Source organism: Heterodontus francisci, chromosome 9 (assembly GCF_036365525.1).
Source record: "Heterodontus francisci isolate sHetFra1 chromosome 9, sHetFra1.hap1, whole genome shotgun sequence".
In the NCBI taxonomy this organism is placed as follows: Eukaryota; Metazoa; Chordata; class Chondrichthyes; order Heterodontiformes; family Heterodontidae; genus Heterodontus; species Heterodontus francisci.
Window position 1 is genome coordinate 23,113,310 of NC_090379.1, and position 144,179 is coordinate 23,257,488.

The 144,179-nt window shown below is 44.6% G+C and overlaps 1 protein-coding gene across 1 annotated transcript; it reads left to right on the plus strand.

The window, feature by feature from the left end:
* The first annotated feature begins 7,430 nt into the window (after positions 1-7,430).
* On the plus strand, positions 7,431-104,048 carry LOC137373316 (cation channel sperm-associated auxiliary subunit beta-like). Its single transcript, XM_068038140.1, has 6 exons — positions 7,431-7,442; positions 8,429-8,495; positions 60,273-60,328; positions 63,456-63,593; positions 73,062-73,217; positions 103,999-104,048. The coding sequence occupies exons 1-6, from the start codon at positions 7,431-7,433 to the stop codon at positions 104,035-104,037; spliced, it is 468 nt and encodes a 155-aa protein (XP_067894241.1). The 3' UTR covers positions 104,038-104,048.
* The last annotated feature ends 40,131 nt before the right edge of the window (positions 104,049-144,179 follow it).

A 144,179-nucleotide genomic window follows, 5' to 3' on the forward strand; every position in this document is an offset into this window, starting at 1 on the left:
CTTGACTGCTTGTATGCAATGCCAAGAGATTTACCAGAAATGATGTACTTCAAATTTGCATGGGTGTTCTCCCAATCTACTGCCAAAACATCACTGGAAGATTGGTAGGACCTCAAGAGAAATGGCATAAATAGCTGTTTTTTGGCTGCTTACACCATTCTCTGGGATTCTTTCAATTTTATGCTGAAGTTCTAGCAGTACCTTGAGAGAGGCCCCTTATCCTTGATGATTACTCTATATCTATTTATATTTTATTTAAAATATTGTATCTCTGTGCACTGTCTGTCCACAAATTTTTCTTGTAATTTTTGGCATACTTTTGTGTCAGCATTTCCATTATAAATTCCTGTGTCCACATTTATAATGGAAACGTCCTAAGTTAACTGTGTATGTATGGGCACAATACGATCTAAAATTCTGAACTATTTCTCCCAGCCTGGACGCCAGCTTGAATATTTTAGAATTGTGATTTTCTCTCTGAATTGGGAACTTTACTCACTGGTAAGTGGATCATCAGATTTGAAATTTAATAATTTTGCTTATGTGTAGCTTTAATGTTTAGTGAGTTATTTCTTTAATATTTTGAAGAATGATTGCATTCCCTCTGACCTGGCATTCACAGGACTCCACTATGCCTGTACGTCAGCCCTGCTCCTTTTGAGGCCTCCTGTTTAATTTCCCTGCTGTTTTTTGGTGTGCACCTCTTGTTGGCCTCAACTACTTGCGTAGTTAGCCACTTGGCTATTTTTTTTCACTGCTGCTCCCCCTACTGGGACTTCACCCTGCCTATTAACTGCTTCCATAGTTTTCCAGCCCTGTCTTTCCTGCCAGTGCTCCAGCCCCCACCCAGTCCACTGATGCCTTTTTACATGTTTTTGCTGTCTGCTTCTCAATATCCTGTTATTTTGTAATATTTCCTTCACTGTCCCTGTCCCCTCCTTAGCTGCTTCATGTCCTGTTGTCAGGCCCTTCTACTACTGCTGTCAGCTTCTTTTCCACCCCAGTTGCTGCTCCTCAACTCATTAAAATATACTTGCTGTCAATAGAATATTCTATTGTCATGTTTTTGACATTTTTTGTGACATATTTTCCACATGATAAATTGCTATATCTGCGTTCCGGGTTTGCTTTTGTAAACTTGTCGCTGTGATTATGCAATCTAACCATCAGGTTCCCACATATTGCTAAATACTTTCTCTGTTTTCTGTTTCATCTGCCATTTCTACCTCAGTAATAGAAATTTCACATGTTCAAATAAGGATTTAAGCATTTTTTTAAAATGTAAAGGTTACAGCCCTGATTTTAACCCTGCCCACCCATCCCTGTGGAATTTTTTTTCTGTAACATTTTCTGCTTAGAAGCTTTACTCTAAATCATTTGCATAAACACGAGGATGAATTTCAAAACATTTATTGAGATAACGTTTACATTTTTTTGAAACATGTCTATGTTTAGAAATGTGTGAGGAAAATGTATTCTAATTACATATCTGTTAGAACTAGGGCCCTACCATTTTCACGGTCAAATTTTGGAAATTACACGGTCATGGCATCTTAAGAATTGTGAATTTCACGATTTCACATAATTAATTAGCAAATTTCATGGTGTTCTAATAAACCATGAAAATGATCTATTCAAAACAAAAAAAGACCAAGGAGGTTTCTGGTTTCAAATGGCATTTATTGTGTATTTGTTTTTTATTTAGAGATACAGCACTGAAACAGGCCCTGCGGTCCACTGAGTCTGTGCCGACCATCAACCACCCATTTATACTAATCCTACACTAATTCCATATTCCTAGCACATCCCCACCTGTCCCTATATTTCCCTACCACCTACCTATTCTAGGGGCAATTTATAATGGCCAATTTACCTATCAACCTGCAAGTCTTTGGTATGTGTACTCAAAAACTATTGTAAAACGCTGACTATAAACAGGTTACATTCTTACTCACGAAGTCAGTAGTTGAATGTGAGCATGGAGCAACTTACGCCAGTCTCTTTCTTCATTCCCTGTCTCTGCGCTGTGAACACCTGTCTGTGTTTATACACAGCTCTCTCCACATCCACAGAGTTTGTTGGAATTGTCAGACAATGCCATGCTAGCCTTGCAAGGTGGGGGATTCTGCATTCCACAGAGTTCACCACCTCACAGTGTGTAGCAAAAATATTCGGTAGGTAATCCTGTCGTAGTTTATTTTCACTAGCCAAACAGCCACCATTTTGCATATTACGTTGAATGAATTCCTGCAGCTTTGGATGATCAAGTTTTATAAATGATATGTTGATGCTTGTGAAAGCCTCCACAAATTCCACTGTAACCAACTGACGATTTTCTGAGCTCTCTGTCGATTTGTTAAAAAGAGATGAAATCGTTGCTTTTTTTTTTGCATGTTTGTTTTCGAGCAGTGCGGTGTCTTTCTCTGCTGCAATAGCTTTCAGACTCTAAGTGGCACTGAACCATTGCCCACCATATGTGATCCAACAAAACATTGTTGCTTGTAAAAAACAGTATACCAACATCGGCATGCAGAATTTGGCTTTTAAGTTATTTCAATTGATGTGCTGCAGTAATGGTTATGGCATTTTTTAGTTTGCTTATTCTGGTATTCTCACTTATCTGCTTACATTTGAGACTGCTACTCTCAAAACTGCAGCAGAAGCCCTCCCTTATCTATCAATCAGTGACTTGAGCTTTGTGTCAATCAGTAAAGGATGCGTTTGCTGACAATGTAACCATAGGTGGCGCAGTACCAGCACAGGCACAAATGCAGCCTCATGGACTGAAAGGTCACTCACTGTCTGCCACGTCTCAGGCAGCTGGCAGTAATAAAAATGGCGCTGTTCAATTTGACACAAAAGGACGAATTGATCCCAAACCCCCCTCACCCCTCAATGGCTGCAATCGCCGCCTCCACACCACCACCCCCCCCCCACCCATAACATTACCCAGCTGCCTCCCTTGATTGCCGCTTCTGTTCCCTGGTCCCTCCTGCGATCACTGCCTCATTCACCACCACTCTCAACTGCTCGCCGCTCCATCCCACCATTCTTTCTTGCACCTGTCTACTTGGCTGGAGAAGCGGTGGGGGGAGTGAGCAGGGTCCTAGCAGCAAGGCAGGAAGCGAGTGGCGGGATGAAGCGGTGAAGAGTTGGGAGCAGGGAGCAGTTGGGAGTGGTGCGATGGAGTGGCGAGCAGGCGGGAGCGGCAAAATAGAGCGGCGAGCAGACGGGAGCAGTTTCAAGCAGGCGGGCGCGGGAGAGAACAGTGGGAGGGAGCCAGGAAGGGAAGCAGCGATAGAGGTGCCGATTGCAGGAGGGAGCAGAGTACTGTTGGAGGGGATGGAGGCGGCGATCACGGCCATTGAGGTGTGAGGTTGCACTTGGATGTCATTACATCTGACGTTGACATGCGCATCCGCAAACCCAGGCTGGTAAGCTGGCAAATGTTCGGATGCACTGATGACTTCGGCAATTGCTGTGTGCATGCTCTGCATTGTCAGGAGACAGTCTGATCAGCAAAATGTGTGAAGTTCGCAAAATGGCTGATTTCATGGAGGACCTGGGATTTCACAGTCCGTGATGCAGTTTTCACAGCCATGAATTTGGTAGGGTGCTAGTTATAGCTTTTATTTTTGCTATGTGTTTAGGAGGAGAGTGAGAGAGAAGTTGGAATCAGAGCAAAGGGGAGGGAGATTTTGTCCTGAAATTTGACCTTGCTGCAGCTGTTTTTCAGACGCAAAACAGTTATCTGAAGGGTCTAATCTGGTAGGAGGTACCAGATATGTGCCACCTGCCATATTGGACTGGCCTCTGCCATTAATGTCTAGGGCATATGCCAGGATAATTCATGAAGCTCATTACAATATTTAAGTAAGAATCCTACGCTGGTTGTAGGATCCTTTTTGTGCAATAGGTCTACCTCGGTGCCTGACTCACCATGTGATTAACTGGCCCAGGAACTCATGGTGCTAACAGTGAAAAAGGAGCTTGTCGAAGCACTATTTAAAGGGCTTATCCCTTCATACAAGTTATTTTCTCATTTCTTTTCCAAAATCCTTTTTTTTCATGCATGAGATGTGAGTGTTGCTGGCAAGACCAGCATTTAGGGCGGCACAGTGGTTAGCACCGCAGCCTCACAGCTCCAGGGACCCGGGTTCGCTTCTGGGTGCTGCCTGTGTGGAGTTTGCAAGTTCTCCCTGTGTCTGCGTGGGTTTTCTCCGGGTGCTCCGGTTTCCTCCCACAAGCCAAAAGACTTGCAGGTTGATAGGTAAATTGGCCATTATAAATTGTCACCAGTATAGGTAGGTGGTAGGGAAATATAGGGAAAGGTGGGGATGTTTGTTGGGAATATGGGATTAGTGTAGGATTAGTATAAATGGGTGGTTGATGTTCGGCACAGACTCGGTGGGCCGAAGGGCCTGTTTCAGTGCTGTATATCTAATCTAATCTAATCTAATCTTATTGCCCATGAAGGAGGTGGTGAGCTGCTTTCTTGAAACACTGTTGTCCAGAGAATCATGGAATCATAGAATGGTTACAGCACAGAAGGAGGCCATTCAGCCTGTCATATTTATGTAGTTCTCGGCAAGGAATCTCACCTAGTCTCACTCCCCTGCCTTTTCCCTGTAGCACTGCAAATTTTTTCTCTTCGCACAATTATCCAGTTCTCTTTTGAACGCTTCAATTGAATCTGCCTCCACTCTCAGGCAGTGCATTCCAGATCTGAACCACTCGCTGTGTAAAAAAGTTTTTCCTCATGTCGCTGTTGCTTCTTTTGCCAAGCACCTTAAATTGGTGACCTCTGGTTCAGGATTCTTTCTCCCTATTTGTCCAGACCCCTCATGACTTTGAACACCTCTATTAAATCTCCTCTTAATCTTCTCTCCTCCAAGGAGAACAGACCCAACTTCTCCAATCTATCCATGTAACTGAATTTCCTCATCCCTGGAACCATTCTCTTGAATCTTTTCTGCACTAATGCCATAACATCCTCTCGAAAGTGTGGTGCCCAGAACTGGACACAACACCAGTTGAGGCCGAACCAGTGTTTTATACAGGTTTATCATAACTCCCTTATTTTTGTACTCTGTGCCTCTATTTATAAACCCAGGATCTCATATGCTTTATTAACCGCTTTCTCAACCTGCTCAGCAACCTTTATTGATTTGTGCACATATACCCCAAGTCCCTCTGCTCCTGTATCCCCTTTAGAATTGTACCCTTTAATTTATATTGCCTTTCCTCGTTCTTCCTACAAAAATCAATCACTTCATGCTTTTATGCATTAAATATCACCTGCCAGTTGTCCGCCCATTCCACCAGCCTGTCTATGTCCTCTTGAAGCCTTATCACTATTCTCACAGTTCACAATACTTTCAAATTTTGTGTCATCCGCAAATTTTGAAATTATACCCTGTACACCCAAGTCAATATTAATATATATCAAGAAAAGCAGGAGTCCCAACACCAACCCCCGGGGAACCCCACTATATACCTTCCTCCAGTCTGAAAAACAACTGCTCACAGCTACTCTCCTTCCTGTCAGTCAGCAAATTTCGTGTTCATGCTGCAACTGTCCCATTTATTCCCTGGCCTCTATCTGACAAACTTGTTACGTGGCACTTTATCACATACGTTTTAGAAATCCACATGCACCACATCAACTGCATTACCCTCATCAGCCCTCTCTGTTACTTCATCGAAAAACTCAAGCAAGCAAGTTAAATACGAATTGCCCTTAACAAATCTGTGCTGGATTTCTTTAATTAATCCACATTTGTCCAAGTGACTATTAATTTTGTCCAGAATTACTATTCCTAAAAGCATTTCCAACACTGAGGTTTAACTGACTGGTCTGTAGTTGCTGAGCTTGTCCTTGTACCTTTTTTTGAACAAAAGTGTAACATTTGCAATTCTCCCATCCCCTGGCACCACACCTGTATCTAAGGAGGATTGGAAGATTATGGCAATTGCCTCCACAATTTCCACTGTTACTTCCCTAAGTACCCTTGGATGCATCTCATCCAGTCCTGGTTATTTATCAACTTTAAGTATCCCTAGCTTTTCTCATACCTCCTCTTTATCTATTTTTAGCCCATCCAGTGTCTCAACTTTCTCTTCTTTCACCATGACTTGGGCAGCATCTTCTTCCTTGGTAAAGAAAAATGCAAAGTACTCATTTAGGACTTCAGTCATGTCCACTGCCTCCATGTGTAAAGGCCCCTATTAGGTCCCTAATCGACCCCACTCCTCCTTTTACCACTCTTTTACTATTTCCTGATAGAAATCTTCTAGATTTCCTTTTATGTTGGCCATGAGACCCTGCTCATACTCTCTCTTTGCTTCTCTTATTTGCTTTTTCACTTCCCCTCTGAACCTTCTATATTCAGCCTGGCTCTCAATTGTATTATCCATCTGACATCTGTCATATGCACCCTTTTTCTACATCATCTTACGGTCTATCTCTTTCATCATCCAGGGAGATCTGTTTGCTCTACCTTGCTGCCTTATGGGAATATACCTTGACTGTACCTGCCCTCTCCTCTTTAAAGGCAGTCCATTGTTCAGTTATGGTTTTGTCTACCAATCTTTGATTCCAATTTACTTGGGCCAGATCTGTTCTCACTCCATTGATGTTGGTCCTCCCTGAATTAATTATCTTTACTCTGGATTATTCCTTGTCCTTTTTCATATTTAACCTAAACCTTATGATGCTATGATCACTGTCCCCTAAATATTTCCCTACTGTCACGATTCACTTGACCCACCTCATTCCCCAGAACCAGATCCAGCAATGCCTCCTTTCTTGTTGGACTCAGAACATGCTGATTTAGAAAATTCTCCGGAACACACTCTAGAAACTCTTGCCCCTCTCTGCTTTTTACACTATTACTATCCCAGTCTATATTAGGATAATTAAAGTCCCCCATTTTATCTACTGTATAATTCTTGCACCTCTCTGTAATTTCCTTGCAAATTTGTTCCTCTATATCCTTCCCACTAGTTGATGGCATATAGAATACCCCCAGCAATGAAATGTTACCTCTATTGTTTCTTTGCTGTAACCAAATAGATTGACTTGTCTAGGACATCCTCTCTCTCCAGCACTGTAATGTTTTCCTTAATCAATTCCTTCCCTATCTTTGCTGAACACCTTTTATCCAGGAATTTAGTGTGACTTGAGCTAGATTGCAAGTGGTGCTGCAACAGGTGACATAAATCTGTAACAGTCTCCCTGGTGAAGCACATTTGCGAACTGGTTTTAGAATGGATGCATCCAATGCTTATGAACTGTAGCATCCTTAAAATGGCATAGAACCTTCATTAAGCGTGCCTGACTCAACATAGCATTGGAAGCACTTCTTGTGGATGTTGGGTGTGAGATATCCCCATGCAAAACTCCTTCCCCTAACATCCGTTTTACCAGCATGCGACAGGCTGTGTGAATTGAAATCCTCCCTTTTTCTATTGAGAACTTTTAAATTTCACAATACTGTCACTTTTTCTTCTCTCTGCTGCAGCTTTTATTCTCGTGGGATCTACTTCACCATCTATCCTTTGTTTTTCTTTTTCTTTTGAAGGCTGTACCTTTGGTTCTTTTGCTTTCTTTTTGCAGTGTTTTTGTTGCTTTGTGATGGGGGTTAGAGTGGAGATCTTAGTGTTGTGAGGGAAGAATGGAGAGTGCAAAATTTTGCAGCAATTAGAGGCTCATTTATTGAGTGCTGTCAATCTGACCAGTCAATAAATTATATGTACCTATTTTTAAATATTATATGTAAAAATAAAAATGCCATTAATTTTGAGGTGGTAGGACCAGTGGAGGCTTCAGAGTTCCTCACAGTGGGGACATCAAAAGCAGGTGGGCCGCAGAAAAACAAGCCCCTGGATTCAATATAAACAAAAACAAACAGCAAATAATCACCAAATTATAGGTGAGAAGCTCAACAGGCTGGGAGTGTGTGATGGGGTTAACATTGAAAAAATTAATGGAAACAAAGAAAAGCCTTCAGAATATTTGAATTTAAAAAATCAAAAAGAAATCAGAGAGCTCTTCAGGAATAGAACTATGTAGGAGATGACACTACCTGAAGTGCTCTGCATGATGTATCATGATCCTACCATTAGTATAATTGAATCTTTATGCCATGTGTTTTTATAACATCCTTTTGAATACATTAGTGCTAATACAGGAAAATAAAAATAGGGCGATATGAATAAGTTTATAGCGCCATCCATTATAGGTGCTGGAAGGTGGGATTAGATTGGGCGGCTAGTTTTTTCAGCCAGTGCAGACACGATGGGCTGAATGGCCTCTTTCTGTGCTGTAATTTTTCTATGGTTCTGTGGTTCTTCTATGGTGCTACCATCCCTGATTTGGTCTCACTTATCAATAGCGTAAAATAAAAATACCTTTCATTTTCAACAGGCTGATAATGATCATGTACATTTGTGGTATACCGACCATTGCTACACACAGATTTCAGATAATCCAGGTAATCTCTTTAATTATTTTAATTTTTGAAAGGTAGGATTTTATGTTTTGAGCAAATGTTACAGTTTTCCAGAAAATTGGTTTGAAATTCAGTGATGAAGATCACAAAATATATAATTCATAGTTGAAATAGGCATTCAATAATCTTCCCTTTTTGTTGTACACTACTTTCCACCCAGTGTTAGAACATCAATATCAGCTTGCATTTGTATAGTTCCAAGTAAGATGTCCCAGGACAATTTACAGGCATGTAATCGACCAAAAATTGGCATTGAGTCAAAGGAAGAGATGCCAGAATATGACGAAATGTTTGATCAAAGAGATTAGTTGTGAAGAGTGCCATAATGAAGGGAAGGATGACAAAGAGGTTTAAAGAAGGCATTCCAGAGCTTAGAGCCTCTAAGGCTGTAAATGGTGGGGCAAACGAAGTGGGGAATGCATAATAGATCAATGTTGGTAGAATGCAGATTTCTGGAAATTGTCGATGCACTGCAGCAATGCACCAAGGCTACTCAGGCAGCACCTTCCAAACCTGCAACCTCTACCACCTAAAGGGACAAAGGCAGCAGATGCGCGGGTACATCACCACCTGCAAGTTCCCTTCCAAGCCACATACCATCTTGACTTGGAACTATATCGCCGTTCCTTCACTGTTGCTAGGTCAGAACCCTGGAACTCCCTATTGGAATGTGGGTGTACCTGCCCCACATGGACTGCAGCAGTTTAAGAATGCAGCTAACAACCACTTTCTCATGGGCAGTTAGGGATGGGCAATAAATGCTGGCCTGGCCAGTGACGCCCATATCCCATGAAACGAATAAAAAAAACTTGTAGATTTCAGGCCCAATGGCAATGTGGAGCAACATCCTCTATAGGAAGGGCAGAGCCCCGGGCATCAGGAGGACAGGAAGGCAACAGAGGCTCTACCCTCACCATGGAATATATGGCTGAAGAAAGAGCTACCTTGAGATGACCTAGAACTAGTACTGGAGGACACTGCGACTCTTCAGGCAGATGGTCACAGAGATTTGGGTCCTCGTGGCTGAAGGCCTCACACCTTGCAGCACTGCTCACCATGCCCTGCTAGTAGTTGTCAAAGTCACTGTGGCCTTAAACCTCTTTGCCTTTGGCTCCTTCCAAGGATCAGCTGTGCACCTGCAAGCAGCAGCACACCACTGCATATAGCAGGGTACTGATGCCCTCTTTGCAAAAGCTGGGCAGTACCTCCAATTCCATACAGATGGTGCTCACAGGCACAGAGAGCAGTGGGTTTTGCCTCCATTGTTGGTTTCCCCCAGATGTGGAGCATCATCGATTGCACTCAGGTAGCCATCAAGGCACCGCGTGACCATCTATTGAGATTCGTCAACAGGAAGGGCGTCCAGTCCCTCAATATTCAACTGGTCTGCAACCACAAGAGTTTCCTGCAGGAGTGCATTTGTTTTCCTTGCAGGTGCCATGACTCCTTCGTCCTCTGGCAGTCCAGACTGCTACAGCTCTTCATTCCATTCCCCAAACTATGTGGATGAATTCTAAGGGAGAAGGGATAACCCTTGAAGAGATGGCTACTCATCCCTCCATGAGAATGCGACACAGAAGCAGAGAGGTGCTACAACCGCAGTCATCTGCTCACTCGGGCAACCATTGAGCAGGCCATTTGGCTTCTGAAGATGTGGTTCCGGTTGGATTGCGCCCTCCAGTACACTCCTGCAAGGGTCTCGTGCATTGTGGTGGTCTGCTGTGCCTTCCATTACATGGTCCTCTGGGGAAGCGCAGACCTTGATGAGGGTGAAGTGCTGGATGGATACACCTCATCAGAGGGAGAGGAGGAGCAGGACATGGAGGAGGAATAGGAAAAGGAAGATGCAGAACACAGAGGTTCCCCGGCTACACAGAGAGGTGGCTGGGGCTCGAGGGTCTCGTCAGGATGCTATCAACATAAGGCATCTTCTGATTCAGGCTTGTTTCAGCTGAGTCCCTCTGACCCAGGAGGAATGACATAGTGTGGAACTCACTTTGAGCTGCTTATGAGAACATTTCCATTGAAGATACAGCCTGGAACAGGTCAACTTTTACCGCCAGTGAAGGATACACATTTGCCCAGAGGTTTATGGGCCTTTGCCCCCTTCACCACTTTATCCCGCTTTTCCTGTACCACCATTAATAAAAGGAGGCTCACATGTCTGACTTCATGTGTCAATATTTACATGGTGCTTCAAAGACAAAAAAAAGTACACATTTACTTGTGATAGATACCCCAGTGACCTACTCACTGCTCTGCCCGATACAGTGGCCTCCACTCTCAGCCATTTCTATGTGGTGTTCCCCTTGTGGCCTCAAAAGAGGAGGAGGTAGCCTGCTGATTTGTCTTGACCTTCAGCTGAGATGCACATGGCGGTTGTCTTCGTTGTGGTGCTGCCAGTGGGGGCACCTTCAGTGGCTGCTGCAGCAGTGTCAATGCATGGGCAGCCTCCATCATTGGGCCTTGCTGTGCAGATACTCCCTCTGTCAGAGAGATCAAGGGGGCTGATGAGCCTGGGATCCTCGTCCTCTTCAGTGATTGCCTGAGCCTTCGGATGGCACTTCACCCATTGGAATGCAACTGGCATCCCCTCCAAACATCTCTGCATCATTAGCCCCACTGAGCAGTCAAGGCTATGCAGTGTGACATGCATCCTATAAATGTCAGTGCATAGTTCCTGCATCCACTGCAAGTCCTGCCGCATGTAGTTCTCCATGAGATTGGCCACTCTCTCAATGGAGGAGCTCATAAGCTCAAAACACTGAGCCATGGTGGCACACCTGAGCTGGATGGACACCTCCATTCTGAGCCTATGTCCCTGCACTGTCTCAGGGAACTTGGACATGTGGGAGCACATCTGTTGCTGCTGGAATAGATAAAGCCCCCTTTCCTGTGACTCCCGAGGCCCTGCATTTATGCCTAGCTCACCAGGACTGAGGCTGTCCTCCATCCTCCAACAGGGACTGCCCACAGCTACATCTGCCTCTGCCAGTGTCACTTCCTCCTGCACACGCGTGGAGTGCTCATCACCCATGCCACCCCGCCACTCTATTTATTCATGCGCGAGGACCCACTGAGAGGATTTTATCTGTGCTGGTGCAGGCTGCACTTGTAAGGTGTGACAGTGCTTGGTATGAGCTCTGCTTTGGCAGTGCTTGGCCCAATAATGGCAAAGGAGTTGGTCTTGACTTCAGCAACTCTGGTAGACACAAGAAGCGATCATGAGAGCTAGTCTTGGAGAGCAGAAGCCTCTGCAGTACTGAGACTTCCCAATTCATCTCAGTTTTTGGCATGCTGTCAGAGAGACAGGAGTTTTTTTTATTCATTCATGGGATACGGGCATCACTGGCCAGACCAGCATTTATTGCCCTTGAGAATGTGATGGTGAGCTGCCTTCTTGAACCACTGCAGTCCTTGTGGTGTAGATACACCAACAGTGCTGTTAGGAAGGGAATTCCAGGATTTTGGCCCAGCGACAGTGAAGGAATAGCGATATAGTTACAAGTCAGAATGGTGTGTGGCTTGGAGGGAACTTGCAGGTGGTGGTGTTTCCATGCATCTGTTACACTTGTCCTTCTAGGTGGTGGAGGTCGTGGGTTTGGAAGGTGCTGTCTAAGGAGTCTTGCTGCATTTTGCTGCAGTGCATCTTGTAGATGGTACACAGTACTGCCACTGTGCGTTAGTGGCGGAGGGAGTGAATGTTTGTGGATGGGGTGCCAATCAAGCGGGCTGCTTTGTCCTGGATGGTGTCGAGCTCCTTGAGTGTTGTTGGAGCTGCACCCATCCAGGCAAGTGGAGAGTATTCCATCACACTCCTGACTTGTGCCTTGTAGATGCTGGACAGGCTTTGGGGAGTCAGGAGGTAAGTTACCCGTCACAGGATTCCTAGCCTCTGACCTATTCTTGTAGCCACGGTATTTATATGGTTACTCCAGTTAAGTTTCTGGTCAATAGTAATCCCAGGATGTTGATAGTGGGGAATTCAGTGATCGTAATGCCATTGAATGTCAAGGGGAGATGGTTAGATTCTCTCTTGTTTGAGATTGTCATTGCCTGGTACTTGAGTGGTGCGAATGTTACTTGCCACTTATCAGCTCAAGCCTGGATATTATCCAGGTCTTGCTGCATTTCTACAAGACTGCTTCAGTATCTGAGGAATCGCGAATGGTGCTGAATATTGTGCAATCATCAGTGAACATCCCCACTTCTGACCTTATGATGGGGGGAAGGTCATTGATGAAGCAGCTGAAGATGGTTGTCCTAGGACACCACCCTGAGGAACTCCTGCAGTGATGTCCTGGAGCTGTGATGATTGACCTCCAACAACCACAACCATCTTCCTTTGGTAAGGTAGGTAAGACTCCAAATAGCGCAGAGTTTTCCCCCTGACTCCAATTTTGCTAGGGCTCCTTGATGCCATACTCGGTCAAATGCTGCCTTGATGTCAAGGGCAGTCACTCTCAGCTCACCTCTTGAGTTCAGCTCTTTTGTTCATGTTTGAACCAAGTCTGTAATGAGGTCAGGAGCTGAGTGACCCAAACTGAGCATCACTGAGCAGGTTATTGGTGAGCGAGTGCCGCTTGATAGCATTGTTGACGACAGCTTCCATCACTTTACTGATGATTGAGAATAGACTAATTGGGAGGTAATTGGCCAGGCTGGATTTTTCCTGCTTTTTGTGTGCAGGACATACCTGGGCAATTTTCCACATTGCAGGGTATATGCCAGTGTTGTAGCTGTACTGGAGCAGCTTGGCTAGGGGTGCAACAAGTTCTGGAATATAGATCTTCAGTGCTATTGCCGGAATATTGTCAGGGCCCATAGCCTTTGCAGTATCCAGTGCCTTCAGTTGTTTCTTGATATCATGTGGAGTGAATCGAATTGGCTGAAGTCTGGCATCTGTGATGCTGGGGACTTCAGGAGAAGTGCCAAGATGGATCATCCACTCAGCACTTCTGGCTGAAGATTGTTGCAATTGCTTCAGCCTTATCTTTTGCACTAATGTGCTGGGCTCATTTGTGGAGCCACCTGCTCCAGTTAGTTGTTTCATTGTCCACCATCATTCATGACTGGATGTGCAAAGGAAGGGCTGTAGATGTCATATACATGGACTTCAGTAAGGCGTTTGATAAGGTTCCCCATGGTAGGCTGATGGAGAAAGCGAAGGCGCATGGGGTCCAAGGTGTACTCGCTAGATGGATAAAGAACTGGCTGGGCAACAGGAGACAGAGAGTAGCAGTGGAAGGGAGTTTCTCAAAATGGAGACGTGTGACCAGTGGTGTTCCACAGGGATCCGTGCTGGGACCTCTGTTGTTTGTGATATACATAAATGATTTGGAGGAAAGTATAGGTGGTCTGATTAGCAAGTTTGCAGACGACACTAAGATTGGTGGAGTAGCAGATAGTGAAGGGGACTGTCAGAGAATACAGCAGAATATAGATAGACTGGAGAGTTGGGCAGAGAAATGGCAGATGGAGTTCAATCAGGGCAAATGCGAGGTGATGCATTTTGGAAGATCCAATTCAAGAGTGAAGTATACAGTAAATGGAAAAGTCCTGGGGAAAATTGATGTACAGAGAGATTTGGGTGTTCAGGTCCATTGTTCCCTGAAGGTGGCAACGCAGGTCAATAGAGTGGTCAAGAAGGCATACGGCATGCTTTCCTTCATCGGACGGGGTATTGAGTACAAGAGTTGGCAGGTCATGTTACAGTTGTATAGGACTTTGGTTCGGCCACATTTGGAATACTGCGTGCAGTTCTGGTCGCCACATTACCAAAAGGATGTGGATGCTTTGGAGAGGGTGCAGAGGAGGTTCACCAAGATGTTGCCTGGTATGGAGGGCGCTAGCTATGAAGAGAGGTTGAGTAGATTAGGATTATTTTCATTAGAAAGACGGAGGTTGAGGGGGGACCTGATTGAGGTGTACAAAATCATGAGAGGTAAAGACAGGGTGGATAACAAGAAGCTTTTTCCCCAGAGTGGGGGATTCAATTACAAGGGGACACGAGTTCAAAGTGAAAGGGGAAAAGTTTAGGGGGGGATATGCGTGGAAAGTTCTTTACGCAGAGGGTGGTGGGTGCATGGAACGCATTACCAGCGGAGGTGGTAGACGCGGGCACGATAGCGTCTTTTAAGATGAATCTAGACAGATACATGAATGGGCAGGAAGTAAAGAGATACAGACCCTTAGAAAATAGGCGACAGGTTTAGATAGAGGATTTGGATCGGCGTAGGCTTGGAGGGCCGAAGGGCCTGTTCCTGTGCTGTAATTTTCTTTGTTCTTTGTTCTTTGTGGCAGGACTGCAGAGCTTAGAACTGATCTGTTGGTTAGGGGATTGCTTAGCTTTGTCTGTTGCATGCTGCTTACGCTGTTTGGCGTGCAAGTAGTCCTGAGTTGTAGCTTCACCAGGCTGACACCTCGGTTTGCATATGTCTGGTGCTGCTCCTCGCATGCCCTCCTGCAGTCTTCATTGAACTACACTTGTTCCCCCGGATTGATGGTAATGGTAGAGTCGGGTTTATGCTGGGCAATGAGGTTACAGATTGTGCTGCTGCTGATGGCCCACAGCGCCTCATTGATGCCCAGTTTTGCATTGCTAGATCTGTTTGAAATCTATCCTGTTTAGCACAGTGGTAATGCCAGACAACACGATGGAGGGTATCCTCAATGTGAAGATGGGACTTCATCTCCACAAGTACTGTGCAATGGTCACTCCCAGCAATACTGTCATGGACAGATGCATCTGCGACAGGCAGTTTGGTGAGGACGAGGTCAAGTATGTTTTTCCCTTTTTGTTGTGCAATGCACCCACTTAATGTACGTATTGTAGTCTCTTCTCACCAACTCCACCACGAATGTCCATGTCGCTTTCCCTGACTTCCTCTTTATCAGTGACCTTGCCGATCTCCGTGGCTCCCTCTTCAATTGTAGTGATGATGTGTAGCTAGGGAACCCCTCCTCCTGTCTTGGCCCTCTTGTGGGCATTATGTGCCCATTTCTCCTGCAAGGACAAAAAAGAGATCAGACACTGCTGGCCTCTATGGTGAATGCCAGTGGCTCATATTCATAAGAAGCTGCATGCATCAGTACTGGCAGGTCCTCAGCAGAGCTATAGCTCTGAGCCTTGCTGAGGGGTCAGTACGTACCCTGAGCACACACTCCTCCCATGTTCTGGAGCAGCATGCTCCTCAGCTGGTGTGTCTGCTGGAGGTTAAATACCTAGAGGCCTGGCCCTCAGGTTCGGCATTGCACTCACCTTGCCAGAGAAAATAAGCTTTTGTGGTCCACACTCTATCTGCTTATTGTGTTGGTGACCTCTATCCAGGCCTGCTTGCTCTGGAGGGGGAGAAAGTGGCCTGTGGGAAGAGGACCTCCCTCTTCTCCTTCACTGCCTCGAGGAGGATCTTCAGGTCAGCATCCGCAAAATTAGGGGCTGCTCTGCCCCAGATTCCAGGTCTCTGCCTCTCCTGCTCCATCTTCATTCCAGCAAGTTTAAATTGGGTTTAAATTGGGCCCACTCTCTTTCTGTTCCCCCTCCATTCCCACCCCCATAACTGTTAATTGGCAGTTCAATCTGCCTCTAGCCAATTAACAGTCTGCCCCCTTGAAAATCGGGAGTTATGTGTGCTCTCCACCCCACCAGTGGGCAGGATCAGGACCTGAAACAGTCCCAATGCCCATTTCCTGCTGCCGGAAAGAAAATCCTGCCAGTGGTTGCAGGGTAACCAAGGTTGGGAACTAAATATTCCACTTGACTTTTAGAAGAGGTAAGCAAATGAAAAAGGCGGTGGAGTAGCCCTGTTATTAAAGGATGAGTTCAAGGTATTTGAGAAAAGATCTTCGGAAAAAATTCTGAGGGACGGGATTAATCTCCACTTGGAGAGGCAGGGAGTAATCAGGGATAGTCAGCACGGCTTTGTTAGGGGGAGATCGTGTCTAACTAACTTGATTGAATTTTTCGAGGAGGTGACTAAATGTGTAGATGAGGGTAAGGCAGTTTATGTAGTCTACATGGACTTCAGTAAGGCTTTTGATAAGGTCCCACATGGGAGATTGGTTAAGAAGGTAAGAACCCATGGGATCCAGAACAATTTGGCAAATTGGATCCAAAATTGGCTTGGTGGCAGGAAACAGAGGGTAATGGTTGAGGGTTGTTTTTGCGAGTGGAAGCCTGTGACCAGTGGTGTACCACAGGGATCGATGCTGGGACCCTTGCTGTTTGTAGTGTACATTAATGATTTTGACATGAATAGAGGAAGTATGATAAGTAAGTTTGCAGATGACACAAAAATTGACGGTGTATATAGTGAGCAGGAAAGCCTTAGATTACACGACGATATAGATGGGCTGGTAAGATGGGTGGAGCTGTGGCAAATGGAATTTAATCCTGAGAAGTGTGAGGTGATGCATTTTGGGAGGACTAACAAGGCAAGGGAATGTACAATGGATGGTAGGATCCTAGGAAGTACAGAAGGTCAGAGGGACCTTGGTGTACTTGTCCATAGATCACTGAAGGCAGCAGCACAGGTAGATAAGGTGGTAGGAAGGCATATGGGATGCTTGTCTTTTTTAGCCGAGGCATGGAATATAAGAGTAGGGAGGTTATGATGGAGCTGTATAAAACGCTAGTTAGGCCACAGCTGGAGTACTATGTACAGTTCTGGGCACCACACCTATAGGAAGGATGTGATTGCACTGGAGAGGATGCAGAGGAGATTCACCAGGATGTTGCCTGGGCTGGAGCATTTTAGCAATGAAGAGAGACTGAAAAGGCTAGGGTTGATTTCCTTAGAGCAGAGAATGCTGAGGGGGGACATGATTGAGGTATACAAAATTATGAGGACATTGATAGGTTAGATAGGAAGAGACTTTTTTCCTTAGCAGAGGGGTCAATAACCAGGGGGCGTAGATTTAAGGTAAGGGGCAGGAGGTTTAGAGGGGATTTGAGGAAAAAAAATTTCACTCAGAGGGTGGTTGGAATCTGGAACGCACTGCCTGAAGTGGGATAGAGGCAGGAATCCTCACAACATTTAAGAAGTATTTAGATGAGCACTTTAAGTGCCATCGCATACAAGGCTACGGGCCAAGTGCTGGAAAATGGGACTAGAATAGTTAGGTGCTTGATGGCCAGCACAGACACAATGGGTCGAAGGACCTGTTTCTGTGCTGTATGACTCTATGACTCTATCTTAGCCCAAAATCATATAATGTAGAATCAGTATTGGTGGAGCAATGAAATACTCAAAGGCAGAAAACACTGGTGGGACTAATTTTTTGGCCTCCTAACAGTAATCATTGTGTTGGACAGAGTATAAATCAGGGTATAAGAGGAGCATGTAGCAAGGGAATTGCAATAATTTTGGGGGACTTTAATCTTCATCGAGACCGGACAAGCTAGTTTGGCACAAGTCGCTTGGAGGATGAATTCATGGAATGCATTTGCAACAGTTTTCAAGAACTAGGGAACAAGTTATTTTAGATCTGATGAAAGGTTATACAGTCCTGAAATGTTAACTCTGTTTTTCTCTCCACAGATGCTGCCTGGCCTGCTGAGTATTTCCAGAATTTTCTGTTTTTATTTCAGATCTAGTATTTTGCAATGAGACCAGCTTAATTAGTAATCTTATAATAAAGGCTGCTTTGAGGAAGAGGAATCAGAATATGATAGAATTTCATATTAAGTTTGGAAGATGTGGTTCATTCCAAAAGTAGTGTCTTAGATTTAAACAAAGTCAATTACGGAGGTATGAGGGGCGAGCTGGCTGAGGAAGATTGGAAAATTAGATTAAAATATGTGACAATATAAGCAATGGCAAACATTTAAAGAAATAATTCATAATTCTCAGGAATATAACATTTCCTTACTTACTGACTAAGTAGAGAAGGTAACAACTATGTATACGAAATTCATCTCTGGAGTGCCACCTCTTCAAAATGGCACCCGCGCAGGTGACCCAGCACAAGCTGGAAGCCTGTGAAGCAGCACTATCCTGATGTCACACAGCCAACTGGCTGATGCAATGCCAGGATACCTAATTTGGACCACACTGGCCCTGATACTGAATGCATCCATCACTCTGCAAACAGCCACATAGATGCAAGTTAGGAATGTACAAGTGTTCCTTAAAGGGCCAGACACTGAAATTGCAGGTACCTTGCGCAGAGCTACATGCCATCGCCACTGCCACCTTCATGAGTTCTGTGGAGTAATGGCTGGGCGAGAAGGGGATGAGACACCTGGAGCTATCGCCAGGTCCTGGTACTCCTGAAAGGGTGAAGTAGCGTCTGTCTGCAGCATCTGGGATTCCTTTCAGGGTGCTCCTGGTCTGGACAGCAGCTCCTTGATGGTGATACCAGGCCTCACAGAGGGGCTCCTGCACCTGTGAAGGGGGCCCTCCAAGCCTTAGACAACTAGAGGACAACCGCCACAGTCGTCGAAAGCAATGTCGTAGGAAGGTCAGTAGACTACCACCACCTCAGCTGGGGCACCAGCAAACATGTGATAAAGTCCTCTCAGGGTGCTGCTGGTCTTGACAGCAGCTGAATTTCTATGCCTCAGAATCATTCCAGGACTCCTCAGGAGATATCTGCGTTATCTCCCAGCCTGATGTTCGTTGTCACCTTAATGTGTATTTGTCTTAAATGAATTGTAAAAAGAATCCTTTAATTTTTTAAGTGCTACTGGGCCATTAACAGTTCACTGGCTCCCACAAAGGATTTGACAGGAAGGAGCACTGAGTGAGGTTATGGCATTCCCATGCTGGTTGGCAGTGTGACATCAGGATAGTGCTGCTTCACAGGTTTCCAGCATGTGCAGGGTCACCTGTGTGGATGCCATTTTGAAGAGGTGTCACTCCAAATTTGATGATGGGTCCAGGAAAATGGTGAGCTCATTCAAGGAAACGACAACAGGTCTGCAGAAGGTGAAAGATTTATTAGATTGACTGGGTGTGTATGTAAGGCTCATGTGAAATGTGCATGTATTAGTGCGGTGCGAGCCTCCCTTGCACGTACCTCAGGTGCCTTGCCTGCTGCCGCTTGGGGTCTTCATCTTGTTGTGCCTGGTCACCATCCCCTGGAGGAGGCATCGCGATCCTGGATGTCCTCATTGTTCAAAGTCTCTCCCCTATGTAGCGCCAGATTGTGCAGAGCATAGCAGACCACCAAGGTACGTGAGACCCTTGCTGGGCTATATTGAAGGGCTCCACCAGATCTATCCAGGCATCTGAACTGCATCTTCAGAAGGCCTTTGATCTGTTCAATAGTTGTTTGAGCTGTTCTGTGGCAGCTGTTGTATCTCTCCTCTGCACCTGTGCTTAGATTCCTCAAAGGCATAAGTAGTCATCTCTTCAGTGGACAGCCCATGGCACCTAGTATCCATCCTTGAAGGCGCACAGAGGGCCTGAAAAGATCAGGCACCTGGGAGTGCCTTAGTGTGTAGGTGTCATGACAGCTTCCTGCAAATCTTGCACAGACTTGAAGGATCTGTTTGCGGTGGTCGCAGACCAGTTGTACATTGAGTGAGTGGGAGCCCTTGCTGTTGACAAAAGCTTCTGCCTGGTCTGTGGTAGCCTTGATGGCCAAATGTGTGCATTCGATGTCACCCTGCATCTAGGGGAATGCAGCGATGGGCCTGATTCCTACACCCCTCTCAGCTTGACTGCTTGGATTGGTGCGAAAATGAACGTATTGGCTGGCCCTCTTGAACATGGCGCTGGTGACGCTCTCCATTCATCAATGAGTCACAGGCTGGGAGATAACACAGATATCTCCTGAAGATTCCTGGAATGATCCTGAGGCATAGAAATTCAGCACCATGGTGACCTTCAATGCCTCTCCCCACAGGGTTCAGCTCATCCGTCATCATGGTACATAGCTCGGTGACTGTCTCCCTGGAGAGGTGCTGTCTTCAATGACACTTTTGCTTCAACATTTGCAGGAAGTTGAGTCTCTCTGGGGGTGTATTGCTGTCTGTGTGCTAGAGACTGGTTGTGTGCCCCTCTGCTCCCTCCTCCTCCCTGCTCTCTTACAGGCTCATAATTCTGGTACCCTGGTCATTGTGGATGTGGCTGCAGCTCTCTCCCTCTCTGATGCTCCTCCTCAGTGGAAATCTTGAAGCCTGAGTGAATGAGCCCCATGGAAAATAACTGCACTCAGTTCTCTGGGCCTCCCACACTGCACCCCGCCCCTTGCACCCCCTTGCTTTGTACATGCAGGTGTCAAGTCCCAGAGGGCATTCAAGCAGAACCCTAACAGCTCTGTAGGTTTATCTATCCCACATGGACTGCAGCGGTTCAAGAAGGCAGCTCACCACCTTCTCAAGGGCAATTAGGGATGAGCAATCAACACCTAGCCAGCGACGTCCACATCCCAGGAATGAATAATTGAAAAAAAAAGAATTCCCTGCTGTTCCAGTGAAGTTTACCTCAGCTCCCGATTGCTACTTCTGTTGTCCACCCAGCTCTACCCTCCCTGCCAAGCCATGCTACCTCTGGCAGTGGTTGCCGACTGCAGCTAACATATAGCTGGTGAGGGTCTGCAGTGCCGTTATTCCCATGCATCCGTCGAAAAATTAGAAATGCCTGGTAAAATTGCTGTTAATTGACTGTTTAACAGGCTTAATTACCTGCCAGCTGCATCCAGTGCGACCTCCTCCCACCAGCCCAGCTGCCTTTGGTAATATCTGGTTACAAACTGAAAACATCAGGCTTCCCTCCCGATGGCTATTTCCGTCATTTTACCACTCCTCCTGCCTCTTAGCCCATCTCCATTGGCTGATAAAATTCTTCCCCGAGTGTCAGATCAAGTTACAGAGCTGCTTCTTCAGTGCTGGCAGTTGCTCTCCCTCTTTCTCCTTGGGCAGTCTTGGGTGTCTGAAAGCGGGAAATAAGAAGGAGAAGGCGGGTGGGAGGGAAAAGGTTGTAGTGGGAAACAAGAGGTCCATGACCACACCATCTGCAGCTTGCACATTATGCCAAATAGCAGGATGAGGGTGAGCTGGAAGTTGAGAACAGGCATAAGGCAGGAACATACTACCATCTGCAATGTTCTTAGTGATGCCAGGTGACACTGGCTCTATTGCTGTCAGCCCCATGATTCTGAAAGCTATCTCCTTTGTAGGGTTAAACAAGCAGGGGTCCTTGTCCATTGCAAGTTCTGCTCTGCTCCCTGCTCTTGTGTGCCACGGTCTTCTGCAAGAGAGAGGGTAGAATACCAGTGTGCAGCACTTTGTTTGAGTGATATTGCTGCCATAGCTGAATAACTGGAGGCATGTAAAGGTAACACAATGTGGGTGCGAGGTTGACATCACAGGTAGGTGATAGGTGAGTGATGGGGTTGTGGTGCACTGAGCAGAGTGAGAGGTTGGTGATGTGATAGGAACATAGGAAATAGGAGCAGGAGTAGGCCCATCGAACCTGCTCTGCCATTCAAACAGATCATGACTGATCATCTACCTCTACACCATTTTTCCCCACTATCCCCATATCCCTTGATGTCATTAGTATCCAAAAATCTATCGATTTCTGTCTTGAACATGCTCAATGATTGAGCTTCCACAGCCCTTTGGAGTAGAGAATTCCAAAGATTCACGACCCTCTAAGTAAAGAAATTCCTCCTCATCTCTGTCTTAAATGCCCTGCCCCTTATTCTGAGACTATGTTCCTGGTTCTAGGTTCACCAGCCAGAAACCTCCTTTCCACATTCACCCTGTCACGCCCTGTAAGAAATTTGTAAGTTTCAATGAGATGACCTCTCATTCTTCGAAACTCTAGAGAATACTGGCCCAGTTTCTGTAATCTCTCCTCATAAGACAGTTCTGCCATCCCAGGGATTAGTCTGGTAAACCTCCGCTGCAGATGGCAAGTATATCCTTCCTTAGATAAGGAGACCAAAACTGTACACAATGCTCCAGGTGCGGTCTCACCAAGGCTGTATACAATTGCAGCAAGACTTCTTTACTCCTGTACTCAAATCCCCTTGCAATGAAGGCCAACATACCATTTGCCGTCCTAATTGCTTGCTGCACCTGCATACTATCTTTTTATGACTTATCAACAAGGACAACCAGGTCCCTTTGGACATCAACACTTCCTAACCTCTCACCATTTAAGAAATATTATGCTGCCTTTCTGTTTTTCTGCCAAAGTGGATCACCTCACACTTATTCACACTATATTCCATCTGCCATGTTTTTGCCCGTACTTAGCCTGTCCAAGTCCCCTTGAAGCCTCCTTGCATCCTCCTCACAACTTACATTCCCACATAGTTTTGTGTCATCAGCAAATTTGGAAATACTATATTTAGTCCCCATATCCAAACCATTTATCTAGATTGTGAACAGCTGTGACCCAAGCACTGATCCTTGCAGTACCCCACTAGTAACAGCCTGCCATCCTGGGAATGACCCTCTCTGCTTTCTGTCTGTTAACCAATTCTCAATCCATAGCAGTATATTACCCCATCCCATGTGCTTTAACTTTGTTCACTAAGCTCCTGTGTGGTACCTTATCAAAAAACTTCTGAAAATCCAAATACACCACATCCACTGGTCTCCTTTATCTATGCTACAAGTAACATCCTCAAAAAACTCCAACAGGGTTGTCAAACATGATTTCCTTTTCATAAATCCATGTTGATACTGCCTAATCATATCATTATTTTCCATGTGTCCAGTTATCACATCCTTTACAATAGATTCTAACATTTTACCTACTACTGATGTCAAACTAACAGGCTTGTAGTTCTCCATTATCTCTCTCCGTCCTTTCTGAAATAGTGGGGTTACATTTGCTACTTTCCAGTTTGCAGGACCCCTTCCAGAATCTCTAGAACTTTGAAAGATAACCGCCAATGCATCCACTATCTCTATAGCCACCTCCTTCAATACTCTGGGATGAAGCTCATCTGATCCTAGGGATTTTATCAGCTTTCAGTCCAGGTTAGGAGATGACATGTGAAGTTGGATTCATTGCCCTTCTCTCCCCATTTGAGGTCATTAGACTTCATGTGGTACTGCCGCCAGGTCCTCAGGTCCAGATGCCGGGAATTGACCTCCATGACCATCTGCTCCCACTCCCTTCTGAGGGCGGTTCTTGAGGGCCTCTTGGCCCTTGCAAAACTATTGCACTTCCTTCTGCCCAATTCCACCACCAGTGCTGCATCCAACACCCTGGTAGTCTTTCTCTCTGCCCTGATGTTCAATTTTCTATCATTTAATTTCCAATATTATTCAGTGTAGCTTCCCTTTAAGAGGACAGCATGCCATTAAGGAGAGCAGGCTGGCTGCACCACGTGGATCACAGAGGCAGCTGGCAGCGCAAAGAAGAAGGAAGCAGTGCGGGATCTGATTGGCCACATGCTGCAATCAAGCAGATGAGATGAGTGCACCAAATTTAGATGCCATCCACTTCAATCGGAACTGGCGCAGGCACGTCGCAAATCATGCCCTTTTGCTCAAACACGAATGTGAATTTCTAGCCCATTATTAGATTAAAAGGCAAAGCTTACAATGCTGTCAAAAAGAGTAGTAACTCTGAGGAAGGTTTTTAAAAATCAGCAAAGGATGACCAAAATATTGATAGAGGGAGAAAATAGAATTTGGAGTGAATTAGCAAGAAATATAAAAACAGATTGTATGAACTACTTCCAGGGCGAAGTCTCGGAGGGCGGAGTTCCGGAGTGGTAAGTATAAAAACCTTACCTCGGGGATTCGCGGCCTACTTCCAGGGCGAAGGCTCGGAGGGCGGAGTTCCGGAGCAGTAAGTATATACAGTAAGTTACCTCGGGTGGTAAAAAACCCTGAAAAAGTGATGTCACAGGAAAGCTGTGACCTGATTGGCTGGTAGGGAATCTGCACTGAATTTGAAAATAAAACATTGATAAACTAATTAACCCTAATTAACTAATTAATTAATAAGTAGAGGAGTAACTAAACCGGAGGGAGGAGATTACTGTATTTAGCATTTAATATTTATAGTAGAAATCTAGCGCTAGGGACCATATAGTTAATTGTAACTTAATTTAGTAAGGATTTTAATAAGTAATTATTTTAAATTAATGTATTAATTAGTGCTAGAAATGTCACTTCGAGGGGTAAAGTGGTTCATCTGTGAGATGTGCGAGATCCGTGACGCTTCCAGCGTTACGGACAACTACATCTGCAGGAAGTGTACCCAATTGCAGCTCCTCACAGACCGCATGGATCGGTTGGAGCAGCAATTGGATGCACTTAGGAGCATGCAGGTGGCAGAAAGCATCATAGACAGGAGTTTTAGAGATGTGGTTACACCCAAGGTGCAGGCAGATGGATGGGTGACTGCTAGAAGGGGCAGGCAGTCAGTGCAGGAATCCCCTGTGGCTGTCCCCCGCTCTAACAAGTATACCGTTTTGAATACTGTTGGGGGGGATGGCCTATCAGGGGAAAACAACAGCAGCAGCCAGAGCAGTGGTACCACGACTGGCTCTGTTGTTCAGCAGGGGGGACAAAGCACAGAAGAGCAATAGTTATAGGCGACTCTATAGTCAGGGGCACAGATAGGCGCTTCTGTGGACGTGAAAGAGACTCCAGGATGGCATGTTGCCTCCCTGGTGCCAGGGTCAAGGATGTCTCTGAACGGGCAGGGGCATTCTGAAGGTGGAGAGTGAACAGCCAGAGGTTGTGGTACACATTGGTACTAACGACATAGGTAGGAAGAGTGATGAGGTCCTGCAGGGGGAGTTCAGGGGAGTTAGGTAGTATGTTTAAAAAACAGGACCTCTAGGGTTGTAATCTCGGGATTACTCTCTGTGTCACGTGCCAGTGAGGCTAGAAATAGGAAGATAGTGCAGCTAAACACGTGGCTAAACAGTTGGTGTAGGAGGGAGGGTTTCAGATATCTGGATCATTGGGATCTCTTCTGGGACAGGTGGGACCTGTACAAGAAGGACGGGTTGCATCTAAACTGGAGGGGCACAAATATCCTGGCTGTGAGGTTTGCTAGCGTCACTCGGGAGGGTTTAAACTAGTTTGGCAGGGGGGTGGGAACCAGAGTAGTAGGTCAGCAGGTGAAATAACTGAGGGGGAACTAGTGAATAAGGCCAGTAAGACTGGGAGGAGGAGCAGGCAGTGAGATAATGCTGAGCACAGCAGGACTGGTGGTTTGAAGTGCATTTGTTTCAATGCGAGAAGTATAACAGGTAAGGCAGATGAACTTAGAGCTTGGATTAGTACTTGGAACTATGATGTTGTTGCTATTACAGAGACTTGGTTGAGGGAAGGACAGGATTGGCAGCTAAACGTTCTGGGATTTAGATGCTTCAGGCAGGATAGCGGGGGATGTAAAAGGGGTGGGGGAGTTGCATTACTGGTTAAGGAGAATATCACAGCTGTACTGTGGAAGGACACCTTGGAGGGTTCATGCAGCGAGGCAATATGGGTAGAGCTCAGGAATAGGAATGGTGCAGTCACGATGTTGGGGGTTTACTACAGGCCTCCCAACAGCCAGTGGGAGATAGAGGAGCAGATATGTAGACAGATTTTGGAAAGATGTAAGAGCAACAGGGTTGTTGTAGTGGGTGATTTTAACTTCCCCTATATTGACTGGGACTCACTTAGTACTAGGGGATTGGATGGGGCAGAATTTGTAAGGAGCATCCAGGAGGGCTTCTTGAAACAATATGTAGATAGTCCAACTAGGGATGGGGCCATACTGGACCTGGTATTGGTGAATGAGCCCAGCCAGGTGGTCGAAGTTTCAGTGGGGGAACATTTCGGGAACAGTGACCATAATTCCATAAGTTTTAAGGTACTTGTGGATAAGGATAAGAGTAGTCCTCGGGTGAAGGTGCTAAATTGGGGGAAGGCTAATTATAACGATATTAGGCAGGAACTGAAGAATTTAGATTGGGGGCGGCTGTTTGAGGGTAAATAAACATCTGACGTGTGGGAGTCTTTCAAACGTCAGTTGATTAGAATTCAGGACCGGCATGTTCCTGTGAGGATGAAGGATAAGTTTGGCAAGTTTCGGGAACCTTGGATAGCGAGGGATATTGTGAGCCTAGTCAAAAAGAAAAAGGAAACATTCGTAAGGGCTAGAAGGCTGGGAACAGATGAAGCCCTTGAGGAATATAAAGAAAGTAGGAAGGAACTTAAGCAAGGAGTCAGGAGGGCTAAAAGGGGTCATGAAAAATCATTGGCAAAAAGGATTAAGGAGAATCCCAAGGCTTTTTAAACGTATATAAAGAGCAAGAGGGTAACCAGGGAAAGGGTTGGCTCACTCAAGGACAGAGGAGAGAATCTATCGGTAGAGCCAGAGGAAATGGGCGAGGTACTAAATGAATACTTTGCATCAGTATTCACTAAAGAGAAGGACTTGGTGGATGATGAGTCGAGGGAAGGGATTGTAGATAGTCTGGGTCATGTCGATATCAAAAAGGAGGCGGTGTTGGGCGTCTTGAAAAACATTAAGGTAGATAAGTCCCCAGGGCCTGATAGGATGAGGGAGGCAAGGGAGGAAATTGCTGGGGCCTTGACAGAAATCTTTGTATTGTCATTGGCTACAGGTGAGGTCCCAGAGGACTGGAGAATGTTGTTCCTTTGTTTAAGAAGGGTAGCAAGGATAATCCAGGAAATTACAGGCCGGTGAGCCTTACGTCAGCGGTAGGGAAATTATTGGAGAGGATTCTTCGGGACAGGATTTTCTCCCATTTGCAAACAAATGGACTTATTAGCGAGAGGCAGCATGGTTTTGTGAAGGGGAGGTCGTGTCTCACTAACTTGATCGAGTTTTTTGAGGAAGTGACGAAGATGATTGATGAAGGAAGGGCAGTGGATGTTGTCTACATGGACTTCAGTAAAGCCTCTTACAAGGTCCCTCATGGCAGACTGGTACAAAAGGTGAAGTCAAACGGGATCAGAGGTGAGCTGGCAAAATGGATACAGAACTGGCTCGGTCCTAGAAGACAGAGGGTAGCAGTGGAAGGGTGCTTTTCTGAATGGAGGGCTGTGACTAGTGGTGTTCCGCAGGGATCAGTGCTGGGACCTTTACTATTTGTAGTATATATAAATGATTTGGAGGAAAATGTAGCTGGTCTGATGAGTAAGTTGCGGATGGCACAAAGGTTGGTGGAGTTGCGGATAGTGACGAGGATTGTCAGAGGATACAGCAGGATATAGATCGGTTGGAGACTTGGGCGGAGAAATGGCAGATGGAGTTTAATCCGGACAAATGTGAGGTAATGCATTTTGGAAGGTCTAATACAGGTGGGAAGTATACAGTAAATGGCAGAAATTTAGGAGTATTGACAGGCAGAGAGATCTGGGCGTACAGGTCCACAGGTCACTGAAACGCAGGTGGATAAGGTAGTCAAGAAGGCATACGGCATGCTTGCCTTCATCAGTCGAGGCATAGAGTATACAAATTGGCAAGTCATGCTGCAGCTGTATAGAATCTTAGTTAGGCCACACTTAGAATATTGCGTACAATTCTGGTCGCCACACTACCAGAAGGATGTGGAGGCATTGGAGAGGGTACAGAAGAGGTTTACCAGGATGTTGCCTGGTCTGGAGGGTATTAGCTATGAGGAGATGTTGGATAGACTCGGATTGTTTTCGCTGGAACGACGGAGGTGGTGGGGCAACATGATAGAGGTTTAAAAGTTATGAGTGGCATGGACAGAGTGGATAGTCAGAAGCTTTTTCCCAGGGTGGAAGAATCAGTTACTAGGGGACATAGGTTTAAGGTGCGAGGGGCAAAGTTTAGAGGGGATGTGCGAGGCAAGTTTTTTACACAGAGGGTGGTGAGTGCCTGGAACTTGCTGCCGGGGGAGGTGGTGGAAGCAGGTATGTAGCAACGTTTAAGAGGCATCTTGACAAATACATGAATAGGATGGGAATAGAGGGATACGGTCCCCGGAAGTGCAGAAGGTTTTAGTTTAGACAGGCATCAAGATCGGCGCAGGCCTGTTCCTGTGCTGTACTGTTCTTTGTTCCTTGTTCTTTGAACTTTAGGGGTATATAGAAAGGAAGAGATTTTTGAAAGTAAAAGTAGATTCCTTAGAGGCAGAGATCGGGACATTATAATGGGAAATAAGGAAGTGGCAGAGATGTTATACAAATATTCTGTGTCTGTCTTCACAGTAGAGGACACAAAGAACATTCCAGAAATTGTGGAATTTCTAGGGTCTAATGAGAGTGAGGAATTTAAATTGATTAATATTAGTAAAAAAAAAATACTGAAAAAATTAATTGAACTAAAAGCTAACAAATCCCCTGGACCTGATGGCCTACACCCTCAGGTTTTAAAAGAGGTGGCTGCAGAGGTATTGGTTTTGATCTCCCAGGATTCCATAGATTTGAGAAATGTCTCTGTGATTTGGGAGGAAACAAATATAACATCTCTATTCAAGAAAGGAGAGAGCAAGAAAATAAGGAACTTCAGGCCAGTTAGCCTGACATCAGTAGTATGGAAAATGTTAGAATCTATTATTGAGGATGTGGGAATAGGGCACTTGGAAGATTACAATGTGATTAGGTCAACACAGTTTTATGAAAGGGAAATCATGTTTGAATTTCTTAGAGTTTTTGTGGGTGTAACCAGCAAGGTAGATAAGGGGGAAACCAGGCATTCAATAAGGTGCCACATAAGAGGCTGTTGCACAAAATAAGGGTTCATGAGATTGGGGGTAATATTTTAGCAAGGATTGGTTAACGGACAGAAAATAGATAGTAGGAATAAACGGGATGGCAGGTTGTAGCGAGTGGGATGCTTCAGCTATTTATAATCTATATCAAGGACTTAGATGAGGGAATTGAGTGTAGTATATCTAAGAACAAAGAACAGTACAGCAAAGGAACAGGCCATTCAACCCTCCAAGCCTGCGCCGATCTTGATGCCTACCTAAACTAAAACCTTCTGCACTTCCAGGGACCGTATCCCTCTATTCCCATCCTATTCATGTATTTTCATGTAAGTTCACTGATGATGCAAAACTAGATGGAAAGTAAGCTGTGAGGAGGATGCAAAGATCCTGTAAATGGATCTAGACTAGTTAGGTGATTGGACAAGGAGGTGGCAGATGTAGTATAGTGTGGGGAAGTTTGCAACTATCAACTTTGGTAGGAAAAGTGGATATGCAGAATATTTTTTAAAAGGTGAGAGACTAGTAAGTGTTGATATTCAGAGGGATTTGGAGGATCGTGCACACAAATGACAGAATGTTAATGGACAGACACAGCAAACAATTAAGAAGGTATTGTATAACCCCACAAAACGGGCATGAGAATTGTGATGCTCGATTAACCAGTGCCTGTTGATTGAAATGCAGGCAATATGCCAACTTTATGCTGCCTGCTCATTATAATGATTTCTGCATTCAGCCAGCGCTAACCACTTCATTGGCTGCACGCATCTGCAGGGGGTCTAAAATCATAACTTCCTAGCACCATTTCAAGTTAGCCTACACTGCTTAAAGCTAGCCTGCCCCACTTAAAGGGGATGTGCATTGTGGTTGCAGCAAGTGCTGGGAGTCATGCAGCAATTGCTGGGAGTCATGCAGGAAGTGAATCTGTTCTGGGAAAGAGTGAGGAATGGCACAACATGGGAGCTAGCAGCTCAAAAGTTTCAGTGCTACACTGAAGGTCTTGGTGGAGGAGGTGGAAAGAAGTAGAGATGTCCTGTATGAGTAGGGTAGTAAAAGGCCCTCCAGATACATGGTCAAAAGGTAGTGGGAGCAGCTAGCCTTGGAGGGAAATGTCAGGAATCAAGCCCCTAAGACCCAGATGGCAATGCAGTCAGAAGTTTAATGATTTCACATGAGTGATCAATATCAGTGAATGCATCTTCAAGTTTTATATCCTACCTATCTTCAGACACTGCTCAATTCGCCCCATCTCGATCACTCACCTACCAACAATCTATCCATGCATAACATTCATAGTTTCACCTTACCCTTACACACTAAGGACTACTGCAAGGCACACACCCACATCTAGCAGCTTGCACACACTTCCAGCCATTCACCATGACATCTACATCACCCAAACACGACACTCACTGACACACTACCCTCTCTCTTGCAAGGGAAGGTAACGCATAACTGGTGGCAGCAGGAGCTAATGAGAGGTGGGGGGCCAAGTGGGGCTGCATGCCCTGTCCTCCATGGGGGATATGGCATGGCCATTGCTGAGGCAAAACTAGCAGCGGGGATGGAACTATCGAAAATGATGGTATTGTCACACCTAACCTTCCGTCTCACATCCCACGTCTCCCTCATCTCATACTGTCTTCAGATTTATATGCTCAGATGGTGTAAGCATGAAGCTCTTTTTCCACCACACCCCCACCCCAACATCCCCTCACTACAACCCTTGTGCCTTTATCCTTTGAGACACCCAAGAACTGAAATTTGGCTAGGCAGTGGAAGAACACCAAGAAGAGAATGATGATGAAGATGCAGCACTGTCACCTGATTTTACACTCACTGCCACCAACTCAGATACTGACACTTTTGGCATCTTAGAGGATAGAGCCAGAATCTGTACATGGTGATACACTGATTCGAGTAGGCTGCAGTCAGCTCAGGGAGGCAAGGGTAGTGCATGTGCCAGCTTGCCAGAGGGCAAGGTGGCACATGGGTTCTGCTGCAAAGGACTCAGATAATGACTACAAAGGGTCAGCCTAAAGAAGAACTCTGATTATTATGCACATCAAGATGCCTGGTGCATTGGGAAACCTCCCAGAAAGCCTGTGTTCAATGTTGAGAGCATAAAGGAGTCCAGCACCCACTTGATACAGGGTTTTGTGCAGAGCTTTGAGCTCACCCTTTGTAACAGGGAAGTGGTGGCCAACTCTGTATGCACAGTTGTGGACCCAACCATGATGCAGTGTCTGATGGCTGATTTCTCAGCTTCCATTGCAGAACAAGCAGAAACCACTCGATATCTAAGTGCTGCAATGGAGCTCAGACTGAAGTCATGCAAGCTTAGCTTGCTGCCACACAAACACAGACTCCTGTCATACAAGTTCAGCTTACTGTCATGAAGGCTGAGACTGCTGCCATCATAACTGGAGATAAGTGTTCAATGGGGTTCGGAGGGTGTCACTGCAGTCCAACAAATGTCATGAACAGGTACAGAAAATAATCAAAAAGGCAAATGAAATACTGGCTTTTATATCTGGAAGATTAGAATACAAGGGTGTAGAAGTCATGCCTCAGCTATGCAGTCTTGATTAGATCATACCTGGAGTATTGTGAGCAGTTCTGGTCACCACACCTTAGGGAGGGCATATCGGCTTTGGAGGGAGTTCAGCGTAGATTTACCAGAATGACTCCAAGTGTTAAATTATGTAGAGAGATTACACAAACTAGGGTTGTATTCCCTGGAATTTACAGGTTAAGGAGTAATTTGATAGCAATTTTCAAGATATTAAGGGAAACAGATAGGGTGGTTAGAAAGAGACTTTCCGCTGGTTGGGGAGTCCAGGAGTAGGGGGTATAGTCTAAAAATTAGAGCCAGACCTGTCAGGAGTGAAATTAGGAAAGATTTCTATGCACAAAGGGTGGTAGAAGTTGGGAACTCTCTTCTGCAAATGGCAACTGATGCTAGATCAATAGTAAATTTTAAATCTAAAATTGATGCATTTTTGTTACCCAAAGGTATTCAGGGATATGGGACAAAGACGGGTATATGGAGTTAGGTTGCAGATCAGCCATGATCTCATTGAATGGAGGGGCTAAATCACCTACTCCTATTCCTGTTTTCCACACAAAGACCCACAGTTGCATGTATTGGACACAGCCTTTAGATGGGAATATCGCCATCTCCCTCTCCTCTTTTAAGATCCTGCTTAAAACACCTCTTTGACCAAACTTTTGATCACAGCTCCTAATATCTCCTTTATTCATTCAACATCCATTTTTTGATTAAGCTTTGTGAAGTGCCTTGGGATATGTTATAAGTGTTATATAAACCGTTTATTCTGAGAGTTTCATGAGAGGTCTGCATTATTAGGTGATATATTTACCCCTGTGCAATGCAGGGAGTTACAACTATACTTCTTCATCACCTGGTTAGAGAAGGAGCAATTAAAGACACTCAGCATGGCTTTTGGAAAAAAAAGATTATATGCTGAAAAATGGATAAGGCCCGCTAGTGGTTGTGAGGCTTGCAGTGCACGATTACCTCACGCCCAAGTGAGGTGATACAGGCAGCAAGCAAACTTCATGTCACCTGCTCATCTCCATGATTGGGGTGTGCAGCCCAGTGCTAAACAACTGCTGACTGGCTTCGTGCTCAGCCAGGGCCCAATTTTGTGTGGGACTAGCACCAGTTAAAGCTAGGCTGCGCTCCTTAAGCCTGGCCTGGTGTGCACCTCTTAAAGTGTGGGGGGGGGGGGGTGCATTCTGGGAGCTGGGAGAGACTTTGTTACCAGAAAGAACACTGAGAAATTGAGCAGCTGGCCAGGTGGAGGACTCCCTGGTTCTCCAATGCAACACTGGAAGCCTTAATGATGGAGGTAGAAAGGTGCAGAGAACTTGTCTTACTACAGGGGGCAGAAGGCCATCCAAACATAGAGACATAGACCTCGAAGAAAATTGGAACAGATAGCCACAAAGGTCAATGCAATGAATATGGCTCCAAGGACCTGGCTATAGTGCTGGCAAAATTTCAGTTACCTCACACGAGTGGTCAAGGTCAATGAAGCTCAAGCTCATGTTGCCATCTCCAACCCAGCTCACTACCAACTTCATTCAGAGCTCCATGCACCATATCCCCATTATTAATTGTATTTCAATTGGCTATTAATTGAGAATGTAACAAGCAGGGTGGATTAAAGGGGAACCAGCAGATGTAGTGTATTTGGATTTCCAAAAGACATTTGATAAGGTGCCACATAAAAGGTTACTGCACAAGATAAGAGCCCATGGTGTTGGTGGTAATATATCAGCATGGATAGAGGATTGGTTCACTAACATAAAATAGAGAGTTGGGATAAATGGGTCATTTTTAGCTTGGCAAACTGTAATTAGTTGAATGCCACAGGGATCAGTGCTGGGTCCTCAACTATTTACAATCTATATTAATGACTTGGGTGAAGGGACTGAGTATATTGTAGACACATTTGCTGATGATACAAAGATAGGTGGGAAAGCAAATTGTGAGGAGTCTGCAAAGGGAGATGGATAGGTTAAAAGAGTGGGCAAAAATTTAGCAGATGGAGTATATGTGGGAAAATATGAGGTTATCCACTTCCATAAAAAGAGAAAAGCAAAATATTATTTAAATGGCAAGAGACTGCAGAATGCTAGGGTACAGAGGGATCTGAATATCCTCGTACATGAATCACAAAAAGTTAACTTGCAGGTACAGTAAGTAGTTAGGAAGGGGAATAGAATGTTGGCCTTTATTGCAAGGGGATGGAGTATAAAAGTAATGAAGTCTTGCTACAACTGTATAAGTGTTGGTGAGACCACACCTAGCGTATTGCATACAGTTTTGGTCTCCTTATTTACTTCTATTGGTAGCAGTTCAGGGAAGATACACTATTGATTCCTTGGATGATGGGGTTGTCATGAAGAAAGGTTAAGCACGTTGGGCATATACTCGTTGGAATTTAGGAGAATGAGAGGTGATCTTATTGAAACAAAAAAGATTTTGAGGGGTCTTGACAGGGTAGATGCTGAGAGGATATTTCCCCTTGAGGGTGAATCCAGAGTTGAGGGCAAAGTTTCAGAATAAGGGGTTGCCCATTTAAGGCAGAGATGAGGAGTAATTTCTTCTCTGAGGGTCATGAATCTTTGGAATTCTCTTCCCCAGAGAGTTGTGGATGTGGAGTCATTGAATTTATTCAAGGCTTAGATAGACAGATTTATGAACCATTGGGGAGTCAAGTGTTATGGGGAACAGGCAGGAAAATGGAAATGAGGCTAAGATTAGAGCAACAATGATATTGAATGGTGGAGCAGGCTTGAGGGACCATATGGCCTACTCCCACTCCTATTTCTTAAGTTCTTATGTAGGGGATGAGGGGCTGACACTAGCAGATGTGTCATGTTGATCTCTATCTGTGAAGTATCTCCCTCTTTCATCTTGCAGGACAAGAGGGAAAAAAACAGAAGGGAGACATCCAAGCAGGCGAAGGCATTACAGATCTTCGGCCTCTCAGCACAGACAAGGAAGATGCTATGGAATTGGCAGTGACACAGGGCGGCTATGTCATATGAGATGGAAAGGCTGGACTCTCCACGCCAGAGATTGAGGATTGGCCTCCATCGACATGCAGATCACTCTGGAGACTCGCATCACTTGGGCATGCCGAGATCTGCACAGTCTAACCCCACATGTTTGTGTTCTCTCAAGCAGGTTGGCGTCCGCAGGAGACTCTAGCTGAAGGGAGACAGATGTCCACCTCTGAGGAGGAGGAAAACTCAGAGGATGGACGATCCCATGGCTCTCCTGCACCTTACACCAATGCAGATACTTTAACCTCGGTGGGTTTCTGCTTGTTTGTAGAATCAGGGTCACAAGCTGGTGAGGCCACTGTACATGCGCCTGAGCAACTGACTGAGGCTGAGACAGCCGAGGCCACTGACAGTCGGAGGACTGTAGGTGGCCAGGCCGATGCTGAGCTCCAGGCTGATGATGAGCCTCTGGTGTCGACAGCACAGGGCATGCTGGAGTTGCAGGGAGATGCAAGACAACATGTAGATGTGGAGATGCCAGAGGACACATGTAGCCATGAGCAGACAATGGAGGAGTTCATTCATGCCACGAGTGCTGCCATGTATCAGGCCTGTAATTGCATGGTTTCCTTCATCGAGAGATTGGCAACCCTCATGGAGAGTCAGTTCCCACAGATGTGTACAGATCTGCACACCATCGCCTTCGCCATGAGCTCTGTAGGTAGGTGAACCCACATCTCCCCTCTTATACTCCTAACTCTAAGGTTCAGCCTGAAACCATCCAGGTGGAGAAATTGGCCAAGGCACCAACCGTTCTTTTAATAGTTTATTGCAACATCGATAAACTTACAAAGATCAATATCATACATGTAAACACCATTCTCTTCTGAGCTGAACTCATGCTGTTAACCCTTGAATTGCTGCTTCTGAAAAGCTGCTGCATCTGTACTGCTGTCTGCTGCTAATACTACTGCTAAATCACACTTTTTTAATTACCGAAAAGAAAGAAAATCAAACTCGTGGCAATGATTTCTGCAAACCCCTCCCCAAATCTACACCTTCTTGCAGATTGTAACATTTTCATATTCTGGTTCATGAATAGGCCATTAACATATTGTCAGGTAAACCCCCCACGTGCCAAGACTGAGGCACACATGATTTCGCCACATGAACAGTAAAACTTAAAATTTCAAGACCCTGACTGGAAGGACATTTGCATAGTGCTAGCTGTGTTGGAACAAAAGGGACCCAGTTGTTGCTTCCCAATCACAGAAGAAGTGGTCAGACCAGATTTAGTCACATGACTAGCTGGCTGTTGAGATTTGAACTTCCAATAAAGGATTTGAACTCAGAAAGCTCCTGGTTTGATAAGACCTCTCTCCTGTCTGCTCTCATCTTGCTTTCACCAGCTTCGGAAACCATTGAAGACATGTAAACTCAGAGAGAAAAAGTCTCCTACGTGAACAAGGTATAAAAGGAACATTGGGCCCCAATGAAATGCCAGACCATATCTTCAATCAAGGACTACAGTGAGCTCGAAGCACAGTAACAAGAGAGTGCCTCAAACTGTTCTAATTATCTTTTCTTCTGCTCTTTTCTGTCCCTATTTGCATGTGTGTATCACGTGTGCCTGCTAGCGTGGATATGTCATATATCCGTAGGCATTTATCATATTAGAGTTTAAGTTTAAGGTTTAATAAATATCGTCTTCTTTAAACCAAAGAAAGCCTGTTTGTGCTCATTTCTTTGCCTTATAACTGGAAAGTCGTGAGCAAGGATTCACAAAGGGGGAGCTCAAAACACAATGTGTTTCAACTTAAACCCTGTTACAATAAGACCACGTGAAGATAGTAACAGACCTCTAGACACCTTTCTCACCTGGTCGTAACAATATTAAGGTGGTTTCAATGGGGAATATCCTGATTATCATATCGGGTAGGTTTCGCTCTAGTCAGTAGGTTCTCTGGTATTAGCATTTCCAAGGAATGTGGGGCACACCCAGATGCAGTGTCTTCGTAAAGTTTGTTAGCCTGTAGATATCATTTACAGTTTTATTGTTTTGCTATAGGGATCGAGATAAGTCCTTTAACTGGACCGACACATACCCATTGTGTGGACTGATGGCTTTGTTAGCTGCCTTTTGACTAGCATATTGAAAAATTCACTCATTGTGTCTATGTAAGGTTTTCACGGTTTCATGGAGTGTTGGGAGTTTGTGACCACAGTACATTCTTTTGGGCTTTTAAATATTGGCTTCCTTAAAGTTGAATGTGTTCTTACTGAAGGACTGGCTACAGGACTCGACCCCCAAGTGACTGATGTCTGCCTCCATAGAATATCTGTCACTTTAAAACCATTTCTCCTGTTTCTTGCTGTGCTGTGTTTGCTGACAACACAACCACTAGGTGACACAGTACTGGCACATGCACAAATGCAGCCTCATCGACAGAAATGTCACAGTCTTCAAAGTCTCAGGCCGCTGCCAGTAAGAAAGCTGACGCTGCTCAATTTGGCACAGAAAAACAAATTGAACCCAAACCCCCTCAATGGCTATGATCGCTGCCTCCACACCCCCTCCCTCAACAGTATCACACTCGCTCACATGATTGCCACTTCTGTTCCCTGCTCCCTCCTGCAATCGCCGCATTCAATTTCCCATTCCCTCCCACGATCACCGCTTCTCTTCACTCCCTCCCGAGTCCACCTTCTCGCCTCTTCCTCCCGCAGTTTCAGACTGCTTGCTGCTCTATTCCGCTCGCTGCTCCATCCTGCCACTCCCGACTGTTCACTGCTCCCGACTTCTCACTGCTCCATCCCGCTGCTCCCGCCATCTCGCCACTCCCGACTGCTCGCCGCTCCATTCTACCGTCTGGAGAAGCGGTGGGCATGATAGTGAGTGGGGTGTTAGTGGCAAGGTGGGAAGTGAACGGCAAGATGGAGCGGAGGCGCCAATTGCAGGAGGGAGTGGGGTACTGTTGGAGGGGATGGAAGCGGCGATTGTGGCCATTGAGGGGTGAAGCAACACTTGGATGTCATTACCTTTGACATCATTATGTGGTGAAATTGACGCACGTATGCATGGACCCATACTGGCAAATGTTGGGACACACTGATTGTGTTGGTGATCGCCCTGCGCATGCTCTGTGTTGTCAGGAGATACTCCGTTCTTGCTGAGCCAAGACCTCACTCATGACCTTTCGCTGTCGGCATTTACATTTGAATGTGTTCTTCTTGAAGGACTGGCTACAGCCCAATGCAGCTGTGGCAAGGTGACAGAAGGACCAGGCACCTGGAGTCTTCTCCAGCTTCTTATCCTTCGCTGGTGAGCAGGAAGGGTCAAGCAAGCCTTGAAAGGGAGGCAGAGAAGCTGACCTCCACAATTGGGGGCTCCCCTCAGGGCACTCCAAGTGTAGACACTCACAGCTCAGCCCCTCCGCCAGTGAGCCCAGCTCCAACAGTCGCAATGTCTGAGGAGAGTCCTGCACCAGTGCAGGAAACCCTCGGGCAGCAGGGCCTTGGCCTCAGGTAGCCAGAGGAAGTCAGTTGAAGTCATTACAGACCAAGAGGCAGCTGGATCAGCTGCTGTCACTGGGTTCACGCCTCATAGAAGCACTTGGAAATGTATGAAGAAAAGCACCTAGCCATACTTGGGGGTTCACGGGTGACATCTGAAATGCGATGATTAATATAAAGTTCTTTTTGTCAAGTCATTAACCATGATTATGTAAAAGTGATTATTCTATTGTGCCTTATAAATTGAGGGGACTCTCAGTGCTGATTGTCTGCATTGAGTGCTGCTGGAGGGCACAGAGTGCGAAGAAGGGAGTTTGGTAATTGATGGAGTTCGGTAAGGAGGGGAACTGTAAATTGAAAAGAAAATAAATTTGACCGCACAGAGTGTAGAGTGGGAGTTTGGTGCATAAGGGAAGGGCTCCTTTCTTCTTCCTATTTTCAGCCTCCAGTAGCTTCCTCTCTCTTCGGTACAGGGGAAGAAGTTGATTGATGAGTAACTGGCAAGTTATTTTACTCCTCATTGTAATAAAAAAGTTTTTAAAGTTACGTTATGGCAGTTCAGCTTGGCCAAGTGGAATGTACGTCCTGAGCTACGTGGGAAGTCATGGACGCACCATGTGTCCTAGACGAACATACCTGCAGGAAGTGTCAACGACTGCAGAAGCTTGAGCTCCGGGTTTCGGAACTTGAGCGGTGGCTGGAGTCACAGTTTTATATCCATGAGGCAGAGGACTATGTGGGAGGTGGTCACACTGCAGGTTAGGAGCATGCAGCAGAGAGGGAATGGATGACCACCAGGCAGTCTAAGAGAACCAGGCAGGCAGTTCACGAGTTCCCTGAGTCTGTCTTGCTTGCTAATCGGTTTTCCATTTTGGATACTGGTGAGAGCGATGGTTCCTCGGGAGACTGCAGCCAGAGCAAAGTCTGTGGCACCATGGGTGGCTCAGCTGCCCAGGAGGGAAGCAAAAAGGGTGGAAGAGCAATAGTGATAGGGATTCAATAGTCAGGGGATCAGACAGGCTTTTCTGCAGCATTAGACGTGACTTCAGGATGGTGTGTTGCCTCCCTGGTGCCAGGGTCAAGGATGTCATGGAGCGGCTGCAGGACATCCTTCTGGGGGAGGGTGAACAGCGGTTGTGGTCCACATTGGTAGCAATGACAAAGGTAGGAAGAGGGATGAGGTCCTGAAAGCAAATTTTAGGGAGTCAGGAAGGAAATTAAATAGCAGAACCTCCAAAGCAGTAATCTCAGGATTACTCCAGTGCCACATGCTGGTGAGCATAGGAATAGGAGGATTGATCGATTGAACACGTGGCTGGAGAATTGTTTTACGGGGGACGGCATCAGATTTCTGAAGCATTGGGACTGATTCTCGGGCAGGTGGGACCTGTACAAGATGGATTGGCTACACCTTGAAAGGACAGGAACTAACATCCTCCCAGGGAGATTTGCTCATGCTGTTGGGGAGGGTTTAAGCTAGCTTGTCAGGGCGATGGGAACCTGAGGGCTGGCTCAAATTGGAAGGAAGTAAAGTTGGTAACAGGAGGTAAAAATGGAGCAAGTGACATTAGAAGGGAGGCAAAACAAAGGTCATAGAGTCATACAACACTGAAACAGGCCCTTTGGCCCACCGAGTCTGTGCCGACAAACAACCACCCATTTATACTAATCCTACATTAATCCCATATTCCCTACCACCTATCTACACCTACCATTTTCCTACCACCTATCTACACGAGGGTCAATTTACAATGGCCGGTTTACCTATCAACCCCCATGTCTTTGGCTGTGGGAGGAAACCGGAGCACCCGGCGGAAACCCACGCGGTCACAGGGAGAACTTGCAAACTCCACACAGGCAGTACCCAGAACCGAACCCGGGTCGCTGGAGCTGTGAGGCTGCAGTGCTAACCACTACGCCACTGTGCCGCCCCGTTAAGGTGAGCATTAACTAGGCTTAGAATGCAGAATGTCAAGAAGACAAGGTTAAGGGCACTCTACCTGAATGCATGCAGCATTTGCAGCAAGGTAGATGACATAAAGGCCCAAATAGTGGTAAATGGGTATGATCTAATTGCCGTAACAGAAATGTGGCTACAGGGTGACCAAGACTGGGAACTGAATATTCAAGGATATTCGAAATTTAGGAAGGACAGGCAAAAAGGAAAAGGAGGTGGTGTTGTGCTGATAATAAGGGATGGGATCAGTACATTAGTAAGGGAGGATCTCAGATCGGAAGAACAAAATGTGGAATCTGGGTGGATCTAAGAAACAGCAAGGGGCAGCAAACATTGGTAGGAGTTGTTTATAGGCCACCAAACAGTCATGGTAGTGTGGGGCATAGTATTAATCAGGAGATTAGAGAAGCATGTAGCATGGGTTATACAGTAAACGTGGGTTACTTCAATGTGCATCTAGACTGGGTAAACCTAATGAGTGTTCGGGATGGTTTTTCTAGAGCAGTATGTTGAGGAACTGACTAGAGAACAGGCTATTTTAGATCTGATATTATGTAATGAGAAAGGGCTAATTAATAATCTTGCTGTAAAAGAACCTTTAGGAATGAGTGACCATAATATGATAAAATTTTACATTATGTTTGAAGGTGAGGTAGTTCAATCTGAAGCCAGAGTGTTAAATTTGAACAAAGGAAATTATGAAGGTATGAGGGGCAAACTGGCTGAGGTGGATTGGGAAAATACATTAAAAGGTATGACAGTACTTAGGCAATGGATAGTCGTTAAAGAAATATTATATAGTTTACAGCAACTATACATTCCTTCAAGGCGTAAAACCCCCAAATGTAAAGACAGTCAACCATGGCTAACAAAGGAAGTTAAGGATTGTACAAGATAAAAAGAAAAGGCCTATAAAGTTGCCAGAAATAGTCGTAAATCTGAGGATTGGGGGGATTTTAGAATACAGCAAAGGAGGATGAAGAAACTGATAAAGAAAGGGAGAATAGAATATGAATGTAAGCTAGCAAAAATACAAAAACAGACTGTAAAAGCTTCCATAGGTATGTAAAAAGGAAATGTTTGGCTAATACAAATGTGGGTCCATTACAGAGTCAGGAGAATTTATAATGGGGAATAGAGAAATGGCAGAGAAGCTAAATGATTACTTTGTGTCTGTCTTCACTCAGGAAGATACAAGAAATCTCCCAGAATTAGAGATCCAAGGGATTAGGGGGAATGAGGAATTGAAGGATATTAGTATTGGGAAAAGTGTTGTATTGGAGAAATTAATGGGGCTGAAGGTTGATAAGTCCCCAGGACCTGATATTCTACATCCCAGAGTGTTGAAAGAGGTAGCTATGGAGATAGTGGATGCATTAGTGATCATCTTCCAAAATTCTGTAGATTCTGGAGCAGTTCCTGCAGATTGGAAGGTTGTAAATGTCACCCCACTATTTAAGAAGAGAGGGAGAGAGAAAACAGGGAATTACAGACCTGTTAGCCTTACATCAGTCGTTGGGAAAATGCTGAAATCTAAAGGATGTGATAAATGGACACTTGGGTAATAATGATCTGATTGGGCAGAGTCAACATGGATTTATGAATGGGAAATCAAGTTTGATGAACCTGTTGGAGTTTTTTGAGGATGTTACTAACAGAATTGATAAACGGGAGTCAGTGCATGTGGTGTACTTGGCAGTTGGTTAGCAAAATTAAAGTGCATGGGATAAGAGGTAATATACTGGCATAGATTAAGGATTGGTTAACAGGCAGAAAACAGAGAGTAGGAATAAACAGGTTATTCTCGCATTGGCAGGCTGTGACTAGTGGGGTACCACAGGGATCAGTGCTTGGGCCCTAGCTGTTCACAATATATATCAATGATTTGGATATGGGGTCCAAAGTATTTCCAAATTCGCAGGTGACACAAAACTAGGTGGGACTCTGTGTTGTGAGGAAGAAGCAAAGCGGCTTCAAGGGCATTTGAAAAGACCTAGTGAGTGGGCAAGAATGTGGAAAATGGAATATAATGTGGAAAAATATGAGGTTATCCACTTTGCTAGGAGGAACAAATATGCAGAGTATTTCTTAAATGGTAAGAGATTAGAAAGTGTAGATGTACAAAGGTGTCCTTGTCAATAAGTCACTGAAAGCTAACGTGCAGCTGCAGCAAGCAATTAAGAAGGCTAATGGTATGTTAGCCTTTATTGCAAGAGGATTTGAGGACAGGAGCAGTGAAGTCTTGCTTCAATTGTTTAGAACCTTAGTTAGACGGCACCTGGAGTACTATGTGCAGTTTTGGTCCCCTTACCTTCGGAGGAATATTATTACCATAGAGGGAGTGCAACAAAGGTTCACCAGACTTGTTCCTGGAATGGTGGGACTGTCCTATGAAGAGAGATTGGGGAAACTGGGCCTGTATTCTCTAGAATTTCAAAAAATGAGAGATGATCTCATTGAAACCTACAAAATACTTAAAGGGATGGACAGGGTAGATGCAGGTAAGATGTTTCCCCTGGTTGGGGAGTCTAGAATCAGGGGAAACAATTTCAAAATAAGGGGGAAGCCACTGAGGACTAAGATGAGGAGAAATTTCTTTACTCAGAGGGTTGTGAATCTTTGTAATTCTCTACCCCAGAGGGCTGTGGAAGCTCAGTCATTGAGTATGTTTAAAGCAGAGATTGACAGATTTCTAAAGACAAATGACATAAGGGGATATGAGGATGGTGTGGCAAAAAAACATTGAAGTGGATGATCGGCCACGGTTGTATTGAATGGCGGAGCAGGCTCGATGGGCTGACTGGCCTACTCCTGCTCCTATGTTCCTTAATTGTGAGCAGTAGACTTCACCCTTCTCCCATAGTGGAATGCCAATGTAAGTACAGCCCTTATTTACATAGGTAAATAGGGGTAGGCAGTGGCGTTGTGGTATTATGACTGGACTAGTAACCCAGAGACCCAGGGTATTTCTCTAGGGACATGGGTTTGAATCCCACCACAGCAGAAGGTGGAATTTGAATTTAATTAATAAATCTGGAATTAGAAACTAGTCTAATGATGGCCATGAAACCATTGTCGATTGTTGTAAAAATCCATCTGGTTCACTAATGTCCTTTAGGGAAGGAAATCTGCTGTCCTTACCTGGTCTGGCCTACATGTGACTCCAGACCCACAGCAATGTGGTTGACTCTTAACTGCCCTCTGAAATGGCCCAGCAAGCCACTCAGTTGTATCTAACCGCTACGAAGTCAATAAAAAGGAATGAAACCGGATGGACCACCCGGCATCGACTTGGCACCCGGAAATGACAACGGCATCCCAGCCCTGTCGACCCTGCAAAGTCCTCCTTACTAACATCTGAGGGCTTGTGCCAAAGTTTAGTTTAGTTTAGTTTAGAGATACAGCACTGAAACAGGCCCTTCGGCCCACCGAGTCTGTGCCGACCATCAACCACCCATTTTATACTAATCCTACACTAATCCCATATTCCTACCACATCCCCACCTGTCCCTATATTTCCCTACCACCTACCTATACTAGGGGCAATTTATAATGGCCAATTAACCTATCAACCTGCAAGTCTTTGGCATGTGGGAGGAAACCGGAACACCCGGAGAAAACCCACGCAGACACAGGGAGAACTTGCAAACTCCACACAGGCAGTACCCAGAATTGAACCCGGGGTCGCTAGAGCTGTGAGGCTGCGGTGCTAACCACTGCGCCACTGTGCCACCCAAAGTTGGGAGAGCTGTCCCACAGACTAGTCAAGCAACAGCCTGACATAGTCATACTCACGGAATCATACCTTACAGACAATGTCCCAGACACTGCCATCACCATCCCCGGGTATGTCCTGTCCCACCGGCAGGACAGACCCACCAGAGGTGGTGGCACAGTGGTATACAGTAGGGAGGGTGTTGCGCTGGGAGTCCTCAACATCAACTCCGGACCCCATGAAGTCTCATGGCATCAGGTCAAACATGGGAAAGGTAACCTCCTACTGATTAACACCTACCGCCCTCCCTCAGCTGATGAGTCAGTACTCCTCCATGTTGAACACCACTTGGAGGAAGCACTGAGGGTGGCAAGGGCACAAAATGTACTCTGGGGGACTTCAATGTCCATCACCAAGAGTGGCTCAGTAGCACCACTACTGACCGAGCTGGCCAAGTACTAACGGACATAGCTGCCAGACTGGGTCTGCGGCAGGTGGTGAGGGAACCAACACAAGGGAAAAACATACTTGACCTCGTCCTCATCAATCTGCCTGCCGCAGATGCTTCTGTCCATGACTGTATTGGTTGGAGTGACCACCGCACAGTCCTTGTGGAGACGAAGTCCCGCCTTCACATTGAGGATACCGTCCATCGTGTTGTGTGGCACTACCACCGTGCTAAATGGGATAGATTTCGAACAGATCTAGCAAAGTAATACTGGGCATCCATGAGGCGCTGTGGGCCATCAGCAGCAGCAGAATTGTACTCAGCCACAATCTGTAACCTCATGGCCCGGCATATTCCCCACTCTACCATTACCGTCAAGCCAGGAGACCAACCCTGGTTCAATGAAGAGTGCAGGAGGGCATGCCAGGAGCAGCACCAGGCATACCTCAAAATGAGGTGTCAATCTGGTGAAGCTACAACACAGGACTATCTGCATGCCAAACTGCGTAAGCAGCATGCGATAGAGCTAAGCGATCCCATAACCAACGGATCAGATCTAAGCTCTGCAGTCCTGTCACATCCAGCCGTGAATGGTGGTGGACAATTAAACAACTAACTGGAGGAGGTGGCTCCACAAATATCCCCATATTCAATGATGGGGGAGCCCAGCACATCCGTGCGAAAGATAAGGCTGAAGCATTTGCAACAATCTTCAGCCAAAAGTGCCGAGTTGATGATCTATCTCGGCCTCGTCCTGAAGTCCCCAGCATCACAGAAGCCAGACTTCAGCCAATTCGATTCACTCCGCGTGATATCAAGAAACGACTGAAAGCACTGGGTACTGCAAAAGCTATGGGCCCTGACAATATTCCGGCAATAGTACTGAAGACCTGTGCTCCAGAACTTGCTGCGCCCCTAGCCAAACTGTTCCAGTACAGCTACAACGCTGGCATCTACCCCCCATCAGCCAACTCTCAATCATCAGTAAAGTGATGGAAGATGTCATCAACAGTGCCATCAAGCGCCACTTGCTTAGCAATAACCTGCTTAGTGATGCTCAGGGCCACTCAGCTCCTGATCTCATTACAGTCTTGGTTCAAACATCATCACCTTCTCAAGGGCAATTAGGGCTGGGCAATAAATGCTGGCAAAGCCAGCGATGCCAACATCCCTGAATGAATAATAAAAAAAAATTATCTCCCAGTAGCACTAGTGCGTTTTTCGGCTTGCGCAAGTCAGGGTTCACAAATGGAAAGGAGGTGACAGACTACATGCACTGAGGTGAGTCATTATTGGTTTCTCGGCGAGTGGACATCAGGGAGGCTGGAAGCTGATAAATATGTCTCTTGCCTTCTTGGCACGTCATGCAATCTGCCTGGTCTCTGGTGCAAGGGCTTCAACATCCGATGCTGCTTGCTCCTCTCCCTCCTTCACGTCCTCCTTGTCGATGGAGGAGTGACACTAAGGCATCTTCATGCAAGGCCTCCCCTTTCTGCAATGCTAGATTGTGCAGAGAACAGCAGGCCACCACGATACACGAGACTGTTGCTGGGGCTCCAGCGAATCAAGGCAGCGGATTCTCATCTTCAGCAGTCCAATTGCCTGTTTGCTCCACCTGAGCGACCATCAATGGCAATTGTACATCTTCCCCGCTGCATTGCGAGTGTTTCTCACAGGCGTGAGTAGCCATGTGTTAAGTGGGTAGCCCTTGTCCCCAAGACTCCATCCCTGAAGGTGAGCAGGGGCCTGAAAAGCTCTGTCGAAGTATGTCAGCTTTGTGGCTGCTTCCTGGGAAGCGGGCACACCTGCAGGAAATGCTTTCGGTGATTGCACACCAGTTGAATGTTGATTGAATGGAAGCCCTTCCTGAACGTGCTTGGCTGGTTCGTTGGAGTCTTGATGGCCACATGTGTGCAATCTATCATACCTTACACTCAGGGAAATCCAGTGGTGGCCCTCTCAGCCTGATTGTCATGGTTGGTCCGGTAGCACACATAGCTGCTGGCCCTCTTGAACAGGGCATTGGTCACCTCCTTGATGTAGTGGTGGGCTGCTGCCTGTGAGATCTCATGCAATGTTCCAGACATGTAAACGTTTCGTGCCACTGTGGTCTTCAGGGCCACTGGCATAGGGTGACCCCCAAATCCTATGGGTTACAACTCGTCCTACAGCAGGGCACTTAAGTTGGTGACAGCTTCCCTGGAGAGGCATAGTCTTTGCTGACAATGCAACTGGGACATTTGGAGGTAGCTGATTCAAGTCCGGTACACTCTGGCGCAGATCAGCCCTCCTTCCTCCTTGAGCAACTGCTGTTGCTCACATTGTGGAGCTTCACGAGCGAGCGCAATTACCTCTTGGTTCTGTCTCCGTCGGAGGTGCAACATCATGTTAAATGGGTACAAAATGACAGGGTGTATGAGACCCATGCCTGGTGACCAATGGGCCTACAGAGAGCTGTTGATGTAGAGATGACCCTGCTTTGGCAACTAAGCTTTTGCAATTTCTCCCAGCAGACTTCCTGATGGGCCACAGTGCCCACCCTTACTGATTACGGACCCCCTCATCCAGCAATATGGGCGATCAGACATGTCACCCAACAGTTTGGTCTCCCGATACAACCACCCAAACCCAAGTGCTTCCCTCCCCTCGTTTGCAGAGCTCCCAGGACCTCAACATCCCTTGAAGAGCCCCCGAAACCCCAAGCGCCCCCCACCCTTGCAGAGACCCCGACCCACTTCACACAGCGCACAGCACCACAGTCCGAAAATGGCCTCCACAGCCCCGACCTCCCCCTATGCAGTGCTGGCCAAGGCTGCCTCCCTGTTGTGGCTCTGAAGCCTCGCCATGGTGCCACCCGCTTTTAACGGTCATGCACTCGAAGGCACGTGAGATGTGAGTGCCGCCGCAATTCACTTACTCCCACATCCCCTCCATTGAATTGCGCCGAATAAGATGCTGATGTATTTAAAGCCAATGTTCTTCAATGTAAAACATTCCCGTCACGTTGGGTCATCAATTCCGCCTTGGTGCTTTCCCACCGCTGACAAAATCCAGAACCAATGTCATCACTCTTCTGATGCGATTCTTTGTCCCCCCACGCCACCATTCTAGCTTTGAATGGCCGAGCTAAATTCTGCCCCTTGTTTAGTCAGTTGAACTAGTTAGGCACTCAGACTAAACCAGATACTAGTTTTGATGTGTTGGAGTTATGTACTTTGATGAAACACCCCAAAGTAGAGGATATTTTAAGGGTCAACAAAACATCATGAAAAATAAATTTGGATAAATACATACTTAACGTCCTATCCTTAGGTGACCCAAAGAATATGAAGCTAGTTATCTTTAGCATTGCAAAGGGAATGGAATATAGAAGTGGTGATGTTTTGCTACTGTTGTAAAGGGCATTGGTGAGACCATATCTAGAGTATTGTGCAGTTTTGGTCTCCTCACTTAAGAAAGGATAAAACTGCATTGGATATCACTTCAGGAGTTTCTCAGGGCAGTGTCCTAGGCACAACTATCTTTAGCTGTTTCATCAATGATATTCCTCCCCTCATATGGTCAGAAGTGGAGATATTCGCTAATGATTGCACATTGTTCACTCCCATTCTCAACTCCCCAGATAATGAAGCAGTCCATGCCTGCATGCAGCAAGATCTGGACAACATTCAGGCTTATGCTGATAAGTGGCATGTAACATTTACCCCACACAAGGGCCACACAATGACCATCTCCAACAAAAGAGAACCTACACATCTCCTTTTGACATGCAGTGGCATTACCATCACTGAGTTCCCGCACCACCAACATCTTGGGGATCACCATTGACCAGAAACTTAACTGGGCCAGCCACATAAATACTGTGACTACAAGAGCAAGTCAGAAGTTGAGAATTCTGCGGCGAGTATCTCATCTGCTGACTCCATCATCATCCGAGGAAAAAGACTCTCACTATCCACCCTATCTAACCCTCTGATTATCTTGTATGTCTCTATTAAGTCACCTCTCTTGTTGCAAGGAGCTGTTCCCTTCTCCAATTCAATCCATTAGCAGATGTGGTCAGACCAGTTAGCCACTCTGAATGCTCCTGGGCTCAAGAAGACCTCCTGCCTGTCTGCTCTCATCTCTTTCTCACAGGACTCCAAAACCTACTGAAGTCACATGAACCCCAAGAGAGAAAAGTCTCCTACAGTGAACAAGGTTTAAGAAGAATACTGGGCCCCAATGAAAAATAAGAACCACCTACAATCAAGGACTCTACAGTGAGCTTGAAGACTTGTAACAAAAACTCTTCATATATTGCCTCAAATGTTTCCACTTTATTTCTTTCCTTTTCTGTCTCTATTTGCATGTGTGTATCACGTATGCATGCTAGTTTGGACGCATCATGTATCCGTAGGTGTCAACCGAATTAGAGTTTAAGTTTAATAAAATTCCACTTTTCTTCTTTAAACCCGAGAAAGCCTGTTTCTTTGTCTTATAATTGGAAAGCGGTGAACAAGGGTTCATCAAGGCGGCGCTAAAAACACAGTGTGTTTAAAATTTAAACCCTGTTACATTAAGACCAAGTGAAGACTGAAAGGGAACCCGAGACCTCTTTCTCACCTGGTCATAACAGGGGTAATAATAATTGAAAAGAGGAAATGGAAAAGCCATGTTTCTTGCGCATTAGAGTAAAGTTTACATGACCGGAATGGATTTCTCAGTTGCTATGACCTTTCCGGAGAAGGAGGGCTTATCCCTGACTGACTGAAAATGGGTGAGATTCTAAACGAGTACTTTGCATCGGTATTCACCGAGGAGAGGAACATGACGGATGTTGAGGTTAGGGACAGATGTTTGATTACTCTAGGTCAAGTCGGCATAAGGAGGGAGGAAGTGTTGGGTATTCTAAAAGGCATTAAGGTGGACAAGTCCCCAGGTCCGGATGGGATCTATCCCAGGTTACTGTGGGAAGCGAGAGAGGAAATAGTTGGGGCCTTATCAGATATCTTTGCAACATCCTTAAACACGGGTGAGGTCCCGGAGGACTGGAGAATTGCTAATGTTGTCCCCTTGTTTAAGAAGGGTAGCAGGGAAAATCCAGGTAATTATAGACCGGTGAGCCTGACGCCAGTGGTAGGGAAGCTGCTGGAGAAGATACTGAGGGATAGGATCTATTCCCATCTGGAAGAAAATGGGCTTATCAGTGATAGGCAACATGGTTTTGTGCAGGGAAGGTCATGTCTTACCAACTTAATAGAATTCTTTGAGGAAGTGACAAAGTTGATTGATGAGGGAAGGGCTGTAGATGTCATATACATGGACTTCAGTAAGGCGTTTGATAAAGTTCCCCATGGTAGGCTGATGGAGAAAGTGAAGGCGCATGGGGTCCAAGGTGTACTAGCTAGATGGATAAAGAACTGGCTGGGCAACAGGAGACAGAGAGTAGCAGTGGAAGGGAGTTTCTCAAAATGGAGACGTGTGACCAGTGGTGTTCCACAGGGATCCGTGCTGGGACCACTGTTGTTTGTGATATACATAAATGATTTGGAGGAAAGTATAGGTGGTCTGATTAGCAAGTTTGCAGACGACACTAAGATTGGTGGAGTAGCAGATACTGAAGGGGACTGTCAGAGAATACAGCAGAATATAGATAGACTGGAGAGTTGGGCAGAGAAATGGCAGATGGAGTTCAATCAGGGCAAATGCGAGGTGATGCATTTTGGAAGATCCAATTCAAGAGTGAAGTATACAGTAAATGGAAAAGTCCTGGGGAAAATTGATGTACAGAGAGATTTGGGTGTTCAGGTCCATTGTTCCCTGAAGGTGGCAACGCAGGTCAATAGAGTGGTCAAGAAGGCATACGGCATGCTTTCCTTCATCGGACGGGGTATTGAGTACAAGAGTTGGCAGGTCATGTTACAGTTGTATAGGACTTTGGTTCGGACACATTTGGAATACTGCGTGCAGTTCTGGTCGCCACATTACCAAAAGGATGTAGATGCTTTGGAGAGGGTGCAGAGGAGGTTCACCAGGATGTTGCCTGGTATGGAGGGTGCTAGCTATGAAGAGAGGTTGAGTAGATTAGGATTATTTTCATTAGAAAGACGGAGGTTGAGGGGGGACCTAATTGAGGTGTACAAAATCATGAGAGGTATAGACAGGGTGGATAGCAAGAAGCTTTTTCCCAGAGTGGGGGATTCAATTACAAGGGGACACGAGTTCAAAGTGAAAGGGGAAAAGTTTAGGGGGGATATGCGTGGAAAGTTCTTTACGCAGAGGGTGGTGGGTGCCTGGAACGCGTTGCCAGCGGAGGTGGTAGACGCAGGCACGATAGCGTCTTTTAAGATGTATCTAGACAGATACATGAATGGGCAGGAAGTAAAGAGATACAGACCCTTAGAAAATAGGCGACAGGTTTAGGTAGAGGATTTGGATCGGCGTAGGCTTGGAGGGCCGAAGGGCCTGTTCCTGTGCTGTAATTTTCTTTGTTCTTTGTTTTTTTTTTGACTTGTGAAACTTAACCAAGGTTAAGCTAAAAGTAGAAAAATTGCAGTTAGAGTTAAATCCAGGGATTTAAGAAAACAGACATAATTGATGTTTTAGCACAGCATTTGAAATTGAAAGAAGATTGCACAATGTTCAGCACCATTCGCGACCCCTCAGATACTGAAGTATTCCGTGTAGAAATACAGCAAGACCTGGACAATATCCTGGCTTGGGCTGATAAGTGGCAAGTAACATTCGTGCCACACAAGTGCCAGGCAATGGTTAATCTCAAACAATAGAGAATCTAACCATTTCCCCTTTAAATTCAATAGCCTTACAATCACTGAATCCCCCACTGTCAACTTCCTGAGGGTTACCATTGACCAGAAACTGAACTGGAGTAGCCATATAAATACCGTGGCTACAAGAACAGGTCAGAGGCTAGGAAACCTGTGGTGAGTAACTCACCTCCTGACTCCCCAAAGCCTGTTCACCATCTACAAGGCACAAGTCAGGAGAGTGATGGAATACTCACCACTTGCCTGGATGGGTGCAGCACCAACAACACTCAAGAAGCTTGATACCATCCAGGCCAAAGCAGTTCACTTGATTGGCACCCCATCCACAAGTATTTACTCCCTCCACCACCGATGTAGAGTGGCAGCAGTGTGTACCATCTACAAGATGTGCTGCAGCAACGCACCAAGGCTCCTTAGACAGCACCTTCCAAATCTGCGACCTCTACCACCTAGAAGGACAAGGGCAGCAGATGCATGGGAGCACCACCACCTGAAAGTCCCTCTTCAAGCCACACATCACCCTGACTTGGAACTATATCGCCATTCCTTCACTGTTGCTGGGTCAAAATCCTGGAACTTCCTTCCTAACAGCACTGTCGGTGTACCTACCCCACATGGACTGCAACGGTTCAAGAAGACAGCTCACCACCACCTTCTCAATGGCAATTAGGGATGGGAAGTTAATGCTGGCATAGCCAGTGATGCCCACATCCCAGGAACAAATAATAAAAAAAAGAAAAAGGCAATCCAGATGGTAGTTCAGTTGAATTAGCTAGGATTCAGTTGCAGATGAAGCAGCTTGAACTGGAAAAATAAAAAATAAATGGAAAATTGAGCTTGAACAGGGAAGAGAATTGGCAATGAAGGAACTTGAAAGAGAGGAAAGGGAAAAAGAGCTAGCATTTCAAAGAGAAAGAGAAGGAAGGGAATACAAATTTAAAAAGCTGGAACTAAGACAAAAGAGTGGCCTTGACTCCAGGGAAAATTCTGCTCAGGAAAGATCTGATTCCAGCCCAGGACCCAGTGGAGAGCTTATTAAATTTGTGCAAGCCCTTCCGAAGTTTGAGGAAAGAGATGTCGAGGCATTTTTCATTTCTGTTGAAAAGATAGCCAGATGGATGAAGTGGCCAAAGGAAAGCTGGACACTGCTCATGCAAAGCAGGTTGATGGCCGTGCTCATGAAGTTTATGCTTTGCTTTCTTAGGAGGCTTCTGCAGATTATGAGATGGCAAAAAAGGCTATTCTCGTTGCTTATGAGTTTGTCGCTGAAGCTCATAGGCAGAAATTTTGGAACCTCCGGAGACAGCTGGGGCAGTCTGAGATAGAATTTGAGAGGGTAAAGCAAATTAATTTTGATCGTTGGATGCAGGCACTAAAGGTGGAGCCACATATGAGAACCTTAGGGAACTAAATCTCCTGGAATCATCTGAAAATTCACTCCCTCCATTAGTAAGAACCCATGTAGAGAACCAGAAGGTTTCAATAGTCAGACAGGCAGCTGAGATCGCTGATGATTACGAGCTTGTTTACAAGCCCAAACCTTTTGTCCATCACCCCCACAAACCTGGGAAGGATAGAAGGTGGGAGGGTGAAAGGAAGGAAAGTAACTGGGGACAAGAAGGGACAGTTGTGAAGCCCCTGGGATCTCCTCCTTAGGCCAGAAAGGAAGGTGCTGAGGGCGGAAGTGAAGTACGCAAGCCTACATATTTCCATTGCCACAAGGTGGGACACCTTCATGCAGTTGTTGGATCCCATTAGTTACACAAAGTGAGATGAAGTCCGACTGTAGCTTTAAGAAACTTTATTGCATTTCGAAATGGTTACATCATCGGCAAAGCGAACATACACACACCTCTGCCTCCACCTTCCACCCTCTTGTGCAGGGAAATCAAGCCTTTCTTATAGTTCTTCATACAAATCAGTGACACCCCCTTTATGTTCCCAATTGGTTTACAAACTTTGCAGTTTCTTGGTGTCATGGCCTGATTGGGGTACTGCCTTGTCACCTTCTCCTCCAGCAGTTTCTCATCCCCCTATCTCCTTGGACCGCTAGGCTGATTGCTGTACAATAGGCTACTATTAAACAGTCTGCAGCTGTCCTGTTAGTTTCTGCTTGTTAGTCTACTTCTACTGATAAGCTGTCTTTGCAGCCCTGAATTATTACTGATAAGCTGTCTCTGCAGCTCCGAGGTTAGTAGTACATAATTGATTAATTATTTCACCTTAAATGTCCCCATTATTCTGTCCCCACACAGAATTCTGGAAGTTGTGGGATAAACCCATGGGACTTATTGGGCCAATGCAGAGAAAGGGGCCCTGACTGAGAGTATGACAGATCAGGCTGTAGCTCTGACTGCAGCTGTAAGGCCAATCACAAAAACCGCTGTGAGTGTGGGGGGCATTGTCAAAGGGAAAAGTAACTCCTTATCCCTCAAGTGAGGCAGGTAAACCTATAGTAATACTTAGGGACACAGGAACAACCCAATCTCTTCTGGGGAATGGCGTAACTTTTCCACCAGAGAGCGCACAGAATGCCAAGGCTTTAGTGAATGCTATCTGCGGGGCGTATATACCCATACCTTTTTATCCAGTGCACCTGGAGCGTGACCCAACGTCTGGAACGGTAACCTTAGGAGTTGTCCATACTTTGCCTGGAGACGAGTTGACCTACTCCTGCGGAATGATTTGGCCGGAGCGAAGTTAGTAGCTTCTCCAATAGTCACAGAAAGACCAAATGAAGTTAAGGAGACAGAACAGTTGCAGGAAAAGGTTACAGGAATTTTTCCTTCACGTGTAGTGACCCGAGCAATAGCTAAACAAGTTCCATTGTCGGAGGTAAAATTGGCTTCACAGATAGCCAAATATCTGCAACTTTCTTTGGGGATTTGGATAATCCAAAGAAAATGTTCAGTAGGTCTTCTCTGATCAAGCCTCAGCAAGCTGATGCAGAGTTAAGTAAAGTGGCACAATTGGCTCTAACTGCAGCTGAAGCAAAGGGAGTTCTGGAAGGCTACTATATTAAAAATGGAATTCTGATGAGGAATTGCTGACTGACTCAGATCTGCAGACGAAGAATGGATGGTTGTTCACCAGATAGTTGTACCGCACAAATATTGTCAGGAAATATTAAGGACAGTGCCTGAACTTACTATAGCAGGACATGTGGCAGTCCGGAATATGCAATCATGTACAGGTTGACATTTTTACTGGCCAGGTCTTTCCAAGGACGTGATGCAGTTTTGTAAAATGTGCCATACATGCCAGAATTTGGGAAAACTGCAACCTGTCATAAAACCAGCACCTATAATTCCCATACCAGTTTTTGGGGAACCATTTAGTAGAGTGTTGGCAGATTGTGTAGGACCTTTACCGAAAACAAAAGCAGGTCTCCAATAAATACTCACTATTATGAATATGGCTACTTCGTTCTCAGAGAACTTTTTCTGATAAGGTAGTGGTAAAAAAGTTAACCCAGTTCTTCACGAGATATGGATTATCGATTGAAATTTAGTTGGATCAAGTTTCCAATTTTATGTCTAAACTTTTTCAGGAAGTTATGGGTAATTTGGATATAACACAGTTAAAATCCTCAGCACACCACCCACAGACACAAGGGGCTTTAGAAGGGTACCATCAGACCCTCAACGCAATGATCAGGGCATACTGTCATGAATATCCCAATGGTTGGGATAAAGGGCTAGAATTTCTTTTGTTTGCCACTAGGGATTCACCTAATGGGTCTACCGGTTTTAGTCCTTTTGCATTAGTTTATGGACATGAGATAAAAGGTTCTCTAAAAATAGTCAAAGAAAGGTTTTTAGAACAGAGGGTGAATCTTCTGTGTTAGATTATGTATCCGTGTTCCAGGAACGGCTCACGAGAGCCTGAGAAGTGGTTCAGAAACACATAAAAGCTTCCCAAACAACCATGAAGAAATGGGAAGATGAGCATGCCATTTCAACCAGGGGATGAGGTGTTTGTATTACTGCCTTTACAGGGTGAACTGCTTAAAGCACGATTCAGTGGTCCATCTAAAGTGGTCAAAAGAATTGGTAGAGTAAATTATTCGATTGACACCAAGAGGAGGATAGGCAAGCACAGGTATGTTGGGTAGTAAGGACAGTGAAGGATGAAAGGGATAGTGAGGACGAGGCCTAGGCTATTCTCAGATTGAACTTCCTATTATCTGGTTAGCTAATACTGAATTGTTAAGGAGTTTAGATACTATGCTTTCACATTTAGATGCAAAACAACATGAAGAACTAACAAGGCCACACACAGCATTTAAAGGAATCTGTAGGGACAAACCAGGATGTATAACCTTAGCTATACACGATGTGAATATAGTCATGGAGAGATACAGCACTGAAACAGGCCCTTTGGCCCACCGAGTCTGTGCCGACCAACAGCCACCCATTTATACTAATCCTACGTTAATCCCATATTCCCCATCACATCCCCACCATTCTCCTACCACCTACCTACACTAGGTGCAATTTACAATGGCCAATTTACCTATCAACCTGCAAGTCTTTGGCTGTAGGAGGAAACCGGAGCCCCCGGTGGAAACCCACGCGGTCACAGGGAGAACTTGCAAACTCCACACAAGCAGTACCCAGAACTGAACCTGGGTCGCTGGAGATGTGAAGCTGTGGTACTAACCACAGCCCCTATGTAGGGGTATCCTTTCCTATAAAACAGCATCCTTATTACTTAAGTCCAGAGAAACAGGCCCAGGTGAAAGCAGAAATCCAATACATGTTGGAAAGCCACCTAATTGAACCCAGTCAAAGCAGCTGGAGTTTCCCAGTCATGTTACAGCCTAAACCGGATGTTTCGACTAAATTCTGCATAGACTACACAAAAGTTAATGCAGTAACAAAGGCAGACTCCTACCCAATTCCTCACTTGGAAGACTGTATTGACAGAGTGGACAGTGCCACATTTCTTACAAAATGTTAGAGGGATCCTGACATATTCCTTTACCACCCTGAGCTAAAGAAATATTGGCCTTTGTCACACCCAACAGTCTTATCCAATGTCGAGTGATGCCATTCGGGCTATAAAATGCTCCAGCAACTTTTCAGAGACTGATGAACCAAGTGGTATCCAGTGTTCCTACCTGTGTAGTTTACCTTGATGATATACTGGTATACAGTGACACTTGGAAGGACAACTTGGAACTAGCAGAAGCTCTGTTTAGAAAATTACAGTTGGCTGATTTAGTGATAAACCTTGCCAGAAGAGAATTTGCAAAAGCGTGGGTAACCTACCTCAGGCATGTAGTAGGGCAAGGGCAAGTGTTGCCAAGAACAGCAAAAGTGCAAGCATTGGTGGAGTTTCCTACCCCTAAGACTAAGTAAGAAATCATGAGGCTTTTGGGGATGTGTGGTTTCTTCTGCAAGTTTGTACCAAATTTTAGTACCATAGCTGCTCGACTGATGGATTTGCTACAAAAAAAGAAAGCCAAGAAAGCCAGGAGAGTGCCAAGCATCTTTTGAGAGGCTGAAATCCATTTTGATTAATGCACCAGTGTTGGCTGCCCTAAATTTCACTGATCCCTTCAAAGTAGCAATTGATGCTAGTGACCTGGGGGTTGGTGCAGTCCTGTTACAAGACAATGAATCAGGCATAGAAAGGCCAGGAGGATACTTTTCCAAAAAGCTAACTTGACACCAAAAGAGATACTCAACAGTGGAAAAAGAATCATGGGGTTATTACTAGCTCTTAAGCATTTTGAAGTCTATGTCCACCATGACTACAGAGAGACACTGGTATATACAGATCATTACCCCCCAGCCTTTGTGGAAAAATTCAAAAACCAGAATGCCAATCTATTTCGATGGAGTTTATGATTGCAACCTTATCACTTAAAGATTACCATATTGTGGTGGAAAACAATGTAATTTCTGATGCTTTGTCCAGAATTTAACTTTGCTTTGAGTTATCCGAGTGTAAAGATGGTACAGAGCAGAACTATACTAGTTATAGGCAAGGAGTAAATGAGGAGTGTGTAAATGTGTTCTAATATTTTTCATCCTTTTTTCCCACACTTTGTAATAAAATGCATTTAAAAATGGTGTTTCATTCTTCCAAGGATGGAGGTGTTATGAAAGTGCTTCTATTTTTAAAATATTTTTTGATGACACATATTTTAGAATTATGGTCTTTGGTTCATTTAGGAAAACTGAAAAGATTCCATGGATTTTTTTTTTGCAAGAGTCAGTGAGAGGTCTTGTTTGAAAACTGTTCTTTATCAGATGTCACATGCCTTAAGCTCAATAAACAACAGAAACCTTGGTGACTTGGGGGAGATGTTTACAGCAAAGTGAAATGTCAAGATTTATGGTGGTTAGGAGGTTTTGCTTTTGGGATATTATTTTGGTTCAGTTGGGTGTGGACTGTTTTGAAAGCAGTTGGATTTGTAGCTTTTGAAAAAAAAACAGCTTCTCTTTCTGTACCTCCTTGAAAAAACCCTGTGAATCCAGTGTGTGAGAGCTAAAACCCCAGATGCCGCATTTCTCCTGAGATGCTCCTGGAAGGACTGCCAGATTAATTCTCCACGCCGTCTGGGAAAGAACTGCTCCAGGAAAGATCCCAGTGACTTGTCTATGTGTGCTGAGACACCAGACTGTATGCCATTTTTGGGGAACACAACATATCTCATCCTTTTTCTTCAAGAATTAACAAGTATTTGGCCAAATTATTCTCTTGTTTTTTTTTTGTAAAAGACCTCTGCAGAGAAAATGTCTTTCTTTTTCTTTAACCAGTGTATATGAGTGTGTGTGTTCGGTATTTAAAAAGGGAACTTTCATGTTTCAATCTATGTGTTAATGCTTTTCTTCTTTACTGGATAAGTCTTGTTTTATAATAAACCGATAATTTTGATGTTTATTAAAGAAACCTTTCTCGCTGAGGTTTAGGTAGGAGAATTGCTCCCTGAGCACCTTGGACAGATATGGCCTCCTGAATCAGATAGGGTAAGTATCCCTCTAAGGCCCATGTAAAAGCAGCTCCATAGTTTTTAAGGATGCAAAAGGTACTGCCTGTGTGGAGTTTGCAAGTTCTCCCTGTGTCTGCGTGGGTTTCCTCCGGGTGCTCCGGTTTCCTCCCACATGCCAAAGACTTGCAGGTTGATAGGTAAATTGGCCATTATAAATTGCCCCTAGTATAGGTAGGTGGGAGGGGAATATAGGGACAGGTGGGGATGTGGTAGGAATATCGAATTAGTGTAGGATTAGTATAAATGGGTGGTTGATGGTCGGCACAGACTCGGTGGGCCGAAGGGCCTGTTTCAGTGCTGTATCTCTAAAACAAAACTAAAAAACAAAATTCAGGTAAAGTTTTCTTGCAGTTAACTGATATGAGAGTCTTTGCGCTCAATCTCAGTAATACTGGTGACATGACAAGAGTCTTTGATAACACAAGTTGAGTTGGAATGAAACATAGAGCTGCACAAACAACATGCTTACTATTTCATTCCCCCCTGAGCAGTTTTGATTATTAGTATTCAGTTTTTAAAAATATTTGGCAATAAAATGCTGGTAACTGTAGAAGTGACTATGAAGTTGTTGGGGTGTCATAAAGTCCAACTAATGCATTTTAGTGGGCAAAACCTAGCATTCCTCTTCTAGCAGCTTGTCCTGCTCTGCGAGGCCTCTGCTCATTCTCCCATTCACACTGCATTCCAAGAGGAATGCTTTCTTTTGCATCCATGTCTGGGGACAACTAGCTTGTGCAGAATCCAGTCAGGAAAAAGTCCTTCCATACATTCCACACCACTCCCTGTAGGCTTTTGAAAATTGAAATAACTATGGAAAGCACTAAACATTTATACAATCATAGCAACAGTCAGAAGACATCAATCAGGAACTACCCTTTGATGATCCCTTTAAACAGCATAAGTAGCAGGTCCTTCATGCTGCTTGACGTGCTTAGCTGTGAGAGAAGATAGAACTAGGGGTCACTATTGAAAAACAAGGGGTCGGCCATTTAAGACAGAGATAAAGAGAAATTTCTTCACACAAAGGTTCGTAAGTCTTTGAAATTCTGTTCCTCAGAAGGCAGTGGAAGCAGAGTCTTTGAATAATTTTAAGGCAGAGGTAAATAGATTCTTGATAAGCAAGGGGGTGAAAGATTATTGGGGGTAGACAGGAGTGTGGAGTTGAGGTTACAATCAGATCAGCCATGATCTTGTTGAATGGTGGAGCAGGGTTGAGGGGCTGAGCGGCCTACTCCTGCTCTGAATTCGTATGTTCGTATGTAGGTTAAGGAAGGGCACTGACTGGAGCATTGAGCTCCAAAATGCCACCTCTGTCAAACAAATCAGCATTAGATGCTGATCAATGTCATGGTCTGACTGCTCTTCATACTTCAGTGGACATTAGCAGTGTGTGCACTATTGCCCTCAACAAGATAACGACTGGCATGATTATTGGCAATGTGTGCAGGCACACATTAGATCCAGTTTTGGTCTTGGAGCATCGCCTGTAGGGGTACCGAACACAATTTCACACCACAGATGTCTTGCTGCATATAGGTCTTTGATGAGATCAAACCTGGAGTACTGTGTACAGTTTTGGTCTCAGTACCTAAGGAAGGATATAGTTGTGTTAGAGGAACACAACAAAGGTTCACTAGATTGATTGCTGGGATCAGAGGATTGTCCTATAAGGATAGATTGAGTAGAAGGGTTTATATTCTCTGAAATGTAGAATAATGAGAGGCGAAATATATAAAATCCTTAGAAAGCTTTACATGGTAGGTGCTGAAAGGATGTTTCCCCTGTCTGGAAAGTCGAGAACTAGGATAAGGGAGTGGCCACTTAGGACTGAAAGGAGGAGAAACTTCACTCAGAGGATTGTGAGTCTTTGGAAGTTTCGACCAAAAGAGGTTGTGGGCGCTCAGTCGACAAGTATATTAAAGACTGAGGTCACCGGATTTTTGGGCTTTAAGGGAATCAAGTGATATGGGGACAGGACAGGAAGGTGGAGTTGATGTAGAAGTTGAGCTGTGATATTGAATGGCGTAGCAGACTCAAGGGGCCGTATGGCTTACTCCTGCTCTTTGTTCTTAGGTTCTTATGTACCTAAACATTATCCAATGTTAATTTTTCAGTAAAAGAATTATTAACTGTTATTCTTTCTGTGCAATTAGTTAATTTTAAAATGTTTTTATTTTCTTCCTTCAGATGATTTTATGAGCATAACATTGTTGATGCATACACAATCCAGTAAAAGAAGACAAGTAAGTTTTATTCATAATTATAATGCACCAGTTTAACAATAATATTGTTTCTCCAGTGGAATATTAACAGTGCCAGCTTAGACCTGGAGTTTGACACACAGCAGAGGAGGTGTAGATTGGAGACCACTCGGGCGATTTTAACCCCCTTGGATGGGCAGTGGGGTGGGGGTGGGAGTGGTGAGGTTGGGGTTTTAAATTCCCAGGAGCGGTGGAGAAAGAAAATTCGAATGAGGTCTGACATTAAATTAAATAGGCCCTCTGCATTTCCCATTTTTCTGGGTTTCCCGGCCACTAAAAGTCTCCCCGCAAATATCAGGGCCCAAGTGCTTTCTTGCAAAATGTGTAGAAAGAAAAATATAGCTGCAAGTAACTCAAGTCATAGTTGTAGCACTCCACAGTTCCTTGTATTTTTGTGAAAAAATTTGTCCTGTTAGAGCTATTACATCTTCTTGGCCAGTTGTTAGCATTGTCACAGGAGCAGTTTCTCTTCAATCATTTATGTCTTGCAGATATAGGAGACGAATAATGAATGTTTTCCTTTTTTAATAATATTTAGGATTGATAAATTTATTTATCTATTTTTATCACTTCCATTGTGAATAGCTTAGAGCCTACTTTCCCCTCTGCTGCCCTTATTGTTTTCCTAAGTAGCTGGCCTATCTGTTTGAATGCTGATTAGCTGTAGCCCTGCTACATTAGCTATCGCATCTCATGCTGGAAAGGGATCAAGGCTCCTAGGCCTAGAAATTGCATTGTGCTGCCTCTTTTTTTGGGAGCTTCAGGCCCCAAAATGGTGGGCAGGAAGTTTATTTTTTATTTAGAGATACAGCACTGAAACAGGCCCTTCGGTCCACCAAGTCTGTGCCGACCAATAACCACCCATTTATACTAATCCTACATTAATCCTATATTCCCTGCCACATCCCCACCATTCTCCTACCACCTACCAACACTAAGGGCAATTTACAATGGCCAGTTTACCTATCAACCTGCAAGTCTTTGGCTGTGGAGCACCCAGCAGAAACCCACGCAGTCACGGGGAGAACTTGCAAACTCCGCACAGGCAATACCCAGAACCGAACCTGTGTTGCTGGAGCTGTGAGGCTGTGGTGCTAACCACTGCACCACTGTGCCGCCACAATGGAAGTTGTTCTCCATAAAGCCAAATAGTGGAGGATTGAACTGGACCCATTCTTTATGCACTTTGATAAGTATTTATTTACAGAGTTACGCATTACAAGCATCTTAACCCCACAACAGTTTCAGTCTATGTCTATTTAGGGGCACAAGTGAATCCCCAGTTAATGCTCATCACTTGCAGACAATTAAGCAATTCATAAACCAACAAGAGCTGTGCTTTACCCACACATGAAGCAGATATTGAGGTCCTTTGCAAATGCAAATAAAGGGCATAATCCCTGATTGAGGTTTCCTCTCAAAGATTGATTTACCCTTCAGCAGTCATCATGAGGGAAAGCAACCCTAGGGATTGCCTGCAACAATGAAGATAAATAAGCAGGAGCGCTCCTTCTAATCCCACATTTAACCCAGTTTTCGATCGGCACCATTCATGGCCACTGATCATTCACCTATCCTCTCATGATCCCCAATCTTGACACCCAGTCCAACCCCCTGCTCTTATTGTGTGTCAGCACCCCCCACCATATCCAGACCACTTACCGTACAACCATATGAATTTGGAGCAGAAGTAGGCCATTCAGCTTATCGAGCCTGCTCCGCCATTTAATAAGATCATGGCTAATCTGTTTCTGTCTCGAATTCCACACTCCCATCTACTCCCGATAATCTTTGATTCCCTTACCGAACAAGATTATATCTACCTCCGCATTAAAAATATTCAATGACCCCGCCTCCACCACCTTCTCAGGCAGAGAATTCCAAAGTCGCACAACCCTCTGAGAGAAAAAATTTGTCCTTGTCTCTGTCCTGAAAGGGCGACCCCTAATTTTCAAACAGTGCCCCCTAGTTCTGGACTCACCCACAAGAGGAAACGTCCCCTCCACATTCACCCTGTCAAGGCCGTTCAGGATCTTATATACTTCAATCAAGTCTCCCCTCACTCTTCTAAACTCCACTGAAAGCAAGCCCAGTCTAACCAACCTTTCCTCATAAGACAACCCGCTCATTCCAGGTATCAATCTAGTAACCCTCCTCTGAACCACCTCCAATACCTTTGCATCCTTCCTTAAATAAGACCAAAACTGCACACAGTATTCGAGATGTGATTTCACTAATGTCCTGTATAACTGAAGCGTAACATCCTTACTTTTATTTTCAATTCTTCTCGTAATAAAGGATAGCATTCCATTAGCCTTCTTTACTACTTGCTGTACCTATATACTAACCTTTTGTGACTCATGCACTAGAACACCTAGATCCCTCTGCACCTCGGAATTCTGCAGTTGTTCTCTGTTTAAGAAATACTCTACTTTTTTATTCTTCCTGCCAAAGTGAACAACTTCACATTTTCCTACATTATACTCCATCTGCCAGATTTTTGCCCACTCACTCAACCTATCTATATCGGTCTGCAACTTCCTTATGTACTCTTCACAACATACTTTCCTACTTATCTATGTGTCATCTGCAAATTTAGCTACCATGCCTTGGCTCCCGTCATCTAAGTCATTGATATAAATTGCAAAAAATTGAGGCCCCAGCACAGACCCCTGCGGAACTCCACTTGTCACATCCAGCCTATCAGAAAAGGACCCATTCATGCATTCTCTCTGTTTTCTGCCAGCCAGCCAATCTTCTATCCATGCTAACATGTTACCCCCTACACCATGAGCTCCTATTCTATGCAATAACCTTTTATGGGGCACCTTGTCAAATGCCTTCTGGAAATCCAAGTACAGTATGTTAAGGGGCTCCCCTTTATGCATGGCGCATGTTACTCCTTCAAAGAACTCCAATAAATTGGTTAAACATGATTTCCCTTTCACAAAACCATGCTGACTACTCCCGATTACCTTGAGTTTTTCGATGTGATATGTAAAATGGAAAACTTACGTAATTGAGTTACAAGAAATAAACTTCAGAAATATTTTTTAAATTTATTGCATATAAATCCTTGAGATTTTACTTTCGAATTTTTGTTTTTCAGATCAACACTTGTTATTATGGTGTAGCTCCTTTCAAAAAGTGGCAACTGTGCTCGCCTCCAGATCTTGAAAGTATTTCGGGCATTGTCGCTACTGTGTGGGACCAACAAAGAAACACACTTATTATTCTGTCATACCTGGTATTATCTCACAGTGGTATTAAGGTCTATGCCATAGTATTGTTTTAGTCACAGTTTTGAGTGCCTTGACAGGCCATGTGAGTTGTAGTACATTACAAGGAAATTGGTTTTGATGAGTTTAAGTTGAAATAGAGGAAGAGCTTAGTCAGCTAAACACCCTTTTCTCATCCTTAATTTTTTTTCTTATGCTCTTACAACAGGAGAGTGAATTTTGGGGCTGTCCCCAGATTTTCAGGTTAAACTTTATGGGCAAGGAGGAATTCCTTTTGTGTGCTGGATGTAGTGAAATCATAAAGGCATCCTTTACAAATGTGCTTACAGTTTGCTACACCTAGAGAAAGAAAAGAAAAACATCTGTATTTTAGATATCGCTGCAAAATATCCTAAAGTGCTTCACACTATTTACTTTTTTGAAGTGCAATTGCTACAGATAAGGCAAAGGTGGCAGACAGATTTCACACAGCATGATCCCATAAACAGCAATGAAAAGAATGATCAATTAATCTGTTTTTGATAGTGTTATTTGAGGGCTGAATATTGGCCAGGGTACCGGGTTTTCATTAGCATCCACCTAAACAGATAAACTGAACAGATAAATGGAACTTCAGTTTGATACCTCAGTGGGGTGGGGTCAGGGTTGATTGTTCTCCACAATCTTGCCCAAAATCACATGGAATCATGTCAAAAAATGTTGGAAAATGCAAACAATGAGGCCTACCATTTCCACACCACTTTGACCAGCATATCCTTTCTTCCCCTTCAACTGGGACTTTTGGTGGGGGCTCCTTTGGGACTTACCACTTACTGCTGCTTGTTGGGGCTGCCATATAGAAGGTGGTGGTAGGCCATGGGAAGCAGCAGTGAAGCCCAAAATTCCTCAGTGGATGTGGATAAACATGTGAAAGCATATTCTCCCTGTAGTTGGCTCCAGAGATTTACCTGCTGAAGTCTTTGGTTTCTTCATTGGAGCCTTCATTTATTGTGTATTCCCTTGCCTTGTTTGCCCTCCCTGATGCATTGCCTCACACTTGTCCAGATTCAATCTGTAGACCACTTTTTTGCCCACCTTACCAGGCCTTTGATATGTTCCTGCTATCTACAACTTTCTTCCTCACTATCAACCACACGGCCAATTTTCGTATTATCTGCAAACCTTTTAATCATGTCCTCTACATTCAAGTCCAAATCATTGATATATTACTAAAAGCAAGGGACCTACTGAGCCCTGTGGAACTGCACTTGTAACAGCCTTCCAGTCGCAAAAACACCCATCAACTATTACCCTTTGTTTCTTGCCATAAAGTTAATTTTGAATTCAATTTGCCACTTTCTCTTGGATCCCAAAGGCTTTTACTTCTTTGACCAGCCTGTCATGTGGGACTTTGTCAAAAGCCTTGCTAAAATCCATGTAGACCACATCCACTGCGCTTCACTCACCAACCCTACTTGTCAGCTCCTCAAAAAATAAAATCAAGTTATTCAGACATGACCTTCCTTAACAAATCCATGCTGAATTTCCTTGATTAATCTGTGCCTTTCTAAAGCGAACGGGTAACAATGAGAGCGGAGCCAGTCATAAAGAGACCGGGAGAGAGAGCGAGAGTTCACTTAGAGAGCAGGAAACAGCGAGAGTGAAGCTGGAACATAAAGAGACCAGGAGAGAGAGCGAGAGTTCACTCATCAAGCAGGAAACAGTGAGAGTGGAGCCGGAGCATAAAGAGACCCGGAGAGAGAGCAAGAGTTCACTCAGAAAGCAGGAAACAGTGAGAGTGGAGCCGGAGCATAAAGAGACCTGAAGAGAGAGAGAGCGAGAGTTCACTCAAAGAGCGGGAAACAGCGAGAGCGGAGCCGGAGCATAAAGAGACTGGGAGAGAGAGTGAGAATTTGAAAACAAAATGCACAGTGATGTCACAGGAAAGCTACTAGGTGATTATTTGGTGAGTAACTGCTGTTATGGAATAATTCTAAATAGCTGGGTTAGTGACTAAAGTAAAGAGAAAGGTAAGGTCTACAGTTTTTTTTATATGATAAGTAGCGTTTTTTAAGGAATCAAGGTCCCTAGTGTAAATAATCTCTAATTTTTGAGTAATTTAAGGGAGTAAATTAAGGGTAAGTCATGGCAGGGCAGCTCTGCAACATGGAGTGCTCCTCCTGTGCAATGTGGGAGGTCAGGGCCACTTCCATTTTCCAGGCGAACATGTGTGCAGGAAGTGTCTCCAGCTGCAGCTACTCTAAATCTGCATTTCGGATTTGGAGTGGCGGCTGGGGACACTGTGGAGCATCCGCGAGGCTGAGATCATCGTGGATAGCACGTACAGGGAGGTGGTCACACTGCAGGCAAAGACTGCACAGGCAGAAAGGGAATGGGTAACCACCAGGCGGAGTAGAAGAACGAGGCAGATAGTGCAAGACTCTCCTGCGTCCATCTCCTATTCTAACAGATTTTCCGCTTTGGACACTGTTGGGGGAGATGTCTTCTCAGGGGAATGCAGCAAGAGCCACATCTGAGGCACCACGTGTGGCTCAGCTGCACAGAAGGGAAGGAAAAAGAGTTGGAGAGCAATCGTGATAGGGGTACTATTGTAAGGAGTACTGATAGGCGTTTCTGTGGCCGCAAACATGACTCCAGGATGGTATGTTGCCTCCCTGGCGCTAGGGTCAAGGATGTCACGGAGCGGCTGCCGGACATTCTGAAGGGGGAGGGTGAACAACCAGAGGTCATGGTTCACATTGGTACCAACAAAATAGGTAGAAAGAGGGATGAGGTCCTACAACAAGAATTTAGGGAGCCAGGTAGCAGATTAAAAAGCAGGACCTCAAAGGTTGTAATCTCTGGATTACTCCCAATGCCACATGCTAGTGAGTGTAGGAATAGGAGGATAGAATAGATGAATGTGTGGCTGAAGAGATGGTGCAGGAGGGAGGGTTTAGTTCCCTGGATCACTGGGTCTGTTTCTGGCTAAGGTGGGACCTGTACAAGTTTGGACAGGTTGCACCTGAACTGGAACGGGAGCAACATCCTTGCAGGGAGGTTTAATGGTGCTGTTGGGGGGGTTTAAACTAATTTGGCAGGGGGATAGGATAGGTGGAGGTACAATAGGGGGTGATGCACAGCCAAATATGGAAGAGAAACTAAGTCAGTCTGGAAGGCAGAACAAATATTGACCTGTTAAGGCACAAGCGAATAACGCAAGGCTGGATTGCATCTATTTTAACGCAAGGAATCTTACAAGTAAGGCAGATGAATTGAGGGTGTTGATTAACACGTGGGAATATGATATTATTGCTATCACAGAGACATGGTTGAGGGAAGGGCAGGACTGGCAGGTCAATATTCCAGGGTATAGAATCTTCAGGCGTGATGGTGGTGGGGGGTTCTAAAAGAGGAGGTGGCATTGCACTGTTGATCAAGGAGTCAATTACAGCAGTAAGGAGGGATGATATCTTAGATGGTTCCTCAAATGAGGCCATATGGGTAGAACTTAAAAACAAAAAGGGGGCAATCACTACAGGCCTCCAAACAGACAGGGAGAGATAGAGGAGCAGATATGTAGGCAAATCTCAGAGAGGTGTAAAAATAATAGGGTAATAATAGTAGGGGATTTCAACTTCCCCAATATCAACTGGGATAGTCTTAGTGCAAAAGGCTTAATGGGGGGGGAATTCTTAAAGTGCATCCAGGAGAGCTTTTTGAGCCAGCAAGTAGAAAGTCCTACAAGAGAAGGGACGGTACTGGACCTCATCTTTAGGAATGAAGCCAGACAAGTGGTAGAAGTGTCAGTGGGGGAGCATTTCGGGGATAGTGACCATAACTCTGTAAGATTTAAGGTAGTTATGGAAAAGGACAAAGATGGACCGGAAATAAAGGTACTGAATTGGGGGAAAGCTGATTTCAATATGATAAAACAGGATCTGGCCAAAGTGGACTGGGAGCAGCTACTTGTAGGAAAGTCTACATCAGATCAGTGGGAGTCATTCAAAAAGGAAATAGTGAGTTCAGGGACAACATGTTCCAGTGAAGGTGAAGTGTAGGACCAACAAGTCCAGGGAACCCTGGATGTCAAGGGATATGGAGGATCGGATAAGGCAAAAAAAGGAGGCTTATGGCAGATTCAGAAGGCCGAAAACAGCAGAGGCCCTAGAGGAGTATAGAAAGTGTAGGGGGGTACTTAAAGTAATTAAGAGAGCGAAGAGGGGGTATGAAAAAACAGTGGCGGGCAAGATAAAGGAAAATCCCAAGGCGTTTTATAAGTATATTAAGGGCAAGAGGATAACCAGGGAAAGAGTAGGGCCCATTAGGGACCAAAGTGGCAATCTGTGTGTGGAGCCGGAGGACGTAGGTGAGGCTTTGAATGATTACTTTTCATCTGTGTTCACTATGGAGAAGGGCGTTGTAGGTGTAGAGATCAGGGAGGGGGATTGTGATATACTTGAGCAAATTAGCATGAAAGGGAGGAGGTATTAGTGGTTTTAGCAGGCTTAAAAGTGGATAAATCCCTAGGCCAAGATGAGATGTATCCCAGGATGCTTTGTGAGGCAAGGAAGGAGAATGCAGGGGCTCTGACACAAATTTTCAAATCCTCTCTGACCACAGGAGAGGTACCAGAGGACTGGAGGACAGCGAATGTGGTACCATTATTCAAGAAGGTAGTAAGGATAAACCAGGTAATTATAGGCCAGTGAGTCTAACGTCAGTAGTCGGGAAACTACTGGAAAAATTTCTGAGGGACAGGATTAATCTCCACTTGGAGAGGCAGGGATTATCAGGGATAGTCAGCATGGCTTTGTCAGGGGTAGATCGTGTCTAAAAAATTTGAATTTTTCGACAAGGTGACTAGGTGTGTAGCTAAGGGTAAAGCAGTTGATGTAGTCTACGTGGACTTCAGTAAGGCTTTTGATAAGGTCCCGCATGGGAGATTGGTCAAGAAGGTAAGAGCCCATGGGGTCCAGGGCAATTTGGCAAATTGGATCCAAAATTGGCTTCGTGGCAGGAGGCAGAGGGTGATGGTCAAGGGTTGTTTTTGTGAGTGGAAGCCTGTGACCAGTGGTGTACCACAGGGATCGGTGCAGGGACCCTTGCTGTTTGTAGAGTACATTAATGATTTAGACATGGATATAGGAGGTTTGATCAGTATGTTTACAGATGACACGAAAATTGGTGGTGTCGTAAATAGTGAGTCGGAGAGCCTTAGCTTACAGGACAATATAGATGGGCTGGTAAGATGGACAGAGCAGTGGCAGATGGAATTTAATCCTGAGAAGTGTGAGGTGAGGCATTTTGGGAGGACTAACAGGCAAGGGAATATACAATGGATGGTAGGACCCGTGGAAGTACAGAGGGTCAGAGGGACCTTGGTGTACTTGTCCATAGATCACTGAAGGCAGCAGCACAGGTAGATAAGGTGGTTAGGAAGCCGTATGAGATACTTGCTTTTATTAGCCGAGGCATAGAATATAAGAGCAGGGAAGTTATGATGGAGCTCTATAAAACGCTAGTTAGACCACAGCTGGAGTACTGTGTACAGTTCTGGTCACCACACTATAGGATGTGATTGCACTGGAGAGGGTGCAGAGCAGATTCACCAGGAAGTTGCCTGGGCTAGAGCATTTAACCTATAAAGATAGATTGGATAGACTAGGGTTGTTTTCCTTAGAGCAGAGAAGGCTGAGTGGGGACCTGATTGAGATATACAAAATTATGAGGGGCATAGATAGGGTAGATAGGAAGAAACTTTTTCCCTTAGTGGAGGTGTCAATAACCAGGGGGCATAGAATTAAGGTAAAAGGGCAAAAGGTTTAGAGGGAATTTGTGGAAAAAAAATTTCACCCAGACAGTGGTTGGAATATGGAACACACTGCCTGAAGGGGTGGTAGAGGCAGGTACTCTCACAACATTTAAGAAGTATTGAGATGAGCACTCGTAACGCCATAGCATACAAGGCTACGGGCTAGGTGCTGGAAAATGAGAGAATAGATAGGTGCTTGATGGCCAGCACGGACATCATGAGCCAAAGGACTTTTTTCTGTTCTGTATGACTCTATGACTCCACATGAAGGTTTAAACTGTCCCTCAGAATTGATTCCAATAATTTGGCCACAACCGAAGTTAAGTTAACTGACCTATAATTACTAGGATTATACCTTCCTCTCTTTTCAAAGAACGGTTCAACGTTGGCAGTCCTCTAATCTTCTGGCACAACCTCTGCAGCCAGGGAGAAATGAAATTTGATGGTCAGAAACTCCACAATTTCCTCTCTCGCTTCTTTTAACAACCTGGGATATATTTCATCCAGGCCTGGCAATTTATCCACTTCCAAAGAAGTCAATTCCTTTAATACTTCCTGTCTTGCAGTGTTTATCCCATGCAATATTTCACATTCTTCCTACTTAACTATGATGTCATCTATTTTGCGAAGACAGCTACAAAGTATTTATTAAGAACCTTACCTACATCTTTCATCTCCACGCATAGGTTACATTTTTGGTCCCTAATAGGCCCCACTCTTTCCTTAATTATCCTCTTGCTCTTTATGTACTTGTAAAATATCTTCGGATTTTCCTTGCCAGTATTTTTTCGTGCCCTCTCTTGCACCTTTCCTAGTTTCCCTTTAAATTCACCCCTACATTTTCTGTACCCTTCTAGGCTTTTTGCAGTATTAAGCTCTCAGTTTTGTTTTCATGGGATGTGGGCATCATTGGCAAAACCAGTGTTGCCCATCCCTAATTGCCCTTGAACTTAGTGGTTTGCTCGGCCATTTCAGAGGGCAGTTAAGAGTCAACCACATTGCTGTGGGTCTGGAGTCACATGTAGGCCAGATCAGGTGAGGATGGCAGATTTCCTTCACTCAAGGGCATTAGTGAACCAGATAGGTTCTTATGGCACCATTACTGACACTAGCTTTTTCTTGGTAGGACACCTTTACCCTGCATCCCGTCAATCTTCTTGAAACCTTCCATTGGTCTGACACTGATTTACTTTCACCTTTGCTAAATTGCTTCTGAGACTCGTAAAATTGGCCTTCTCTCCAATTTAGAACCTTTAGTCTTATTTTATCATTGTCCTTTTCCATAGCTATGCTAAATCTAACTGAATAATGATCACTACCACAAAAGTGCCTTCCCAATGATACTCCTTCCACCGCCCCATCTTCATTCCCTAAAACTAAATCTAGAATTGCACTCCCCCTCCCACCCCACCTTGTGGGCTTGCCACAAACTGGCTGAAAAGGTTTTCCTGAATGCAATTTAAGAATTATACGCCCTCTTTGCCTTTTACACTGACTGTGTCCCAGTTAATATTAGGTAATTGAAATCCTGCACTATTACTGCCCTTTTTTTGGCATTTGTCAGAAATTTGCTTACAAATTTGCTCTTCTATCCTCTCAGACTGTTTGGAGGTCTACAGCACACTCCCAGCAGTATGATTGTCTTTTTTTTGTTCCTTAGTTCAGCCAATATATCCTCATTTGATGATCCCTCGAATATATCATCCCTTCTCACGGCTGTAATTGTTTCTTTAATTAATATTGTCACCCTACATCCTTTTTTATCCCCCTCTCTATCTCATCTGAAAATGTTATAACCAGTAATGTTAAGCTGCCATTCCTGTCCCTCTCTAAGCCATGTTTCAGTAATAGCTAAAAAAAATCATAGTTCCAAAAGTAAATCTGTGCGCTCAGTTCATTTGCCTTATTCACTATACTCCTTGAATTTAGGTATATACCATTAAGGACAACCACATTCCTCTTTTGTCTATTTTCCAACATTTGCTGGCTCTGCCTTCCAAACTCTTTTGCTAATTTTCTGCCTTCCATTTCCAGTTCTGTTTTCTCCCTTCTGAATCTATGCTCAGCTTCCCATTCCCCTTCCTAACTAGTTTAATCCTTATCCAACAGCACCAGGAAACCTGCCCACAGGATATTGGTCCCAGCCCTGTTGAGGTGCAACATAGGGCGGCGCAGTGGTTAGCACCGCAGCCTCACAGCTCCAGGGACCCGGGTTCAATTCTGGGTACTGCCTGTGTGGAGTTTGCAAGTTCTCCCTGTGTCTGCGTGGGTTTCCTCCGGGTGCTCCGGTTTCCTCCCACATGCCAAAGACTTGCAGGTTGATAGGTTAATTGGCCATTATAAATTGCCCCTAGTATAGGTAGGTGGTAGGGAAATACATAGGGACAGGTGGGGATGTGGTAGGAATATGGGATTAGTGTAGGATTAGTATAAATGGGTGGTTGATGGTCGGCACAGACTCGGTGGGCCGAAGGGCCTGTTTCAGTGCTGTATCTCTAAAACTAAAACTATAAGTGGCAACCTTGGAAAAGAAGGTGTCAGTGAGCTGGGAGCTGCACCTATGGGCAGCAGATTGTGAGATCCTGGAGATGCTACCACCAGATCCTTAGAAGGAGCTGGAGGTGAAGAAATTCAGGGTTGTGTGATCTTGATGGCCACTGGAAATGTGTTCCCACCTGGCCCTCTTGGAAGGAGGTCGTTCCCAGGAGGCTGAAGCTGTCAGCGTGACCTGCTGCGAAAGCCTGAGCCTCTGAAGCACTGTTGCTTTGTCATATTGAGGAAGGTTACCCTCTGTCTGCAAACCCTGTGCTGGGGTCATCACCTGCTTCGAGCTGGAACTCTGTGTCCATCCCCTCTATTCTGTGCAGTGGTATGTGGCTGCAGAGAAGGTAGCTGCTGTTGTTGCTGCTTCTCCTGCTTCTGTTGCTCCTCATCACAGGTCCATGTTACTGCTGCATAAGTTTTTCCCTCAACTGAAGGGTGACAGCAGGGAAGTTGAGATGGTGAGTAAATTCCAAGGTATGTGAAAGTACTTTCAAAAAGCTCTAACTGATGAAATGACCTTCAAAGCAGTGAAATCAGGCTCTCAGATCAAATCCTGTAAGGGACAGGTGGGGATGTGGTAGGAATATGGAATTAGTGTAGGATTAGTATAAATGGGTGGTTGATGTTTGGCACAGACTCGGTGGGCCGAAGGGCCTGTTTCAGTGCTGTATCTCTAAACTACAAGCCTTTCACTGAGGTTGGCCACAGGTTTTGCAATTTCATTCTTTAAATGCTTCCCAGCATGCCAGTTTTATTGCTTAATGAGTCCCCGCTGTCCTTTCGTGAGTTTCACACAGTTGGGGAAACCTATGTGCTAGCTGTTGAGGCCAGAATGATGGGTTAAACTCTCAGTTAAAATGTCTTTTGAATATTTTAATTACTAACCCAACAGCTCCACTGGGGTTATCTGCTCACCTGCAGACCCTCCTGGGTTAAACCCAGAAGTGGGCGGGATCATATTAGGTTCTTGATCCAATGCCACTTTTCAGGGCTTTAACTGCCCCCCTCCTCCCCCCGCACCACTCCACCACCTGAACCCGAACCTGCCTCACCTTGGCAGTTAAAATTCTGGCCTATATTTATGAAAATGTATTATTTAATTTTAAACTAACATGAATTGTTTTCTATTTATCCTCAGTCTGAGGCTAAAATTACTGTGCGGAGGTTTAGTGAAGGTTTCAGTCTGCATAAAGAGAAAGCATTTCCGGAATTTCATTTCCCAGATACAACATTTTTTCCAGTTGGAATGTTTATGTACCCAAGCACATACTATTTGTATGTATATGGATCACAGGTGAGGGACATGTATTATATCTATTTTTTCTGTTGGAGTTCTGAAAGTGATGTATAGTTATTTGCATTAATCAATTTCATTAGATTAGGAAAGGATTTTTTGTCTACACTAGTGGATCTCCTGTGGCAACGTAAATTGGAGAATATAGTTGGCAGCCTTATAGAAAATAGGTTGTCGAAGAAAAATTTTGAAGAGGGTGTTGTGAATGGATGCGAGTAATATTTAAAGGCAGTATTGGCTGGAATCATTGCTGAAAAAAAATCAGAAATTAAAACAAAAAATACTGGAAATACACAGAAGGTCTTGCATTATCTGTGGAGAGAGATAAACAGAGTTAAGTTTTCAGGGTGATCTTTCATCTGTAGTATTTTGGTCTTGAAGAAAAATCAGTCTGGGATCACTGCTGGAAAGCTGCGATGAGGCAAAATTTTGAAGGAAAATGCCGAGCTGGGGTGAGAGCACATGGGGAGGGGAAGCTTTAAATTTCAATAGTGAGAACCTGCAGGACAATTGGACTAAAATAAATTTATAAATTAAAAAATCAGACCTGTGGGTTCGAAAGATTTTGCAGGCAGGCAGCATTTTAAAAGTGGAAGGTGAAGGCAAAAGGACTGGGAGTTAAACATCTAAAGAGCCAAGTCCATGGTTGGGAAGCTGTTGGAGAGCTAAATGTTTTACAAAGTGTCATTTGGGGTAGCAGTATTTGGGGCTGAGAACCTGCAGCTGGAGTGAAACGTAGAAACATACGGCACAGAAGGAGGTTATTTGGTCCATCGTGTTTGTGCCAAGTAGTTGAAAATTTATTTAGGATGGGCTGGGGCTGGAATGAATCAGTGAAGTGGAAACTTGAAATATTTTAAAAGATGGAGAAGGTCAGCATTAGCAATACCTGAGATCTGGGCAGGTAAAAAATAGTATAGAGTGGGGCTGGAACAAACCTGTGGAGTAAGGAGGCTGAAAATTTTTAAAGAAAGGAGCTGAAGTCAGGCTAAACAGGTGGGGCAGAGAGGAGAAAAGTTTTTAAATAATCAGGGCTAGAAACCTGTGGGGTGGGAATGCTGAAAATGTTGTAGGAGTGCAGTTGAGATTTGGGGCAGGAAGGAAGTAAATATGCAAGGCCTAGATGTAGACTTTTAAAAGAAGCAAAATTTACTGGGTGAGAAGGTAAGCAGGCAGCCATTAACATTTTGATTGCTGGCCAGAATAGGCTCAGTATGTTAGCAATGGGAATGGAAGTCTGTACAACACTTGTGGTTGAGGCATAGAACTGCAGTTAGAACAGATAGGTAGTTCCTTGGGAATTGCCATTATAAACATTGACAATAAGTATTACAAAATCACGGCACAGGAAGTTGGATAGCAAGTATGTATATGCAATATATATTGTATATCTATTATGTATTAAGTTATGTATTAAAAATGGTATGTGGTCTCTAGATTTCAATGGTACTGGAACAATTACATGCTGTAAATGTAACATTATGTAACAGATTCAAAACAAAGGACTGCAGACTAATATTATGAGAAAACTGTTTGATTTCTCTACTCATCTCATTCCCTGCTTGGCTATTTGCTCCACTGTTCACCTGGCACCCCCCCATCCCCCACCCCCGCTTCTTGGTTACTTAGTTACTTGATCTCCCTGCTCACCCAGCCCTCCTGCATGGCTACTTGCTTCACCTGCTCACCACAAGCTTTATCATTGGGGTGGCCGCAACACAGTTGAAGCTCCACACATACCCATTCCCAGACGTTGGAAAAAGCTTATCTCTTTGCTTTTCAAACAAAGCATATTTCCCCCATCCTAAAGATCATTTTGAAGTTACTGCTTCTATTCACCATGACTGTTGCCATTAACCTTTCTTCATCGAGCACCATCATGGGTACCATGTTATCATCTTCCCCACCCTCCGATGTAAGAAGTCGCTGAACCGTTTGGAGCCTGCCCCCCAAGCTGTACTTTCCATCCATTCCCCATTATTTTAGCACTTTGGCCCATATTTTCATCCCCCACAGCACCCATCTCATCCCCTCCCCACACTGACCAGCAGTCAAGCTACTGAAGCCCCCGACCACTGAATGATTTTTACCCCTAATGGGCAATGTTTTTCCTACTCACAGCAAGCACCACTTTTACCACTGAACATCTCCTTCAACTTTTGTCCTATTTCTCCAAGTTCCCAAGTAAATATTTCTTACTCCCCATGTAGGACATCAAACCCCAGTACTGCCAGAGCAGCACTCCATGCCTTGCATCCCCAGACAATGACCAGCTTGTAAGGCATTCATCTTCATGCACAGCATTATGGTTCCTTCACCCATCAAGCAGCACTTCAACCCTCCTACTGAGCAGCATCTTAGCTCCTGCTTTGTTGCTGTACCCTTACTCTTACCATTCCAGCAGCAGATTTCAGTATCCACCAAATTATTAGCACTTTTGCCCTCATTTCACCCCCAGCCCCACCCGCCACCCCCATCCCCAAACGAAGCAGCCCTTCATTCTCTGTCGTCTGCTTCCCATTTTGATTCTCTAGTAGTAGCAGGTTGGCTACTGAATCTCTCATGCCATCACTAAGCAACACTTGAGTCCTATCTCTGTCTCACTCAGAAACCTTTTGGCCTGTCTCTATCTCCATGTGCAAGATTTTGGTCTTCAACCCCTCCCCATTGAGCAGGGCAGTGAATTAGTCCAGGCCTTAACTACCCCTCATTGAGGACAGAAACTGTTCCTATTCCTCCTTCCCTCCTCTCCTAGCTCTCTTTTCCTATTCTGCAGCTTTCTTTCTTTCCCTTCAAACCTGAGCTCTGAGAAGCAAGTAGAATGCAAAAGAACAGAAAAGTGTGAAGTATAGTCTGTGTGGGAATTCAGTCTTAGGTGCATTTGGGCAAGAGTTTTTCCTGTCATTAATAATTGTGAGAAAGGAGCAAGTAGAATTGAATTCTAATGAAATTTCATGTTTGTGGGTGTTCAGGCTAACACTATCTACATTTGTAAATTAGACATACCAAGGTGGAAGCACAGGGAACCTTCAAGCTGTGTGTGGAGTGCGATATCTGGGCCATTATTGATCTTCAGTATATCTGGGGAACTCTCTTCCCCCCACCCCACCCCCCCACCCCACCAACCCCCACAACAAAACCTAGGTCAATTGAAAATGTAAAAACTGGGATTGATAGATTTTTATTAGGCAAGAGTTTTAAGGATTACATAACCAAGGAGGCGGAAGTTGGGGAGGGGAGTGGCAAGGTGCGCAGGAGTAGATAGAGTTAAGTAACAGATCAGCCATGATCTAACTGAATGGTGGAACAGGCTCAAGGGGCTGAATGGCCTACTCCCAAGCACTAAATGTCAGAAAATTGTTTCTCTGAAGCAGATAATTTCAATGCTGGAGAAGCTATTGGCCAAACTTCACAGCATTAGAGAGAAGGGGGATTTCTGGATCATACTGTCTGGAATGTGGCCAACTGAGACACTGCTAGTCATTTCAAGACACAGGGAGAGCATTAAAAAGAAAAGAACAGTAGATGGCCATATATGAGGACAGCAAAGGCAGTCAAGACTCAAAAATGTAGGGAACCCCTGAGTTACTGGAACTCTCCAACAGACACATAGGGCTGAATTTTAATGTGCAGCAGCATGTGGCTTTGGGAGTGGATGGGAGATTAAAACCAGGAAAATTGTCAGCATGTAGGGAAGCCAGTTCCAACCTGTCGACATCTGCATTCAACTGCAGCGCCTTAGACTGCGTGCAAGCAACTCTCTCGGTAAAGGCAGATTGTCCACTTGAATATGTTGATTGCTCAATTAAAGAAATAGTAAGATGGCTTTTGCAGTTTAACTGGGGGTTTCCCAGGTTTCCTGGAGCTTGCCGGTGAAAGCAAGATGAGAACACAATGGCAATTAAGGGGCTGAGCGCATGGCAGGGAAATATGCCAATAAACGCTGAAATGTTACAGCTGCTTTCTTGCCTATTGGTGTGAAAAGCTTTGTTCACAGTACTTCTGCTGAGAGGTTACTTTGACAGCTTTGGAGGTTTATATATCTGGTCTCCACTTTGGAGCTCTGATCTATCAGATTAGCATGGCTGTCAGTTATGCTGTCTTACTTTGGACCTCAGATAAGGACCAAGATAAGCAGCAGGAAAAGCACCAGTAGGAGCGGGAGCAGCAGGAAAAGCACCAGCAGGAGCAAGAGGAACAGGAAAGATACCAGCAGGAGCAGCAGGAAAAGCATCAGCAGGAGAAGCAGGAAAAGCACCAGCAGGAGCAGGACCGGCTGCAGTTTCACAGGAAAGAGGTGAGCAGCAGAGAGGTGCAGCTTACAGGAGGCCATACTCGCCACACAGTATGCATAGACAGAGGATAAGATTTCTTAACATGTCAGAACAACAGTGTCTCAGGAGTCTCATGATCTTGCATCAGGTTGTGGAACACATTTTCAGCCCTACTGGAACAAGCCATGCTGCCAAGTGGACTTGTTTAACCAATGGCTGTCAAAGACACCATTGCTCTCAACTTCTTTGGCTGGAATTTTACTTTGGGCGGGAGGTCCCACCCACCAGCCAAACATTGGTGGCGAGCCCATCTCCGCCGGGCCTGGAGCCACGCTATGATTTTACGTGGCCCAGGCCCCTAATTGGCTATGGGTGGGACTTCTGACCCTCTGAGGCAGGGAGTCCCACTTCCAAGAGCTGCTGGCCAATCAGCGGGCTGACAGTTCTCAGTCCCAGCAGTGCCACCAGGAGGTAAAAAGGTAACTTTTTGGGGCCTCTCCAGGGACAGTCGGCTGGGCCACGGTGAGGCCGGGGGATCAGTTGGGAGTTGGTTGGGGGTATGTCGTTCAATGGTGGGGGGGGGTTTGCCCATTGGGGGGGCCCTCCATAGGGCACAGGGTGCCTGATAGGAGGGCCACACCCCGCCGCCGGCAAAGAGGGTGTCAGGTTTTACTAGGCAGCATCCTGGAGGTCCTGATGTGTCTGCCCGCCACTGATAATATACCAGTGGTGGCAGGAGGAGACCCTTAAGTGGCAATTAATTGGCCATTTAAGAGCCTTAATTGGCCTGGGGCAAGTGGGCTGTTTCTCGCCACCCCTCGTAAAATTGCAGCGGGGGTAAGGTGATGGGAATGGCACACCCCACATCCCACTCAATTTTACGACCCCCCCACCTCTAGCCTGCTCCTGTGGGGGGCATAAAAGTTTGGCCCTTGTCTCTTGACGCTTCCAGGACTCTGCCAGAGACATTTTCAGGATCTCACATCAGCAGTCTATGCCAGGGCAGGCAATTATGTCAACTTTCAAATGATGCCAGTCAAAGTGAGCAGGTGTTCGATTTGTGGCATCTGCTGGCATTAATGACTGCATGCAAATGGCAATTAAGGAGTCCTAAATTACCCAGGGATATTCATTGAGCGCAAGGGCTTCCGTCAGTGTGCAGCTTGTGTGCAACTATAAAATGCAGGAATGCACAAGATTCCTGGGCAGCTGCCATGATACTTTAGTCCTGCAGCAGTCCACTGTCGCTAATCTCTTCACACCTTGAAGTAGACTTAGTAGCTGGCTAATGACACCTGTGAGGAAGCCAACTAATGAGGCCCAGGAAGGACACCCTGAAAGCCATATGACAACCAACTGTATCATTGAGCAAGCCATCAGCATGCTGAAGATGTGCTTCAGGTGATTGGACAGTTCCGGATCTTCAGTATGCGCCAGCCTGAGTCTTCAAAATGGTCGGGTGTGCTGCACTCTGCACAACATTGCATAGAAGCAAGGATTGGACCTGTAGGTTGAGTGAGACACAGAGTACAGAGCCTTTTTCAGATGATTCCAAGGAGGAGGAGGAAGCAGCAGAACATGATGCATCCCAGCCATCAGCAGCGGCACACATTGCTGCTTTTGGATGACCTCATTATTACAAGGTTTACTTCAGCTCCACCAATCCACCCATCTGATGGCCACATGCAAAAGCCACTTTTTGCACCCCCTCACCCATTCCCCAATGCAAAGCAATCTTAGAATCAACCAAACATCCTTTTCACAGCCCTCATTACTCAGCGTCAATTCTTGTCTGGCCATTTATCACAAGTGAAAAGGTCTCTTGCCAGGCAGCAACCAAAAATGGGCAACGCGGGAAATTGTTAGAAAGAAATAATCGGCTGGATTTTATCAGCCCCACCGATGTCGGGGGTCAGGGTGGGGGGGCCCAGAAAATACCTCCAGAAGAGGCCCAGGATGCTGGGAAGGCCCAGTGCCATGTTACCGCTGATGGGAGTCTAAAAGAGTAAATACTTAGCTCGCCATGACTGCCATCCTGCTGCGATATTCCGGCCGGTTGCCGGAAGTCATGCGTCTTCCATTTGGAGATCTGATCCAAGATGGAACACCGGTTGCGGGGGTGGGGGTGGGGAGCGCGGTGGGGGGTGTAGGGAGAAACTCATTTTTCAGGGAGGGTTGGGGGGAGCGGTGGGAATGAGGAAAACTAAAGCGATTGGTGGAAGAGATGGTGGGAAGCGGTTGAAGGATAAAGGTTTTAAACTTTGGGCGGGGTAAGGTCTGGATCATGAGATTAGTTTTTTTTGGGGGGGAGAGGGTAATTAATAAATTGATTAGTCATTGGGGAAGGATATGGGAGGGGATTGACACTTTGAATAAATTTTTTAACTTTAATTTTCTCTCTGCTTTAACTTTAAAAATTTTAATGATTCGATGGGCCTGAAGCCCTTGAAAAATGGCGCCTGCGTGGTGGCGCCGGACGCCGTTGCTGGGGATGGAACGCCCGTCCCCTCTACTTCATCGAGGGCGGGCGGTCTGCCTCGGATATGTAAATGAGCCACTGCACTAAATATCACTGCAGATCCACACGGCAAATTCCATGCGTGTGCCCCGCCATCTTTGAAGCTCGCCACTGAGATTGGTGGCAAGGCCTCACTCAGGTGGGCCTCCCCCGGAAGTACTTTCCAGGCCCCCAACTGCCATAACCCCCGACGTCAGGTGGCTGGTAAAGTTCAGCCCAAAATATCTCATTTTCTTCAAGAATTAACAAGTATTTGGCCAAAGCTGGAAAATTCTGGCCCCAGTGTTTGAGAACAAAAACCCCTGATGCCACATTTCTCCTGAGAAGCTCCTGGAAAGCCTTCCAGATTAATTCTCGATGTCACCTGAAAAGAACTGCTCCAGAAAAGATCCCAGTGACCTGTTTATATGTACTCAGATGTCACACTGTGTGCCATTTGGGACACGATGGGCCTGATTTTTACAGCTCACCTCCATTCTCGATGGCAAGCTTCAAAAAGTGTGCAGCACATGCACAAAATGTGTGCTGCGGAGCCACCGTGATATTTCATGGGGTAGCTCATTAACACGGAGGGGGCAGAATGCCCGCCCCCAATGGTATAGAGGGGACAGGCGCTCTGTCCCTGGCAATGGCATCTGTCACCACCGCGCAGGCACCAGCATAATCTTTAAGGGGCCTCAGGTCCTTCAGTCTCATTTCAATATTTAAAGGCACAGGTTTGTTAAAAAATGCAAATAAAAATTTAATCACAGCTGAAATCCCCTCTCCCACTGTCCCTCCCATGAATAATCAGTTAATTATTTTTCCTCTCCCTCCAAAAAAAGTAAATTCCCGATCCCGACCTTTATCCCCCCACCCGAACATTCTGTACTTTGACTTTCAACCCCTTCCCACCATCCCCTCAATCAATCGCATTTGTTTTTGACATTGCCCCCCTCCCGCCCTGAAAACTTCACTCCTCCCCCTCTCCATCAGTGTTCCGCCTCAGATCTCCAAACGGAGATCCGAAGGCGAGGAACTTCCGGCCGCTAGCCGGAATATCGGCGTGGGATGACTGTCGTGGAAAGATAAATCATTATCCTTTAATATCCTTTATTTAAATAGGTTAATGAGTTTTTTTCACCGAGCAGCAGGGGGCTGGCCCCGAGGCCTCACCACCGCCGGTACAATGAGGCAGGGCCTTCCCGGCATCGAGGCCTCTGGTGGGCCTCTCCCGGAAATACTTTCCGGCCTCCCCCCCCAACCCCCACCACCCCCGGCCACGACCTCCGACATCGGGAGGCTGGTAAAATTCAGCCCAACCTATGCATAATTTTTAGTCATAGAGTTATACAGCACAGTAAAAGGCCCATCGGCCCATTGTGTCTGTGCCGGCCATCAAGCACCTATCTATTCTAATCTCATTTTCTAGCACTTGGCCTGTAGCCTTGTATGCTATGGCGTTTCAAGTGCTTATCTCAATACTTCTTAAATGTTGTGAGAGTACCTGCCTCTACCACCCCTTCAGGCAGTGTGTTACAGAATCCAACCACTGTCTGGGTGAAATTTTTTTTCCACAAATTCCCTCTAAACCTTTTGCCCTTTTACCTTAATTCTATGCCCCCTGGTTATTGACACCTCCACTAAGGGAAAAAGTTTCTTCCTATCTACCCTATCTATGCCCCTCATAATTTTGTATATCTCAATCAGGTCCCCACTCAGCCTTCTCTGCTCTAAGGAAAACAACCCTAATCTATCCAGTCTCTCTTTTAGGTTAAATGCTCTAGCCCAGGCAACATCCTGGTGAATCTGCTCTGCACCCTCTCCAGTGCAATCACATCCTATAGTGTGGTGACCAGAATTGTACACAGTACTCCAGCTGTGGTCTAACTAGCGTTTTATACAGCTCCATCATAACTTCCCTGCTCTTGTATTCTATGCCTCAGCTAATAAAAGCAAGTATCTCATACGGCTTCCTAACCACCTTATCTACCTGTGCTGCTGCCTTCAGTGATCTATGGACAAGTACACCAAGGTCCCTCTGACCCTCTGTACTTCCTAGGATCCTACCATCCATTGTATATTCCCTTGCCTTGTTAGTCCTCCCAAAATGCATCACCTCACACTTCTCAGGATTAAATTCCATCTGCCACTGCTCTGTCCATCTTACCAGCCCATCTATATCGTCCTGTCATCGAAGGCTTTCCTCCTCACTATTTACGATGCCAACAATTTTCATGTCATATGCAAACTTACTGATCATACCTCCGATATTCATGTCTAAATCGTCAATGTACTCTACAAACAGCAAGGGTCCTTGCACCGATCCCTGTGGTACACCACTGGTCACAGGCGTCCAATCGCATATCGCAAGAATTAACAAGTATTTGGCCAACGCATCATTTTTTGTCTTTTTTTTTGTAAAAGACCTCTGCAGAGAAAACCTGTGTGTATGTATGTGTGTATGTGCGTATGTATGTTTTGTATCTAGAAGGGAATATCTATTTACTTTCATGTATCAATTTGTGTGTTAATGCTTTGCATCTTTACTGGATATTCTTATTGATAATTTTATTGTTTACTAAGGAAACCTGGTTGATAGATTTTATTCTGCAACTAAAGTAGATAAAGTATATAATTGGCCATATCGGTAACTGGGCAAAACATTTAAATATATGTTATGACTCTTGGAGAATTGGGACTGGAGAAAACAATGCAATCCTCCCGCCTCAGTTGTAACATATAACTGGGGGCTCTGTGCAGGGTCACTCAAAGACAATGACGTGCAATTGTAAGTGGTGTAATAATAATTGAAAAGAGGAAAAGGAAAAACCAGGTTTGCTGTGCATTAAAGTTTACATGATAACATGATTGAATTTTGCATTCAATTTGAGGATACTAGTGTTTTAAACTTAGATAAGGGCAATTATGAGGGCTTGAAAGCAGAGCTTGTTAAACTAAACTGGCAAATTACGTAAAGAGATATGTCAATAGTTATGCAGTGGCAGACATTTAAGGGGCTATTTCAGAATACACCGAATAGATGCATTCTAATGAGAAAGAAAAATTCCAAGGGGAGGACCCACCATCCGTGGTGAACTGAAAAAGTTCAAGATTGCATCAAACTTAAAGAAAAAGCATATAATTGTGCAAAGATGGGTGGCAGGTCAGAAGATTGGACAGAATATAAAAAAAGCAAAGAATAAGGAGGGAAAAATTAGCATATGAAAGAAAGCTCATTAGAAATCTAAAACAGATGGTAAGAGTTTCAATCGATATTTAAAAAAGAAAAGAGTTAACAAAGTGAGCGCTGGTCCTATCGAAAGTGAGTCTGGGGAATTAATAATGGATAATAAGGAGATGGCAGATGAATTGAACAGGTATTTTACATTTGTCTTCACTATAGAGGATACAAGTAACCTCCCAGAGAAAGCTGTAAATCAGGAAATAAAAGGGAGGGAGGAGCTGAAGAAAATTACAATCACCAGGGAAGTGATGCTGAGCAAATTGTTGGAGCTATGGGCTGACTTGTCCCCAGGTCCTGATGTCTTAAAAGAAGAGGCTGGTGAAATAGTTGATGCGTTGGTTTTAATTTTCCAAATTTGCCTAGATTTGGAGAAGGTTCCATTAGATTGGAAAATAGCAAATGTAACTCCTTTATTCAAAAAGGAAAGGAGACAGAAAGCAGGAAACTACAGGCCAGTTAGCTTAACATCTGCCATAGGGAAAATTATAGAAGCTATTATTAAAGATATTATAGCAGGGCACCTCAAAAAATTCAAGGTAATCAGGTAGAGTCAACATGGTTTTGTGAAAGGGAAATCATGTTTAGCCAATTTATTGGAGTTCTTTGTAGATGTAACATGTGCTTTTGATAAAGGGGATGTACTGTATTCAGATTTCCAGAAGGCATTTGATAATGTACCATATCAAAGGTTATTGTGGAAAATAAAAGCTCATATTGTAGGGGGTAACATATTGGCATGGATCGAAGATCAGCTTACTAACAGGAAACAGAGAGTAGGCATAAATGGATCATTTTCTGGTTGGCAATATGTAGTGAGTGGTGTGCCACAGGGATCAGTGCTGGGGCTTTAATTTTTTGCAGTTTATTTAAATGACTTGGATGAAGGGGCTGAAGATATGGTTGCAAACTTTTCTGATGGCACAAAGATAGGTAGGAAAGTAAGTTGTGAAGAGGACATAAGGAGGCTACAAAGGGATATATATAGGTTCAGTGAGTAGGCAAAGATCTGGCAAATGGAGCACAATGTGGGAAAATGTGAAATTGTCCATTTTGGCAGGAAGAATATAAAAGAAGCATATTATCTAAATGGTAAGGGATTACAGAGCTCTGAGATGCAGAGGGATCTGAGTCTCCTAGTGCATGAATCACAAAAGGTTAATATGCAGTTACAGCAAGTAATTAGGAAAGCTAATAAAATATGATCATTTATTGCAAGGGGAATTGAATATAAAAGTATGGAGATTATGCTTCAGTTGTACAGGGCATTGGTGAGACCATATCTGGAATACTTTGTACAGCATTGGTCTCCTTATTTAAGGAAGGATGTACATGCGTTGGAAGCAGTTCAGAGAAGGTTTGCTGGACTAATACTTGGAATGGGTGGGTTGTCTTAGGAGGAAAGGTTGGACAGGCTAGGCTTGTATCCTCTGGAGTTTAGAAGAGTAAGAGGCGACTTGATCGCAACATATAAGATTCTGAGGGGTCTTGACAGGGTGGATGTAGTCATGTTAGGCCCCCACCTGCCAAGAATGAGGCATATTAATTTTGTCATGAATATTGATTTTTAACTTTTGTTGGAGCGAGGAAATTATTTGATAAACAGATCAGTCGTGGCTGGAAAAAATCATTTACATACTAACAGACATTGAAGAGGAGGAAACGCATTCCAGGGCCTGCTAAGGAGGATACAATTCACAAGGGCCAGGACTGTTTAGACCATCTGGTCACATGACTAACTGGCTGTTCCAGGGTTTTCTTTTGAACTGGCCACAGAGAGTTTGAATTCAGAAAGACTGTTTGCGCCTAGATTGAGAAGATCTCTCCTGTATACCCCTATCTCTTTCTCACAAGCCTCTGAATCCACTGAAGAAACATGAACCCCAAGAGAGAAAAGTCTCCTACAGTGAACAAAGTTTAAGAAGGATACTGGGCCCCAAAGAAAAGCAAGATCTACCAATAATCAAGGACTCAACAGTGAGTTCGAAGAACCATAACAAAAACTCTTCAGATATTGCCTTAAACTTTTCCATTTTATTTTTCTTCTGCTCTTTTCTCTCTCTATTTGCATGTGTGCATCGCATTTGCATGCTAGCGTGGGCGCATCGTATATCCCTAGGCGTCAACCGCATTAGAGTTTAAGTTAAAGTTTAATAAATTTCAACTTTTCTTCTTTAAACTTAAGAAAACCTATTGGTGCTGGTTTCTTTGGCCTTATAATTGAAAAGTGGTGAATGAGGATTCACCAAGGGGGAGCTAAAAACATGGTGTGTTTAAAAATAAGACCAGGTGAAGGCTGAGAGGGACCCCTAGATACCTTTCTCACCTGATAGTAACAGCAATGTGTGTGCTAGCATCCGGAATTTTACCCATAGGCAAATGAGAGAAATTGGAAGTGGGAAGCCAAATTGTTCCCAATCAAAAAAGAGCAAAATTTCAATACAGGTTTTCTTGTAGTTGTGTGTGCTTGAATACTAATTGTCTACAACTGAAGCTAGTGGCTCCCCAAGCCAGAGTGAAATAACTTGGGATAAGTTAAAAGCACTGTCTATGGAGCAGCTGAGAATAATGGCTGAGCGTTTACGTGGCAAGGTTAGGAAGTCTGAACTCCCAAGGCTAGTGGCCAACCATTTTTCCCTTGAATCTGAAGAAGCAGAAACAGGGTTAGAAGCAGACTTCGACAGGGCAGTGTTAGCAAAGATACAATTGGAACAGAGGAAATTTGAATTTGAGGAAAGGGAAAAAGAGAGAGAGAGAGGCAGGAGAGGGAGAAAGAAAGAGCCTTCCAGAAGGAACGTGAAGACAAGAGAGGCAGGAGAGAGAGAGAGAGAGAAAGAACTTTCCAGAAAGAATGCGAAGAAAGAGAGCTGAGATGACTTGAGTTAACTGGGGGGCGACAGAGTAACCCCAGTGAAAGCATGGCCAATATGGAGAAGTGTAATTCAGGGCTGGGTACAGAGTTGTTAAAACTAGCTCAACTAATTCCAAAATTCAATGAGGGAGATGTAGAAGATTTTTTGTGTCCATTGAAAAACTAGCAAGGGAGCTAAAATGGCCAGCTGAGACCTGGCCTCTTTTACTACAAAGCAAGCTAACTGGAAAAGTCTATGAGGTTTATTTGATGTTGCCAGCTGAGAGTACGTCAAATTATGAACTGACCAAAAATGCTATCCTCGGGGCATATGAATTGGTACCCAAAGCCTATCACCAAAAGTTTAGAACCCTCAAGAAGCAAGCTATTCAAATTTATCTGGAGTTCGAAAGAAGTAAGTGGCTGAGGGCTCTTAAAGTATAGCTCCGCTATGAGAATCTCAGAGAAGTAATTCTGTTAGAGGAATTTAAACACTCTCTCCCACTCTACATAAAGACCCATGTAGAGGAGCAGCGGGTTCAGAAAGCCTGGCAAGCAGCCATTCTGGCTGATGAGTTTGCTTTAATTTATAAGTCGGTCTCCTAGGGGAGAACCTTTCCTAATCACCCCCCACAAATCCGAAAAGGACAAAGGGTGGGAAGGTGATAGGAGCCCAAGCAGTCCTGGGAGAGAAAAATAAAGCAGGAGACACATGGGGCCCTCCTCGAGCCAAAAAGGAAGGTGCCATGAGCAGTAAGAGTAAGACCTGGAGACCTGTGTGCTTCCATTGTAATAAAGCAGGGTATTTAAAAGCTGACTGCTGAAAACAAAAGGGAAAACCAGTCGGGTTAATCAGCCCTCAGTGAAGAAGGGAATCTGATGGAATGCACAGCAGAACAAGCTGTGGCTTTAACTGCAGTAAGAGTGAGACCCAGGAAGGTTACAGTTGCAAGTGCAGGAAAATTTAATAGGATTCCTGAGGATTATCAAGGTTTTGTGTCTGAAGGTAAAGTAACCCCATACCCCTTGAGTGGGGCAAGCAAGCCCATAGTAATTCTCAGGGACAAAGGGGCCATTAGATCCCTTTTACTGGGAAACGGCCTGACCTTTCCTCTACAGAGTGCAGTGAACACCAAAATGGTGGTGAATGGTTTGGAGGGTAACGCATTCCTGTACCTGTACACCAGGTGCAGCTGGAGTGCGACCGAGCTTTGGGACCGATGACCGTGGGGCTTGTCCCCAGTTTGCCTGTGAACAGGGTCGGCCTGTTCCTAGGTAATTATCTGGTGGGGGTGAAGGTGGTCGCAACCCCCCCCCCACCCCCGCCAGTAGTGGAAGAAAGACCACAGGAGGTCAGAGAGACAGGGCTGTGGCAGGAGACAGACCCCTGCAGTTTCCCTGAATGTGTAGTGGATCATGCCATGATCAAAGTAGCTGCCCCAGAGGAGACTGAAATAGCACTGCAGGCAGTTGACCAGGTCTGTCTGTCTGAGACTTTCTTTGGAAAGTTTGGAGACCCAGAGAATAAATTAAATGTATTTTCCCTAGCTGAGGCTCAGTGAGCCAACCCAGTATTGTGAGAGTTAGCACAGTCTGAAAGTGAAGCAGAGGGAGTCCCTGATTGCTACTATTTAAAGAAGTGGACCTCTCCTCACAGACTTGAGAGTAAGGAGTGGACAGTAGTTCACCAGTTTGTGGTGCTGCAGAGGTACTGAAGAGAAATATAAGAATGGCCCAAGACACTATAGTGGCGGTACATGCCAGTATACGAAAGACCAAAGCCTGTATAAGACTGTAGTTTGACTGGCCAAAACTCCACAAAGATGTGGTGGAGTACTGCAAGAGTTGCCACATGTGCCACGTTGAAGGGAAACACCAACCTGCAGTGAAGTCTGCACCCCTAAGTCCTGTACCGGTGTCTGGAGGACCCTCCAGCAGAGGGCTGGTGAACTGTAAGGGACCCCTGCTGAGAACAAAGGGGGACAGGCAGGCACAAGGCTGGCAAAAAAGGGAAGGGGAAAAAGTGACCAAGAGGGCAGGTTATGAAAATCCTTACTGTCCGGTCAGCCAACCCCGAAAAAGGTGAAATGTTAGACCCCATATCCTCCTATGTAAATGCAGACACTAGAGTTGCTAACAGCATTTAAAGGAACCTGCAGAGTAAAAAAAAAAGCTCTTTGGGGGGTGGGGGGGGGGGGGGGCGGTGGGGTGGTAGAGAAACCATGACAGTGATGCCTCACCTAGTAAAGTGTCACAGGGAAGTGCAGTAGAGTCTGCACAAATACCTGCAGGCAAGCGTGTCCTAGAGGACAAAGGGAAGATTAGCAAAGAATCCTCCCCCACAGTCAGAAAAAATGGTAACCACCCATCCACTGAAGTCAAAAACCTTTGCATCACTCTGCAAAGCACTGAGAGTTCAGGATAGACCCACGCACTACTGACATTCCTGAAAAAAAATTCCAACTTAGGGCTAATTAAACCTAACCATCTCAAAGACCCTAGGCAGCCATGGAAATGGGCAAATGGAAGAGAAACTTCCCCAAAAAAGAACCACATGTTTATTGGGATGCCAAAAAAGAGGCAATTTTAATAAGATTTAGGATTTGTGAATGAATGAGAGAAATGACTCTCAAAATTTCTCTCGACCCTTTTAATAAAATGCGCTTTTCTCAAATCGCATTTCATTCCACTGGGTATGAAGGTGTCATGCTAGGCCCCCACCTGCCAAGAATGAGGAATATTAATTTTGTCATGAACATTAAATTTTTAACTGTTGTTGGAGCGAGGAAATGACTTGTTAAACAGATCAGTCATGGCTGGAAAAAATATTTACATACTAACAAACATTGAAGGTAAGGAAATGCATTCCAGGGCCTGCTAAGGGGGATACAATCCACAAGGGCCAGGACTGGTTAGACCAGCTGATCACATGACTATCTGGCTGTTCCAGGGTTTTCTTTTGAACTGGCCACAGAGAGTTTGAACTCAGAAAGACTGTTTCCTCCTGGACTGAGAAGATCTTTCCTGTCTGCTCCCATCTCTTTCTCACAAGCCTCTGATTCCACTAAAGACACATGAACCCCAAGAGGGAAAAATCTCCTACAGTGCACAAGGTTTAAGAAGAATACTCTGCCGCAACGAAAAGCAAGATCTACCTACAATTAAGGACTCTACAGTGAGCTCGAAGAACCGTAACAAAAACTCTTCAGACATTGCCTCAAACTTTTCCACTTTATTTTTCTTCTGCTCTTTTTTCTCTCTATTTGCATGTCTGTATCGCATATGCATGCTAGTGTGGGTGCATCAACCGAATTAGAGTTTAAGTTCAAGTCTTAAAAATTTCAACTTTTCTTCTTTAAACTTAAGAAAACCTATTTGTGCTGATTTCTTTGCCTTATAATTGAAAAGTGATGAATAAGAATTCACCAAGGGGGAGCTAAAACATGGTATGTTTAAAAATAAAACCCTGTTACAGTAAGACCAGGTGAAGGCTGAGAGAGACCCCTAGACACCTTTCTCACCTAGTCGTAACAATGTGGAAAAGATGTTTCCTCTTGTGGGAGGATCTAGCACTAGGGGTCAATGTTTAAAAATAAAGGGTCGCCCATTTAAGACAGAGATGAGGAGAAATCTTTTTTCTCAGAGGGTCGTGAGTCTTTGGACCTCTCTTCCTCAAAAGGCAGTGGAAGCAGAGTCTTTGAATATTTTTAAGGCAGAGGTAGATAGTTTCTTGATAAGCAGGGGGGTGAAAGGTTATTAGTGGTAGGCGGGAATATGGAGTTGAGGTTACACTCAGATCAGCCATGATCTTGTTGAATGGTGGAGCAAGCGCAAGCGGCCAAGTGGCCTACTCCTGCTCCTAGTTCATATGAATGTATGATCATATGTCCCAGTCTCTTCCATGACTATCTCATGGTATAACTGAACAATGGGCTGCCTTTAAAGAAGAGATCGTTCGGGCATAGTCAAGATATATTCCCACGAAGGGGAAAGGTAGGGCAAACAAATACAGATCTCCTGGGATGACGAAAGAGATAGAGATTAAGATGAAGAAGAAAAAGTGTGCTTATAACAGATGTCAGGTTGATAATACAACCAAGAACCAGGCTGAATATAGAAGGCTCAGAGGGAAGTGAAAAGTAGATGAGAGAAGCAAAGAGAGAGTATGAGGAGAGATTGGCAGCTAATATAAAAGGGAATCCAAAAGTCTTCTATACCCATACTAATAGTATAATGGTGATAAAAGGAGGAATGAGGCCGATTAGGGACCAAAAAGGGGATTTCCGCATAGAAGCAAGAGGCATGGCTGAGGTATTAAATGAATACTTTGCATCTGTCCTTACCAAGGAAGAAGATGCTTTGCAGGTCATGGTGAAAGAGGAGATAATTCAGACACTTGAAGGGTTTAACATTGATAAGGAGGAGGTATTGGATAGGCTATTTGTACTTAAAGTTGATATGGCACCAGGACTGGATGAGATGCAACCAAAGATACTGAGTGAAGTTAGAGTGGTAATGGCGGAGGCACTGGCCATCATTTTTGAGTCTTCCTTAGATTCAGGGACGGTGCCAGAGGACTGGAGATTTGCAAATGTTATACCCTTGTTCAAAAAAGAGTGTAAAGGTGAGCTCAGCAACTACAGACTGAGTGACAAGAAACAGGCTAATGATTAATGGATGTTTTTTGCACTGGAGAAAGGTTTGTAGTGGAGTTCCCCAAGGGTCAGTGTTAGGACCCTTGCTGTTCCTGATATATATTAATGACCTAGACCTTGGTGTACAGGGCACACTTTCAAAATTTTCAGATGATATGAAACTTGGAAACATTGTGAACTGTGAGGGGGTTAGTGTAAAATTTCAAAAGGATATAGACAAGTTTGTGGAATGGATGGACAAATGGCAGATGAAATCGAATGCAGAGAAGTGTGAAGTAATTCATTTTTGTAGGAAGAATGCGGAGAGACAATATAAAATAAAGGGTACAATTCTAAATAGGTGCAGGAACAGAGGGACCTGGGTGTATATGTGCATAATTCATTCAAGGTTGCAGGACAGGTTGAGAGCATGGTTAATAGAGCATACAGAATCCTGGGCTTTATTAATAGTGGCGTAAAGTACAAGAGCAAGGAAGTTTCATTTAACTTGTTTAGAATCTCAGCTGGAGTATTGTGTCCAGTTCTGGGCACCACACTATAGGAAAGAGGAGAAGACATTAGAGAGAGTGCAGAAAAGATTGGTTTCAGAGATGAGGAACTTCAGTTATGTGGATAAATTGGAGATGTTGGGACTGTTTTCCTTGGAAAAGAGAAGGTTGACAGGTGTTCAAAATCATGAGGTATCTGGACAGAGTACACAGAGAAAAACTGTTCCCGTTGGTGGAAGGATCAAGAACAAGAGGACACATATTTAATGTAATTGGTAAAAGAAACAAAAGAGACATGAGGAAAAAAATTTTAACGCAGCAAGTGGTTAGGATCTGGAATGCACTGCCTGAGAGTATGGTGGAGGCAGATTCAATTGAGGCTTTCAAGAGGGAATTGGATTGTTATTTGAAAAGGAAGAATGTGCAAGGCTATGGGGCGAGGGCAGGGGAGTGGCACTGGCTAAATTGCTCTTTTGCAGAGCCAGCAGAAACGGCACAATGGCCGAATGGCCTCCTGTGTTGTAACACTGGCAGGACAGATCCACCAGCGGTGGTGGCACAGTGATATATAGTCGAGGGGGAGTGGCCCTGGGAGTCCTTAACATGGACTCTGGACCCCATGAGGTCACATGCAATCAGGTCAAATAAGAACAATGAATCCTCCTGCTCGTTACCATCTAATGCCTGCTTCAACTGATGAATCAGTACTCCTTCATGTTGAACATCATTTGCAAGAAGTATTGAGGGTAGCAAGCGCCCAGAATGTACACTGATTGGGGAATTTCAATGTCCATCATAAAGAGTGGCTCGGTAACACCACTATTGGCCGAGCTAGCCAAGTCCTGAATGTCCATAATTACCAGACTAAGTCTGCAGCAGGTGGTGAGAGAACTAACAAGAGGGTGAAACCTATTTGACCTTGTCCTCACCAATCTTATGCGTCGCAGATCCATCTGTCCATGACAGTATTGTTGGAGTGACCACTGCACAGTCCTTGTGGAGATGAAGTCCTGTCTTCACATTGAGGATGCCCACCATCATGTTATGTGGTACTACCACCGTGCTAAATGGGATAGATTTCAAAGAGATCTAGCAACTCAAAACTGGGCATCCGTGAGGCGCTGCGAGCCATCAGCAGCAGCAGAACTGTATTCAACCACAATCTGTAACCTCATGGCCCGCATATACCCCACTCTACCATTGCCATCAGGCCAAGGGAATGACCCTGGTTCAATGAGGAGTGCAGGAGAGCATGTCAGGAATGGCATACCTAAAAAAGAAGCTACAACACAGGACTACATGCATGCTAAAGAGCTGAAGCAGCATGCTATTGATGGAGCTGAGTGATCCCACAACCAATGAATCAGATGAAAGCTCTGCAGTCCTGCCACATCTAGTTGTGTATGGCGGTGGACAATTAAACAACTGGCCAGAAGAGAAGGCTCCACAATAATCACTAACCTCAATAGCTGAAGCATTTGCAACATTCTTCAACCAGAAGTGCCTCCTCTTAAGGTCTCCACCATTACAGATGCCCTTCAACCAATTCGATTTGCTCCATGTGATATCTAGAAACAACAGAAAGTACTGGATGCAGCAAAGGCTATGGGCCTTGACAATATCCTGGCTGTAGGACTGATGACTTGTGCTCCAGAATAACCCAAACCCCTAACCAAGCTGCAGTAGTACAGCTGCAATACTGGCATCTACACAACAATGTGGAAAACTGCTCAGGGGTCCCCTATCCATGAAAAGCAGGACAAATCCAATGCAGCCAATGATTGCCCAATCAGTCCACTGTCAATCATTAGCAAAGTAATGGAAGGTGTCATTGACAGCGCTAACAGGCAGAACTTAGTCAGCAATAACCTGCTCCCCAATGCTCACTTTGGGTTCCGCCAGGGCCACTTGGCTCAAGACCTCATTATAGCCTTGGTACAAACATGGATATGGCATGGACTTGATGGGCTGAACGGACTCCTTCTGTGCCATAAATTACTATAAAAGAGCTGATTTCAAGAGGTAAGGTGAGAGTGACTGCTCTTGACATCAAGGCAGCATTTGACCGAATGTGGCATCAAGGGGCCCTAGCACAATTGAAGTCAATGGGAATAAGGGGGAAACTCACCACTGGTTGGAATCATACCTAGCACTAAGAAAGATGGTTGTGGTTGTTAGAGGCTGATCATCTCAGCCCCAGGACATCGCTGCAGGAGTTCCTCTGGACCTACCTTCTTCAGCTGTTTCATCAATGACCTTGTTTCCATCACAAGATCAGAAGTGGTGATGTTTGCTAACAATTACACAGTGTTCAGTACCATTACAACTCCTCAAATACTGAAGCAGTCATGCCCACATGCAGCAGCACCTGGACAACATTCAGGCTTGGGCTGATAAGTGGCAAGTAACATTTGTGCCACGCATGTGCCAGGCAATGATGATCTCCAAGAGAGAGAATCTTACCATCTCCCCTTGATGTTCAACTGCATTACCATCGCTGAATCCCCCACCATCGACATTCTGGGGGTTACCATTGACCAGAAACTTAACTGGACCAGCCATATATTCTGTGGCTACAAGAGCAGGTCAGAGGTTGGGAATTCTGTGGCAAGTAATTCACCTCCTGACTTTCCTGCCCAGCACCAACAAGGCCAAGTCAGGAGTTTTCCTTAAATTCATTTGTGGGATGTGGCTAGGCCAACATTTATTGCCCATCCCTAATTGCCCTTGAACTGAGTGACTTGCTAGGCCATTTCAGAGAGCATTTAAGAGTCAACCATATGGTTGTGGATCTGGAGTCACATGTAGGCCAGACCAGGTAACGATGGAAGATTTCCTTCCCTAAAGAACATTCATGAACCAGATGGGTTTTTACAACAATGGTTTCATGGTCACAATTAGATTTTTTTATGGATTGAATTCAAATTTCACCATCTGCTATTGTGGGATTCAAACCCATGTCCTAGAGCATTAGCTGGGGCCTCTGAATTACTAGTCCAGTGACATTACCACTACGCCACCCTTAATGTAACTTGCCTGGATGAGTGTAGCTCCAACAACACTCAAGAATCTTGACACCATCCAGAATAAAGCAGTTTGCTTGCTCGGCACCCATCAAATACTTTAAATATTCACTCACTCCACCACAGTAGCAGCAGTGTGTACCATCTACAAGATGCACTGCAGCCAAGGCTCCTTTGGCAGCATCTTCCAACCCATGACTTCTACCATTTAAAAGGACAAGAACAGCAGGTGGATAGGACACTGCCACCTGCAAGTTCCCCTCCAAGTCACACGCCATCGTCACTTGGAATTATATCACCATTCCTTCACTGTCGCTGGGTCAAATCCTGGAACCCCCTCCCTAACACCACACAGACTGCAGCAGTTCAAGAAGGTGGCTCACCACCACCTTCTCATGGGCAATTAGGGATTGGCAACAAATGCTGACCTTGCCAGCAACGTCTACATCCCATGAACAAATATATGAAAAAGAAATTCAAGTACTACTACATTACTAGAACAAGGATGTTGTCAGGATCCATAGCATTTGCAGTACCCAGTGCTTTCAGCCATTTTTTGATATCACATAGAGCGAATCGAATTGGCTGAGACTGGTACCTGTGATGCTGGGTACCTGAGGAAGAGGTCGAGAAGGATCGTCCACATAGCACCTCTGGCTGAAGCTGGTTGTAAATACTTCAGCCTTGTCTTTTGCACAGACGTGCTGGGCTCCCCCATCATTGAGGATGGGGAAGTTTGTGGACCCGCCTCCTCTGATTAATCATTTAATTATCCACCATCATTCACGACTGGATGTAGTAAGACTGCAGAACTTTGATCTGATACATTGGTTATGGGATTGTTCAGCTCTGTCTATAGCATTCTGCCTTCACTGCTTTGTCTGATCTGTTAATGCCTCAATTGCTTGCACTCTGGCATTGGTCGTTCAAAAGTAATGATGCAGGAAAGGGGTTAGAATGACAGTAACTCAGCAATGTGCAACTGTGGTGATGAACTGAAAACAGTGGACCATCTGCTGCGATACCAATGCCTATTTGAGTGCTGTACTGACTGCCAAATATATTGATAATACCAAAGTATGTGTAGTCTTGTGGCAGGGTAGAGTGTGAAGTTATTATTTGACAATGAGCAGGCATTGCATTTGACATAGATCAACTAAATTAATGTTATCGAATACAAATGCATATATTGCAGTAATTGTGCATTTTATTATTTTCCTATACCTATCAGAAACAGCAGACATTTCATCTGAGCCATCTCTTAACATATATTGATCTTTTTAATTGAGCTGTATTCACAACTATTGCCAAATCGTAGATACCAAAAGCACTACTGTCATAATTATCAGTAAATATTTCCCTCCAATAACTCTCCATCATCACTAATGGAATGAAAGCCTCCTGTTCCTGTAGGTAGGAAGGATCTAAGTTTACACCAGTTCAGTTAGTTCCAGGTGTCTCTGGGAGGAAAACAAAATGACTCAGGATTGGCACTAAAATGACTATTTTATTCGGAGAGGATGAAAGAATGGCTAATAATACTTAACAACAGTGATTGTCTTCAAAGTAAATCTCTTTTTGTGAAGTAGGTGGTGGTGATTTGGAGATAAACAATATTGTGTTGCAAAGTATTTATTTTTCCTTTTAAGCTGGGTTGATTCTGTTGTCTTATTTATTACAACAACAACTTGTATAGTGCCTTTAATGTAATTAAACATGCCAAGGTGCTTCATAGGAGCATTATAAAACAAAATATTACACTGAGCCACATAAGGAGATATTAGTCAGATGACCAAAAGCTTAGTCAAAGAGGTTTTAAGGAGTGTCTTAAAGTAAGAAAGTGAGGTAGAGAGATGTAGGGAGGGAATTCCAGAGTTTAGGACATAGTCAACTGAAGGCTGAGCCACCAATGGTGGAGCAAGTAAAATCGGGGATGATCAAAATTAGATGAGCACATGTATCTAGGAGGTTTGAGGGGCTGGAGGAAATTACAGAGATAGGGAGGGACGAGGCCATGGATGGATTTGAAAGCAAGGATGTGAATTTTAACATTAACAGTAAATCAGCAATTTCCTCTTTTCAGGTATGGTATTCAAACGATGGGGGCAATTCATTTCAAGCGCTATTGAAATTCAGAAATGATTATGTTGAAAAGATAGTTACATGTTCCCGCAATCATGCTGTGCTCTTCATAACTATCTTACAGAATGTCTATTACACCAGACCAGGTAAAGTTACATTTAAATATCCTACTTTACAACTAGTTAAAAAAAAGGTATATATACAAGGGTAAATATTCCTCTTCGTTGTGTTTAGGGAACATTCAGTTCCTGGACAGTGAAGAGGAAATGGGGATCAAGCCTCACTGCATTGCATCTCTAGTCCCACTGCTGACCTGGAATTTCCTCGGTTTCCCAAACGTTACATCACTGGCTTGAGCTTAGAGTTAGCACAGGCCTAGCATATTACCTCAATGAGGCAGCGGGTATGTTTCCAGCCTTCTGCAAACCTTTATTTCTTGCCGACTCATTGGGTGCACAAGCAGAGGAACACCTCAAGAAACCTGGTGTTAGAAGTATGGGGTTCTGTGGCAATTCAAAAATTAATGAACAAGTCCTGTATTCAAAAATTTTAACTCCACACTCCCAGAATGATCTTTGGGTCTTAGAACTCTCTGGCTGCTGCTTGAGAATGATAGAATGTCTAATGCTGGCAGCCAGCATCATACTGCAAGCAGCTGCACTTCCCCTCCAATCTTAACAGAACATCCTGCTAGGTGGGCCAGCACTATCTGTGGAACCAAGCAAATGGCCCAGGACAGGAAAATTCTGGGCACATGTCTTTGAAATTTTTTATTTAGAGGAACATGCATATATGCTTTTTGAATTTATTGCAATTTTTTTAACGTGGCATGAGAGTTATGGGTACATTAGGATTGTTGGTGGGTTAGTATGTATATAGCTAATTGTGTGCAAAATAATTTGGCAAAATCTCTGGAATTCAGCTGAAGCATGATATCAAAGGCCCTGTAGAACTTGCATAAAAAATTTGGGCCATCAACTTTTGCGGACTTTGGAAAGAAGATTGTCTTTAATTTGTTGTCACCTTCACTGTTGGCTGAGATTGAAGCTTCAGGTAAAATTGCTCACTTTTTATATGGTATGATAATAAGAAGGACCATGCAAGTGGCGCTCCAATTTCATGACACATAATATCGGAACATCTTAAAGGGCATCATCCTGCTTAACTTTCCTGCAGAATGGCATTTGTTAACACTGAGGTATAGTCTGTCTCTTATGTAACACTGTATTGTTCAGATATATTTCTGTTTTGCACCAAAGGTTTGGCCAGATATGCCTTGCTTCCACTTTTTAAAGACAGGCTGTCATCTTTGCACTGTGATTACTTGGGAGCTTTAATGAGGATAACTTTAGATGAAAATAAATCTACTGGTCTGAAAGCAGAAATTGTTGATCTTGACAGTTTCATAAGAGTGAGTTTTCAATTCTATTATGAATATCATCATTTTCATAATTTAAACGTCTCTGACAAAAATAGGATTTTCCATCTTTAATTTTATTAAGTTTCAAGTAGCTAGGGTTCAAATGAACATAGCTGTTTCTTCTCTAGAATTGGAAGGTTGAGATGGTCGAGGGTTAGTAATACATTCCTGATGTTAGCTGCACTTGTAGACTAACCAAGAGACTCTCCAGGTAATGCAAAATAAGCTCATTTCCAAATTTTGATACTGCTCCTAATGCATAGCACATGATGCCTTAGGGGAATGCTGAGTTCTTGGAAGCTGGCAGTAGCCCTTTGTGGTGTACCTCTAGTTACAAAACAGGTTAGGAGCAGAATGGCTGTATTTAACAAATAATATTTGGAGATCCTGCCATAGCAATTTCTATATGGACAGATCATACATTTTAATGTAATAACAAATTATACCCCCAAATTCCTCTGCTCTTCTATATGTCCACGTAAAGTATATTATTGCTTTTTTTTAACCAAAATGTATCACCTTCCACTTACTGATATTAAATTGCAACCACCACTATTTGAACCATTTACCACCTCCCTCACCCTACCTGATCAATATTCCACTGCAGCTTTCTTTGGTTCTGAATTCAGATATGCCCTGGAACTGAACCATGTGTAACACTGCTACACACTTCCATCTAATCTGAAGAACTGCACTTAACACCTACTCTTTGTTTTCTTCCTGCCAATCAATTTTTACTCTGTTTGGACCCTTCCCTTAATTCCATATCCCTTAATCTTCTCCAGTAATCTCACGTGCACTATCTGGTCAAAGGCTTCCCTAAAGTCCACATCCACTACATTGCACCAGCACCTACAACTCCCCACAATCACATACCATGTTGATATGTACTGAATGCATTCTATTAGGTTTACCAAGCACATTTATCCTTTCTGAAATCCATGCTACTAATGCTCGTTAGCTCTTCTTCTAGATGAGTGGCAATTTCACAGAATCACAGAAGTATTTGCACCGGCTCTCCTAATAAGCAGTTAACTTAGTGCCACTCCCCGCCTTCTCCCTGTAACCCTGCACATTCTTCCTTTTCATATAACTGTCTAATTCCCTCTTGAATCCTTTGATTGAACCTGCCTCCACCACACTCTCAGGCATTGCATTCCAGATCTTAACCACAAGCTGCATGAAAAAGCTTTTCCTCTTGTCGCTTTTGCTTCTTTTACCAATCACTTTAAATCTGTGCCTTCTCTTTCCCGATCCTTTCACGAGTGGAGTTTCTCCCTATCTACTCTGTCTAGACCACTCATGATTTTGAATACCTCTATCAAATCTCCTCTCAGCCTTCTCTTCTGCAAGGAAAACAGTCCCAACTTTTCCAATCTATCTTCATAACTGAAATTCTTAATCCCTGGAATCATTCTTGTGAATCTTTTCTGCATCCACTCTAGTGCCTTCACATCCTTCCTGAAGTGTGGCTCCCAGAACTGGACGCAATACTCCAGCTGAGGCCGAACTAGTGTCCTATACAAGTTCAACATAACCTCCTTGCTCTTGTACTCTATACCCCTATTAATGAAGCCCAGGATACTGTGTGCTTTCTTAACTGCTCTCTCAACCTGTCCTACCACCTTCAATGACTTATGCACATATACACCCAGGTCCTTTTGCTCCTGCACCCCCTTTGTTTTATATTGTCTCTCCATGTTCTTCCTACCAAAATGTATAATTTCACATTTCTTTGCACTGAACTTCATCTGTCACCTGACCACCCATTCCACCAATTTCTCTGTGTCCTTAAGATGTTCTACACTATTTTCCTGACAGTTCACAATGCTTCCAAGTTTTGTATCATTTGCAAACTTTTAAATTGTGCCCTGTACACCAAGTTCTAGGTCATTAATATATATCAGGAAAAGCAAGGGTCCCAACACTGACCCCTAGGGAAATCCACTACAAGCCCTCCTCCAGCTCGAAAAAGCATCCATTAACCACTACTCTTTGTTTCCTGTCACTCAGCCAATTCCATATCCATGTTGCTAATAAATGTCCCATTTATTCCTTAAACAATAGCTTTGCTCACAAGTCCGTTGTGCGGCACTATATCAAATGCCTTTTGGAAGTCCATGTACACCACATCAGCTGCATTGCCCTCATTAACCCTCTCTCTTACATCTTCAAAGAACTGCAGCAAGTTAGTTAAACATGATTTTCCCTTAAGAAATCCATGCTGACTTTGTTTAATTGCCAGCATTTGTTCATTTGACTATTAATTTTGCCCTGACTTATTCTTTCTAGAATTTTCCCCACCACTAAAGTTAAACTGACTGGCCTGTAGTTGCTATGCTTATCTTTACACCATTTTTGAATAAGGGTGTAGCATTTGCAATTTTACAGTCCTCTGGCACCACCCCCATGTCTTAAAAAGACTGAAAAATTATGGCCAGTGCTTCCACAATCTTCACCCTCACTTCTCTCAATATCGTTGGATGCAAATCATCAGGTCCTGGTGTCTTATTCATTTAAGTACAGACAGCCTATTGAATACCGCCTCCTTATCAATTTTAAACCCTTCTAATGTCTGAATTACCTCCCCTTTCACCACTGCTTGAGTTGCGTCTTCTTCCTTAGTAAAGACAGATGCAAAGTATTCATTTAATACCTCAGATATGCCCTTTGACTCCATTTTGGTCTTCAATTGGCCCCACTCCTCCTTTTACCACCCTTTTACTATTTATGTTTTTACTAGATTTTTTCCATTTCTTTTGTAAAATATGTTTTAAAGAACCTATAGTTGAATTCTGTACATTGGTTCATCTAGAGATTGCTGAACTTTGTGTTTTTAGAAACAAAAGGAAAGGTCAACAGAAGGTTGGCTAGTAAGCAAGTCTTTCTGGAAAGCATCTGTTTGCAAATAACCCAGCAGGGGTTGTGCTTGTGACTCTGAAAGGATGTTTGCCAAGGAATGACAAGCCAAGATCTATGGTTATCACAGGACTTGTTTCTGGAAAAAATTAGTTTCAGCTTGAACTGTTAAAAATACCAGTTGGTGGTTGGCCTGAAAAACAGAATGGAAGAGTTGCTGTGTGCCTGTCAGGAGAAGTCAGCTGATATCTTTCTCTCTTTGAAGAATCCCTGCATATTTAAAGAATTCTTGCATCAAATTATACTGTTTCCTCCTATATTTGAAGAAATCTTTACTGCTGCATTGCTGCGATAAGACTTAAGAAGATCCTTGTTGCCGCTTCCTGCTGTAAATCCTGACTGGAAATTTCTGTGCTACATCTTTTGGAAGCCTACCCAGACTGATCATCCACATTGCCTGGAAAGAACTGTCCTGGGAAGATTCCATTGACCGCTGCCTATTCGCCTTTGGGAAACCTCGCCAAAACAAATAACTTCAAACCTTCTTTTCAGCCTGTGTTTTTTATTCCTTCTATTTCTTTGCAACAGCTGTAAACAAAAATCCCTTTTTTTCCCATTTAACCGGTTGTGTGTGTATGTGTGTGTGCATGAGGGCTAGGATAAATAAGGGGCTTTAATATTTCAATTCACGTGTATGTTTACTTCCTTATTGGTTAAAACTTAGTTTATAATAAATGGATAATTGTGTTGTTTATTAAAGAAATCTGGTTGGTGCACTTTATTCTGGGGGAAAAATAGGGTATTTGATTGACTGTTTCGGTTTGTGGGAAAATCTAAATATATGTTGTGACCTGTGAAGAAGTGGGACTGAATTAACAGTACACTCCTCCCGCCTTGGTCGTAACAATATGTCTATAGAAAATTTTGGGATTCCCTTGTATGTTAATTGCCAGTCTCTTTTCATACTCTCTCTTTGCTTCTCTTATTTGCTTTTTCACATCCCCTTTGAACCTTCTACATTCAGCCTGGTTTTCAATAGGGTGGCACAGTGGTGCAGTGGTTAGCACGGCAGCCTCACAGCTCCAGTGACCTGGGTTCAATTCTGGGTACTGCCTGTGCGGAGTTTGTAAGTTCTCCCTGTGACCGTGTGGGTTTCTGCCGGGTGCTCCGGTTTCCTGCCACAGCCAAAGACTAGCAGGTTGATAGGTAAATTGGTCACTATAAATTGCCCCTAGTATAGGTAGGTGGTAGGGGAATTGAGGGAAGGTGGAGATGGGGTAGGAATATGGGATTAATGTTGGCTTAGTATAAATGGGTGGTTGATGGTCAGCACAGACTTGGTGGGCCGAAAGGCCTGTTTCAGTGCTGTATCTCTAAATAAATAAGTAGTTTATATCTGACATCTATCATAAGCGCACTTTCTTCTTTATCTCAATTTATATTGCTTTTGTCATCCAGAGAGCTCTGGATTTGTTTACCCTACCTTTCCCCTTCAAGGGAACATGCCTTGACTCTGCCTGAACCATCTCTTCTTTGAAGGTAGCCCATTGTTCAGCTGCTGTTTTTCCTGCTCACCTTTGACTCCAGTGTATTCGTCCCAGATCTGTTCTTACCCCACTGAAGTTGGCTTTCCCCCAGTTAATTAATCTTGCTCTAGATTGTTCTTTGTCCTTTTCCATAGTCAGCCTAAACCTTGATACAATGATCACTGCCCCCTAAATGTTCTCCTACTGACACTTGATCCATTTGGCTCACCTCATTCCCAAGAACCAGGTCCAGCAGTGCCTCCTTTCTCATTGGACTAGAAACATACTACTGTAGAAATTTTTCATGAACACACTGTACGCACTCTTGCCCCTCACTGCCCTTTATGCTACTAATATCCCAGTCTATGTTTTCATCCTTAATTCAAAGCTCTAACTTTTTCCTTACCCCAGGATCTCAGTAATTTCCTTCCTCATTTCAGGATCCTAGAATGTATCCCATCGGACCCTAGTGCTTTGCTTCCGTTAGCCCAGTGTTGCCAGTTAAAATCAGTGACAAGCCCCAGCTATGGCAAAACCGTTCTGGTTACATTTTACTAATTTTAGTAAAATTGCCTTATGCGCAACATCAGCAAATATACTTCACAAATATATTTACCTAACAAACACCAACCACTATTCAGCGTCAGAAACAGCACACCTTTAGTGCATTTGCTAGCTTTTTCCCAGCAGTTGCAAGAACTACTTCAACTTAAACAAGCAGGTGTGCTGTGAATCCTGACTTGCACAAGACACAGCAGACCTGCCCTTGCTCTCTATCTAGAATGCGGTTGGATGCTGTTTACCCTTTTCCATGACGTCCCCTGTTGGAGCTTCTCATTATTGGACGGGTCTACTTTCTTCTGCTGACCTGGAGTGGCTATAATGAGTAGTTGAACTGACCAGATGATAGTTCCCTTTTCCATACAACATTGTTGGTGTTTCCATCCACATTGCCAGCCATTTTAACAGATAATCAATAAGCAGTAACCAAGGAAGTAAAGCACACACAATGCTCAAAAAGCAATTGCACACTTTGTTTTACCTCTTGCCATTTTACCAACAAACACACAAAAAGTGTGTGAATATGAGTATTGAGATCACATGCCCAACAATGGTGTCTATTACTCATGTTTTATTTACTAATGAAAATTAAAATTAGTCACATCTGGATTCCCAATTAATCACGTAACTAGTAGCTAGTCTGGGGTGGGGTGGAGGATGGGGGGTGTATGGTGAGGTTTGTGCAGGCAGTGCCACCCGCATTGTATATTAACTGCACATCTGTGTGGGAGCCATCTGTCAAACATCTATGACACCACATAAAGACAGCCAGCACCTCTTAAAAAAGGTGTATTACAGCTCCAGACACCAGGGAAACACTTCTGATTGAAGAAATGGCTGATGGAAAAAGTGAGAGATGTTGCCTTGGAGGTCCTGGTACAGGCAGTAGACTGAAAGGCATGGGGGAGCACCCTCTTCCTCCTAGGGGGCAGGAAGCACTCCAGATATCAACTCGAGTGACGGTGAGAAAAAATTGCAGAGCATGTCAATGCATGCGAGCATTGTATGAAGAACAGGCTGCAATGTCATAAGAAATGTAATGATCTAACGCGGGTTGCTATGGGAAGAAAGCTGGTTTAATCTAACTGCTCGCAGCTGAAGCACTTGTAACCTCATTGATTACACACTGATAGCATTCACAAGACTCCCCTCCCCATCCCTTTACACTCCTGCAATCATTACACCATATAGTGAAGTCCTAGGCCCAACCATCTTCAGCAATGACTTCCTTCCATCATGAGGTCAGAAGTGGGGATATTTGCCCATGAATTAAGTGTTCCTTTCCATTTGCAACTCCACAGATAACGAAGCAGTTCATGCCCCCATGCAGTAAGACGTAGACAACATTCAGGCTTGGGCTGCTAAGTGACAAGTAACGTTTGCTCCAGGCAAGTGCCAGGCAATGACCATCACAAACAATAGAGAGTTTGAGCACCATCCCTTGACATTACCATCGTTGGATCCCCCACCATCAACATCCTGGTGGTTACCAAAGATCAGAAACTTAACTGGACCAGCCATATAAATACTGTAGCTACAAGAGCAAGTCAGAGGCTCGGGGTGGAATTTTACTCTCTACCCTGCTGCGGGTTTGGAGGTGGGGAGAGCATAAAATTGGATGGGATGGTGGGGGATCCCAGCCACCATTCCGCCTCCGCTGAAATTTAGTCCGGGGCTGGAAGGTCTGCGAATGGCCTTCCTGCCCCACTGCCAATTGAGCCGCTTAACTGGGTAATTAAACTAGTTTGTGATTACCAGCAGGTGCTCATGCATGTCTTTTATTTTTCATTCTTTCATGGAATGTGGGCATTGCGGGCAAGGCCAGCATTTGTTGTCCATCCCTAGTTGCCCTTAACTGCGTGGCTTGCTAGGCCATTTCAGAGGGCAGGTAAGAGTCAACCACATTGCTGTGGGCCAGTCCTGGTAAGGATGACAGATTTCCTTCCGTCCAGGGCATTAGTGAACAAGATGGGTTTTTACGACAATTGATGATAATTTCAGGAGACCATTACTGTGACTAGCTTTCAATTCCATATTTTTATTAATTAATTGAATTTAAATTCCACCAGCTGCTGAGGTGGGATTTGAACCCGTGTGCCCAGGGCATTAGCCTGGGCCACTGGATTACTCTTTCAGTGACATTACCATTGCGCCACCCTCTCCCCTGCGCTAGATATCCAGGAGGCTGCGTCAATCAGATCTCCCGCAGGCTTTCTCTACCACACAGCCTCAGTGGGTGGCTCCTGGAAACAAGGCTACCCTCTGAAGCAAAAGCAGAAACTGCTGGAAATACTCAGATCAGGCAGCATCAGTGGAGAGAGAGAAACAGAGTTAATGTTTCAGGTCTGGACCTTTCATCAGAACTTCTGAAGACCTGTCTGCTGACTTCTGTGAGGAACCCTACCAGTGAGCCAGAGCAGAGATTCAACAAGAACCACATCATCACCAGGAGTAAGCTATTGGGTTACTTAAGATATGGTTCAGGTGCCTGGACAGATTTGGAGATGCCCTTGACTATGTCCCATCAGTGGTCTCCAGGATTGTCCCTGTGCCCTTCAAGACATCGTGCTGCAGAGAGGCAGTGGAGCTGTAACAAGAGGAAGGTGCAGAATGACCAGCATTCTCCAAGAAGGAGGAGGAAGAGCCAGATGAGGCCATGATGCCTCCAGCCGACTCCTGGCAATCAGAGAAGCCCGCGATGGACTCATCCAAGCATATATCACTTAACATGTGGGAGTGCCATCATGATGAGAGTGCCATCAGATACCTTGTGCTCACTGCCCCACCCCGTTCAATACACATCACATTCCAACAGTCAATCAGTCAATCTCACATTCACACCATTTCATCCTCATAAAGGCTAATCATAACATTCACCTGAAGGTTACTGTCCAGGGCAAATGAGGGATGCCACCAAGTAGACACCATAGAATGATTGTTTTAAAAACCCATCTGTTTCACTAATGTCCTTTAGGGAAGGAAATCTGCCACCCTGCCAGGGTCCCTTTAATTCTAGCCACTATCAGGCTTGCATCCTGTGATTGTTCAGGTAACCCAGAGACAGGATGCTAATGCTGTTGTCTGAGTTCAACAGTCACAGCAAAGCCTGCTATTGCAACAAACAAGTTTCTGACCTGTTGTTGGCCCCCCCCCCATTCCCCCCCACCCTGTACTGCGAGAGGGTTGGTTCCATTAAAATTCTGCCCAACGGTGCAATTTTAGATGATTGAGTCAGTATCTCTTTGGGCCCTCAATCTTCCAACTAACAAACTGCTTTCAAACACAGTAAGTTTTCATGGAAAATCACATTTTTGAAATTGCTTCTCCTGTTTTGTCATTTACTTTTACTTTACTTTCTAGGCTGACAATGCAGGCTTTTCTCGACCTCTTGCACTGCAGTTTCTCACCAGCACAAAGGCAATATTTTTCGAATACATTTCCTGGATTGAATCTGCAGACACCTGGAAACCTCTGTTTACTGAAGCTCACATTGGAAAAATGTTAGTAGTGAGGTAATTAAAGTGTTTATATCCTACAGTACAGATCTTGTAAAAAAAAGATTCTTCTATAGACATATTAAGGTGAATTTTCTGATCAGCATATTGTTACCGCAGGTATGAATCGGTAAATCAGGAGCTTGGAATTTGATTGGCTAGTGCTTTAGTCTAGTCCCTGCTTAACCTACATTACAATTATAATTCCATTGGAGCATTTTGTCTCGGAATAGGGACTATAGGGTCAAAACTAAGCACTGCCCCACTCCTAGGACAAGCAGGGAAGCGTTCCAGCGATGCTGCTCAGTGTCTGGTCACCGCAGCTACAACAGCAGCCATCGCCTTGCGGTGATGCTGCAGCTGCCAGCCTCTGATTAGCTGGCAGCTCTGCAAGGCTGGGATGTCTGGCGACGGGGTCCTTAATCATACAGAAGGCCTGCCGCTGTCAAGTTAAGTGCACGAATGGCATTAAATTTGGCATACAAGAGCCAATGCGGGGATCTCGGCATCGGTTTCCCCGACGTTGAGACCCCCGCCTCCAGCACAAAATTCCACCCAAGATTTAGCCATGGGACTGTATATTGAAATGCACATGATTAAGGGGCTGATATTTCATTTGATGCTAAATTCAAGTTACCATGATTTAGGTTTATAAGTGATGTTGGTCGGTGACATTTAATTCTGTTACCGTGCAGCAATGAAGTTCAATTTTTGCCCTATCAAATGCTCAAGGAACATCCAATGCTAATAGGCTACTTACCTCCAGTACCTTCTGCGCTGCACTTGTTCGCTCCACAATCAATGGTAGTCCACCTCCAGTCCTCTCTGTCACTCCTTTGCATTTTGGGCTCTTCTGCAAGGAGTCACAAAAACCTACGAATGTCTGCACATCATGTATTCATCTGATGAATGCAGTGAATTTGGTAAGGGTGCCCATCAGGCAGATGCATCACGGGAGTCATTGGCATCCATTTTAGGACGTGTTAAGAATTGGGTGAGCTGACGTAGATGGTATCACATTACTTAAGGTTTGCTATGAGTGACAGTGGAGGAAGGGGGAAGTGAGGAAGTACCTTTAAATGGAATGATGGGTGTGAGGAGTGATATGATGGAGGATGCTTGACAAGTCAGAGTTGAGGTGGTGGGTTGCACTATGGAAGGGGTGTCCAACCATTTCACGCGAAGGGCCGCGTAATAATTTTTGTCCAACATAAGGGGCCACTAAGCAAATTTCGGAAAGATAAAGGTGTTAGAAATTTATTTTACTATTAAACACAACCACAAAAAATGTTCATTTTTGTGAACAAGCTTTAAATGAGAAGACTAATTTATTAACTTACTTTCTCATCACTATGTTGAACACTGATTTAGTGAGATACCTGGCATTGCTTTTGCTTGCAGAAGTAGACAATGTCTGCCTGCACGCTTGGTGCAGTGATGTGGAGTATTCTGGATAGATGTCCATCTGTCAGGAATGATCTTGATCACTTTCTCCCTCTCTGTCTCTTTCCCTGCCTCTGCCTCTCTCTGTCTCTCTGCCTCTGTGTATCTCTGTCTGTGTGTATGTCTCTCTCTCTCTCTTTCTCTGTCTCTGTGTGTACCTCTCTCTCTCTCTGTCACTGTGTGTGTCTCCCTGGCCGGAATTTTATGTCCCCCACCCCCATTGGAGCGTTCTGGTGGTGAGGGGTCGTAAAATTGAGTGGGAGCTGGGGGGTAGGGGGTGCGGTAAGGTGTGGGTGCCATTCCTGACCCCTTCCTGCCCTGGCTGCAATTTTATCGGGAGCAGCACTGGTAAAAAATGGCCCGCTCGCCTGCCCCAAGCCAATCAAGGCCCTTCAGTTGCCCATTAACTGCTGCTGGTATTTTACCAGTGGCCAGTGGGCACCTTAGGCCCCTCAGAAGGCCGCCAGGTGGGCTGGGAGAACGCCCTCCTGATTGGGTACCCCACAGTGGGCCACCCTGAAGCCCCAACCACCACTGAAATAAAGACCTCCCCCTCCAACTGAACCCCCCCCCTTGTCTCGTTGGGGCACAGCCGATTGTCCCCAGCAAGGCCCCAAAACCTACCTCTCTTCCGGGGTCAATGTCCACATTCCTGCTGTCAGCATTGTGCAGTCCCAACAGTGGTGCTGCTGCGACTCAGAGCTGTCTGCCCACTGATTAGCAGGCAGCTCTTGGAGGCAGGACTTCCTGCCTCAGAGGCAGGAAGTCCTGCTCAAGGCCAATTAAGGACCTGGGGTGCATAAAATCCTGGTGTGGCTCCCCAGGCCTGGTGGAGGTGGCCTCGCCTCCTGATTTCTTGGCTGGTGGGCGGGGCCTCCTGCTCAATGTAAAATTACGGCCTCTGTCTCTGTTTGTCTCTCTCTCTGTTTGTCTCTTTCTGTGTGTGTGTCTCTCTCTTGCTGTCTCTGTCTTTCTCTCTCTCTCTGTGTCTCTTGCCCCTGTCTCTCTGTCTCTAGCTGCATCATGTGTGTTTCTCTCTCTCTCTCTCTCTCTGTGTGTCTCTCTCTCTCTTCTCCCCCCCGTGACCCCTCTTCCTCTCTGTGTCACCCTCCCACTACCCAACCCCCCCCCCCGCCATCACTCCTGGGGCCTAGTTAAGACAGCACCCTGGGCCTGGGCCCTGCCATCTCCTCGGGTAGCACCTCCTCCATGATGGTGGCGGAGACGAAGAGGCCCAGGCCAGGCCCATACACAGGCAGAGGCAGTGCTGGGTCTGGGGCCCTAGCTCAAGGCCAAGAAGGCCACACTGGGAATGGAGTTTGGGCAGGAAGCACCAGCAAACATGCTGCTCAACCTGGGCAACACCATCTTACTAAGGAGCCAGAACATCAGATACTGAAGCACGTCTGCCATCTTGGTAAAGGAGGACATGCGCAGTGAGGTGTCTCCACCATGTCAGTAAAGGAAGTGCAGTCTTGGTCAATCAGAGAAAGATTTGACGGGCTGGAAGAAGCCAATGGTTGATTTTCAGCACAAATTACTCATCCTTAGCGGGCCTGTCAGAAACCTCTGGTGTCGCGGGCCGTATGTTGGGCAACCCTGCACTGTAGGTTGTAGATGAATCTGCAACTGTGCTCACCTTTCACCACAGCAATAATGACTAGAAAAAATAATGAGGGAGAAATTAGAGTATGAGAGAAAGCCAGCTAGAACTATAAAAAACAGATCGTAAGAGTTTCGACAAGTATTTAAAAAGGAAAAGTGTAATTAAAGTGTGCGTTGATCCATTAGAGAGTGAGAATGGGGAATTAGTAATGGGAAACAAGGAAGGGTGGAAGCGTTGACCAGGTATTTTGTGTCTATGCTCACTGTAGAAGATATTCCAAAAATACTTGAAAATCAAGAGGTAAAAGGGAACTTAAAACTGGAAAATCACAAATGTAACAACTCTATTCAAGAAAGGAGGGAGACAGAAAGCAGGAAACTATAGGCCAGTTAGCCTAACATCTGTCATAGGGAAAATGCCAGAATCCATTATTATGGTGGTAATAGCAGCACATTTAGAAAATCATAATACAATCAGGCAGAGCCAACATGGTTTTGCGAAAGGGAAATTATTTTTGAATAATTTATTAAAGTTCTTTGAGGAAGTAACAAGGAAGGTGGACAAAGGGGAACCTGTAGATGTGGTGTACTTTTATTACCAAAAGGTGTTTGATAAGGTGCCACATAAAAGGATAATACATAAAATAAGAGTTCATGGTGTAGGGGGTAACATATTAGCATGGATAGAGAATTGGTTAGCTAACAGGAAGCAGAGAGTAAGGATAAATAAGTCATTTTCAGGTTGGCAAGCTGTTACTAGTGGAGTGCAACAGGGATGAGTGCTGGGGCCTCAACTATTTTCAATCTATATCAATAACTTGGATGAAGGGACCGAATGTATGGTAGCTAAATTTGCTGATGACGCAAAGATAGGGAGGAAAGTAAACCGTTAAGAGGACATAAAGAGTCTACAATGAGATTTAGATAGGTGAAGTGAGTGGGCAAAAATTTGTCAGATGCTTTATAAAGTGGGAAAATGTAAACTCGTCCACTTTGGCTGGAAGAATAGAAAAGCAGTATATTATGTCCTGGTACATGAATCACAAAAAGTTAGTATGCAGGTACAGCAAGTGATTAGGAAAGTGAATGGAATGTTGGCATTTATTGCAGTATAAAATAAGGGAAGTGTTGCTAAAGCTGTGCAGGTCGTTTGTTAGACTGCATCTGGAGTACTGTGTACAGTTTTGGTCTCCTTACTTAAGAAAGGATATAATTGCATTAGAAGCAGCTCAGAGAAGGTTCACTCGACTGATTTCTGGGATGAAGGGGTTATCTTATGAGGAAGATTGAGCAGGTTGGGCCTGTACCCATTGGAGTTTAGAAGAATGAGAAGTGATCTTACTGAAACATATAAGGTCCTGAGGGGACTTGACAGGGTGCCACATCTTGGGGGACAGTACAGAGGAGGATCTCCAGGGTGATACCAGGGATGAGGGACTTCAGCTATGTAGAGAGGTTGCAGAAGCTGTGATTGTTCTCCTCACAGCAGAGAATATTAAGGGGAGATCTCATAGATGTATTCAACATTATGAGTGTGTTTGATAGAATAAGTAGGGAGAAATTGTTTCCTCTGGCAAGTGGGTTGGTAACCAAAGATCATAGATTTAAAATAATTAGCAAAAGAACAAGAGTGTAAATTGTTATGACCAACCGCTCCAGTCAAAGCCCCCAATCAAAATATTCAATTCTGATTGTGGTGGGAGAAATGCACTGTTAATTCAATCCCATCCCTCCACAGATTGCCTAACATATCATTTTAAACTTTCCAAATTAAAGAAAGACCCAGCCAAATTGAACCATCTATTAACCCCCCGAATTAGGCTAACCAAACCAGGTGTCTTTAAATCAACAAATTAACTGTTTAATTAGAAAAACTACTAATATATAAACAATGTTTTAAATTAGAAAAAAATTAGAGTCCTTGCAGATTTACGCTCCTGCCAGATGTGGAACAGTCCAAGGTTGCTTGAAGTCCTCACAGCAGTCGGATGGGGAAAAACAGGTTCTTCAACAGTAAAACAGTCCGTAGTCTAATTCAGAAGTCGAAATAGTTGCTCCTTCTCCAGCAATGAATTTCAACAATTAACAACTTGCAAACACATTTTTTAATGAATCAATTGGGCTTTAGAATTTTTGAGGGATAAAAGTTTACTACAGTCTAACGTCCCTTCCTTCAGGTTAAATTACCAGAGATCTCTGTTTTGGCTTGACCTTTTTTTAGAATTTTGAGACAGAATAATAAATAAACAGACTAAATTCTCTTCCTTCAGTTTAAATGGTCTGAGAGCCCTCTTTTCAGGTGCTAACACACAGCTGTCTGTCTGTTTCTCTAGTTAGAACAGTTTGTCTCAACTAAAAAGCCAGTTCAAAAGATAATTGCAACATTGTATATCTGGTCCTTGGTCTCTGAATGGCTATTGCCGGGTAACCAGGATGCATTCTTTGAAGCTGGTTGGTTCCCTCTCCCTATGATTGTATCCAACGGCAATCAAAATGCACTTTCTCTAAGTCCTGAGGCTTTTGTTTTTAGAATTAGAATTAGAACATTACAGCGCAGTACAGGCTCTTCGGCCCTCGATGCTGCGCCGACCTGTGAAACCATCTGACCTACACTATTCCATTTTCATCCATATGTCTATCCAATGACCACTTAAATGCCCTTAAAGTTGGCGAGTCTACTACTGTTGCAGGCAGGGCGTTCCACGCCCCTACTACTCTCTGAGAAAAGAAACTACCTCTGACATCTGTCCTATATCTATCACCCCTCAACTTAAAGCTATGTCCCCTCGTGTTTGCCATCACCATCCGAGGAAAAAGACTCTCACGATCCACCCTATCTAACCCTCTGATTATCTTATATGTCTCTATTAAGTCACCTCTCCTCCTCCTTCTCTCCAACGAAAACAACCTCAAGTCCCTCAGCCTTTCCTCGTAGGACCTTCCCTCCATACCAGGCAACATCCTAGTAAATCTCCTCCATTTGCCATCTCTCAGCCCAGCTCTGCAGCCTATCTATGTCCCTCTGTACCCTACAACATCCTTCGGCACTATCCACAACTCCACCGACCTTAGTGTCATCCGCAAATTTACTAACCCACCCTTCTACACCCTCTTCCAGGTCATTTATAAAAATAACAAACAGCAGTGGCCCCAAAACAGATCCTTGCGGTACACCACTAGTAACTAAACTCCAGGATGAACATTTGCCATCAACCACCACCCTCTGTCTTCTTTCAGCTAGCCAATTTCTGATCCAAAGCTCTAAATCACCTTCAACCCCATACTTCCGTATTTTCTGCAATAGCCTATCATGGGGAACCTTATCAAACGCCTTACTGAAATCCATATACACCACATCCACTGCTTTACCCTCATCCACCTGTTTGGTCACCTTCTTGAAAAACTCAATAAGGTTTGTGAGGCACGACCTACCCGTCACAAAACCGTGCTGACTATCGCGAATGAACTTATTCTTTTCAAGATGATTATAAATCCTGTCTCTTATAACCTTTTCCAACATTTTACCCACAACCGAAGTAAGGCTCACAGGTCTATAATTACCAGGGCTGTCTCTACTCCCCTTCTTGAACAAGGGGACAACATTTGCTATCCTCCAGTCTTCCGGCACTATTCCTGTCGACAATGACGACATAAAGATCAAGGACAAAGGCTCTGCAATCTCCTCCCTAGCTTCCCAGAGAATCCTAGGATAAATCCCATCTGGCCCAGGGGACTTATCTATTTTCACACTTTCCAAAATTGATAACACCTCCTCCTTGTGAACCTCAATCCCATCTAGCCTAGTAGCCTGAATCTCAGTATTCTCCTCGACAACATTTTCTTTCTCTACTGTAAATACTGACGCAAAATATTCATTTACCCTTCCCCTACCTCCTCTGATTCCACACACAACTTCCCACTACTATCTTTGATTGGCCCTAATCTAACTCTAGTCATTCTTTTATTCCTGATATACCTATAGAAAGCCTTAGGGTTTTCCCTGATCCTATCCTCCAATGACTTCTCGTGTCCTCTCCTTGCTCTTCTTAGCTCTCCCTTTAGATCTTTCCTGGCTAGCTTGTAACTCTCAAGCGCCCTAACTGAGCCTTCACGTCTCATCCTAACATAAGCCTTCTTCTTCCTCTTGACAAGCGCTTCAACTTCTTTAGTAAACCACGGCTCCCTCGCTCGACAACTTCCTCCCTGCCTGACAGGTACATACTTATCAAGGACACGCAGTAGCTGCTCCTTGAATAAGCTCCACATTTCGATTGTTCCCATCCCCTGCAGTTTCCTTCCCCATCCTACACATCCTAAATCTTGCCTAATCGCATCATAATTTCCTTTCCCCCAGCTATAATTTTTGCCCTGCGGTATATACCTGTCCCTGCCCATCGCTATGGTAAACCTAACCGAATTGTGATCACTATCACCAAAGTGCTCACCTACATCTAAATCTAACACCTGGCCGGGTTCATTACCCAGTACCAAATCCAATGTGGCATCGCCCCTGGTTGGCCTGTCTACATACTGTGTCAGAAAACCCTCCTGCACACACTGGACAAAAACTGACCCATCTAAAGTACTCGAACTATAGTATTTCCAGTCGATATTTGGAAAGTTAAAGTCCCCCATAACAACTACCCTGTTACTCTCGCCCCTGTCGAGAATCATCTTCGCTATCCTTTCCTCTACATCTCTGGAACTATTTGGAGGTCTATAAAAGACTCCCAACAGGGTGACCTCACCTCTCCTGTTTCTAACCTCGGCCCATACTACCTCAGTAGACGAGTCCTCAAACGTCCTTTCTGTCGCTGTAATACTCTCCTTGATTAACAATGCCACACCCCCCCCTCTTTTACCATCTACTCTGTTCTTACTGAAACATCTAAATCCCGGAACCTGCAACATCTATTCCTGCCCCTGCTCTACCCATGTCTCCGAAATGACCACTACATCGAGATCCCAGGTACCAACCCATGCTGCAAGCTCACCCACCTTATTCCGGATGCTCCTGGCGTTGAAGTAGACACACTTTAAACCAGGTTCTTGCTTGCCAGTGCCCTCTTGCGTCCTTGTAACCTTATCCCTGACCTCACTACTCTCAACATCCTGTACACTGGCACTACATTTTAGGTTCCCATTCCCCCGCTGAATTAGTTTAAACCCCCCCGAAGAGCACTAGCAAATCTCCCCCCCAGGATATTGGTACCCCTCTGGTTCGGGTGAAGACCATCCTGTTTGTAGAGGTCCCACCTACCCCAGAAAGAGCCTCAATTATCCAGGAAACCAAAACCCTCCCTCCTGCACCATCCCTGCAGCCACGTGTTCAACTCCTCGCTCTCCCTATTCCTCGCTTCGTGATCACATGGCACGGGCAACAACCCAGAGATAACAACTCTGTTTGTTCTCGCTCTAAGCTTCCACCCTCGCTCCCTGAATTTCTGTCTTAAATCCCCATCTCTCTTCCTACCTATGTCGTTGGTGCCTATGTGGACCACAACTTGGGGCTGCTCCCCCTCCCCCTTAAGGATCCCAAAAACACGATCCGAGACATCACGAACCCTGGCACCTGGAGGTTCTTAAAGCAAAACTGCTCCTTTTCCAGCCTTAAAGGCACACCACGTTCTTCCTGGAAAAAAAAACCTACAGGATCATAACAAAATGGAGCATTTTTCCACACAGAGGTTCAGTAAAATCTGGAACCCACTATCTGAAGGGTGGTGAAATCATATTCTATCAGCAATTGGACATGTACTTGAAGAGGTCTGATTTGCAGGGTTATGGGGGAAAAGCAAGCGTATGGGACTACTCAACCCAATTTCTAGGCAGTTATCTTCTAAACATACAGAAATATGTTGTAAACTTAATAGATTTGTTGGTCTATCATCGTCATGACATAGCATTGTTGACTTATTAAATGCTTTTCAAGTGAAGCGTTATCAAAGCAGCAATTTTTAATAAAACTGATGGAAAGTTACATTTTGTCATTAAAATGCACATTCTTAATTTTAGGTCAGGGGGTGTGGCTGAGATAACAGAAGTTTACCAGAAGCATTCCTCTAATCTATTTTTGGCTGCTGTCATTACAAATATTGTGTCGCCATTTTATAATGAACCTTTTCGTAGAAGGATCTTTTTGAACAAACTGCTTATTGTGAAAAGAAAGAAAATATTCCACCTTGAGCTGTTAGATGCTGGTAAGCAACTTGATGATAACAAAAATTATTTAAGTGCACCTTGCTTTAAAATTTTATTTCCTTTAAGTTTATTTGTGTACAGTTCCTTCCCCTGCTGAGAGGCCAGGCAGACAATCTGCTCTTTGGTCTCTTATCAGCTTTCTTTGTAAGTATGCTAGAATAATCTAGCCTGTGATTAATTAATCACTGTTACAAGTTTCAGGTTTACAGACGATTGCTTAGAATATACTGGAAAAATAAGAGGGAATTCACTTTGCCCACTATTATCAGTGGGTAAAAAAATAGCAATTTGTGGAAAGGAAGAGTTACATCATAAATTGCGAATGGCAACAAATTGCTGGCGACTTGCTATACTGTTAACCTCACAAAAAACAGGAGTTACCCATGAGCGTCAAGAAATTGCTGGATTTGCGCTTTAAATGCAAATCAAATTGACCGTGGAACGTTGGAGCTGGTATTTCATGCCATGTTGACCCTGTTAACGATGAGATTTATTCTGACATGTCACTCAGAAAGGGAACAATTGAAACTGGAGTATCACTCCTACAGTAAATAAATGATTCTGAGAGAATTTTAAGTTTTTTTCTTATTATTTCTTTCTGTCTTTTTTCTCTTTCTCTTAATCCACTCTTTCTGACCCTCTTTCTTTATCTATTTTGACTCTAATTCACCCTATTTCCTTCCTTATCATTCACTTTTTTTTCTCTATTCTCAAATTTAACTGGTTAAGGAGATAGACTATTAGCCATGCTGTTCACCAAGGTACAAATGTTCTGTTAACCTCACTGTGTCATTATCAATTCGCACTTTCAGTAATTTGTGACACAAAAATAATTGGAGTTGAAGGATAAAGCAAAATATCCAACTCATGGTGCATGCCAGGAGATACTCAGCTCCAGCAAATTCTGGGACAATATTTTGCCAGCCTCAACATTATTTGTCACTCCCGTAAATGGGCATTGTGTCCCCTATTGTGGAGTACCTTTACTACTCAATATGTAGTTAAATGGGCAATAACCATAAGTTCCCTTTTTATGCAGTGAATACCATAAATAAAACAAAAATGCTGGAAATACTCAACAGATTTGGCAGCATCTGTGGAGCGAGAGGAACAAACTTAATGTTTTAGGTCGATGACCTTGAATTGGAACTGGAACACGTACAGAGGAAGGAAAAGGAAGGGCAGGAAGGAAATAACAAAACTGTTGACAACAGGAGAGATGAAATGACAAATGGGATGATGGTGCAAGGCAAACAAGGATAGTAATGGGACAAGTAAAGAAACAAAAGATGGGTATAGAGGAGGTATAGATAGCACTTACAGAATAATTACCAATGGCTGTTGCCCAAAAATATGGGAGCGATGGTTACGATTTGAAATTGTTGAACTTAATATTGAATCTGGAAGCTGTGAAGTACCTAATTGGTAGATAAGATGCTGTTCCTCAAGCTTCTGTTGAGCTTCATTAAAACAGTGTAGGAGGCCAATTTCAGAAACGTTAGAGTAGGGGTGGGGTGGAAAATTAAACTGAGAGGTGACAGGAAACTCAGTGTCTTGCTTGCAGACTGAACAGAGTTGTTCCACAAAGCAATCACCCGATATTGCATACACAGCCCAGTTGACCCTGCAAAGTCCTCCTCACTAACATCTGGGAACTTGTGCCAAAATTGGGAGAGCTGTCCCACAGATAATTAAGCAATAGCCTGATGTAGTCAGACTCACAGAATCATAGTTTTCAGCCAATGCTGCAAACTCCTTTATCACCATCTTTGGGTATGTCCTGTCCCACCCGAAGGGCAGACGTACCCAGAGGTGGCGGCACAGTGGTTTGCAGTCGGGAGGGAGTGGCCCTGGGAGACCTCAACATTGGCTCCGGACCCCATAAAGTCTCATGGCATCAGGTTAAACAAACACAAGGAAACCTCCTGCTGATTACCCCCTACCACCCTCCCTCAGCTGATAAATCAATACTCCTTCATGTAGCACCACTACTCATTGAGCTGGCTGAGTTCCAAACTGCATAAGCTGCCAAACTAGACCTGTGGCAGTTGGTGAGAGAATCAATATGAGAAAAAACCTACTTGACCTCATCCTCACAATCTTCCCGATGCAGATGCATCTGTCCATGACAGTATTGGTAGGAGTGACCACTAAACATTCCTTATGGAGACAAAATCCCATCTTCATTCTAATGTGGTACTACCACCATGGTAAATGGGGTAGATTCAGAACAGATCTAGTAGCTCAAACTGGGCGTCCATGAGGCACTGTGGGCGATCAGCAGCAGCAGTATTGTATTTCACCACAACCTTGTGGCTGGCACATCCCTTACTCTACCATTACTATCCAGCCAGGGGACCAGCACTGGTTAAATAAAGAGTATAGCAAAGCATGCCAGAAACAGCAACAGGTTACTGAAAATCTGGTGAAGCTACTACATGGGATACCATGCCTGCTAAGCAGTGGAAACAGCATGCTATAGACAGTGCTATGTGATTCCACAATCAATGGATTAAATCTAAGCTGTGCAGTCCTTTCACATCCAGTTGTGGGTGGTCGTGGGCATTTAAAGAACTAATGGGAGGAGGAGGCTCCATGAATATCCCCATTGTCAATGATGGTGGAGCTCAGCACATGAGTGCAAAAGACAAGACTAAATTGTTTGCAACCACCTTCAGCCAGAAATGCCAAGTGGATGATTTAGCTCGGTCTCCTCCTGAGGTCCCACCATTACGGAAGTCAGTCTTCAGCCAATTTGATTACTTCATGAGGTATCAAGAAATGGCTGAGGGCACTGGATACAGCAAAAGCTCTGGACACTGATAACAGCCCGGCTGCAAAGCTGAAGGCTTGTGCTCCAGAATTAGCTGCATCTCTAGCCAAGCTGTTCCAGTACAGCTACAACACCGTCATCTAGCCCAACAAAGTGGAAAATTGCTCATGTATGGCTTGGCCAGAAAAACCAGAACAAGTCCAATCCACCATTTACTGCCCCAGTCTCCCAGTCTACTCTCAACCATCAGCAAAATGATGGAATGTGTTGTCAATACTGCTATCAAGTGGTACAAACTCCCTGATGCACAGTTTGCGTTCCGTTTGGACCATTCGGCTCCAGACCGCATTACTGCTTTGGCCCAAACATGGACTAAAGAGTTGAATTCCAGAAGTGAGGTGAGAGTGATTGCCCTTGAAATCAAGGCAGCATTTGACCAAATATGGCATCAAAGAGCCCTGGTAAAATTGAAGTCAATGTAAATCAGAGGAAAACTCTCCACTGGCTGGAGTCATACCTAGCACAAAGGAAGATGGCCGTGGGTCGTTGGAGGCCAATCATCTCAGCCCCAAGATTTTGCTGCAGAAGTTCCTTTGGCTAGAGTCCTAGGCCTGACCATCTTCAACTGTTTTATCAATGCCCTTTCCTCCATTATAAGATCAGAAGTCGGATGTTCGCACCTGATTGCGCAGTGTTCAATTCCATTTGCAACTCCTCAGATAATGAAGCAGTCTGTGCCCACATGCAACAAGACTTAGATAACATTCAGATTTGGCCTGATAAGTGACAGGTAACGTTTGTGTTAATGGTAATGACCATTTCCAACAAGAGAGAGTTTAACAATCTCCCTTGACATTCAATGGGATTACCATCGCTGAATCCCCTGCCATCAACATCCTGGGGGCTCACCATTGACCAGAAACTTAACTGGACGTGCCACATAAATACTGTGGTTTCAAGAAAAGGCCAGAGACTGAGTGTTCTGTGATGGATAACTCACCTCAAGACTCCCTAAAGCCAGTCCACCATCGATAAAGCACAAATCAAGAGTGTGATGGAAACTCTCCATTTACCTGAATGGGTGCAGCTCCAACAAGACTCAAGAAACTCGAGTCCGACCAGGACTAAGCAGCCCACTTGAATGGTACCCCATCTACTACTTTAAACATTCACTCCCTCCATCACTGGTGCACTGTGGCTGCAATGTGCAACATCTGCAAGATGCATTGCAGCAACTTGCCAAGGCTCTTTCCACAGAACCTTTCAAACCCATAACCTCGACCACCTAGAAGAACAAGGCCAGCAGATGCCTGGGAACATCACCATCTGAAAGTTTCCCTTTTAAGTCGCACACCATCCTGACTCGGAACTATCATCGCTGGTTCAAAATCTGGAACTCCCTCCCTAACAGTACTGTGGATATATCTACACCCAGGGACTGCAGCAGTTCAAGAAGGCAGTTCATCACTTCTTTCTCAAGGGAAATTAGGGCTAGGCGACAAATTGGCCATGCCAGCGATGCTCACAACCCTTGAAGGAATAAATAATACAAAAATATGCAATAACACTCAAAAATTTAAACAACATCCAGGCCAAAGCAAACTGTTGGATGGGCACCTCATCCAGTGGCTTAAACATTCACTGCCTTCTCCACTGGCATGCTGTGACTGCAAAGTGTACTATCTACACAATATACTGCAGCAAGTCACCAAGGCCTCTTCATCAACACCTTACAAATCCACAATCTCCACCACCTAGCAGGACAAAAAAGAAAGACTTGCATTTATGTAGCATCTTTAGAGGCAATGAAGTACCTTTTGAAGTGTAGTCACAGTTGTAATGCAGGATGCGCACAGCAAACTCCCACAAAGTGCAAAGTGATAATGACCAGATAATCCATTTTTGTGATGTTGATTGAGGGATAAATATTGGCCAGGACACTGCTCTTCTTTGAAATAGTGCTGTGAGACCAGAAGCGGAAGCCTTGCCGCAGGAGCGATATGCGGCCAGCCGACAGTGATCATGCCAAATAAGGAAGATCAGGCGTGGGGCCTGTGCAAGCCATCACCAGAGGTGGAAAATGAGGCACCAGTATCGCCATCATCTGATGCAATGGCAGATGCTGTTGTCCGTATTTAAAGGGCTGCTGCCCTGCATTTACTGCTGTCTGGTTTAAAGGAGTGCCTTCCTCAGTGCCCTCTGCTTCCCCAGGAGCTCTTCTGCTGCCTCTGCTCCCCCAGGGATTCCTTCTGCTGCCTCAGCTCCCTGATAGGTAAGGAGCTGAATACGAACCTACAGTGATCGTGACTGAAGGAAGACACCAGGTGGCAACACGGTTTAGCGATGCCTCCCTACAGGTTCTCCAGGCTACAAGGGAAGGGCAGGAGATCCTCTTCCCAGGGACAGGAGGACGAGACCTGCTCGCCTGACCAAGAAAGCCTGGACAGAGATTGCGGAGGAGGTCAGCAGCTGTGGGGTCACCCCCAAGACAGGGATCCAGTGCAGGAAGTGGGTCAATGAGCTGGTCTGGGCTGCTAAGGTGAGAATTCCAAACACTTTGAACCCTTTGGGCATTGCATGTGGCAGAGCGAGAGGGAGCATTTGGTGGAAAGGGAGTGACCACCCAGTCATGTGCATCGGAAAAGGGTAGCAGGATGTGCTGCTGCGACTTTGCTACATCTTGGTGAAAGGTGCACGTTAGTCATTTTAGAATCCCACAAGATCCCTCAAGAGAGGCTGCATGCAGGAGGCGTATGCGTGCTCCCATCATGGACTGCTGGACTATCACCATCAGAGGTTTTGGGCTTGTCCCTGCTGGGAGACTAACTTTGTTCTTCATTGTGTCTGCAGGAGAAGACAGTGTACCATCAAATAAAGCATGCCAAGACCGGCAGTGGAGCGCCTCATCTCCATGTCCTCACCCTGATGGAGGAGGAGGCCATGAAACTGGCAGGGCATCATATCAGCCGCGACAAAGCTGATGGCAAGACAGGGACACCTACCTAAGAGAGTGGGTGAGCATCTCTTGGGACACAAGAGTGGATCTGTTACAAACAAGCCATGCTGATCATCTGTTCACCACTGCATAATTGGAGCTGCACATTAGGGTGTTTGGAATGTCCCGATGGGCAGACCTTAACCCTGCAACGTCTGGTTTCTCATGCTGGTCAAGAATAACAAAGAGCTGGAGAGACTGGGGACAGCTAGCCACCTCTAAGGAGGAGGATGGACGCTTAAATGATGCGTTGTCACATCATTTCCCTGTACCCTCTACCAGTGCAGATACTCTCATGTTGGTGGGTATCCATTCACAGTTAGATTTCGGCATACAAGCTGGTGAGCATATCACAGACTTGCCCGGGCAACTGGTGGAAGGTGTGACAGCTGAGGCCACTGCGAGCAATCGATGACACCCTGCTCTTGGGGGAATGCAGCAATGGCCCCAAATCTTATACACTGGTACGATGGTACACTGTCTCAGCTTGATTGTTTGGATCGGTGCGGAAACGCACATAGTTGCCTGCTCTCCTGAGCAGAACATTGGTAACCTCCTTGATGCATTAATGTGCCGCAGACTGCGAGATTCCACACATATCTCCAATGGATTCCTGGAATGATCGGGTGTCTGAGAGGTTCGGTGCCATGGTGACCTTGAATGACACTGGCATTGTGTGTCCACCAAATCCCATGGGGCGCAGCTGAAGCTGCATCATGGCACACAGATCAATGATGCCCTCCTTGGAGAGGCGGAGTCTTCGGCGACACTGTTACTCGGATATCTGCAGGTAGTTGAGCCTCGGCTGGTAGACCTTCTCTGGAGTGTCATTTCTGCGCTTAGAAGGCTATTGGCATGCCCCTCTGCGTTCTCCTCTGGCTTGCCATTCCTGAGGCTAGTCCTTCAGTGGGCGCATAAGCTGTTTTGGTGCCCCTGCTGGTGCCTACACCTCCCTTCCTCTATGCTACTCCTCCTCCTCAACAGGGGCCTCGAAGGCGGTGTGAATGAGGCCCGTGGCAGGTTGCCACTCCTTGAGTGCAAGGCCTTCTCAGCAAATAGCCCCATCCACTTTACCTCACTTGTCACCTCTGATGAGGTGGCACTGCGCCAATGGCACCCTGATGTGGCTCCCCCACAGAGCTGGCACCTAGTCTCCCACTCCTGATGGTAATTCTCGATGCCCTCCCTCCTCCACCCTCCCTACCAAGCGATGCTGCCTCAATCGATGGCTTCCCAATGAAGCTAGCACTGAGTTCCCATCTCCATGTCACCTTCTTTAACCAGGCGAGGCTCTAAAGCCCCATAGTTCCCATGCGCCATTTGTTAAACCGAACCCAGTAAATAAAATTGCTGTCTATTGGGCTCTTAAGTACCTTAATTGCCTTCCCATTGCATGGATGTGCAAAGCCCATCATCTGGGGGGGCGGGGGGGTGGGTGGGGGGAGGTGGAGTTTTATGGGGCCTGCAGGAGTGGCACTCGTGGCAAGTGGGTTGATTTTATTAGGTGGGAGGTGATATTTCAATTTCCCGGCAGCAGGTTCAACTCTGGAGATTAAGTCATTGGCATGTTTGTGGCGGGTTGGGCCTCAAGCCGCCTCCAACTTTTAATACATTTGCATACCATGAATACTCATTACCTTATAATTAATTAAAATTAATTAAGCCCTACCTGCCAGATTCAGTCAGTGGCGCACGGGAATCTTGTGCCATCCGGTTCACATTTGTTTAAAGGTGGCGTGCACCACTTAGCTTTGTGCAGTTGTGTCTGAGGTCACTGATTTTCTTTCTTGAACTCTTTGGCACAAGGAAGGGCTACATTGGACTGGATGATTGGCTGCAGGCTTGGGACCAGCAAAGGTGTATTGTTGGGGGCAGCGGGTGATTGGGGGCTACGGGTGTGCTTTTGAGAGGGCTGGTGGTGGGTGCCTGGAGGTCTTGAGAAGTGAAGTCAGGGAGGACCTTTTGATGCCATCTGCAGGAAGGAGGACCTCCCCGCTTTCCCTGACGGCCTGGAGGAGCAGCTGCAGGGAGGCCTCACTGAACCATGGGGCTGCTCTCTGCCTACTGTCTGACACTGTTGGTGGTAATGACGGAAAGATCAAGACGAATCAAAGGGAGGTGGTGATGGTGTGGGAGAGGTGTAAAGACAGGTGAGGGTGAGTAAGAAATTTAAATAATTTAAGGGGAAGAACCTAGAATTCTCTGCCTGAAGAAAATCAGCCACACTGTGGAGCCTCCATGATTGCACTGAAGAATCATTTATAGCCCTGCTGTACATGATGCTTCGCCAAATGACGGAAGGTTCCACCAATGAAAAGCGTTCCCTGCTGCATGATCGCACGTGTCTCCCATACCCGCTGCCGGAACTTTAATTTTAAATGATAATTGTGTGGGAACTGGAAAAAAGGGAGGGAGCGGAATTGCCACCAACTTCCAGTTCATCTGTCAGAAAAGACGCGAGATGGATAAAATCTCGTCCTCCATGTTGGACACCAACAGTAAAATTCTGAAGGGGCGTCAAGACGTCTTCCATCCCTATTTTATGCCCCCTACAACCTCTGTTCCCCCCTCGAACGGTTCCTTTAAATTCCGGCAGTGAACTCACCTTCACTCCTCACAGATGCTGCCAGACCTGCTAGGTTGGATTTTATGAAGCTGAGGGGAATCCCTTCTTGGCCCTTTGAAGACCCCCTGGGTTCTGTTTAACAGCCCTCAGGCAATTAACTGCCTGGCGCCAGTGTACGTGTCCCTTTAATCAGTCAACCAACCAGAGTGCCGATAGCTCAGTAGTAGCAACAATACCACTGAGAATAGTGACCACTGCCAGTACTACAAGAAGCCTGGATTCAGTACCAGCGCTGGATCCCTGGACCCCAGGTAAGTGTGATCGAGGTCGCTAGGCCAGCTCGGCATGCCCCGGTGAGGGGCGGGGGGGAGGGTGGGCATTGAGAGCGGTGGGTTTGTTAGCGGAGGAGTGGCCTTTCAGGCTAGGATCCTATGTGGGCCACAGATTGCCCATGGAGGAGGACCTTTCCCATGCCCAAGTCCGCAGGGAGGACTTCTTGTTTTACTGGGCGACTTTGCCATGTGGCAGAGGCATTCCCCATGGCGGGAAGAGGCCATTAATTGGCCACTTAAGGGCCTCAACTGTCTTGTGGATAAATTCCAAGGCGTCAGGAAGGTGATGGGCATTCCAGCCCCCCCACTGCCCCCCCCCCCACCACGCCACCCCCCCCCCACCACGCCCCACCTCCATTCTTGTCCCTAGGGGTCCATAAAATTCAGTCCACTGTTTCCAGCATTTTCTGTTCTTATGTCAGTTTTCCAGAATCTGCAGTATTTTGCTTTTGAGATCATCATATATTTAACTGCCCCTATCCCTTTGAATTTGACATAAGCTCAGTTTTCCTCTCTTTTTCATTGTAATTCCATACTTCTAGCACTGGCTCACACAAAACATTAAATGATATTTGAGAATTAGTCATTAGAACTTAATCACATATACTACATTTATTTTTTATCTTGTGCATGAGAAAGATTTCATTCCAAGTATAATTATTTAATATTACTGTACAGAATTATCACTGGAGTAGATTTTATGAATTTAAACTCCTGGTTACAGTACATATCAGGAATTCTGCTACTCATTCTGTCCTGCCTTGATTTACATATTTCTGCTTGCTCTTAGATTTTCAGTCACTGATCTGTGAGTAATGCTGTGGACGATATACTAATAATTCAGATCATCTATTTGCTTCAACAGATTATGGCTTTGAAGCTGATGACTTCGAGAAATCGTTGGTCGTTCCTGGATACAGTAGTTTTCTGATAGTTAGAGTAAATAGCAGCAATCTTGTCCTGGCATATGCTACAATGCCATTGCTAACTACTGATTATGTCTTAATTGAAGAACAGAAATGGTTCCTTTATGACTTTAGCTCCAAAAATGGCACATGGAGTATTCTTGAAAGTACCTGTACCACCTGGACTGAGGATCCCAAAAATGTGAATCTGAATCCTTTAATCCTTTTGGATGTTAATGATACAGTCAAGTTTACCTTCAAGTTCTCTAGCTCCAAAACAGGTCAGAAATTCTACAGGAATTTGTCATATTTGTTAAAGCAATAAAAATGAAAAATTACTGAACCCCAGCTATGTTCTGCCATTAATATTTATCAATTTATGTTTGACATTTGTATATGGGCCACTATATTCCATAACTAAAGTTAGTATTAGTCTCTTCGAGGGTGAGTTTAGGGAATTAATAATGGGAAACAAGGAAATGATGGAAGTGTTGAACAGATAATTTGTGTCTGTCTTCACTGTAGAAACACCAAAAACAACCCAAGAACACTTGAAAATCAAGAGGTAAAAGGGAGGGAGGAACTTAAAATGATCACAATCACCACAAAAGGTACTGGGAAAACTATTAGAACTAAAGTCTGACAAGTCCCCTCGACCTGATGGCCTACATCCTAGGGTCTTAAAAGAAGTGGCTGCAGAGATAGTAGATGCATTGGTTGTAATCTTCCAAAATTCCCTAGATTCTGGAAAGGTTCCAGCAGATTGGAAAATCATAAATGTTACAACTTTATTCAAGAAAGGAGTGAAACAGAAAGCAGGAACTATAGGCCAGTTATCCGAACATTTGTTATAGGGAAAATGCTAGAATCCATTAAAAAGAAGGTAGTAGCAGGACATTCAGAAAATCATAATACAATCAGGCAGAGTCAACATGGCTTTGTGAAAGGGAAATTGTGTTTGTCTAATTTATTAGAGTTCTTTGAAGAAGTAACAAGCAAGGTAGATAAAGGGGAACCTGTAGATGTGGTGTACTTGGATTTCCAAAAGGCATTCGATAAGGTGCCACATCAAAGTTTACTGTACAAAATAAGAGTTCATGGTGTAGGAGGTAACATATTAGCATGGATAGAGAATTGGTTAGCTAACAGGAAGCAGAGAGTAGGGATAAATGGGTCATTTTTGGGTTGACAAGCCGTTACTAGTGAAGTGCCACAGGGATAAGTGCTGGGGCCTCAACTATTTACAATTTATGGCGATGACTTGGATAAAGGGACCAAATGTATAGTAGCTACATTTGCTGATAACAGAAAAATAGTTAGGAAAATAAGCTGTCAAGAGGACATAAAGCGGCTACAAAGTGTTACGGCCAGGTGATGAGAGGTTTGAGCAGCGCAGAAAGTGTGTTTGTTATTAGGGTTTAACCCCTTTGTTTTTTATTTGTCAAATAAACAGACAGCGACAGGTTTTCTTGTAGATTTAAGGTAACTTACCTGGAGGGAGTTGGGAGCGGCGGTGGCAGCGGCAGGCCTGTGTGGAGACAACTACCGGAGAGACTGTGGCCGGAATTTTACATTGGGCAGGAGGCTTCGCCCACTGGCCAAAAGGCGGGGCGAGCCCAGCTGTGCTGGGCCTGGGGAGCCACGCCAGGATTTTACGCTCCCAGGCTCTTACATGGACTTGGGCAGGACTTCCACCTCTCTGAGAAGGGAAGTCCCACCTCCAAGAGCTGCCGGCCAATCAGCGAGCTGGCAGCTGTCAGTACTAACAGCGCCACTGGGAGTGGTGGCCACTGCTGGGACTGCACCCAGCCAACAGCAGGATTGTGTACTTCGGTCCCAGAAGAGAGGTAGGTTTTGGGGCCTTGCTGGGGACAATTGCCCGGGCCCCGGTGAGGCAAGTTGTGGGGTGGGGCATTGGTGGTGGTGGGGGATTTAATTCAGTGGGGGCGGTTGGGGCTTCAGGAGGTTCCTCCATGGGGCACAGGGTGCCCAATCAGGAGGGCCGCCCCAGCCTGCAAGGAGGCCACCAGGTTTTACCGGCAGCAGCGGGAGGAGGCCCTTAAGTGGTAGTTAATTGGCCTGGGGCGGGCGGGCAGGCCATTTCTCGCCGCTGCCACCCCTGGTAAAATTGCGGCAGGGGCTGGAAGACGTTGGAAATAGCAACCCTGTCCTCCCATTCAATTTTACAACCCCCTCCCCCCGTCACCAGCCCGCTCCTGTGTGTGTGTGGGGTGGGGGGGGGGGGGGGTTGGTGTAAAAGTCTCGTCTATAAATCCAGACCCAGGCTTGGGGCCTTCACTTAGCTGGAGGGAGTCAGGATTTGCGGCGACAGTGGCGGACCTGAGTGGAGACAGCTTCTTCTACGCACCGGAGTTTGAAACAGAGGAGGAAAAAAAAAACCGTGACGTCACAGGAAAGCAGTGAGTTAATCAACTGGTGAGTATTTGCTGCGAAGGGACGGAGTCTAAACAACTGGGAGTTTAAAAATGTTAAAAATATTAAATATTAATAACAAGTAACAAGTGGGTAGCTGGTGAGTCTTATCATTTTTAAATAAGGTTTATTACTATTGGTGAGATTATTACTACTATTGGTAACATTTTAGTATTGATAGGGTATATTAATAGTGGTCAGGTAAATTAATATTGGCAAAGTTTAGTATTAACAGTAGTAAGGTTATTATTACTATTGGTAAGGATTATTTCTATTGGTAAGGTTTATTTCTATTGGACGTGTTATTAGTATGAGCAGCAGCAGGGTTTATTAGTAGCAGGGTTTAGTTGTAGTACCAAGGTTACTATCTAATAGATAGAGGAATGGCAGGGCTGCTCCAATCTCTGCAGTGCACAACCTGTGATATATGGGAACTCCTGGACGCTTCTCCCATCATGGATAACCATATGTGCAGGGTGTCGTCAGTTACAGCAGCTTGAGCTCTGGGTTTCGGAGCTTGAGCAGCAGCTGGCACACTGCGGTGCATTTGTGAGGATAAGAGCTCCATGGGTAGCATGTTTATAGATGTGGTCAGCCACAGCTTAAGAGCATGCAGAGAGAGAAGGAATGGGTGACTGACAGACAGACAGTCAAGAAGAAACAGGCAGGTAGTGCAGGAGACCCCTGTGTGCATCTTACTCTCCAACTGGTATTCAGTTCTGAATACTGAGGAAGATGATGGCTCATCTGGGGAGTGCAGCCAGAGCCAAGGCCATGGCACCAGGGGTGTCTCAGCTACACAGTGGGGCACAAGGAAGACTGGACGAGCCATAGTGATAGGAGATTTGATAGTCAGGGGAACAGACAGGCCGCAGATGTGAATCCAGGATGGTGTGTTGCCTCCCTGGTGTCAGGGTCAAGGATGTTACTGAGTGGCTGCAGAGTATCCTGAGGGGGGAGTGTGAACAGCCAGCAGTTGTGGTCCACATTGGTACCAACGACATAGGTAGAAAGAGGGATGTGGTCTGGCAGAAAGAGTTTACTGATCTATGTAAGAAATTAACAAACAGGACTTCAAAAGTAGTAATCCCGGATTATTCCCAGTGCCACGGTTATGAAGTACTTCCATTTTTTGTTAAATTTTGTTAAAAAAGGGATTATCATAAGGTCTTTTGGACTTGGTTTGTAAACAGCCCTTACTGGAAAGCGTCTGTCTTCAGATAGTTATCCAACAGGAGTTTTTTGACTTGGGGAGACGTTTACAGAGAAGTAACAGGTCAAGATTTATAGGGGTCAGGAGGCTTGACTCTTGAGATATTATTTTGGTTTCGCTTTGGACAGTCAGTTGGAGTTTTAAAAATCAACCTGAAGAACAAAACCCCAGCTCAGTCTGTTCTATCTCTTTGAAAAGCCTACCAGTTTTTCCATCTCTTTGAGAAGCTCTCAGAAGTGAATGTAAGAAATAGAGAAATTGATGTACATGTGTCCTGAAAGGCCTACTTGAAACCTCTGTTGCCGCATTTCTCCTGAGATGTTGAAAAAGACTGCCGGATAAATCCTCGATGCTGCCTGAACGTATTGCTCCAGAGAAAGATCCCAGTGACAGCCATTGACACATATTTGGGATGCCACACCAAAAAAGGGACAACTGACATCTTTCCATATCTTCACTTTTTCTTCAAGAATTAGCAAGTATTTGGCCAAAGTATTCTTTTTTGTCTTTTTTTGGTAACAGAGCTCTAAAAAGAAAACCTCTATTTTTCCGATTAACTGTGTGTGTGTGTGTGTGTGTGTGTGTGTGTGTGTGTGTGTGTGTGTGTGTGTGTGTGAAGGGCTAAGGTAAAAGGGAACTTTCATATTTCAATCTGTGTGTCAATGCTTTTTTTGTCAATGTCTTGTTTTATAATAAACTGATAATTTTGTTGTTTATTAAATAAACCTGGTTGGTATATTTTGTTCTGGGATAAAGAGAAGAGTCTATGATTGATCGTATCGGTAACTGGGTAAACATTTAAATATATGTTGTTGACCTGTGGAGAAGTGGAACTAGAAAAGACAGTGCACTACTCCCACCTTGCTCATAACACCATGTACAAGTGAGCACAAGAATATAAGGTAAAGACAGATGAATGCATGGCTGGAAAGTTGGTGAAAGCTTTAGATTCTTGGGACATTGGGACTGGCTCTGGGGGGAGATGGGACCTGTACACGCCAGATGGATTGTACCTGAACAGGGTCGGTACTGAGTTCCTTGCGGGATGTTTTGCTGGTGCTGTTGGGGAGGGTTTAAACTAGTTTGGCAGTGGGATGGGGGACCTGAGGGTAGACTCAGTTGGGACAAAATCAGAAAATGAAAGTGGAAGGCAGGTAATTAGTGTATGAGTCTGGAAGGCAAAGGAAACAAAGATTTGAAGATTGATACGACCGACCGCTCCAGTCAATGCCCCCAAACAAAATATATGATTCTGATTGTGGTGGGAGAAACGCACTGTTAATTCCATCCTGACCCTCCACAGATTGCCTAACATATAATTTTAAACTTTCCAAATTAAAGAAAGACCCAGCCAAATTGTACCATCTATTAACCCCTGAATGAGGCTAACCAAACCAGGTGTCTTTAAATCAACAAATTACCTGTTTAATTAGAAAAACTAAATTCTTAAACATTATGAAGATATAAACAACATTTAAAATAGAAAAATTTAGAGTCCTTGCAAATTTACAGTCCAATGTTGCTTTAGCCATCTGATGGGGAAAAAAGGTTCTTCAACAGTAAAACAGTCCGCAGTCTAATTCCAGCAGTAACTAATGCTTTCCTTCTCCAGTGATGGCTTTCAACAATTAACAACTTGCAAATACTTTCAATAGAATCAATCTGACTTTAGAATTTTTGAGGGATAAAAGATTGTCACAGTCTAACTTTCCTTCCTTCAGTTTAAATTGTTAGAGATCTCTGTTTTGGCTTGACTTTTTTAGAATTTTGAGAGAGAATAATAAATAAAAACTAAATTCTCTTCCTTCAGTTTAAATGTCTGAGAGCTCTTCTTTCAGGTGCTAACACCAGCTGTCTCTCTGTGTCCTCTGTCAGAAGAGTCTGTTTCAACTAAAAAGCCAGTTTAAAAGATAATTGCAACATTGTATATGTGGTCCTGGGTCCCTGAATGGCTGTTGCCAGGTAATCAGGATGCATTCTCTGAAGTTGGTTGGTTCCCTCTCCATATGGTTGTATCCAACAGCAACCAAAATACACTTTCTCTAACTCCTGAGGCATGCTGGTTCTTAAAGCAGTACAGCTCCTTTACCAGCCTTAAAGACACACCGCATTCTTCTTGGAAAAAAAACTACAGGACCATGACAAAATGTTTGGCAGTGCTCAAGAATATCTACTTCAATGCAAGGAGTATAGCAAATAAAGCAGATGATCTGAGGACACAGATAGACACATGGGAGTATGATATCATAGCTATTACAGAAACATGGCTTAAGGAGGGTCAGGAATGGTAGCCCATTGTTGTTGGTTACAGGGTTTTCAGACGCGATAGAGAAAGAGATAGAAAAAGGAGGGGGGGGGGGGGGGGTGACAATTTTGGTCAAAGAAACAATTTCAGCCGTGAGAAGGGATGATATATTAGAAGGCTCATAAAAAGAGGCCATATGGATTGAGCTAAGGAATAAAAAAGGGGCTGGGAGTGTACTATAGACCCCCAAACAGTCAGAGGGAGAAGGACAGGTATGTAGGCAAATCTCTGAGAAGTGCAAAGACAATAGGGCAGTAATAGTAGGGGGTTTTAAGTGTCGCAATATTAACTGGGATAGTTTTAGTGTGAAAGGAATTGAGGGAGCAGAATTCTTGAGGTGCATTCAGGAGAACCTTTTTGGCCAGTATGTAGCAAGTCCAACAAGAGGGGGCACAGTTTTGGATTTTGTTCTAGGAAATGAAGCTGGGCAAGTGAAAGGAGTGGCAGTGGGAGAGCATTTTGGTGGTAGTGATAATAATTCAGTCAGTTTTAGCATAGCTATGGAAAAGGAAAAGGATAGAACAGGAGTTAGAGTTTTCAATTGGGGCAAGGCAAACTTTACTAAGCTGAGGGGTGATTTAGCGAAAGTGGACTGGAAACAGCTACTTGAAGGTAAATTAGTGTCAGAGCAGTGGGAGACATTCAAAGAGGAGATTTGAGGGGTTCAGAGTAAACATGTTTCCATAAAGAAAAAGGGTGGGATGGCCAAATCTAGAGCACCGTGGATGTCCAGAACTCAGTACTACAGAAAGCTGAGGGAGTATAGAAAGTGGAGGGGTGAAATCAAAAAGGAAATTAGGAAGGCAAAGAGAGGGCATGAAAGAATATTGACAAGCAAAATCAAGGTGAACCCAAAGATGTTTGATCAATACATTAAGAGTAAGCAGATAACTAAGGAAAGGGTAGGGCCCTTAAAGGTAAAAATTACCAAAAAGGTAACCTGGGGCAGAAGATGTTGGTATGGTTCTTAATGAATATTTTGCGTATGGACGGTGCAGATTTTGTCATTAAGAAAGAGGGGTGTGAAATATTGGATGTGATAAACATAGGGAGACAGGAAGTATTAATGGGATTAGCATCCTTGAAAGTGGATAAATTATCAGGGCCAGATGAAATGTACCCCAGGTTGTTAAAAGAAGCCAGGGAGGAAATAGGGTCTGCCATTTTCCAGTCCTCACTGGATATAGGTGTGGTGCCGGAGGATTGGAGGACTGCTAATGTTGTACCTTTGTTTAAAAAGGGAGCAAGATGGATACCAAATTGGCTCAGTGGCAGGAAACAAAGGGTAATTGTTGATGGGTGTTTTTGCGACTGGCAGGCTATTTCCAGTGGTGTTGCACAGGGCTCAGTACTAGGTCCTCTGCTTTTTTGTGGTATATATTAACAATTTGGACGTAAATGTAGGGGGCATGATCAAGAAGTTTGCAGACACCACCAAGATTGGCCGTGTGGTTGATAACAAGGAGGATAGCTGTAGGCTGCAGGACGATATCGATAGACTGGCCAGGTGGGCAAATGGAATTCAACCCAGAGAAGTGTGAGGTGATGCATTTGGGGAGGTCAAACAAATGAGAGAATACTGAGAGGTGTAGAGGGACTGAAGGACCTTGGAGTGAATGTCCACAGATCCCTGAAGGTTGCAGTACAGATCGATAAGGTGGTTAAGAAGGCATATGGAACCCTTTCCTTTATTAGCTGAGGTATAGAATATAAGAGCAGGGAGGTTATGCTGGAATTGTATCATCAGTTAGGCCACAACTTGAGTACTGTGTGCAGTTCTGATCACCTCATTACAGAAAGGATGCAATTGCGCTAGAGAGGGTACAGAGGACGTTTACAAGGATATTGCCAGGACTGGAAAAATACATCGATGAAGAAAGATTGGATAGGCTGGGTTTGCTCCCCTTCGAACAGAGAAGGCTGCGGGAAGATTTGCTTGAAATGTACAAAATTGTGAGGGGCCTGGATAGAATGCACGTGAAGAGCCTATCTACCTTAGCAAAGAAGTCAGTGACAAAGGAACATTGATTTAAAGTGATTGGTAGAAAGATTAGAGGGGAGATTAGGAAAATTATTTTCACCCAGACAATGGTGGGGGTTTGGAACTCACTGCCTGAAAGGGTAGTATAGACAGAAACTCTCAGCTCATTTAAAAGGTGTCTGGCTATGCACCTCAAGTACCGTGACCTGCAGGGCCAAGGACCAAATGCTGGAATGTGAGATTAGGCTGGTGGCTCATTTTTTGGCCAGTGCAGACACAATGGGCCAAGTAGCCTCTTTCTATGCCATAAATATTTATGATTCTTCTAAAACAGAAAATCAATTATTTATTGATCAATACACCTTAACCTGAAATTGTCATGACGGCATCCACACATACATTTGCTCGCACGCACACACACACAAGAATAGACAGACAGAGAAGAAAAAGGATAAGTGGGTTTAAGTGGGGGTAGGTTTTGGGGGTCCCGGTAAACCTGTTGAAATCTCTCAGAAATCAAGTCCTTGTTGGCCTTAGGGGTTTGTAGGTTTCTCTCTTGGTTGAAAGTTCAGTTGAAGACAATAGATCACTTCCAATTCACTGCTGTATAAGTATAGATGTAGAATTCTGCAGCAGGGGGCTGCCCTTCTGCTTGCTGAAGTTTTCTCAGCCCCTGGCTGAAAGCAAGCTTCTTGGATGCTTCTTTCTGGATGTCTCTGTCTCTCTAGGGCTGCCTTTTAAGATAAAAATTTGTTACATTTCGCCTCTGCTTTAAGACAAGGATTTTCCTTCCTCCAATAACTGACAATGGCCCAGGATATGGCTACTTCACACCTTCTTTGTTTCAGAAGAATCCATTCAATTTAAAAGTGTCTCTTGATATGTTCAGGATGAAAATAATCCAGTTATGATGTTTCCACTTCATACCTTCTTTGTTTCAGAAGAACGCATTCAATTCGAGAATATTTCAGGATGGGTGTAGGATGGGTGCAATTGACACCTCTGAGCTTTGAAGGTATTCCTTTGTCCCTGTTAGACAGTTTTAATATACAAAGGCTAAGTCTTTTAACCTTTGGTGGCCATTTTGGAGCACATTGTTTACTTTTTTAAAGAAAGGTGCATGTTTCAAAAGACAAAGTCAATTTTTATAACTCTTCAATTTTAGACAATACTTTTTCATCATCACACATCTTCTACATGTTCCACAACCCTCATAGACGGTGAGTTCCAGGTCGTTACCACTCGCTGCATAAAAAATTTCTTCCTCACGTCCCCCCACATAGGAACATAGGAAATAGGAACAGGCCCCTTGAGCCTGCTCTGCCATTCAACCTGATCATAGCTGATCTTCTACCTCAATGCCATTTCCCCGCATTATCCTCATATCCCTTGATTTTTTTAATATCTAGAAACCTATCAAGTTTTGTCTTGAACATACTCAATGCCTGAGCCTCTACAGCCCTGGGGGTAGAGAACTCCAAAGATCCGCCACCCTCTGAGTGAAGAAATTCCTTCTCATCTCAGTCCTAAATGGCCTACTTCTTATTCTGAGACTGTGTCCTCTCATTCTATACCCCTTAGCCAGGGGAAACATCCTTCCTGCATCAACCCTGTTGAGCCCTGTAAGAATTTTGTGTGCTTCATTGAGATCACCTCTCATTCGTCTAAACTCTAGCGAATACAGGCCAAATCTCCTCAATCTCCCCTTGTCGGTCAATCACACCATCCCAGGAATCAGTCTGGTGAACCTCCGTTGCACTCCCTCTATGGCAAGTATATCCTTAGATGAGGAGACCAAACCTGTACACAGTACTCCAGGTACAGTCTCACCAAGACTCTATACAATTGCAGCAAGGCATTTTTACTCCTATACACAAATTCTCTTGCAATGAAGGCCAACATACCATTTGCCTTCCTAATTGCTTGCTGCACTTGCAAGTTAGCTTTCAGTGACTTATGAACAAGGACACCCAGGTCCCTTTGGACATCAACACTTCCCAATCTCTCACCATGGTTCACTAATGTCCTTTAGGGAAGGAAATCTGAGATCCTTACCTGGTCTGGCGTACATGTGACTCCAGACCCACAACAATGTGGTTGACTCTTACATGCCCTCTGAAATGGCCTAGCAAGCCATTCAGTTGTATCTAACCGCTACGAAGTCAATAAAAAAGAATGAAACTGGATGGACCACCCGGTATCGACCTAGGCACCGGAAACGACAATGGCAAACCCAGCCCTGTTGACCCTGCAAAGTCCTCCTAACTAACATCTGGGGGCTTGTGCCAAAGTTAGGAGAGCTGTCCCACAGATGAGTCAAGCAACAGCCTGACATAGTTATGCTCACGGAATCATACCTGACAATGTCTCAGACACTGCCATCACCATCCCTGTGTATGTCTTGTCCCACCGGCAGGACAGACCCAGCAGAAGTGGCGGCACAGTGGTATACAGTCGAGGGGGTCCTGGGATTACCATTGACCAGAAACTGAACTGGAGTAGCCATATAAATACCGTGGCTACAAGAACAGGTCAGAGGCTGGGAATCCTGTGACGGGTAACTTACCTCCTGACACCCCAAAGCCTGTCCACCATCTACAAGGCACAAGTCAGGAGTGTGATGGAATACTCTCCACTTGCCTGGATGGGTGCAGCTCCAACAGCACTCAAGAAGCTCAACACCATCCAGGACAAAGCAGCCCGCCTGATTGGCATCCCATCTACAAACATTCACTCCCTCCACCACCGGCGCACAGTGGTAGCAGTGTGTACCTTCTACAAGATGCACTGCAGCAATGCACCAAGGCTCTTAGACAGCACCTTCCAAACCCGTGACCTCTACCAACTAGGAGGACAAGGGCAGCAAATGCATGGGAATACCACCACCTACAAGATCCCCTCCAGGTCACACACCATCCTGACTTGGAACTATATTGCCATTCTTTCACTGTCGCTGGGTCAAAACCCTGGAACTCCCTAACAGCACTGTTGGTGTAACAAAACCCCAAGGACTGCAGCAGTTCAAGAAGGCAGCTCACCACTACCTTCTCAAGGGCAATTAGGGCTGGGCAATAAATGCTGGCATAGCCAGTGATGCCTACATCACCTGAACGAATAGAAAAAATTGATCTCCCTTTCATAAATCCATGTTGACTCTGCCCAATCCTGTCATTATTTTCTAAGTTATCACATCCTTTATAATAGATTCCAGCAATTTTCCTACTTCTGATGTCAGGCTAACAGATCTGTAGTTCCCCGTTTTCTCTCTCCTTTTTTAAATAGTTGGGTTATTTTTGCTATCTTCCAATCTTCGGTCACCGCTCCGGAATCTATAGAATCTCTTGCCAAAACCTTAAATCTGTGTCCCCAGTACTTGTACCATCAACTAACTTTTTTTGTTCACCTTATCTAAATCTGTGATACTCTTGTGCAACTCTATCAAATCTCTTCTCAATGTTCTTTGTTCCAAGGAGAACAACCCCAGCTTCTCCAACCTAACCTTATAGCTAAAATCCTTCAGCCCTGGAACTATTCTGGTAAATCTCCTCTGCACCCTCTCAATTATCACCTCATCTTTTCATCTAATACTATTTTTAATCTCAGCTGGATCTCTTTTGCCATGAAGTGTTTATTTTTCACTGGAATGTAGATTCATTGAGAATTAAGAAATATTAAAGTGTTTGCCATTACCTGGGAAGGTTTCAGTTCTTGAGTAACTGAAATAAAAGGGACAGGTATAGGATTGTTATGAGGGAAGAGGAGAAAGTAAGGAGTGCATGCTTGCACCATCTGCAGCTTGTAGTCAGATGAGACATGGGATGAGGGAGAAGTGGGATGAGAGAAGGAGGATTAGGTTTGCAGATATCCTTATCTCTGATGGCTTCAGCTCCACTAGTGGATATGGCTTCAGCAGCAGCCATTCATACAATGGCCAGCACCTGTGTCCTTCATCAGTGTTAGAACATGCAAGCACATCTCTCCCCCTCCGGTTAGTTCCTGCTGCCTCCGGTTTTGCACCTTCTCCTGCATGAGAGAGGGAAGGGTGTTGGTCACTGTTCTGAAATCTTGCGATGTGGCAAGGCCAGCATTTATTGTCCATCCCTATTGCCCTTGAGAAGGTGGTGGTGAGTCACCTTCTTGAACTGCTGTTGTCCACCTGTCCACAGTGCTGTCAGGGAGCGAGTTCCAGGATTTTGACCGAGTGACAGTGAAAGTAAGGCAATATATTTCCAAGTTCGGATGATATGTGACTTGGAGGGAAACTTGTGTCTGCTGCTGTTGTCCTACAAGGTGGTAGATGTCGTGGGTTTGGAAGATGCTGCCGAAGGAGCCTTGGTGATTGCTGCAGTGCATCTTGTAGTTGGTGTCATAGTGGAATAGTTGCCAGTGAGATGTGAGTTTGAAGATTGCAAAAGTACTAAATATGTGAGGGATGAAGTGAAACATGAATGAGGTCCTGATTGATAGAGATTATTGGTAGGTGAGTGTGGGGAGATATGGTAAATTGAGCAGTGGCTAAGGCTATTAGTGCAGTTGGTGGGATATGATAGTTAGAGATCCATTCACTGACCTTGACAACTCGTGTGAGATCATCTTCTGGCATTGCATATAGGTACTTAGGGTTCTACTTCTGGCATCGACTTCCACGGCTATCTGTTCCCACTGTCTTTTCATCATATGTGTGGAAAGCCTCCTGCACCCCTCTGAGGATACAGGACATCTCTCCTCCTTTCCACCTCCTTCATCAAGCTCTCCAGTGCAGCATTCAAAAACCTAGGGGCCCACTGTCTCCGCCATTGATCTCTTTCCCAGGTCAGATTCTGTTGCAGAATGACTCCCTTTTAAGAGGTGCAGGTTAGCTTTATGTTGTGCAGTCTAGCTTTAAGAATTGCAAGACACCAATAGTAGTGGGCTCCCTGTTGATGCGTGCAGCCAATGAATAGCGCAGGAAGCGCTGGCTGCACAAAAAAATTATTATAATTAGCAGGCAACATGAAGTTGATGTGCTGTCTACTTTCCATTCATCAGATGTGGGTTAATCGTGCATTATGATCTCTGTGCCCGTTTTCAGGGTTAACCAAATTAGAGTTCCATGTGATTCATGGTGTACCTCAATTATCGTTGATGAAATGTACATCAAATGTTCTGTGATCTTGTGCTTCATCAGTCACAAAACAAAGCAGACTTTTAGATTTATTCATCTCACTGGACAATAAATAAGTCAGTAAAATTACCAATATATTTGTGGAATAAAATAATTTCCACTGCTTATTTTAATTAAAATGGAAATTGGTTAAAAAATGTGATGGACTAATCTATCACCTCTGGGACTTGGATTCAAATTGAGACTAGATGTATGAAATAACAGTTGCTGTGAATTATGTGAATTAGCTTTTCCAGGTATGAAAATGCCATTCATGCCAATGACCAGACATGCCTAAGTATGGCTGATGTGGGAAGTGAAATTAAATGCCACATTGCTCTTTTTTATTCATTCTTGGGATATGTGCTTTACTGGCAAGGTTATTATTTATTACCCATTTCTAATTGCCCTTGAGCAGGTGGTGGTGAGCCATCTGCAACTGAGTGGCTTGTTGGGCCACTTCAGAGGGCAGTTAAGAGTCAACCACATAGGTGGAGGTGTGGGGGTCACATGTAGACCAGAGCAGGTAAGGAGAGCAGATTTCCTCCCCTGAAGGACATTAGCAGTTCAAGGGAAATTAGGGCTGGGCAAGAAATGTTGGCCTAGTCAGCGACGCCCACATCCCACAAACGAATAAAAAAAAGCCTGTCCACCATCTACAAGGCACAAGTCAGAAGTGTGATGGAATACTCGCCACTTGCCTGGATAAATACAGCTCCAGTGACACTCAAGAAACCCCCACCATCCAGGACAAAGCATCTCATTTAATTGGCACCCCATCCACCACCTTAAGCATTTATTATCTCCACCTGTTATGACCAGGTGAAAAAGGTGTCTAGGGTTCGCTCTCAGCCTTCACCTGGTCTTACTGTAATAGGGTTTAATTTTTAATCACACCGTTTTTTTAGCTCCCCCTTGGTCAATCCTTGTTCACTGCTTTCCAATTATAAGGCAAAGAAACCAGTCACAAACATATTTTCTTAGGTTTTAAGAGGAAAGGTTGAAATTTGTTAAAGTTAAACTTAAACTCTAATTGAGTTAACATCCACGGATACATGATTCACCCACGCTAACATGCATACGTGATACACACGTGCAGATAGAGACAGAACAGAGCAGAAGAAATAAAGTGGAAAAGTTTGAGGCAATTTCTGAAGAGGGTTTTTGTTATGGGTCTTCGAGCTCACTGTTGAGTCCTTGATTTTAGGTAGATTTTGCTTTTCATTGGGGCTCAGTATTCTGCTTAAACCTTGTTTGCTGTAGGAAACTTTTCTCTGTTGGGGTTCATGTGTTTTCAGTGGATTTGGAGTTCCTTGGGAAAGTGATGGGAGCAGACAGGAGAGGATGTGGCGAGCCAGCCAGGAGAGGTCTTTTCAGTCCAGCAGCAAACAGACACTCTCCCAGTTCAAACTCTCTGTGGCTAGTTTATTTATTTAGAGATACAGCACTGAAACAGGCCCTTTGGCCCACCGAGTCTGTGCCGACCAACAACCACCCATTTATACTAACCCTACAGTAATTCCATATTCCCTACCACCTACCTACACTAGGGGCAATTTACAATGGCCAATTTACCTATCACCTGCAAGTCTTTGGCGGTGGGAGGAAACCGGAGCACCCGGCGAAAACCCACACGGTCACAGGGAGAACTTGCAAACTCCGCACAGGCAGTACCCAGAATTGAACCCGGGTCCCTGGAGCTGTGAGGCAGCGGTGCTAACCACTGCGCCACTGTGCCGCCCAAAAAACCCTGGAACATGTGACCAGCTGGTCCAACCAGTCCTGGCCCCTGTGGATTGCGTCACCCCAGCAGGCCCTGGAGTGCGCTTCCCCACCCCTCACTGTCCGGTGATCAACATGCAGTGTGGTTGAATGTGTCCTTTATCTATACAAGCACCATCTGTTATTATGCAAATGTTTTTTCTAGCCATGGCTGATCTGTTCAACAAATCATTTCCTCACTCCAGCAACAGTTCAAAATCAATGTTCATATGACAAAACCATGTGTCTCATTCTTGGCAGGTCGGGGCCTGCATGACACCACCACTGGTGTGTGCCATCTACAAGAGACACTGTAGCAACTTGCCAAGGCTGCTTCCAACCTTGATGAACAAGGGCAGCAGGTGCATGGGAACACCATTACTGCAAGTTCCCTTCCTAGTCACGTACCATCCTGACTTGAAAATATATTGTTGTTCCTTCACTGTCTGTATCAAAATCCTGATGCTGCCTTCTTAACATCACTGTGGGTATACCTAGATGCATGAACTGCAGCGGTTCAAGAAGGTGGCTTATTAACACCTTCTCAAGGGTAATTAGGAATGGACGATATATGCCAGTGATGCCCGCATCCCACGAATGAATAAAAAAAACACAATGTCGGGATAGAATGAGGCTCTCCATCAAGCTGTGCTGTAGCTTGAACTGGGAGCGCTTGATCCTGACTAGAAAGTGATCCATTCCCCAGCATCCTCTTCCCCATCTTAGCAAACAAAGGTGATAAGTTTATATATAAGATCTTCTTGAATCTTGTTTCCTGTACCAGGTTCTCAAGTATTTAAAGTGTCTATTGGAAATCCAGTCTTGATACAGAAAACGTCTGAAAGTCACTGGGATGAATCCGGTGTCAGTATCTTAAATCTAGTTGTTACCAGCAATTTTAACCAAAAGGTAAGGATATTCTTTTAAAACAAATTGCAATAATGTGAGCTTGTCTTAAAATGCTTCACTGAATAGCTTTGCACAGAAAAAGGTTGCAATGTGAATGAAAATTGTGTATATTTGGGTAATGCTGTACCGATATTACAGTATATCTGTAAATTACATGTGTTAAAACCATGACAATTTCAGGTGACGAAACTCCCACCAAATAGCAGTTGTAAATCATTTCATTTTAATTGTTAGGAAAATGTTTTCAATATAGCTTCAATTATTCACCTTCCCATTATCTGTATACCCATTAATTCGAGACAGTGCTGGGAGAGGGGAGAGAGCCTGAACTGAAAGACCAGCAAATTTGGGTCTGAAATGGGGGGGAAAAACCTCACTGGTTGTCAGAGCATGTTTCGGTGGGGGTCTTAAAGAGGCAGCCCACGCCACTGTCAGAAACAGATGGAAGCCTCATTAGCCCATGCAAATCAGAATTCTTTGATGCCAGTGGGACCCTGATACAATTTTGAAGTACCAATGGGCAGAAATGCACTGGGCTTGATCTGCCATTGATGCTTGATAAAGAACAGTTTAGCTATTAATTCTTAAAGGGACCACCGCAGACTCCTCAAAAAGCCTTTTTTAATATTGCCTTACCTTCTGTAGCACTGCTCCCAGATCCCCTACTCTCTTTTACTTACCTGGCCTGGTTTGGCTTTGTGAAGGAGCTGTTGTATTTCCTGCCCTCCTTGCTTTGGGAGCTGTGCCATATGTGTAAGCAGCTTGCTGTTGGAATTCAAGCAATACCCCAAACATAAAGATGGTCCAGACCTGTGAGTGTGAGGTGATGCTTTTTAGCAAAGAGGTAGTGAGAGGCAATATAGACTTAATAGTATAGTTCTAGTGTGTGCAGGGATAGAGACACATGGGGGTTCATATGCATATGGGGGCGGCACAGTGGCGCAGTGGTTAGCACCGCAGCCTCACAGCTGAAGGGACCCGGGTTCAATTCTGGGCACTGCCTGTGTGGAGTTTGCAAGTTCTCCCTGTGACCGTGTGGGTTTTCGTCGGGTGCTCTGGTTTCCTCCCACCGCCAAAGACTTGCAGGTGATAGGTAAATTGGTCATTGTAAATTGCCCCTAGTGTAGTTAGGTGGTAGGGAATATGGGATTACTGTAGGGTTAGTATAAATGGGTGGTTGTTGGTCGGCACAGACTCGGTGGGCTGAAGGGCCTGTTTCAGTGCTGTATCTCCAAATAAATAAATAGAGTTTTGAAGGTGGCTGGACATATTGAGAGAGTAATTAGCAAAGCATATGGGATCTTGAGCTTCATAAATAGAAGTATTGAATACAAAAATGGAGAGGTTATACTGAACAATTAGACAACTCTGGTTAGGCCACAACGAGACTATTGCATCCAGTTCTGTTCACACTTTAGGAAGGCTGTGAGAGTCCTTGAGAGGGTGCAGAGGAGACTTACCAGAATGGTTCCAGGGATGAGGGATTTCAGCTACAAAGGTTAGATTGGAGAAACTGGGCTTGTTCTCCTTACAGCAAAGGAGATTGAGGGGAGATTTAATAGAGGTACGCAAGATTAATACAGGTTTAGATAAGATTGACAAAGAAAAGCTGTTCCTATTAGCTGATTGTACAAGGACTAGGGGACACAGTTTTAAGGTTTTGGGCAAGTGATTCAAGGGGGGATGCGAGGAAGTACTTTTTTACGCAGCAAGTGGTAATGACCTGGAAATGCTGCTTACAAGACTGGTGGAAGCGGAGACAATGAATGATTTCAAAAGGAAATCGGATGGGCACTTGAGGGAAATAAACTAGCAGGGCTATGGGGATAGAGCAGGTGAATGGGACTGATTAGATTGCTCTACAGAGAGCTGGCATGGACTCGAAGGACCAAATGGCCTACTTCTGTGCCATATATATGCTATGGCTATGACCCCCAATGGCTTCCATCAAGCCACTGGCAGGCTGAGAAGTTTTGAAATATCCTTACTTGAGTCATCTTCTGGGAAGACTGATCCTTGCTCACTGCCTCTCTCTCTGAAGGCTCATCTTAAGCTGCCTAATTACAGGTGTCAGTTTATCTGGAAGTTTCTGAAAACTAACTTCTTTTCCCACTATTTCAGGGATACAGTACAGTGTTGGTATCTATTCCTGAAGCATCGCTGTTGTGTCCGATAACTTGCCTGGCCATTATTGTGCAATGCAACTGTCCGGCTGGAAAAATGATCCTCTATCATGCGCCTAAATACATCAGTGATGACGATTGGTTATATGGCAATCCCAAAGATATAACAACTGAAAGCTCTCTTTTGAAGGACTTGCCTGTAAGTAGCATGCAGAAAATTCGTTATTCAGCTATTAAATATTTCTATAGAAAAATAGGATTGTCCAACAAAAACTCTTTCATTTAAAAGTACCTGTTATGAGAACCTCTGTTGTTCTCTGATCCCTAAATGCATTGTGATTTGCAGTAAGTACTATGAGGACAATTTACATGCACGTGACTTTTTTTCCCATTAGAACAATCAATGCATAGCTGTAACTGATACATAATCTCTTTCAATTTAGAAACCATCTAGACACCAAAAATATAATCATGAATAGTCAGCATGGATTTCAAAAGGGAAAGTCTTGCTTGACCAACATCTTTGAATTCTTTGAATAAATAACAGAGCGTGTAGACAAGGGTAATGTTGCAGATGTAATTTATCTAGATTTCAAAAAGCCTTTGATAAGGTACCACTTAATAGACTAATGAATAAGGTCAGAGATAAGAGAGCTTTTGGGCCAACCATCAAGAAGATTGCCCCCCTCAAATCTAAATCAGGGAACACAATCACTGACCAACGCAAGCAAATGGACCGCTGGGTGGAACACTATCTAGAACTGTACTCCAGGAAAGATGTTGTCACTGAGACCGCCTTCAATGCAGCCTTGTCTCTGCCAGTCATGGATGAGCTGGACGTACAGCCAACAAAATCGGAACTCAATGATGCCATTGATTCTCTAGCCAGCGGAAAAGCCCCTGGGAAGGACGGCATTACCCCTGAAATCATCAAGAGTGCCAAGCCTGCTATACTTTCAGCACTGCACGACCTGCTTTGCCTGTGCTGGGACGAGGGAGCAGTACCACAGGATATGCGCGATGCTAATATCATCACCCTCTATAAGAACAAGGGTGACCGCAGTGACTGCAACAACTACCGTGGAATCTCCCTGCTCAGCATAGTGGGGAAAGTCTTCGCTCGTGTCGCTTTAAACAGGCTCCAGAAGCTGGCTGAGCGTGTCTATCCTGAGGCACAGTGTGGCTTTCGAGCAAAGAGATCCACCATTGACATGCTGTTCTCCCTTTGCCATCTACAGGAGAAATGCCGTGAACAACAGATGCCCCTCTACGTTGCTTTCATTAATCTCACCAAAGCCTT

What these genes read in the sequence shown, in the direction of transcription:
- LOC137373316 (XM_068038140.1), top strand. An exon ending in AATCCAGTAAAAGAAGACAA is followed by an intron (nt 60,329 to 63,455) that starts GTAAGTTTTATT and finishes TTTGTTTTTCAG; the next exon opens with ATCAACACTTGTTATTATGG. An exon ending in TGTATGTATATGGATCACAG is followed by an intron (nt 73,218 to 103,998) that starts GTGAGGGACATG and finishes GCAACTCCACAG; the next exon opens with ATAACGAAGCAGTTCATGCC.